The sequence below is a fragment of the Ochotona curzoniae genome, unplaced genomic scaffold (assembly GCF_017591425.1).
Source record: "Ochotona curzoniae isolate NIBS_2020 unplaced genomic scaffold, NIBS_Ocur_1.0 contig_4105, whole genome shotgun sequence".
In the NCBI taxonomy this organism is placed as follows: Eukaryota; Metazoa; Chordata; class Mammalia; order Lagomorpha; family Ochotonidae; genus Ochotona; species Ochotona curzoniae.
In genome coordinates this window covers 7,918,623-8,048,376 of record NW_024466129.1, presented here as the reverse complement: position 1 = coordinate 8,048,376, position 129,754 = coordinate 7,918,623, and the positions used below count along the sequence as shown (strand labels likewise).

General features: G+C 46.2%; 1 protein-coding gene and 1 pseudogene across 3 annotated transcripts; both read right to left on the bottom strand.

Moving 5' to 3' along the window:
- Positions 1-66,232: 66,232 nt before the first annotated feature.
- NCAPG2 (non-SMC condensin II complex subunit G2) lies at positions 66,233-129,038 on the bottom strand. Of its 3 annotated transcripts, none has more exons than XM_040984362.1 (28): positions 128,963-129,038; positions 127,333-127,449; positions 126,240-126,428; positions 125,096-125,210; positions 122,954-123,108; positions 120,068-120,202; positions 118,027-118,121; positions 115,632-115,701; positions 112,115-112,201; positions 106,945-107,040; positions 106,182-106,307; positions 102,761-102,940; positions 99,392-99,544; positions 95,782-96,004; positions 95,461-95,564; positions 92,264-92,437; positions 90,233-90,303; positions 89,620-89,773; positions 89,334-89,507; positions 88,534-88,647; positions 88,306-88,446; positions 87,469-87,568; positions 85,332-85,519; positions 83,114-83,254; positions 79,900-80,003; positions 78,889-78,989; positions 77,668-77,767; positions 66,233-66,313 (listed from the first exon to the last, which is right to left on the bottom strand). In XM_040984362.1, exons 2-28 carry the CDS (start codon positions 127,408-127,410, stop codon positions 66,262-66,264), a joined length of 3,420 nt encoding a protein of 1,139 aa, XP_040840296.1. In that variant the 5' UTR covers positions 127,411-127,449; positions 128,963-129,038; the 3' UTR covers positions 66,233-66,261. The 3 variants fall into 3 exon arrangements, with proteins under 3 accessions (XP_040840296.1, XP_040840295.1, XP_040840294.1); XM_040984361.1 differs by lacking the exon at positions 128,963-129,038 and adding an exon at positions 127,709-128,089; XM_040984360.1 differs by lacking the exon at positions 128,963-129,038 and having other exon boundaries at positions 127,333-127,557.
- Positions 79,494-79,604, bottom strand: LOC121159341 (annotated as a pseudogene).
- Positions 129,039-129,754: the final 716 nt, after the last annotated feature.

Here is a 129,754-nt window from a genome sequence, read left to right as displayed (position 1 = left end):
AAACTGTGGTTACAAAACAAGGTGGAGGGTTAGGGGAGGGGTGGGGGGAATCCCAGTACCTTCAGAACTATGTCTCATAATACAATGTAATCAATAAAAAAAAAACTGTGTGGGAAAGACAAACAGGTCATCCTTCCTCTCTGGGGCAATTATCACACCCCTAGAACCGCAGAGCCCCCTACATATGTTTTTTAATTCATTTTGTTTTCTGGGTTTTCTGCTTTCAACAAGCTCTTCCTCCCACCCTCCCTAGGACGTAAGCAACAGCAAATGGGTTTCCTGACCTGTAATGCCGATAACATTGCTTAACTGAGGGAAGAAGGGTTTGCTGTTTTAAAGATTGATTTGATTTGAAAGGCAGAGTGAGAGAAAAAGAGGAAGGGAGAAACAGAAAGAGAATCTCCCACATGTTGGTTCACGCCCTACGTGTCTGCAACAGCCAGGTCTGAGCCAGGTCGAAGCCAGGAGCCAGGAACTCCATCCTGATCTGAGCGGGGGAAAAGGGGGGCTTTAAAAAGATGGACCCAAAAACAAATGAATACAAGAACTAGCTGACTACAATGACAGCTTTCAAAGCACCACGGCAAATGCGGAATAAGCCACAAATCTTCCCTTGGCAAGAACCCGCCAGGCTCCCCCCAAAGAGTGACTAACTTTCCTGGAAGGCAGAACAGAGCAGAATAGCCGTCATCCTCCCGCCACGCAGGACCTGGGGTTGAGTGGTGCCCACCTGATTCCCACTCCATGCTCAAGTCCAGCCAAGGCCTGGGTCACCTGGGCTGGCGACAGCGGGAGAAGAGGCGCGAGAGGGAGTTTCCTGTCCCAGAGTCCAAGCCAGATCCAGAGCTTGGCTCTCTTCCATCACACCCCTGTCAAAATGACATGTTTGCATTCAACTAGTATTTTCCAGCTGTCTTCCACATCCCATGTCTCCATCAGTTCCTGTGAACACAATTGCAGCCCAGGCTGACATTATTCCAGAGTGCTCTGTCACCTTGGATCAGGCTCACATGCCTCCGACTCCAAAACTAGTCCTGCATGACAGCGTGGATTCTCCAGGACCATCCGTCAATCCTCCACTGAAAACTGAGCTAAAACGGTATTACTCTACCACAGGCTGCCCAGTTTTCTGCCTCCCAACCACTGACAAAGTCCGTCCTCCCTGCCATCCCATGGGCATCCACAGGCTATCCATAGTGGGCCGGGTCCTGGGACAGACCTCAGGGAGCTGAAGTGATTAAGACACAGCCCTTCCTTAGAGAACCTCAAGCCAGCAGGGAGACAATCTTCAGAACCAATGTTCTGAAGAATTTCAGCTGGCTCCGCCACTTACAATGGGGTTATAATCTGATAAACCCTTCACAAATGCAAAAATGCACCAGCTACTCCTAAGCTGCCCCACTGCACAGCTCAGCCAGGCAGCTCCCGGGGAATGTGGCTGTTCCCCCCACCCCACCCCCCGCTCAATCCAGGGGCTGATCAGCAGCTGGTGATACCACCCAACAGCACAAGAGTGCATCATCGCACCTCTCATTAGCCTGAGGAAAGATCGAGTGCAGAGTGCAGCTTCCCATTGAACACGTACTGCTTTCCCAACATCATAAATTCCCAGAAATCGCAGGTCAGGGAACAAATGTAATTACAACACAGCATGCACGGTCCATGCACTAAAACAAATTTGCATTACCTACAGAGTTAGCGCAAATTGGCTTTTCCCTACAACCTCAAACCTCTTGGAAAAATCCTTCCTTGTGAGACCAAGACAAAGATACCATACATAGATTGCTGGTGAACATGATAGAGATTGTTAGGTAGGTGATGCTAACTAACTAACAGATAACAAAGTGCAGCAGGTAGCAGAAATGACATATACAGATGGATAAATATTCAGATGATTGGCAGCTGTAAACAGATGATTACAGGTGATAGCTCATGGTTTCCAAGGTCCCGGAGGTGGGCAGAGTTCGCGTCCACACCACTGGCCAGACTCGGAAGCAGCAGTGTAGATCCAGCACGTCATCTGGCTGACCAATGACGAACCCCGACTGGCACTTCCTTCCCCAGTCAGGGCAGGAGTGGCACCGGCTTCCACTTTCACATCAGGAGGAGTGTAAAGCCTGCTGCACGCGCCCTTGCGCGCCTTTTCTTCCACGCAACACCCGCTGTCTTGTTGCCTCTCCGTTGTACCCAGGAAAGGCCCGAAAACAGACATCCCTCCTCCCCAGTAAAGGCCTCTTTCCAACAGCTGACCGAGGCTTCTGCTCCTCTGCTGGTTGGCGAACCTGACAATAGCTACATAGATTACGTAGATACTTAGAAGACAGAGAAGATGTAGCTATATTATAGTATGTTATCTATATGATAGACATAGATATTATAAATTAGGTAAATACTTTTCGGTGGTAAGTATAACGCTGGATAGATAGAACAAATGAACAGAACTCTGCTTCTCCCCATCCGTTCTCTGCCAGAGGATAGTTGGGGTATGCACCCTTCTAATGGGTCGCCTGGCTTTCTTGCCATCAAGCTTCTAGGCGGCTTTAAGCCAACAAGAGGCAAGAGAAGCCACTCTCTTCCTCTGCTCTGTCCCTACCTTGTCGCAGTCCTGCCAGAGCTGAGTCCTTCTAGCCCGAGCTCCTGTCCTGACAGGCCCCTCATCTCCACCTCAAGCTGGGGTCTGTGGTGACATCCCCTCATACTGCTGAGGTTCAAAGTCAGCATGTTTCCCCTTTCTCTCCTGCCATGTTCCCCACTACCCTGAGATGGTGTCATTCTGTGGAAGGCTACCTCTCCTCATTAAACTTCCTTATTCTAGCAGAGGGCTCCTGCAGGTGCCACTTCCCAGCAAGTATGCCTCTTTACATAAGGAACCGATACTATGGCTGAGTGTGCTAATCCTCCACCTGCAACACCAGCATCCCATGTGAATCCCAGTTCTCATCCTGGTTGCTCTACTTCCATTTCCGCTCCCTGCTTATGACCCGGCTGAAAGAAGAAGGACAAGATGGCTCAAGTCCTTGGGGCTCTGCATCCACATGGGAGACCTAGAGGAAGCGCCTGACTCCCAGCTTCAGATTGGCTCAGCTCTGATCATTGAAACCATTTGGGGAGTGAACCAGCAGATGAAAGATTCTTTCTCTCTCTCTGTTTCTGCTCTGTAAAAATCAACTTTCCAAATAAAAATAAATACATCTTTAAAATCAGTGTGCGGAGATGTCCGGAGCCTACATTAATCCCCAATAAGCACTGTGCACATGGCCAGTCTCCTGAGAGCGAGGGATGGGATGGGCAGGACTTCTCCACCCCAGCGCAGCAAAGACTGATTTGTTCTCACTGGTTGGCTGTTCTGAGGGTTTGGGTTGATTCTGGTCTAGGAAACAATTATCCCTCCCAAAGCATTGTAGGCCTGTGGAGAGGCATCAGGTCTATAGGGAAGCAGGCAGAAGACAGGGTCTCCTCGAGTCCCTGGCTTCTTCTTTGAGGAATCTGGATAAGTCATCCTCTTCCCTGGGCAGTGTTCCTCATCCCTCAGCTGGGACATGTTTATGGGCATCCTTAGCAGCTCTAAATTGTTCGGAGGAATTCCTAATGTTGACAAAATGGCAGGTAGTGGGAAAACTTGATGAAAAATAAGGAACAGATTGGTCAAGGAAGGTGGGGTCAGCAGGGACACTGCCTGGGCCCTGATGGACACTGTATGTGGGCGCCGGAGCCCTGAGATCCCCAGACGCTGCATTCAGAACACTCTCCCATCGACTTGCTCCCACATGTCGGGATCCACCCAGAGAGGAGTCAGCTCACGTATCCATGAAGCAGCAAGGCCAGACAGACTCCTCACCCACAACTGTGTGCTTAGGCCATGCCCACAGGAGGACACCTCACTTGCCCGTAATCCAAGATGCTCTGATCCACCACGGTTCAGGGTCCCCTTCCAAAGTCCCAGAGGCTGAACTGCTTTGTCCTTCTGCATCCCTTACCTACGTCCTAGCCCCACACCAACCACTCTTCACCAAAGCCATCCCCTGCTCCCTCTGCAGTCCCCAAGTCCTCTCCCTCCTTCCCCAGGCTTTCTGTCCTGTTGTGCTCCATAATGGGCCTCCACATGTTCCTTCGCTGGCTCCTCCACCTCTCATTCTCTCCTCTCAGCAGCTGAGCTGCACCATCATCTTTATGAAACATCCTTCCCCTGCATCCCTGACTGGTTCCTGATGGCTTTGGCCCTACCTAGAGCAGCTCCAGGGAGACCAGTCAAAAGCAAGAAGACCCCTGCCCTCTCATCCTACCAACCAGATTCCACCCCAAGGAGGAGAAATACAAGGAGCTGACAGGTAAATGAGCCAGTGCCACTGTGGACACAAGCTGAGGATGTACTGAGGCTGGGTACGCCCACTCACCTCTTCCCAGCCCCACGGACAGCAGTGACATGATGGGAAATTTGCACCAAAGAAATTGCCCAAAGTCACTCAGCAGGGCTCTTTGCAAAGCCAGTTCACTGTAGCAATGGCCAGCTCAAGTACTGGAAGCCTGAGAAGTGGAAAGCAATCAGGAAATAAGGGAGAAACCCCAACTATTAAAAATAGTAGAAAGTGGCTCTGTGAGTCAGGAGGCCTGGGCTGGAGCTCTGCTCGGCAGCTCACTTACAAGGGACTCTGAGGACTCATTTCACCTACCTACAGCACAGATAACAATTATAGGCTGCACTTAATCTGACTTCTGCGTTTCAAATATAGCCAACAATTTTGAAGACCATGATGGTTCCTTTTCTGCCCTAGATCAGGCCTTAGTCTGGGTTTATCTGTGAGGCTGGGGGTAGGCGCTGTCTTTGGGTGAGATGAGCCCTTGAAGAGGTACACTGAGTAGAGCAGACTGGCGTCCCCAGCATGGGTGAGCACGAGCAAAGCCAGGCCTGGACAGCAAGCTGAATAAGAACTGACAGAATCAACACTTGGCCTAGCAGTTAACACACTGATTAGGACATCACATCCCACATCACATCCACTTCCTGGCTCCAGCTTCCTGCTACTGCGACCCTGGGAGACAGCAGCTGATGACTTAAATAACTGAGTTCCTGCCACCCAGCCCCAGGCTTTGGCCCATCCCAGTCCCCCACCACTGTGAGTATGTGGGGAGTGAACCAGCAGATAAAAGCACTCTCACACGTACATTCATTCGTTCTCCACCCCCGTCCCCTGCCTCTCAACCACATTTTAAAAAGAGAAACAGAGACTTCTTTGGGTTGGTATGGGGACGTAGACAATAAAGCCAGCACCTGTAACGCTGGCCTCACATAAGGCCAGTTCTGTGTCTCGGCTGCTGCTCCACTCCTGATCCAGCTCCCAGCTTATGATCTGGGAAAGCATTGGGCCCCTGCACCCACACAGAAGACCTAGATGAAGCTCCTGCCTTCAGCCTGGCTCAATCCCAGAATTGACTATTGTGGCCAATTGGAGAGCTAATCAGCAGATGGAAGACCTGTCTCTCTCTCTCTCTGCCTCTCGCTCTCTCTGGGCAATTCTTTAAAAACAAACACCACCAACAACAAAAAAAAAACATTATTCTCCATATCTTTTTGTAGGTATAGAGATTCTCTCTTCCACCTTGCCTCTTCCCTCCCCATTCGTCAACTGCTCACACTGTTGTCCCCACACTATTACAATAATAGCGACTTTCAGAAACAGTTACTTTTTTATCATGTTATTTATCTGTTATTCATCATGATATTGTCAGAATAGGCTATGGTAGAAGATTTAGTACTGTATTGTCAAGTTATATTTAACAGCTTCATTGGAAGTTTTCCTTTTATTCGGGAATAGAGAGAGACATTACAATGTATCTTCACTTCCTAGCATACTAGTAATTCTTCCAGATAAATAAATCTTATAAAAACTGACAAGCCTTCTTTTTCTGTGCCTATCTTTGAGGTGAGCCATCATTTTCTGCCATCAGACCGGCACATGTACCATCAACTTTCCTGGCTCTCTCTCTCCAAGTTGCCAACTGCAGATCTTAGAACTCCCCTCTCCATAGTTTTATCAGTTCTGACTTTCTAGAGAACCCGAACTAACAAGCAGGAACATAGGACTATACTTTTTCAAATACCCTCACTTGCTTCCTGTTGCTGTTACAAAATACTCGAGGCTTCCTACTTTACACAGAAAGAAGTGTTTCCGCTCACTTCTGAAAACTGCAAGTGCAAACCACAGTGGGCCCCATCTGTTTAGCCTCTGGTAAAGACCCCTCTGCCTGCATCAAAATATGGTAGGGAAGCAGAATGGGAAACACTGCAAAGAGACGGACCCAAGGGCACAGGCGGCCTCGCTTCTCCAGGATCCAGTCTCCCAAGCAGTCATCCTGCAAGACCAGTACAGAGCCCTCCCGAGCACTGCCCCCCAGTGACCTTACTGCCTTCCACTCAGCCTTCCCGCTGCACAGCTCCACCACCTCAACTCCACCCCAACAAGACCCAAGCTTCTGGCACCTGAATCTCTGGGAACACATTTAGACCAAACCCAGGCCACTGCAGTGTCCACTGAGTAAAATGACTGCAAACAATCAAGAGATTCCATGGTTCCATATTCTGAAGACTTATGTGAACAACTCAAAAGTGAGAAAGAACAGCCGCTTGAGCACGGTGTCGTGCAAAGCCCACAGTTCCATTTTATCTCAAGGATATAAAGCGGATCACAGGTGTGTGCAGCCAGCTCTAGAGACCTGTGGCTCACACTACTGACCCACACAAATCCACATCCTTCCACAGGAAGAGAGTGCTGCAGGCCCCTTAACCAGCACTAAGTGTACCACCATCTCCCAAAGGTAATGTCTGAATAGGGCTGCAGACAAAGAGAATCTGCATACTGTAAAAGCCAAGCCCTCACTCTGGGGCTCACAGCTCATGGAACAGACTGAGCACCTCGAGCAGGACCCACTCTGGACCAGGTAGTGCTCAGAGGAGCCTGACTGCCAGCTTCCCCAGCTCAGTGCCACCATGCTGGCCACACCCACCTTCTTCCTGGCCACCAGGCTGTTTCCCCAAATCCCAGACAACTACATGGATACAAGTGCATGCTCTTGGGTTACGGCCTCCTTAAAACCAACCCCCAAATTTGGACCTCTCAACAGGGCCGCTGCTACTTAGAAATGGCCCGACCTCTCCAAGGTTCTGGGCCTCCCAAATTGGTACCTGCCACTCCTTTTGAAACATCCTCATACAGCTGCTCTCGCCACAGTAGCTCCTCCTGGCTCCCACCACAGCCACATACAGGCACAGACACGCAGGTTGAGTGCCAGCCCTGCTGCTGTGTGACCCTGGGCAGCTTGCTCAGCCTCGCTGTGACATTCCTCACTTGCATAAACGGATTGTGGTGAAAATTTACAAGGCAGTGCCTAACACTCGCACCATGGTGCAGAAGACTGAACCACTCTGTGGGATTCCCACATGCTGTGTTCGAGTCTCGGCTACTCCGCTTCTAATGTAGCTCCCTGCCAGTGCATCTGGGAAGCACCCGGTGCTGGCTTAAGCCTCTGAGTCCCTGGGATCCATGTGGGAAACCTGCGGGAGCTCCTGGCTCCTGGATTTGGCCAGGCCAGGCCCAAGCTGTTGTGACTCTTTGGGGAGTGAACCAGCAGGAGAGACCTCTTTATCTCTCCCTCTTCCTTCCTTCCTATATCTCTCTCTCTGTCACTCAGACTTTCTAATAAACCTTTAAAGAAAGAAAACAAGTTCCACTTCTTAATGAGGTTCTTTACTAGCGCATAAGGTAACAACAAACCCTGGCTACTCTTAATGGATTTTAACAAGAATTATAAAACTCACCTTAACTCTGACACTTATTTGGGAGAATTCGATCCTTTTATTTATTTATTTATTTATTTTTCTAGTTTGATGATTCAGGCCAAGTCCACCACCCTGGTGCTCTGACACACTTCCACCTCGGCTCTGACTGGAGGCACCATGCAGTCTCTTGCCACCTCCAGGAGGCAAAGCGAGGACTATGTTCTCATACCTGCCCTCCACCCAGGTAGCAGATGACTCACCTGAGAGGGCAGATGGAGCCACAGGCCCCTCCCATGCTCACTCACTCACTAAGGGCTCCTGGGCCCTTCAGTACTGTGACCTGGCCCTAGGGATTCTGGTGACTCTGGCTGTTGCTGTGCAGCGTATTCAAGGACACCTGACACAGTGCTCCATAACAGAGATAAGGGCAGAGCTGTTAACCAAAACAGCACTCCCTCAGCCTGGGTGATGCAGAGTGAGATGAGCTTGAACAGACGGCTGGCTGAGCACAGAACTGATTTTGGTTCCCAGCACCCAAGCCCTTGAGGGACAAAGGTCTAGTGTGCCCCAACAAACAAGTCTCTACTAGGACTTCATACAGGTAAGGCTGTTAGTTCCAGAAAACATGGGAACCCTGAGATAATATTAAAAGCCTCAAAACTGCTATAGGATAGGAAGAAGAATCCTGAGAATAAGAAACAAATGTGAAGTTAGGACAAATGAAACAGGATGATAAAACCCAGCAGCACTGGGAAAATTGGGCTCCTGGAACTTGGGGTTGTGTCTTGTCCTCTTAAACTCCCAAATGTCCAGTCACATCCAGAACCCAGGACCAGTGCCTGGAGTATGGACAGACACTAGGGATGTCACCTTTCAAACCTGCTTTCAGGAATAAATCCAGTTTTCTCCTAATCACCTCTTTTCCTCTGCTCTAATAAATCATGACCACAGGAAACAACGCGTAGATCCAAATCTGTTGTCGAAGCCTTGGAGGCTGAGAGGACTGGGCCTTAACCCCAAGCTGACTCGGCTTAGGTTGGCCTCAGCTCCTCACAGAAGGCTGGAAAGGTTACCGATGACATTGTACCTGCTATTCCCTTAATGTCCACCCTGCTGCTTTGTCCCAGTAGAGACCTTGTCTGGACACAGAACAGAAACTGTACAACCCTAGAGTCCTGTATCAGTGGTACCTGCAGCTATGGCCACACAGCAGTGACTCAAGGTCAGCAATGGGAGCAAATACATGAATGTTCACAGCCCGGCCCTAGATCTGGGTTGCAGGACTCCCTAGCCCAATGGCTCCCAGTCCAGCTTTACAGTGTTCTGTTGATGGTGAGAAAAGCAGGACAGACAAGCACATACCCCAAGGGCAGCTGTCCTCACCCGACCAGTGGCAGATTGTGAGGCATTCAGGCCACTGTCCAAGACTCCTGGGAACCCTCCTGAACCACCTGAGGCCACAGCATGGGGCTGCCCAGGCGCTGGCACTCACAAGTGGCCACAGGCCTGAGTAACCAGTATCAGGCCCTGAGATCTCTCCGCCGAGTTCTTCAATGTGGGACCATAAGATGCAGCTGCACTCAGGCTATGGAGGCAAGGGGCCTCCTGCAAGCCCCTCACACTTGTGAACCACCATCCAGTGGCCCCCTTCCACTCTCCCAGGGGCCCTTCTCTTACAAGACAGTGGCTATGTGCAGAAAGTGACCAGTCCCTGGCCCTATGTACCCCCCAGCAGCGGGACCAGAGTCTTGCTGCTACTGTTGATCGTCTCTGTTGATCACCTGCAGGAGAACAATCTAGAGTGCTGCTCTGTTTCTCAACCTCGTCTGGGATGGCCCTCTCTGGGCAAAAAGGTTGTGCTTCTAACTAGAAAACTACATCCCAGTGGAGCTCTAGGGCCCACAGTCCTCTCCCCGCAATATGTTCTGGGCCACAACTGAGGCAGCCTCCTAATGCCAAGACATTCACGTAAGTATGCCAACATCTCCCTGGAGGAAGGTGCCCTGGCAGCTCCTGTGATTAAGACAGCGACTTCCAGAACTGCAGCACCTTGCGCTCTGGCAGCTGCTCTGTGGTCAGGCAAGACCTGCAGAGGCAACAACTGCACCCTGAAGTCCGAGTGGAGGCTCTTGGTGCTGGGCCCAGTTGACTCGTCGGGCCCTGGGTAGCAGCTGACAGGTATGTGACATCTCTGGGCTTTGGTCCCAGCACGCCAGAGGAAACAATAGACTCTTTGATATTAGGTGACAAACCTGGCCACAGAGCTGCTGAGTGGAATGCCAAGCCTGGCCCCCATATGTTGGCTATCACAGGGTCTACTGGCAAAGGGAAGTCAGGCTGTTTTGAGCAGAACTTTGCCAAAGCTTCCTGGGCCTGGCATCACAGGGCATACCTGCCTTATGGAAGCTCTTGGGAATGAGTCATCCCTGCCCTCCCTTAGCTGCACAGGCTATGCAGGCCCAGCAAGGTCACCAAACAGTACCTCTTTTGCTCCCCCAAAAGCATCCTGAACAGGACAACATATTGCACAGCCACACCCTAGGCCAGGATCAGAATGCCAAGTTCGCTTACAGCTGGCTTCCAGGCCTATCACGTGTCATCATGCGTCAGGTCCCGTTGCTCACCTCTAAGAGAAAGGTGGTGACAGCCTTCAAAGAGGCCTCACGCACCCAATAGCTAATGACAAAACAGTGAGGCAGAGGCTGCAGTCTCCACCCATTCCCAGAGTGACTGAGGGCCACACTGGAGACTGCCTTAGACAGACTTTAAACCCTTGAGTCCTAATGCATGTTGGCATAGGAGACAAAGGGTGGATTCTGGAAAGTCACAGCCTCGTAGCTGGGACAGTGTGAGGGCCAAGGGCAGCAGGGGAGTGAGGACAGCAGCATGGTGAGGCTCGGATACACATCTGCATGTGCTGATCACCAGCAACTTTCGCTCACTCACTCACACCCACCCGACACAGCTGGCTGGGATCCAGGCTCATGCACTCCTGTCACCAGCACGAAGAGGACAAGGTCATCTCTGAGCACTGAAGAAAGCCCTCAGAAGAGCCATGTCTGACACAACGAGCGTCGAAGGCTCCAACTGCTACGTGGCGCTCCAGGAACCGACTGGACAAATTCACAAACTCTGACTTCTTCAGTTCTGCATGTACATATCAGACCGTGGCCTTCTGTTGCTTCGCTTACGTCTCTTTCTCTGAATATCTGAAAGCTGTTGCTACCTCCTTGCCTACTTGATTTTTACTACAGAGCCTTATACACAGGTTTATGAGTGTGTGTCTTTAGAATTCCACTAGTAATCTGGAAAACTACTCAATTTGCAAGCAATCTGAGAACACTTAGAGTTGGAGAAAACAGTGTTAACATTTTCAGTTACATGGGACTCAGGAATTGGGTTAAACAAGCATCATCAATAAGTGGGAAAGGATTCTTTCTCTCAGAAATATTGTGCTTGAGAGCCTCTTCTCATGAGATAACACCTTGGCTGCCTTAGTAACTCTCCAATAATAGCAGCTAACACACAGGCTATCTACAAACGCTCAATTAGCAGAACTGGTAGTGTTGGGTTTCCTTTAACCTACAGCCCTGGCCTGATCTTAATTCGGCTTGGCTCCTTGTCCCCAGATGCTAAGGCCCAAGGACACAGCTGTCCAATTTTAAACCTCTGTCCTGGTGCTGTTCCCAGCAGGGTCTGCACTGCCCACTTGTCCCCGGGATGAGGGTTGAGGCTAGTACCTGAGACCTAATATGGGTAGAGTGGCTCCAGCTGGTACCTCCAGGTACCAACAGGCAGATGTGTCTGAACGAAGTGAGGGTCCAAAGGCAGGACCTGGAGGCAGCGCCCATCACCTGGCATGGAGAGGAACAGTCTCATTTTCCTTGCCAAAGCCAGGCAAGTCCTCACCTCTTCTCTATGCATTAGGGCAAAGCAAAAAGCAATCTGGAGGGTTGTGAGGGTGCCCTTGGCCTCTACTGGGCAGGAGGCTCCCCCATGCTCAGGTCACCTGTGCCCCCCATGCTCAGTTCACCTGTGCCCCCCACCCTCAGTTCACCTGTGTCCCCACGCTCAAGTCACCTGTGCCCATACAACTCAGTCCTCAGGACCAGGGATTTAACATTTATTGTAACCGCATGTTCCCAATGAGGAACCAGATCACCAAAGTCAGTGAGCAGCCAGAAGGAGCCACATCAGAGCCAAGGAGGTCCACACTGCTCCCCGACCAGGGCCGCACACAGCCCAACTTGGGTTCAGCTTCCGACAGCTGCCAGCAGGAGCAGCTCCAGTTCCAAAACGAGACCTTTCCCTTCTGTTTCCTTTGTCCTTCACCACCCAGTTTGAAAAGAATCAATAGTACTGGGCCAGGCGCGGTGGCGCAAGTGGTTAAAGGTCCTCGCCTTGCACGCCCGGGATCCCATATGGGTGCTAGTTCTAATCCCGGCAGCCCCACTTCCCTTCCAGCTCCCTGCCTGTGGCCTGGGAAAGCAGTCGAGGACGGCCCAAAGCTTTGGGAACCTGCACCCGCGTGGGAGACCCGGAAGAGGCTCCTGGCTTCGGATCGGCATAGTATCGGCCCGTTGCGCTCACTTGGGGAGTGAATCATCGGATGGAAGATCTTCCTCTCTGTCTCTCCTCTGTATATCCGCCTTTCCAATGAAAAAATAATAAAAATAAATCTTTAAAAAAAAGAATCAATAGTACTAGTATTTTAGATAAAGAAATAAACTATTACTTTATTGCTTTCGTTACACAGTGCTTTCTTAAAGAGAAACAAAAAACAAAACAAAATGCACCCACAAAGTCTTACTGGCACATACACATCATTTTTAACCAGCCTCAGCTCATGCTAGTTAAAACGTACATGTTGTGCATAGTCAGGAAGCTGGAATTGGCGGCAGAGCTGCAACTCAAGCACAGGCCCCCTGAAACAGCTTGCTGGTATCCCAAACATTGGATAATTCAATTGGAGGGGTTCTCATTGGCAGGGATGCTCAATGACTCAATGTCGATAAAATCCAGGCCCACAATAGGCATTCTGTGGGTGTGGTGAGAAGGGGCCAGGACCTGGGAACCAACAGACCTGAGTCCCAATTTCATTCACAGTTACAACCCTTATAAACTTGGTCAGATCAACGAATCTCAAAAATCCAGAAAGAATAAGTAGTTCTGGGCATTACGTTAAAGGATTGTCTTGGTTTCTGATCCAGAACATTCCAGTGAGTCCAGAGCCAATATCTCAGCAATTCTGATCATTCAGAATATTTTTCAAAATTTTACACCAGTGGTCACAAAAAAATCAAATCGCCTCTGATCTGAGAGACAATGACCTGTGCAGGAAAATACATCCCTGGCAGCTCTCTGGGGTACAGCACTGTACCTGCTACGAGGCAAACAAGCACCCACTACCGCCACCTCCATGGCCATGCGCTTTCTCACCAAATACAAGCAGTTCTATAAAGAAAGGACCAGAGGCTCTCACACACCCCTGAAGGCTTTGATCTTCCTTTTCAATTTTCTCTTAAGTAACCAACTTGGTTTGGTTGTTTGTGACTTCATCACTGATTCAGAACTTGCTGCTCTCACATGAGCTGGAATGCCATGGGCTGGAAAGCAACACAGAGAGGAAGTTCACGCAGGAAACTCACACCGGATCATCTCAGCAGGTGCAGGCCACCAGCCATGGGCCTTGCCCTTGCTGGTACTGAAACACAGACCTGTGTTTTCCCAGGACATTTTAGAGCCTCTAAGAGAAGTCTTCCAAGTTAGGGAATGCCTCAGCATGGGCTATCATGTGTCATCCTGGACTGGCAGGCTCACACACAGTGGAAGCGCATTTCTCATAGGACTGGAAGCTGGAATCCAAGGTGAAGCTGTTGAGTCCGTGTCTGCTGAGAGCCCATTCCTCAGAAGCATTCTCATCATGTATTTATATGGCAGAAAGGGAAAGGCAACTGCCCAGGATCTGCTAAACCCTCAGGACCTCACCACCTTCTCAAGGCCCCACCTTTAATCACCATCTCCCTCAAGACCAGGATATGCACACGTGAATTCAGGGAAGCACACACAGGCAGACCCTAACAGGGATAGGGGCAGACAGCCCTACTCCTCTATCTTCCCTTGACATGAAGAATAATTACAAAATCGATAGTGACAAGAACAGCAAACAAAATGCAAATCAATATTCTGATACCCCAGGCCCCTCTGCCTTAAGACACCCACTCCATCTCCTATAGATAAGCTCGGTGTTATGTTAAAAGTTACCTATTATTAATAGTCCATTTAGCACTTAAAAGCAGCAAGGCTAGTCCTGAAATGGAGCCCTGGACACTGCTGGGGAAGCCTGAAGAAGAATGTGTTGAATGACATACCGTGAGAGGGAAGCTCTCAATTACTGTGAGCTTTCATAATTCATGAGGCACGTCTTGTGTTGTACCACCAAGCCTTGTTGCATTACACAGAGCTGGAAGGCTTGCAGTAGTTAGTCAGGATCGATGATATGACAAACAGCGCCAGAGGCACGAGCCAAAACCTAACAGAACTCAACTCACAACTTCCAATGAGAATAAGGACAAATAAACTGAGTACCCCCATGACGCTAAGTACAGGTCCTTCAAAGACAAGAATGTCTCCACCACCCAGCCCAGCATCAACAAACGACATATCAATCGGAAGCTGCCTGGCAACCCATCAGGAGGCGGCAGGCAGTCTTCTTCCTGGTTTCAGAGGTTGAGCAGCCATGGCCATACCTTCATCCCTAGAGTCCCCTCACTGCACAGCAGGACCTGAGAAGGAAGAAACTGCCCACGTTCCAAGTGCAGCCCAATCCTTGTGACCAGGAAGGAAGGCAGATTCACAGTAAGATCTGGGCCAGCTCTATGGAAAGACAGAATTACTATCATCACCTAGCACTGACTTTGAACCAATGCCCTTTCGCTTAGAGTTCAAAGCAGAGAGTATCCAAATGAAGTGTAGGTGGGGCGCATCAGTACCAACGGGAAGCATCGCAAATTACAAGTCTTGTTCATCCAGCAGTTTGCAAATTGGCCGTGCTGTTTCATAAGCTGAAGTTTGGGTGAAGCAGTGCCAACTCCCAGCTGGTACAGGCTGAAAAAACTGACTGGGCTGTGAGGCCTTGGAAATATGACTTGATTACAACGAACACGTCTCCCAGCAGAGCTAATCACACAGCATTCAGCTGCTCCCAGCCCTCTCCAACAGCGGAATTAGATGTGCATTCCTCACTCGGAACATTCGAGCATCCTTGACGCAGGCCTTCACCCTCCACAGAGCAGGAGAGGTGTGGCATGGCCGGAGATGAGCAAAGGCATGTAATGTGACTAAGGAGGAGCACAGGTGGGACATGGCTGAGCCTGAACACAGCAGTGGGACATGGCTGAGCACACATGCAGGGTGGCTGAGCAGAGCACATGTGCAAAGCAGCTGAATGTTACCACAGGCATGTGGCATGGCTGAGCTTGAACACAGCAGTGTGACATGGCTAAATGTGGCACATGTGTGAAAAGTTTGCGACCCCTGAGGGGACATCTGTGAGCACAACTTCCCTACCCTTCCCTTCCCTTCCCTTCCCTTCCCTTCCCTTCCCTTCCCTTCCCTTCCCTTCCTTTCCCTTCCCCCACCCTTTAACATGTTGTAACAAGTGGCTGAGGCCATTGAGGAGATTCCCACAGGTCAGTGAACAGTCTTTGCTATTTACGGGTTATACATACATCTTCCTAAGAACAGGCCACCATTTACTCTGCATTCACAGGGCAGTGAGGGGCCAGCACTTAGGCTCTGTGCCCAGGGTGCTCAGTGAATCTATGAAGCATGCATTACAGTGGCCTTCAGCACAGAGCAGGCCACAATGGTCAAAGACAAGGCACAGCAGTGCCAGACACTCGGCAAACTCACTAGGGCCCACTGTCAAGACTATCCTTCAGAGATTTCCTGCCATCTCCACAGGCAGCTCTGCCCCATCCTTGTAACAGCTGTGAGACATTCTGTGTGAGCATCGTAATGACATGGTCAACCAGTCCCTTGTTCAGGGAAAAATTAGGCTGTTCCCAGCATTATTTTCCTAACAAAACATGCAGTGACGACATGCCTGTGCCAACAGCTTTGCATGTGTATGCAATTGCATGTGTGAATTCCTAGAAGTAGAGTTTTGGAGTTAGAGGTTGGCATTCATGATGCAATCAGCCAGGCGCCCTACAATAGTCCAGCTGGCCTCACTTGCAATAGAACACAAAGTGCCGGGCACCATGCCCCACCGACACCAGCCCAGCAGATTCCTCAGCACAAGTTTACTCATAACGCAGGGTAGGAAAGCCAGAGGTGTGGCCAGAGAGTGGTCAGCAGAGCCCAGCAACCATCAGCCCTTCCGCAGCCCCGAGAAACGGCTCCATGGCCCAAACTCATCAGGCGAGTACAAGCCCTGCCAGGAGGAAAGAGAAATACATGGAAAGCTGACATGAATTATGCAACGGGACAAGCAAGGTTGAGTCTTCTCTGTGTGTGGACCTCCTTTCTGATGGGATTTACATTTATGAGAAACCACAGGGAGATCCTTATGCAGGAGCTGTCCTATAGAACACCTTTAGACAAATCATAGACAGTGTACCCCACGGCATGCATGCCCCTCCCCAGAGATGCCGACACTACTGGGAAAACTGTAGAGGGAAAGGCATACAACAAACAGGGTATGAAGACTTCTCCTTTATAGAATGATGAGGCTCCCAGACACAGCTGCTATAGGCATTTGGGAAGTGAAGGTATCTGATCTCTCTCTCTCTCTTTATCTCTCTCTCTCCTTCCCTCCCTCCATCTCTGCTTCTTTGCCTCTCAAATATATAAATCCAAATCAATAAATCTTTAAAAATATAACATAAATTCAAAGCTGCACAAATGTAATTGTGTAAGGCATGGTGCCTAGCCAGCCGATGCTACTCTCACCAAGCAGTTAGTTGTAACATCTCAGCTTAGGGCTCAGTGCAGTGGCATAGTGCGTTAATCCTCTGCCTACAGTACTAGCATCCCAGAGAGGTGCCAGTTTGCATCCTGATTGGCTCCACTTGTGATCCAGTTCACTGTTTATATCCTGAGAAAGCAACAGAGGATGTGCCAAGTTCTGAGATCCCTGTACCCACATGGAAAACGCAGAAGTTCTTGGCTCCTGGCTTCAGAGCAACTCAGCTCCCATCATTGTAACCATTTGGGGAGTGAACCAGGAGAAAGAAGATCTCTCTCTCTCTCTCTCTCTCTCTCTCTCTCTCTATATATATATATATATATATATATATATATATATACACACACACACACACATATATATATACATCTCTTCAAACAAAAACAAAATAAATCTTCAAAAAAAAGGATGCCAGCTCAGACAGGAAGGAGTGCCTGATCTGCTTCTTCAGGGCACACTCAAGACCTGCTTGATCCATCGGACAGCTGGAACTCTCACACCCACCCCCGAAGACCCGAATCATGGTGCCCCTCTTGGAATTGGACCTTTTTTTCCTGGCATTATGTTTTCCAAATGGACAGGGGTAAGAAAGAAAAACGTCTCCTGGAAAGAAAATTGAATCAAACATTTAACATCTCATAGTAAGTCTGGCAATGGTAACTATATGTATTCTTGCTGAAATAAATCCTGTGTTAAGCATTTCAAAATAAAATAAAAAATACAAATTTCTCCCTGAAATTACGAGAAATGTTAACAGAATTGAAGAGCAGTAAAATTACCTGTGTTTTTGCCATCAACATCAGGAGACTCTGCTGAATGTGTTTTAGTTTTTATGTAATTCAAGAAAACAAAAGTCTGTCAGAGCCAGCAGTGGTAACCATGGAATGCTCTCCAGGACAGTTTCTCAGCCAACACGGACCCCTCTGATCTACTCTCACCCACAGCCCCTGGGCCAGTTACTCTAGCCACATTCTTTTTGTCTATTTCCAAGTGGAAACTTTTTTTAAAAAGTAGGGAGTTGGCATAGCTGGCTGTTGGTGTATTGGTTTAACTTGCCACCTGCGACACCAGTATCCCACATATAGACGCTGGCTGCTGAACTTCCAATCCAGCTCCCTGCTAATCCACTGTCCAAGCCCTTGGGCCCCTGCACCCCTGTGGGAGAGCCAGAAAGGCTCTGTGGTTATTTGGCCACAGATAAACATCTCTTTTTCCTTGTCTCTCCTTCTCTCCCTGTGACTCTGCCTTTTAAATAACAATGAAGCTTAGGGAGTTCCAGATTAACGAAACTGGAATATCCCCCAAAAGAAAAAGCAGTCTCCATTTCCTTCAGCCGGGAGCAACTCCCACCAGAAGGAGGTCTTGCTGCCTACATTTTTTTTGTCAGTCCCAGTACTCAAGGCTGGCTCTTCCCGAACAGGTCAGGGGTGCAGAAAGCCAACTGGCTCTCACGACGGACTGCACGGTGTGCTCCGTGCACTGCACCCCCCTGACTTCTGCGGTCACTACTCCCACCCTGCCTGGCTCCAGCCCTCAAGCACTCACGGTGCTGCCCGTGCCTACGACAAACAGGCTGTGGAGGCTCTGTGCCTGCCACTGCACGTTCCAGCCTTCACACAGCATCCATTAGACGTTATGCAGGCCACGTTTATTTTTAGGAGGGCTTTTCATTACGGCGATGCAAGATGTCAAGGCTGAGACGCGGCCGGCTCTGTCCAGATCCTCCAGCTCTCCCTCATTAACAACAAGCACACCACCAGTTCCTGCCACGTGCTCAGCCCAAGCTACACCACCCCACACAGCGGGCAGGTCCCCAGCGGAAAGCTGAGTCAATTAACTGATTGGAAATTCAGGAAGGAAAGATGCACCAGGCAGGGACACACCCTCAAGGATGGACAGGCTGGCATCGTGATGAAGGGGGTGCAGCCAGTGCCAGTCAGGAAATGACCAGGGCTCTGAGAGGCATGCCAGGAAGCCATGCCAGGCAGCCAAGCCACACTACCTGGCTAGAACCTTAGGGGCGCAAAAAGCCACGTAGAAGGCTCAGTTTCCTTTCAAGCTTAGCCTGGACGCAGACACAGACAGAAACACGACAGGAGGCAACTCTCGGTTTTATTAAACGATGATGTCTTCAATGATGTTCCTAAAATAGCACTCACTTCAAGTTCCTTATTTCATGGATGAACAAACTCACAGAAACAGACAGGAGATACTTTACCCAAGCTCACACACAACACAGTGAAACCCCTTACTGTTTTTAAACGTTATTCCCAGAATCAAAGAATTAACTTCTGGAGTTCTTCACTTAAGGGCACTTTCTTAAAAGCAGCTTTTAAACTAGATTTCCTCTTTCTGAAACAATGAGGGACTTTTCAGGAGAAGATCTTCAACTATCAGTATGAATCAAATGTCTTCCTTATCTTGAACAACATGAGATAGTTAGACAAACATTCTAAAAAATGTTCCTAGAGCAAACATCATCTACATTTCACATCATAGAGACGGTCTATGAACAGTGCTTTTTTTAAATTTCACACTAGGTTTACATGTTTGGGCCCCATGCCTGTACATGGGAGACGGGGATGGTATTCCTGGCTCCTGGCTTTAGCCTGGTCCAGCACTGGCTGTTGCGGCTATGCAACAGACGGAAAATTCTCTCTCCCCATGTTGTCCTCCCTCTCTGTAACTCTGATTTCAAAAAATAAACAAATAGAACTTTAAAACCTTTTCACCAACGAGTAACCAATTTTATTAAAATTGCCAAGTCTTTTATGTTCTTAATGACAAATACTTCACACAGAAAATGCCTTCTAACCACTACCTTAAATTTCATTAATTTTATTCTTATTGAAAAGGTAGATTTACAGAGAAAAGAAGAGAAAGAGAAAAAGATTTTCTATCCACTGGTTCACTACCCAAGTGGCCACAACAGCCAGAGCTTAGCCAATCCAAAGCCAGCAGCCAGGAACTTTTTCCGGGTCTCCCACGTGGGTGCATGGTTCCAAAGTCCTGGGCCATCCTCTTACTGCTTCCCCAGGTCACAAGCAAAGAGCCGAATGGGAAGTGGAGCAGCCTGTATATAAACTGGTGCCCATAAGAAAACCCAGCACGTGCAAAGTGAGGATTAAGCCACAGAGCTTTTGTGCTGGGCCCTATCACAACCACTTTTTAAAATATCTCTCTCATGCTCACACACACAAACATGTATGTGTAATTATTTTTAAAATTTTTTACATTTTTATTGGAAATTCAGATTTACATGGAGAAGGAGAGACAGAGAAAAATATCTTCCATCTGCTGGTTGACTCATCAAGTGGCCACAATAGCCGGAGCTGAGCCTATTCAAAGCCAGGAGCCAGAAGTTTCTTTCAGGTCTCCCACATATTGGTTCAGGGTCCCCAAGGCTTTGAGCCATCCTATACTGCTTTCCCAGGCCACGAGCAGAGAACTGGATGGCAAGTGGAGCAGTCAGTATTAGAACTAGTGTCCATATGGGATCCTAGCGTGTGCAAGGCAAGGACTTTAGCTGCTAGACTACAGAACCAGGCCATATGTATCATTATTGAAGGATGCATTGATTAATGTCAGAGGCAAACACCTCCCATCTACTAGTTCACTCCCCAAATGGCCACGATGGCCAGGTCTGGGAGGTGGGAATGCAACCCAGATCCATTCCACCAGCACAAAACCAGTTCTGGAGCCATCACCACTGCCACGCAGACCTACACTGGCAGTAAACCAGAGTCAGAGGGCAGAGCCAGGAAGCAAGTGACGTGGAATACAGACATCTCAAATCCCTAGGCTGAACACCTGCTCTTCGCCTCAGAATGCAGCTGAAGGCACCTGACTTGATAAGAATGAGTTCCACATCACATGTTTTCCTGGTCGCCTGGGCACTGGTCCACCCTTGGAAGGAACCCCTAGGTCCTTCCTGGCTGCAGGAGGCTCATTAAGATTGATCTGCCTGGGTTACTCTCCAACAGTGGAGTGGTTAGGAGCGTGCTTGGGATGCCTGCTTTCTTTATCTATGTGCCTGGGTTTGAGTCCTGGCCTAGTTTTCTTATCCCAATTTTCTGCCAATGGGCACCTTGGGAGGCAGCACGTGCTGACTCAAGTGATTGGGTCCCTGACACTCATGTGAGAGTCCAGGAGCAAGTTTTGGGATCCTAACTTTGACCTGGCCCAGCCCTGGCTGTGTGGACATTTGAGTAGTGAGCCACACGATGGAAGATTTGTCCTTCCCTCCCTCTCTGGAAAAAAAAAAAGTTGATGGCCAGGGTGGCATACTAAATTAATCCTCTGCATGCAGTAGCAGCATCCTATATGGACATCAGCTCATGTCCCAGCTGCTCCATTTCCCATCCAGCTCCATGCTTAAGGCCTGAGAAAGCAGCAGAGGATGGCCCAAGTCCTTGGGCCCCTGAACCTACATGGAAGACCCAGAAGAAACTCCTCACTTCAGATCAGCTCAGTTCTGACCCCTCCAGCCACTTGAGTGAACCAGCCAATGCAACAGCTCTTTGTCTATAAAACCTGTCTATCAAGGGAATCAGGGCGGCAGCGTGAGCAACCTGGTCCACAGCAGGGCACTTTCGCTCATGATGATATTAACAACACCAGTGGCCACACTGAGCCCTGGCAGCCTGTCAGGCAGCATGCCCACCACCCCAACAGGAGATCTCATTTAATACTCTCAACTCCCAATCATCATTTGATAAAAGAAAACGCAGGCCATTTGCTCAAGTTCACAAAGCCATGGTCCGCAATGGTCTGCCAGCAGCAACCAGTCCCCGCAGCAGTCACACGAACATGCACATGGGGTACGCTGCGGGCAACCCCTTCTTCACAAGGCCGTGCGTCCTGCTGCTCACAAGCCCTCCAGAAGCCTTCAAGGGTGACAACGATGATGGTGCTTTGTTCATTTTAAATTCTTCCCTCTAGATAAAAACACAGAAAAGCCTGCTAAGGGGAACGGGGGAAGACCTTAAAGGATAGGATGCTGCATCAGCAACGGCCACGGACCAGCACAGCCAGAATCACAAAAGGGGTTCCTGTGCCTGAGCTCCTTGGCCCTGCACCTGGCTGATGTTTTTCTCCAGACATTATCACAAAACCCTGATAACCTAACCAGCTTCCGGGACTCTTGTTGACCATAAAGCAGAGCCCTGATCTTGGCTGAACTCTTGCCATACCCCAAATTCACTAATCTTTGGAGATTTATCTATTTTTATTTGAAAGTCAGATTTACAAAGAGAAAGAGAGGCAGAGAGAGAACGAAAGAGCTCCCATCCACTGGTTCACTCTCCAAATGGCTGCAACAGGAGCTAAGCTGGCACAAAGCAAAGAGCCAGGAGCTTCTTTCTGGTCTCCCTCATGAGTACAGGAGCCCAAGCACTCACGCCATCCTCTGTTGCTTTTCCAGACACACTGTCTGGGAGCTGGATTGGAAGTGGAGCAGCCAGGACTCAAACTCTTATGGGATGCTGGCAACAGAGGTAGAGGTTTCAGCTCCTACACCACAGCAACCTGAAATATTCTTACATGTGGGTAGAGAGGGTTCCTTCGCTATGGTGTTTGGGGAAGGACTTTCAGCAAAAGGGTGTTTACTCTCACTTGCAACCAACCTTTAACCCTGGGAAACCCAGCAGGCCCAGACAACACTGGAGGAAGCTGGGGTGCAGAGCTCCTGTGTGGCTCAGCCCCAGTGAGGTGTATCCACGGCATCGTTTCCTGCTGGCCCTGCCTCTCTGCCTAGACAATGTCCCACTTGTAACACATTCCTGGCTTTATTTTACTTTATTCTGTCTATGGCAAGGTTTGGAATATTTTGCCTGCTTTTATTTTTTTATAATTAGGCTCATGTTCATTGGCACCTTTAATGAAAAGGGTCTATTTGTTAAGGGTGCTGCTTCCGTTTCTCGCTTAGAATTAGGAAATAAAACAAAAGCATTATCTATGGAATAGGAGTGCTACGCCTGCTCACCAAGTCTTGCCACAGGAGCAGAAAAGAGCTTCCAAAGAAGTGTGGCAAGAAAAAGTACCTGGCAGTTTTTAGTGAATTAACCAAGCAAAATTCTATTGTTGGACAAGCACTGAGACTGCACTGGGTAAAGGCAGGCCCCAGAGAGCCTCAGGAGGGCAGGTGGGTTTGGAAAGGTAGAGAGAGTTGTAAGAGGCCAAAGATTCTGAGAGGCAAAGAAGGCTATGGGAGTCACAGAAGGTTCTGGAAGGCAGAAAATACTCTGGGAGGCTGGGAAGTTCATGAGCAGCAGGGAAGGTTATGGAAAGCAGAGAAGATTGGGGGAGGCAGGGAAGGTTCTGGAAGGCATATTTGGCTCTGAAAAGCTGGGAAGGTTCTAGAAAGTAGGGAAAGTTAGGAAGGTTGTAGGAGGCAGGGAAGACTCTAAAAGGCAGAAAAAGTGTGTGAAACAAGGAAGTTTCTTTTCTTTAAAAAAAATTTTTTTTTCTTAAATTGGAAAGGCAAATACACAAAGAGAAGGAAAGTCAAAGATCTTCAGTCTGCTGGTTCAACCCCCAAGTGCCCGCAACAACTGGACCTGAACAGACCCAAAGCCAGGAGCCAGGAGCCTCTTCTGGGTCTCCCACGCAGGTGCAGGATCCCAAGGCTTTGGGTCATCCTTGACTGCCTTCCCAGGCCACAGGCAGGGAGCTGGATGGGAATTGTAGCAGCCTGGACATGTATGTAGCAGCATTGTCCATATGGAATCCTGGGAGATGCAAGGCGAGGATTTAGCCACAAGCCTATCATGTCATGTCTCCAAGGAAAGTTCTTTTTTTAATTTAATTTATTTATTTTTATTGCAATGTCAGATATATACAGAGAGGAGGAGAGACAGAGAGGAAGATCTTCTGTCCAACGATTCACTCCCCAAGTGACCGTAATGACCGGAGCTGCAATGATCCAAAGCCAGGAGCCAGGAGCTCTTCTGGGTATCCCACATGGGTGCAGGGTCCCAAGGCTTTGGGCCGTCCTCGACTGCTTTCCCATGCCACAAGCAGGGAGCTGGTTGGTAAGCCTGCCGGGATTAGAACTGGTGCCCATACGGGATCCCGGTACATTCAAGGTGAGGACTTTTAGCCACCGTGTTGGGCCCATGCTTCTTGAAGACAGATTTTGCTCTGAGTAACTGGGAAAGTCTGGGGAGGTTGGGAAGGCTCTAGAAACAAGGGACTGAGTGCTGCTGGTGTTTGCAGACACCACATCCAGTGCAGGGTCTAGCACACAGTATGTGCTCAGTCCATTGTCCTGGCTAATTGTCTAGTTTGATGGAGAATTGATCCTCTTCATTCCCAGTAAGAACAGAGGGACCTGACAGAAACCAATGCAGGTCCTTCAATTCTAGTTGCACATATAGGTGACTACAGAGCCAACTAGAAGCCCAGGCTACATCCTGGCTCCAGAGAAAATCAGCTTTGCTTCAATCTGAAAGCCAGCATTCCAGCAATCCCAGGACAGAACTAGCCAACAAAGGTTCTGACGTCATGAGGGCCACAGTGTTTTTCTCCTGTGGCTTTGTCCTCTGTGCACCCAACAGGGGCCCCAGGCTAGGTCTGGAGGTACACCAGGGACCCCTAACCAGTGGCTCCCTCCTCTTGGGCCTGCCATGTACCTTCTACAGCAAAGGGTGTTCCCACACCCCAGCCCCTCACCTGCTCCTAGGTCTCTGCCCTCCAATTCTTCATTCTGATCCTTTGTTATTCTGCTCAAACTTGGTCCAGATTCTCCAGTGTTCTCAACAGGAGGGCTCACCAAAGCCCTTAGTCCATCACTTTTGGACACAAAAGTCTTTTGGGATCCCTAGCATTGAAATGGCTTTTGCATTTTTGTTCCTCAGGAGAAAGTGATAAAGTTGATACAGAGGCAGCAGTTTCTAAATAAAGTTGAGGGCATGCTATATAGATCACTCAGCCCACTGATGTTGTCAGTGCCATGAGCTTGCAAATACAAGTTTATAGTTTATGAATGATTTACATTTATTCCAAACGAATAAATGAAGCTCATTCCCTGAAATTTTTGAAGCTGAAGAAGAGTTGTAAACTCATTTCAAATGCTCCTAGAATTAAAAGGGATGTTTGTATGATGCATGATGAATAATGGCAAATGCATGGAGTACAGAAGTGTATTTCCTTCCTTTATTCTACTTTTACAGAAATACTGAGCAGGAATTCGTGGCCATCCCGTGATACAGGTACCTCATTTGGTAATCAGGTTCCCTGGCATATTCCAAAAATATTTTGCACTAAGTTAAACAAATGAAGATGCCCTGAGAAACAGGGTGCAGATTAGGAAATACCTAATCAGATACAGAAGAGCAGTTTTCAAAATAAGATTATGTTATTTGTTAAAAAGAATCCATCTCTGATACCACTTGTAAAAACAAAAGTCACCATACAGGTCTTACAACCAACCTTTTATAAAGGGACCAGCTTGGACAACTGGCCCCGCCTCCAGATGACCACCATGGGCTCCCACAAGTACCATCCTCACTGATGGCTACTCCAGAGGCCCCACAGCCCTCCTGGACCCCTGCCCAGGGTGGTCCACAGCAGATCCCTCCACCCGCCTCCACCTGAATCTTCTTACTTAGCGACGATTTAAAAATTCATGCAATTGGACTCGGGAAGCTTTCCCAGCTCTGGAATTCTGTAATTGATTTATTCAGCAAAAAATAACTAAATACCAGGCCTATATTAAGATGTTCACTCACAGATCTACTCAAAGCATGTTGCCTACCTGATTTGTGGGTAATGCTATAGGCCACCAGATGCCAGGGCAAACAGGCCTTCTGGAGTCTGGTGCGGAAGCACGGCCACCTGCCCACACTCCTTCCCCCCATGTGGCAGTGGTCTTTGAGGGACTGTGTACACAGGTCTGTGCATGCAATGACCCTTTTTAGTCACACAATACAATCCAGAAACGTGTCTACTTTTTTTTAAAGATTTATTTATTTTTATTGGAAAGGCAGACCAGATTTACCCAGAGAAGGAGAGACATAGAGAAAGATCTTCCATCCACTGGCCTACCCTTAAATGCCCACAACAGCCAGAGCTGAGCTGATCCGAAGCCAGGAGCCAAGAGCTTCTTTTGCATCTCCCATGCAGGGCCCTGGGCCATCCTCGACTGCTTTCCCAGGTCACAAGCAGGGAGCTGGATGGGAAGCGGAATACCTGGGATGGGAACAATGCCCATGTGAAACCCCAGCAGTCACAATGGGAGGATTTAGCCGACCGAGCCATTGCACCAGGGCTGATCCAGACATTTGAAAAGAGTTCAGCAGAGAATCCAGACTATTGATGCTAACTCAAATACAAAAAAGAAAAAAAAAGAAGGTGGCTGCCTGCATTTCACCTCCTTCAGATGCTTCCTGAGGGAGAGGCACAGCCATTTAATTATACCCGTAAGAAGACAGCCAGAGATTAAACGTGATACTGCAGGATTTCTCAAATACTGATTTACACAGATGCTCACCAGTGAGAAGTACAGAGAACAGTGTGTGCTGGGACAGCAGACAAGTCACTGGAACTAAAGACATGTACAAACTGGGCGCCAGAAACTAAATAACCATTAGTAAGTATAAAGGAGGCTTTTGTACTTCACCAAAATATTTTAATCATTAATAATATTCCTTTCTTGGAAATATGTTTTGGAGTTGGTTATATAACAGATAACTGATAAGGTCGGTTGAACACAGGTGTGTATGTATGTGCAGATTGCCATTGAGGTGCCACCAGACCTCTGACTGCCACTCGTGAGAGACGGGGGAAGAGAACAGGCTGAGAGTAGGGCCAGAGAGACCCCAAGGGCCCTAAAAGCCGTGAGCAAGCCTTGAGAGTTTCAGTCAGAAGAGTGCTAAGATTTTCTTTCCACGGTGGCAGTCACCCTGACCAGGGTCGGGGGATGGTGTGCAGGAAGGTACTATCTCCTTCCTTCTCTTTGAAACTGCTCCTCTACAATTTTTTTAATTTAATTTAGAGGCCCGGCATGGTAGCCTAGCAGCTAAAGTCCTCGCTTTGCACATGCTGGAACCCCCTATAGGCACCAGTTCTAATCCTAGCAGCCCTGCTTCCCATCCAGCTCTCTGCCTGTGGCCTGGGAAAGCAGTCGAGGACAGCCCAAAGCTTTGGGACCCTGCACCCATGTGGGAGACTCAGAAGGGTCTCCTGGCTCCTGACTTCCGACTGATGTGGCTCTGGCCACTGTGGCCACTTGGGGAATGAATCAAGTCGGAAGATCTTCCTTTCTGTCTCTCCTCTTCTCTGTATATCAGACTTTCCAATTAAAATAAAATAAATCTTTTAAAAGTTTAATTTACTTATCTGAAAGGGAGAGAGACAGAGGAGAGATCATCCACCACTGGTTCTCTCCCCAGATGGCAGCAATAGCAGGGTTGGGTCAGGGCAAAGCCAGGAGCTTCTTCCAGGTCTGCCACTTGGGTGGCAAGGACCCAAGTACTTGCTCTGTTTTCCACTGCCAGGCCTTTAGCATGGATCTGGATGGGAAATGGAGCAGCTGGGACTCGAACCAGCAACCATACCCACTTACACTACAACACCAGCCTCTGTTCTACACGTTAAGCCAATTTGTTCCTCATTTTCATGAGAGGACCACATGGCAACCTCCTCCCAGCGGGCCCGTCTGCACTGCGCTGCACAGTCTCAGCCTGGGGTCCTCCGGGCAGGGAGGATTCTGTAGGGCAGAGTCCGCACTGCAGGATGCTGAGTAACATTCCTGCCCTCCCCCACAGACCGCTCCGCAACTGAGTACCACTGGTACCTCTAAACTAATTATATTCTTCTCCAGGATGTACATGAAGAAGATCTGGGGTCGGCCTTACGGCACGGCAAATAAAGCTCCCACCTGTGATGCTGGAGTTCCATATGGGTACCAGTTCATATCCAGCTGCTCCACTTCTCCAGTTCCCTTCCAAAGGCTTGGGAAGGAAGCAGAAATTCAGACCAACTACCTGGGAGTCTTCCACCCAGGTGGGAGACTTGGAAGAGGCTCCTAACTTTGGCCGGGCCCAACTGCTGCTGTACCATCTAGAGAGAGAACCAGTAAATGGAAAACCTCTCCTTCTTTAACATTGCCTGTCAAATAAATAAACAAATAAATCGTTTTACAACAAGCTTCCAACCTTTCTTCAAAGGAGATATTATTCTTCCTTTTATTCATTTGTTTTACACAGTAAAGCAGCATCTTTTAATACTCTGGAGGCATCACTGCAATCGTTGGAATATGATAACTATATACCCACACTTGGAAAGATTCATTCAAAATGAGCCTTTGATTTTGTAGCTAGTGCCCACCCAATCTTCTACAATCCTTATGAGATATGTTATTTTGTAGAGAATCATCTGTAACAGTCTAGAACATTCATTTTTTTCCACAGACTTTAAGCTTACAGTAAATATCTGATTCTGAGTCCCTGTGAAAACTATTTCACCAGGAGACCAACGTTATATATTCCATAACAGTGTCTATTTGAGCAAACATTTGGACATGTAAGGTTGCCGACAATGTCATTTAGTAGCATCTCGGTTCGCTTGCTGCTATCATGGAATACCTCAGGCTGGGTGATTCATAAGCAGTGGAAGTTTATTTGGCTCATGATCCTGGCGTCTCGGAAGTCCAGGAGCATGGCGCCAGCTCACAGCGAGGGTTCTGTGGTATGTCACCCCATGCGGAAGGGCGGGTAAGCAAGCACAGGAGAGACAGAGAGAAAAACCAGGCGAACGCATCCTACCCAACCCCAGACCAGCAGGAACGAAATGAATCCACACATGAGGGCCCACATAACCTCATCATCTCTTAATACTGTTAAGATGCCAATTACATCTCAACAGGCTTGTTGAGAGGGACGTCCAAAGCTCAGCCAGAACTACAGGAGAATGGGTTTGACATCTACATTTCACTCCCTCGAGACCTTCGGAGAACAAGAGCAAGCGTGGCTCCGTAAATATCTGAACTGGAGGCGTGGTTGCACAGTTCTGTTTTCTCAGAATGGCACTAACTCAAGACATTCCTTAACAACTATGTTTCACTTCCCAAAGAGACAAAACAGACACATCCAAGCCAAAACTCCTTCCACTGCCAGATTTGATACTGTTGGTGGCTTCTGTGCTGACCACTGTTTTTGCTTACAAATTATCCATTCCAAGACTGTTCTCATGAGAGAGCCCTGTCCATGAATCCAGGCACCTGCCTGCCATTGAAATTCCACCAAATGGCTTTCTAGCTAACCAACAGCATCATCTACACACTTCCACATTGCCTGAATATGTGTGCCCACAAGCTCTATGCCCAGTGTAAATTCAAACCTACTTTCCTCACGATTTTTATTAGACATTAAATACATCCTGTTTCTTGGGGACTAACAAATTAATCTTTATTCTGAAAAAAAAATTTTTTCCACTTAAAAAAAGTGTTTCCTTTGAGGCCAGCACCACAGCATGATAGGCTAAAACTCCACCTGCAGTGCCAGCATCTTATATGGGCACTAGTCAGTGTCCCAACTGTTCCATTGCTGATCCAGCACCATGCCTGTGGCCTGAGAAAGCAGTGGAAGATGGCCCAAAGCCGTGGAATCTTGTACCCACATTGAAGATGGACAGAAGCTCCTGGCTCCTGGCTTCAGATTGGCTCAGGTCCGGCCATTGGAGAGTAAACCAGTAGTTGGAAGCTATCTTTCTGTCTCCCTTCGAATTGTAAATATACTTTCCCAATAAAAATAAATACATTCGAAAAAGATACCACCAAAATAATGCTATTGCAAAATTGTCAACAGGGAATTCATCTGGGCTCTGGGCTTTGGGCCTCTAGTTTGATTGATCACCGTGTTCTACCCTATTTCTCCACCAGCCTCCACCAGTGACTGGAGAACCCTAACACACCAAGGAAAGACAGCAACGACGATGGGTTGGAGACACTGCAGCTATCAAAGGTTTGCCCTCCCATCTCTTGGGATGCTCTCAAAAACATGTAGACTCTGGCATTTTATTCATGATATAAATTCAGACAGATACGTTCATTCACCTCAATCTTTAATACAAGCACAGAACTATACGATTATCAAACTGGAAAGATAAGGCAACTCTGAATTAGCCAATGCTGTAATAAACTGTTGTCTTTTGTCATGTAATCTATGCTCTTGACTCATACTCACACACCCCACCACGTTTTAGACATCGCCTGCAATTTCTGCATCTATCTGACTCCCTTCCTCATTTTAGGGAAAAAAAAATTTAATTCCTGTTACCTTAACTGGTCACAGTGTCATGTTGACAGTTTCCTGAAATCAAGATACGGAACATCCTGGCAACACAGGTGTGAGGATGCTGGAGAGCCTCCATCATGAGCGGGACGATGCTTTTCCATGGGCACTAGGAGCTGTGCTTCCCACGGGGGGCTTTTACTCCCATCTGTGCCTCAGTCACGCAGCACAAATTAGACAGAAGTTGGGTGATCCCAATGTTGCATTTATGCAGGCAAAACAGGGAGATCCAAAGACTCTTGGTTAAAAACAGGTGTGCCTTTGAAGGACAGAAGATGGAGTGTTCATGAGTATCCAGTTCCTTTAGGACACTGGGTATTTCAGATGACATTACACACCTCCAAACTGCCTTATCATCTTTCATGTGGACTGCTGCTTTGATCTGGACTAAAACCATTGTCCCAAATGGAACACGCATCAGCCTCCGATTGCCAATTTTATTCGCTACTCCCTTCATTTCCAAGTTGAATGTACTTCGCTTTGGAACCAGAATTGAGTGGTGGCATTAATATAAAGTCCTTTCCCTTTGGAAATCAGGTCAGCCTTTCTTCTGAAAATTCCTTCCATCCAACAGGCCATTTCCAAACACATCCTTTCTACTGTATATAGGACATTGCATCAGCACCAGAATGGGCTTTTAGAGGCACACGGGGACAGAATGCCCATGTCATTTGATGGAAATTTTCATTCTTTCCTTCCACCACACACTTCAGAACAGAATAACAAGTCACAAAACTGAGCCTTCCCCTTGCCTGTCTGACACTCCAAATGTCAAGCTCAGACAAAGCCCACTCAAAATTTTCTTGTGAGACTAATCCCTCTTTCATCCCTTATTTTGAAGTGGCCTTTTGTTAAACCAAGCCAGAGAGGAGAACTGCATCTCCGGTGCTTGTGTTATAGCATTTAAAAGTTCCGACGCAAGCACGTGGAGCACTCCGAACACATCCCGCGGGGAGTTCTGCAGGCAACGTGTCCATCCCAAAAGTTTCCCAAAAACAAGTCCTCAATGTCTTCTTCTTCTTTGTTTCTACGAGTTCTCAATTTCTAAACATCACAACTCTCCCACAGAGGCAAACCGAATATGTAATCTGACACCAAAACAGTCAGAAAAACAACAAACACTCCCCCTCCCCAACCGCAACTGCCAAAGAGCATTTAAACCCCTCCCAGAACAGACTCCTTGAGCCCACTGGGTCTTTTCAGTTCCTCTCTCTGTCTCTCTCTCTCCCACTCTCTCTTGCTCCCATTTTATTTTAAAGGCAGAAAAACAGAGGAGAGGTAGATAGACCCAAAGATATCCCCCATCTGCTGGCCCACTCCCCAATCGCCATCTAGAGCCAGGACTGGGTCAGACCTAAGCCAAGAGCCTACACATGCATCCCAGCTTCCCACGTGGGGACAGGCATCCAAGAATTCCAGCCATCACCTGCTGCCTCCTGGGATGCACATTAGCAGGAACCTGGAACTGAAAGTGGAGGAGCTGAGACTAGCACTAGGCACTCTGGTATTCCAAGTGATGACAGACTCTGGACCAAAGCCCTCCCCTTCTTCATCCCCTACTCTGCAGATCCTGGCCTCCCTAGAGAAAGGCACATTGCCAGCGAATAAACCATCCCTGTTCCACATAACAGGGAGAGGCAGGTACCTTCCTTGCTGTGTGGCAAAAGGCACGCGTTCTGCTGCTACTACTGTGGCCTGCACAAGAGCCAGCCACCCAGAATCCAATCCCAACTTCACCATCTCCCCATAGACACCCTACAGTACATCCTTAAACCACTGTCAGCCACAGTCTTTCCACCCATGAAACTGACACAGAAATGCTCACTAACCAAGACTGTTCTGAGTACAGACAATCCCAAGAGGGTGTGACTAGTCTTCCCAGGAATTAAGAGATGGAGAAGATTTACCACAAAGAGTTGTGGAGGGGCCCAGCATGGTAGCCTAGCAGCTAAAGACCTTGCCTTACATGCGACTGGTTCCCACATGGGCACCGGTTCTAATCCCTGCAGCCCTACTTCGCATCTTGCTCCCTGCTGTGGCCTAAGCCACTGCAACCATTTGGGAGCGAACCGGTGGATGAAATATCTTTTTCTCTGTTGCACCTTCTCTATGTATAGCTACCTTTCCAATAAAAATACATAAAATATTAAAAAAAAAAAAGATTTTTGGAGTTATGGAAATATTCTGGCTCCTAAGCAGCAAATATGTTCACCTTAATCTGTACGTGGGACAAAATACCAAAAAAGAAAAAGTCCATTTTCCTGTTTAATATTGTAAATTAAATTTTTAAAAGTAAGCTCCAGCTGGGCTGTGACACAGTGAACTAAGCTGCCATCTGCAGTGTCGGCGTTCCAAATTAGTTTGAGTCCTAGCTGCCCCAATTCTGATCCAGCTCCCTGCTCACACACTTGGGAAAAGCAGCAGGACATGACCCAAGTCCTTGGGCCCCTGTGCCCAAGTGGGAGACCTGGAAGAAGCCCCAGGCTCCTGGCTTCAGCCTGATACAGTCCTGGCTGTCGTGACCATTTGCCAAGTGAACCAGTGGATGGAAAAATGTCTCTCTCTGTCTCTGCAAATCCTTCAAATAAAAACATCTTAATAAAAAAAAATTAAATCGAAAAGCAAGCTCTACATCTGCTGTGTAACATGGGCTCATGTCAGCCACCATACCTTTCAACTCTCCCTAAGAGAGCCAGGACCAGCCCCAGGCACACAAGAGAGTGTCCTCTGTTGCCAGTTAATTCTACTAGGAGGGAACAGAGAGGGAGAAAAAAAAAAGCAGTGACATGCGCACTCTCCCATCTCCCCATAGGTCTGACACCAAGGAATCCTTCTAGAATATTCTGGAGCCTCTCCCTACTCCTTCCCAGCACTCCCGCAAAGGCCATCAAAGACAAACAAGATGCAGGTCCACAGTCCAACTCCTGAAACAGATAGGAGAGTCATCAGCTTATCAGCCACGTGTGGCCAGCTAGCAAACAAAGCAAAGGCCCTCGCTATGGGGAGGAGTAGGTGTTCCTGCTCCAACTTCCCGGCTCAGGCATTTAAATAGTGGCTGTGGCAGAGAGGAGAAAATACCCTCCCTTCAACAAACTGTTCCCATGCCGTTTCTAGGCAGCAGCAAAGTGGACTGTTCTGTGCTGCTCGGGTTTTTTGGCCTTCTATCAAGCAAGATTTAAAGGAAAAAAAAAATAAGTCCAGCTGGGTCTACACTCATGAAGGTCAATTTAGACTAATGTGGAAACAGCTGCCAGGTGCTTGATGTGGAGCCCAGGGTTATCTGCCATGAATTCAGCTGTTTGCTCTCTCTGGGAAATGGAACAACTTGTCAGAAAAGATAACCTGGCTTCTAGTTAGTGAGGGCTTCCCGGCTTCCGTCTCCCGCCAAGCTGCCTGGAAGAAAACCCCCCTGTTCATTTTCTGCACTTCTCCTTCGCCTCCCCTCACCCGAAGAATCGTTAAATGAGCTTTGTTTGCGCATACCCTGGCGTATCTTAAATATCTGCCACCCAAAGCTGGAGAGCTATCTTTAGCACTGGGCGGGCAGCTAGTCACAAACACCTTTTCCTAAGGAACTTGCAATCTTAAAGTAGTGTTCCAGAGGGGCAGCCATTCACAAAAGACTTCTGGAGTAGAGCATGGTTGATGGCAGCTCAGCTGGTCGCCATCTCCTTCCACTCCCCTGCCTACTCCCATTTTCCCAACTCTGAACAAACCCAAGGAAAAGTGCATGAATAATTGCAATCACAAGTCAAATAACACAGCATGAAAACAACAGAATAAAATAGATGCAGAAACGGTCACAGCGAAGAAATGACGGTGACGGCCGAGGCCATCAAAACCTAAGGCTTTGCGACCACAGCCTTGCAGTTTGCACGCTAACAGCTGACCCTACCCCACGTGACCCTGCTGTGCTCCCATGGCTCTCAGGAACCCAGAGGGCCCAGCATCCAGAGGTTCCCACCACATGGGCTGTGACGGCATCCCAGGAAGGAAAACAACACACGAACTTCCACCCGTCCTTACCCAAGTGGGCACCACCAGGAGCAACACTAGACTACTCTGAAAGAAGCACAGCTGAGTTTGGCACGGAGAGGAAGCCATTTAAAGACCTTTTATCCACTGCCTGTGCCTTCCGAGGCCCACACGTGCAACTGCCATGCTGGACCACCCAATAGTCCCACTCAATGCATAGGGTCTCATCTAGCACTTTCACTGCCCTGGAGCCCAGGGTTTTGGATGCATTCCACTCCTTCTGCCCAGGAACTCGGCACCTGAGGCTGACAGAGGCACGGAACAGCAGGCAGGGAACAGCTACCAGAGGCAGAAAGAGAGGAGCTTTAGCTCGGAGGAAGAGGCAGGTTCATTGTATGGCTCATTACCATATAACCAAACAGAATCAAAGGCACTGGACCCTAAGAAGCAAAGATGGATTGGGGCTTCTGTGGGAGCAAGGAGCCTTTGATTTAAAAATAAACAATCACGCCACCTAGTTCACAAAGCCGGCCGACTCCTGCTCTTAACTGTTCTCCCTCTCTCAGCCCCGTGTGGGTTCATTGGTGAATGAAAAATATGTGTAGGCAGATCGAGAGGCAAAAACAAAGAAGAAAATGAACAATCCCCTTTCCTGCCAGCAGGCACAACGGCTAGGTTTGAATCCAAACTCTTATGTAAAAACTGCCTGAGAGGTTGACCCCACCCTGTACAGATGAAATTCCTGCTTTTTTAACAAATGGCGTGTGTGGGGGGCGTGGGGGGAGTGGTCTTTTATCTACCTGCCCCTTCAACAGGAGGGATGCCCCAGCAGCTTCACAGATCAGCACCCACAAAGGGCTCACATTCAGGTTAGACCTAACGAAAAGGTACTGGACAGCCTGGACCAGACTTTGTCCCGGCACAGCAGCAGCAGGCCAAGGGGGCGGCAGCTGAGAGAAAAGAACCACTAAAGCCGTCCCGGGAACACCCCACCTCACACAACCGTGGTCTTCCGGCAAAGCTGAATCATACCATGTTCCCCGGTCTCTTAGACAGTTAATGTTAAGAGAAACCTTTGCCACCAGAAAGCCGGCCGAATGGGTGGTCGGAGGGCAGGAAGCTAACCTGATGAAGGGGAAGGAGTGTCCTTAAGGGACAAGAAGCAGGTGGGGTAGCCACTGGCTCTGCGATGCTGCCAACAGCCGACCCGGAAAGCAGTCCGCGCGGCCCGAGCACGGCTCACAGCTGTGAGAATAAACGCAGGCGCTCGGGGTTGACCCTGGGTTTCACCAAAAACACCTGCATGGGCCGCATGCAAAGCACACCCTGGCACAGGCCTACTCAAAAAGAACCAGTCCTTAGCTCCCAGTGACCTCTCACCCCTGGATCCAACCAACACCGTTTTTTTGGTGGAACAGAAGAATAAACACTTCAGGCTTTCTTCAAACCACGTGTTCTGCAGGCCTCAGCCTGACGGTGGATGTGCACCGCCAAATCAACGGGCTGCAAACGCCACAGGCCGAGGCCGGGGTTAAGGCCAACAGACGCAGCTTCAGGTGCACCTCCTGGCGAGTGTTCGAGGAGAACTCTCTTTTCAAACAAGACCCAGGCAGCAGCAGAGAAAAAGCAGCATCTGCCTTCTGGGGGGCGGGAGGGGGGTGGAACCTGCTTCCCCTTTTTCTTCCTTTTAGAAATGTGGAGCAACACCCTGAAAGAGGAGAGTGTGGGGACAGAACCAAGAGTGGGTGGAGGCGACAGGGCACAGGCAGTGCTCACCCCAAGCAGGGTCCCACGGTGGCACCTACACCTTACTGCACCTTGCACATGCTTACTGAGGCCTCGATGCCGTCCCGAAGATGACTGTGAAGTCTCCCCCAGGCCCGTTCCCAGAGCTGAAAGGAGGGAACACCGCGCCTCTTCACGATGTGATTTGACTGGCGTCAGGTAGCACTGCCGGAGAAAGCCAATTCCCTTTCAAGCGTTTTCATCTTGGGCCTTTCCCAGTGATCTGGGTACCACGTTCCCAACCCGGAAATAACAACGACGGCAGCAGTTGCAAACCAGCCTCCAGCTCACATCGGGTCACCCAGTAGGCCCGGGTGTCCTGCCCCTAGCATGTGGCCAGTCAAGCAGACAGCTATTCCACCGTGTGACAGGCCAGCTCCAGCTAGCAATACAACCCCAGCTAGATAAGACTGGCGCAAACTCAGCCTTCTTGGCGGCCTGGAAGAAGGTACCAGGAGGTGGGGGTCGCCCTCCCCCCAAGCAGGACTCCCCAGGTCAGGACCTGGTGCCCAGTACGGAATAAGGGGTGGAGGCTGAGTCCAACACAGGGATGTGAGGGTGGGCACACAACGTTCCCAATTGCACCTCCTCTCCCGTTTGCTGTGATGTCCCTCCCCACCACGAAGCAACCAGGGCAGTGTGTGAAGGCAAGAGCAAAGCCAGCACACCAGGAAGCAAGGAGCAGAGAGGGAAAGAGGGACCTGTGTCCAGCCTCCTCGTTCCCAGCCGGGTTTGTCTGGCGTTTTGAGGGAATAAAGCGCCACTGGGGCCCGTGGGCCTGGAGGCAAGGAGAGCGAGCTGGGAGCAGGAGGCGCCGAGGCGGGGCCAGGCAGGCAGGGGACTGGACTTGAGAGCGGATCCTTCTCCCCCGCCTCGGACCTCTAGCTGCACTCTCTCCTCTCACTCGGACTTATTCTGATCCGTTCCGAGTGGTAATCCTGCCGCGGAAGCCGCCTGCAAGCACTGGCTTTATGGCAAATCTCCTTAACAAATAGGATTAGCATGGAGGGAGATGCCATCTCGGCTAGGACGCTAGTTCTAGCTCCCCGCCCTCCCCCTGCTCCAGGGAGCGCCGCCTTCCTTCTCCGCGGCGTCCGTCCGAGTGCTTTCCACGGCGCTGGGCAGAGGAGCCCGTGCCGGCCAGAGGCGCGGCGGGAGCCGGCGGGGCCGGGCCCGGGGCGCAGCAGGCCAGGCCTTCCTGGCGGCGCACGCGGCGCGAACACGCGCGGGGGGCGCGCCCACGCCCGGGCCGCGTTCCCTCAGCCCGCGCCGAGGGCCGGCCGCGGCCTCGCGTGCAAAGGGGACCGCGTGGCGGGGTGCTCCGGGTGCCGGAGGCCCCAGCACCAGAGGAGGGCAGGAAACTGAGGCAGGGACCATCCCCCCCCGCCCCCGAGAGCCGGCTGGACAGAGCTGAGGAGGGCAGCGAGGCGCACGACCCGCCTCCCCCATCCCCTCACTCACTCACCGAGGCGCCCCGGGAGCTGCTGCCGGCCTCGAGGGGCGGAGGCGGCGGGCAGGGCGCGCGGCGGCAGCGGCAGCAGCAGCAGCAGCAGCAGCAGCCACAGCGGCGGCGGCGGGAGCGGCAGCCCCATCCCCGCGGCCCGTCCAGCGGCGCTCAGTCCATGGCGAGCCCAAGGCGAGCTAGGCGGCGCCACCAGCTCCTCCCGCCGCGCCTCTCAGCCTTCCTGCGGCGGCGCCAGGCCCGGGCTTCAGCACCGGACAGCGCCGCCCGGCCCCGCCCAGGACACGCCCCTGCCCGCGGGCTGACCACGCCTCCTGACGCGCCTCCGTCCGCCGGGCACGCCCCCAGCCGTCCAGGGCCCTGCGCCCTTCTGGGTCCCCCAACCCTAAGGCCGCGCCCCGGTCCCCGCCACCCCTTGCTCGGCCCTCGGTCCCCACCACCCCTTGCTCGGCCCTCGCCTCCCCGTGGCCGCGTGCGGGCGCCAAAGGCATCCCAAGCAAACCCTGGCGTCCCTCGCTCTCCACCCCACTGGCGCCACTTCCCGACCCGTCTCCCAGTCCCACCCACCCACCTGCTCCTTTCTGCTCCCCATTTGCTCCTCAGCATCCTGGTGGGTCCCACTGCCACCCCCGCCTACTCCAGCACTTGCCTCCACTTGGGGGCGCAGAGCTCCCATAGGGCAGGTGAACGGTGCTACCTTGCTCGGTCCCTATCTCGGCCATGGACAGAGAGACCTGTCCGTGCACGATCCTTTCTGTTCTGGCCCTCTGGAGCGGTCACTCGCGCAATCTCACGGTGCCTACAATCCCGCGGGGCTGTGGGGGCCGGCAGTGTGGCTGAAGAAACAAATCGTCACTGTCTGCCAGTACATGTAAATTTAACTCCTCACCCCTGGCCTGCTGTAGTCACAGTTAGAACTTTGCCAAGGGCACATGGTGGCTCCGTTAAAGGAAGGGGACCTGAACCAGAACTCACACGGAAAAGAAAGGTTGGGGTGGGGGGGACAACAAATACAGTCCTCAGACCGGAAACAAAGGAGCAGCGGAAGCCAGTCCTTGAAGAGCTGGGCCGGGTCAAGATTTGAGACCCGGCTCTGCCTGGACTGGCCACTGGCCAGGTGATGCTAGCTGGGGTCCTGGAAGACTCTTCTATTTTCAGAAGACCTAGGACTCAGACGTGGTTCAGTGGGTGTAGCTTTCAGGCATCAGACATGTACATTGTCACTCCTGCCACCCTCACAGCCAATCACCAGGCCACCTCCCTCCCGTGTCCTCGCTCCTGGGAGCCTCCAGCCCCAAGCCCTCCAGCTCCCCCTCCCGATTTCAGCAGCCTTTCCTGCCAGGCGGTGTCTGGCCCTGCCAAATTGCTCCTCCATGCCTGGCCCTGCATAGGCTCTGGTTGGGACTCAGGGTGGCAGCCAGGGAGGTCCATGTCAGAGGCCCAGCAAAACTGTAAGTTAGGGGCCCGGCGCGGTGGCGCAAGTGGTTAAAGGTCCTCGCCTTGCACGCCCGGGGTTCCCATATGGGCGCCGGTTCTAATCCTGGCAGCCCCGCTTCCCTTCCAGCTCCCTGCCTGTGACCACACCAGCTCCCTGCCTGTGGCCTGGGAAAGCAGTCGAGGACGGCCCAAAGCTTTGGGACCCTGCACCCGCGTGGGAGACCCGGAAGAGGCTCCTGGCTTCGGATCGGCATAGTATCGGCCCGTTGCGCTCACTTGGGGAGTGAATCATCGGACGGAAGATCTTCCTCTCTGTCTCTCCTCTGTATATCCGCCTTTCCAATGAAAAAATATAAATCTTAAAAAAAAAACACTGTAAGTTAGACCTGGATCTTGGGCCTGGCTGTCTCCTGGGTGGCTCCATGCTGGACTCCTCTCAAAGATGCCTCCTCTCCCTGCCTCCTCCTCCTCCCAGTGGGCAGGGAGCCTTACCAAATAGCACCAAAGACATCCTCCCCCTCCTCTTTGAGAAAGGGCCTTTCGGGGATACAGCGGCATAGGGGTCATAGTTGGTGCCATGCAGCCAAATCCCCCTTGAGATTAGACCTGCTCTGTAACCAGTGTGACCAAGTGGTTGGGAAAAAAGACAGGCTAATATGCTGCAATGCACTCAAGCTCTCTGCCCTCTATGTCCCTCTCTCTGCTTTCTCTCTTTAAATGTTTAATGTATTTTATTTGAAAGGCAGAGTTATAAAGAGGAGAGAGAGAGGAAGACATTCTATCTACTGCTTCACTACCCAAATGGCCACAATGGCCAGAAATGGGTCAGTCCAAAAGCAGGAGCCAGGAGCTTCCTCCAGGTCTCCCACATTGGTGTAGTGAGCAAAGGACCTGAGCCATCTTCGGCTGCTTTTGCAGGCCATAAGCAGGAAGCTAGATTGAAAGTGCAACAATCTGCTGTTGTCCGTCCGGGAGGAGGCTTAGCCTCCTATGCCTCAGCAATGACCCAGGGTTTCTTGGCTTTAATCATCCTTTTTAGTAGTCTGGATTCTAGGTTGACACAGCGATGTTGTGTTGCCTTGAGCAGAATTCACCAATGAGATGATTCACTTGCAGAACCACACGGAGATGGGCTTCCAGAGACAGTCGTGGCTCGGCTCCACTGGGGAGTTCCGGTTCACTCCACGATGAGGTCTGCTGATGCAAGAGGCCCAAATGGAGGACACTGGGGTGCTGTAGAGGAGGACGCGGTTGGCTTGGAGGAGCAGATAGATCCTCACAGACTGTTGACGACGACCCGGTGCTGATTCCGAAGCTTGAGAGTAAGGCCGAGGCACCTGCTGTCAGACAGCCTTGGCGGTGTTTCTGCGGCACAGAGGCACGAGCCAGAGAGCCAAGCACTCTGACTGAATGAGGGTCACTGTGTTTACACTGCACAAGAGCCAGCTTTCAAAGAGCCAGAGCCCAATGCCACTGCTGTAGCTCGAGGCCCCAGGCTCCCGCTGTCTGTCAAATGCCTCCGCTGGCACTTACAGTGGAGGTGGAAGAACCCAGAGTAGCCACACCCGCTGCCATGCCCTTCCTGCATCCGGGAGCACTGTTGATTTTGGGGCTACAGTGTCTCCTAGTCCTGATCTTAAGCCTTATTTACTGTTAAACAGGTTTTGGGCAGGAAGAGATTATTTGTACTTCCATTGTTTGACTTACTGCTTAATAGTAGTTTCCTGAACAAGGTTCTGTTCCACCCCCAGGGCTGTGAGTCACAGGGAACTGCATCCAGGCAGAGTTGGAGTGAGGGGAGAGGGATTGCTAAAGACCACCAAGAGGCAAATGACCAGGAAGAGGCAGAAGGCACGCTGGCCTCAGACAGTGTACATGCTTAGCACATATATTTTTGGTAGCAGTCCAGAGGCCTGTTATTGAGTTAGTTAATACACTGATTAGCCATAAAGACCTGGGGTATGGGTTCCAGAAGGCGTGCACATTCATTTTCTTGGCAAGGATCTTGCCCCGACTAGTTTGTTGACAACAGTGCCAACAGCATGCTGGGTAACATGGCAGACTCTTCCGGTCTGGAAGAGGGAATGGGTCTTTTTTTATCAACCCCCATTCCCTCGATGTCTGCAGTATTGCCCATCTTGAGAAGTGACGTATGTGGCCAAAGGAAGGACTCTGTGTTTTCTAAAGGCCTGAAGGGCATGGTGCCTCTCTTCTTTCCCTGTGTGTTCACTGTCTTGGTGGATGACTGAAAGGGCCAGGATAAGTTGATGACTCTAAGGGCAAGAGATGGAGCTGTGGACAGTGGAAATAAATGTTGCACAGGAATAAGGCTGGGTCCCAGAACTCAGTCCAAAGGAGCTGAGATTTCTTACATGAAAACAGGTGATCGCCTCTAGGTCCTCATTGTTGGATTCGAAACACAGAGGGGTGTGTGTGTGTACGTGTGTGTGTGTGTGTGTGTGTGTGTGTGTGTGTGTGATGTCTGTGAATGAGATAATTGAAAGCTATACTCAGCCACATAGGTGAGAGCTCTTCTACAAATTCATGGAAACTGTATTATAAAAAAATATATACTGTGCATGGGTTTCAACACTTTTTGTACCAGGTCCAGATGCAGCTTCCCTCTCCCCCTCCCTGAACCCATTCCTGCCAGGCCAGGCTGGGTCCAAGGCTACAGCACCCAAAGGCACATCCAGGACAAGGGTATGGGGCAGACTGAGACACAATATCCACCAGCACACACAAAGGCTGAGACAGAGGGGGCAGACCATGCTGGCAAGGACCTAGCATCTGCTGGCCAATGTGCCAGGTCTGGGAGTGGGCCTGGTAAGGAAACTTTGCAAACTTCCCTGGTGAGCACGTGAGTCACCAGGGTGTTAGTCCGGCAAGGCAGGACTTCTCCACTTGTCAGCAAGTGTGCGGGTTGCTTCTGGGGGTGGGGGAAATGGAGGGAATAGGAACAGCCTGGTCAGGATCAGGCCAGTCCTTAGCACCCTGGCATGGGCAGGAGCCAGAACGTAGTGCAGGCCATGCCGTGGTAGGCTATCACACCTACTGGTTTGCATGACCCAGGGATGGGGGGCAGACTGGGCAGGGCAGGGCTGTAGCACCCACCAACAAGAATAGGGACTGGGAGCAGGCTGGGCCAGGCCAGGCTGCAACATCTGATAGCAAAGACCAAGAGGGGCGATGGGCTATGCCGGGCTGAGACAGAGCAACCTCTGGCATGTGCAAAGTCTGTGCCTGGGAGCAGGCCTGGTCAGGAAGCTAAAGGGATGCCCCAGCTAGGTTGTAGCTCCTCCTGGTGAGCCCAACAGCTGGAATATGGGTAGTGAACTGAAATGGATGTGGCTGCAGTGTACCTTGGCACGGGTGTGGACGGGGTTTGTGATGTGCCAGACTAGCTGGGCTCCAGCGCCCACTGGTACGCGCAAGAGCCAGGATGGCTGTAGGATAGGCTGGGCTAGGTCTCAGCACCCGCTGAACAATGGTAACAGAAAAAAAGCTGGGTCTGGGAGTAGACCAGGCAGGGCTGGGCTGTAATGTCCAACAGTAAGAGCCAGAATGGGTGTGGCCCAGTCGGGCAAGGTTGCTGTACCTGCCAGGTTAAGAGGTGGCCCAAATCAGGCTGGGCTAGATACCCACCAGTGTACACAAGATCTGTCACTGGGAGATGACTTGGAAGAGGAGCCTGGAGAATTCTTCTGTCAGGATTCAGTCCCTGCAAGTGAGCACAGGAATCAAGACTGCAAGTAGCCCAGACCAGACCAGATTACAGTACCCACTAGAATACTTGTAGGTCATATCTGAGGGCAGGCCAGGTTGGGCCAGTTCATAGAACCCACTGTCAGATGTGAGAACCAGGACAGGTGCAAGACAGGCCAGGTTTTGCCTCAACACCAGGCAGCTCACATTAGGACTGGAACTAGGGGCTGCCAGGGCTGGGCTAGGCTGCAGCACCCTCCAGCAAAGGCTGGAATTCAGGACAGGCCAGGCAGGACCAGCTACAGTACCTGCCATCAGAGCCAAAGCAAGGGGGGCCATGCCAGACTGGGCTGTAGCACCCACCAGCACACATAAACCCATGGGGGCCACTGCTCCCACTAGTGAACGTGGAAACTTGGACAGGGGAAGGTCAAACCTTGGCAGGGTACAACACCCATTGGCCTGCATGTGAATTGGGTGGGAGGAGAGCCAGGTTGGGCTAAACAACTGTATCCACTGTTCCATGCATGAACCAGAGTAAATGCAGGCTGGTCGGGCTTTACTGCAGCATCAACTGGCAAGAGCCAGGACTTGGGCCAAGTCCTGCCAAGCTCTAGACTAAAGAATTACCTGGAAAGTGCAAGATCTAGTACTGGAAATGGGCTCAGTAGGGAAACTGTGGGCACCTCTCTGATGGGCTACTGTGGTGAGTATGAGAGCCAGGGCTGGAGATGAACCTGGTTGGACAGGCAGTAACACCTGCCAGCATAAGTGTGGGTTGAATGTGGGTCAGTTGGGCTGAGCTGGGTTGCAGCACCCACTGGTGTGTACAAAAGCCAAATCAGATGTGGGATAGACTAGAGCAGTCTGTTGCACATAACAGCATGTACAGGAGCCAGGGCTGGGGGCAGGCCTGGTGGGGGCTTTTAAAAGTTGCTCCAATTGGGCTGCAGCTTCCACTGGTATTCATGAGGGCCAAGTGTGTAGTGGACAGGGTTGGGCTGGGGCGCAACATCCATTGCAGTGCATAGGAGCTGGGGCTGGAACCAGAACTGACCCAGCAACTGCAAACACCAGTGTGTGCATGGGCTGAAGTGGGCAACAGACTGAGCTGGGAACCATACTGGCAAGCACACACAGGAGTCAGGTCTGGGGTCATCTCAGATGAGGTTTCTTTGGGACCCCCTTACTCCCACCAAATGAACTGCTGGACTCAGAACTCCAACTATGGGGAGAACTGCAGGATCTGCAGTCTGACTGTGGAATGCATGTGTCAGAACTGGGCCTCCTCAGTGACTTAGATGGTGCAGGCGATGGCATGCCCAGATGCACATGGAGGACATGGCAGTCCACTGGGGCCTGCAGAGGACATCTGTTACTGTAGCAGAGGAGGAAGGGCAGAACAAATTGGACAACTACCTCAGCCAAGCATTGACAGTAAGTATCTGAGCTAATGAAGACTCGAGGGTGGACTATGTCAGCCAATGGGCCTCGGAAGGATTTCCTCACGCTTGGAGCAACAAAATCAACAACATTTCAGAACTATGGAAACCTTTTGAGCAGCACTCTCAGAGCATGCTCCACATCAGGGACCTGGGTTGACATCGGGTGGCCGTCCCCCATTCCCGGGTACTGTAGTTTGAATGCTGGGTGTGGCTTCTCTCCTTTTCTCCTCCCTTCCTGCAGATACAGAAAGAAGAAACAAAAAATTGAAAGCAATCATATCATCCACTTTGCCCTAATCCTCCATCCTCCCCACCATTATAAGTGGTCCACATTGGGCATACATCCTTCTCAACTGTTTAAATCTCATTGAAAATCAAATATTTTAAAAGTGCAAAAAAATTTATTCATTTGAAAAGCAGAGTTAAAGACAGAAAAAGAGGGAGGGGTATTCTGCCCACTGTTTTACTCCCTAGATGGCTGCCAAAAGCCAAGGATGGGCCAGGCTGAAGCCAGAAGCCAGGAGCTTCATCAGGACTCCCATGTGAGTGCAGGGGCCCAAGTGCTTGGGTCTTCTTCCACTGCTTCTCCAGGCCCATCGGCAGAACTATGCATCAGAGGTGGAGCAGCCAGGACTTGAACTGGCTCTCTGCTGATAGAGAGCCACTGTCATAGGCAGTGGCTTAAGCTGTGAAGCCACAATGTCATCCCTTCTCTGGATTTTTTTAGATGAGGAGTATCTCCCACCTATATTTCTACTTTCTGCCTTTCTACTTTTAAAATGACTTAATCCCTTATTGGCACACTTTCTAATATTTATGGTACATAAGCCTAGTGTGCCAGGGGCTCTAACAGTGCATTATTACAATTTTAATGCAATAAAAATATTTGCCTTATATTTGTAATCACAGATCAAGGAATAACTCCCAAGATTTTCAGGGTCAAGGATGTTCTCAGTCCTTGAGCCAAGGTCCCCTTTCCATGGCCTCCCATTGGCCTGAAGAGACCTGAAGGCTTTAGCAGTGTGTCTTAGATGAAGCCATAGGGCTCGCATCCGCCCACTGAGCAACAACTCTACAGTCTTTAACATTGCTCAATGGTGAGTGAGATCAAAGTGTTCACTGTCCATATGAACCAGTGCTCTGGATTACCTTGAAGTCTAGCAGAACAATGTGACATTTAAATATCTGAAATGGGGGTAAAGGGGTCTCTGATTCTGTGTTTTTTTTTTTTTTAGTGGGCGGGGATAGTGTGGTAGCTTAGAGGCTCAAGTCCTCACCTTTCATGCGCTAAGATCTCATATTGGCACCAGTTCTAATTCTGCCAGCCCCACTTCCCATCCAACTCCCTGTTTATGGCTTGGGAAAGCAGTCAAAGACGGCCCAAGGCCTTGGGACCCTGCACCTGCATGGGAGACCCAGAAAGAAGCTCCTGGCTCCTCACTGCTATTCCTGGCTTCAGATTAGCTCAGCTTCAGCTGTTATAACCGCTTGAGGAGTAAATCAATGGATGGAAGATCTTCCTCTCTGTCCTCCTCTCTGTATATCTGACTTTCCAATAAAAATAAAATGAATCTTTTTTTTTAAAGGAAAAAAAAAAAGTCATTCAGCTGCAGTAGATTACCTGAGAGAGCCCGAGAGCCTTGGCTGCAGCAGGATGTGGACAGCACCATTTGAATCTTCATCATGAATTCTTATTTTTTAGTTACTTTTTATTTTTGTTTTATGATATATAGTTCCATAGGCTCTGGGATTTCCTGTTCCCCTCCTTAAAATCCCTCCCTGCTCACGCACTGATTTCTCCCCTAGTGTTACAGTGAGTGGTCCTTCATGAACAATCATGAGTCCATCATGCTTTTACTGCAATGCACAGAGAATGTCGGAGAGTCCAGCATCCTACCGTCAGGATATTTTCAACTGTTTCACTGGAAGTCCATCTTGGGTCTAGAGGCATAGAGTACATACTGTACTTTGTCTCCACACTTGATCATGCTTTCTTAAGGGTCTGCATCTCACCTCACAGCACCAGAGTTCCTACACTGTGTCTTCTTCCTTCAGGTCGAAGGTCTGGGCTTTGCTTTTTTCGTGTTTCATGTTCTCACTTGGAAATGCTCACAGGCTTTCCACCCGATTCAGGTGAGCTTCAGGAAAGGACCAATTGGAGATGAGATCTTAGGGAAAATGGAGAGGTAGCTTTTGTATGTCTCATGTTCTTAAGGAAAGCTTTTGCACGTTCCATGACTGAATGTGTGCTAACACACTCGAAAGCATTCCTTGCAGATAAACGGTTTTAGTCCTTATTAATGATATAGGAGTTTGAGTCAATCATGATAAAATTGGAATTGCTGATTAAAGCAAACCGTCAGATTAGCCATTTGTAATTGGCTATTTTTTTCACCATTTAAACAGCTCCCAGGTGTCTAAGTTGGGGTCCAAACCAGGTGGGAGTAAGCTACAGTCTGTAGGGGTAGGGGAGACGAGCCCATGGGGAGAAACCTCCTGGGTTACCTTACAGGTGCCAGCCTGAGGTATTTACTGCCACAGAGAAGGGTTGCTTAGCACAGGGGAGCCATTTCATAAGGTTCTGTCCCACTGTGGACTCTGCTCCATGTGTCTCCTGCAGGAGACATTGCTGCCCCCAAACGTTACTGGGTAACCTTAGTGTGTAACCCTAGAGTAGGAAGAAGGCAGCCCACTACCCAGTAGTGTTCCTAAATCTTGAGGTTCTGAAGAATTGGGGTTAGTATATTATACAACATGTCAACAGCATTTTCCCAGTTACGAAGCAATAGGGAAGGAAGCCAGGAATTCTATGCTGTCCATCTTGGGTGGTGGTGGTGTTAGTAATAATTATGGAGGTAGGGGCAGGAGTGGGGATGGTGGTGATTATACTGGTGATAGAGTTAGTGATAGCTACTGTGGTGGTGACGATGGTAGTGATATTGATGCGAGTAGGGGTGGAACGGTGGAAATGATGGTAATGGGGGTGCTAGAGCTTTTGTGGTTGTGATAGTGGAGGTGATAGTGGAGGTGTTAGTTGTAGTGCAGGTAAAAATATGTTAGTGCTAGTATGGGGTGTTGTCAGCACAGCACCTCTCCCATTTAAGGCCAATTTTGTTCCGATTCTTCCTAGTGGGCCTTCTCTCCTAGTGGACACTTCTCCAATGAGACAGGCTACTGTTTCAAGGGAAGAAGCAATGCAGATGCCTTAACCCAGGAACGTCAGTCACAGGTATAGCATACAAGGAGAGAAGTGATGGTGCTGCCTGTGTTACCTGCTTAAGACCAGGGTCCCCAGCCCAAGTCTTTCCTTTGATCCTGTGGGCCTTTCAGATCCCAATAAGATCCTTAGACTTCTTGGTTGACAGACTCAAAAGCCAATTATTAGTAATCAACAGTTTTGGGTGATGAGCAATAAAGAAAATGCCTTACACTGTAAAGCACTGACTAGGTGCCTGCCAACTATGACAACATGACAATGGTTAGATGCCATTCCTGATTCCCTTTTGGCAAATGAGGAGACCATGCCCAACATATCTAAACCTTCCCAAATTCCCACAGCTAGTAAGTGATGGAATCAGTCTTCAAATCCCAAGCCCAACATCCTAACATCGCCTTCCACATTCACCATTTATTGCTTCTTAGAAAAATCCCCAAAGCCAGCATTTCTGACAGCTCCCAAACGTCACATAATGAGGCTGCTGATTGGTTGTGTGAATTAGGGTGAGGCTGGCAGCAGCATCTGGCATTTTGGTATTTGCCTCTTCACATCCGTGTCAGAGAAAGCAAGCAAGAAGTTAGAGAAGATATGAGACTGAGACAACAGGGATTAATCTCTCTTCAGCCACTAATTCACTCTCTGCCATTAACATGAAACCAAGGGGGAGGGGGATCCTTTCTCTCCCCCACCCTCTGTGACTGGCTTTCACATAAATAAAATAATTTTTTAAAAGCCTGGTTCATGAGTCTGTTCTAGAAGACATTGATTGCCTGCAATATATTCTCAGAATGTTCTAGAAGAGCACACAGTACACATAGGTCTTCCAACAGAGAACCCAAACCAGGGACTTAGGGACTGCTCACCTGCTTATCATGCCCCATTCTCTGTTTTTCCCCGAGCTATCAGACAACACCGCAGCGAGCATCCTGTCTCCCAGATCCACCCACAGAGCACCTAGATGCAAAGAAACAAAGTTTGGTCCCCAGAGAAGAGCTAAATTCTCCAAACCAGGAACACACACCACATGAATTCATGAGTTCTCTGTCTCTAAACAGGACCAAGCCTGGAGCCAACCATTCTTAGCCTGAAGGTGTCCTGACAGGCCAGTTCCCATCTCCTCTGGCCACTGTCCTTTATAGCAACTCCTAGAGTTTCCATCTGGATTTCAGAATCAGAGTTTGCACAAAGCCAACTCTATTTTGGCTGCATTCATTGGCAATGGGAAAGCCTCGTTTACAACTCGCCTTTCAGCCTCAGGAAACCAACAGGCCTTCGGTAACGAAACGGCTTTGGAGAGGCAAGGCTCTCTGATCACCGGAGGCAGTACTACTTCCTCAGGGTCCTCAGGATGACAGATGCAATCCTATGTTAGGATTCCAGTAGTGAGCGTTGCCAGATCTCCCTGACACAGCTCTGCATTTGTCTTGGACTCGAACACCGAGCACGTGTATTTGAGACTCAGTACAGCATTAGGAAAAGGATAGAGAGGACACCCAATCCCAGTTTGAATGTCATGTACTGTCCGACCCTACTTAGAAACATTTAATAAACCATCTCTTGCCCCTTTGGCTGCCAAACCATCTGAAAATTGGCAGTGGGCATGTGTTCATGATACAGCTACGGGGTAAAAATGATGTTTAGAAACATCGTCCTCTGGAATAAGGAAGGGGGAAATACTAGCTAATCCTCACACATTCTGGGTCCTTTGCACTTGATTCCTTGCAGTGCCCAATGAGTATTACTGTACAGGCTTACAGATCAGAACAGTGGATTTCAGAAAGCTGCTCAGTCTTGTCCGTGCCTCCCAACTAGTCAGTGACTACGCCGGAGCCAAGCTCACCCATACCAGGACATCCCAAAGAGTGCGTCGCAGAATCCAGCATCCAGAGGTGACATGGAAACTAGGACCTGAAGGGTTCCCACAGCCCTAACAAAAAAAATCCACAGTATTAAAAAGAATAACAACTGCAAAATTCCAGACCAGGAGACGTTTTAGCTAGTTTTAGTATAATGGGAAGTCCAGAAGTGGGCTGCTAGAGGCTGCTGTGTGCTCTGTGCTGTCCTGCCAGAGTCTCCCTCCATACGTGTGCTGATGGCGTGTCCTCGTGCTCAGGGGTACTGACCACTGCAAGGTAGGACAGGATGTGGAGGGCAGATGGAAGGTGCCAGCCCGGCGCCCCACTCAGAGGACTTTCGCTGCTTCTGATTCGACTCTCATACACGTTACGAGTCCAATGACTGCCCTCAGCCTGCCCAACAGGAGACTAGAAATGGCGGGAGAAGTTGTTCACTGCCCATGTTCTACCCCACACAAGGATTAACCTCTGCTACTACAGATGGTAAGTAAATGGATACTGGATCAACAACCAGCAGTGTCAATCCCAATTATATTCATTAAGGTGAACCCTATAAAATTCTAATGTTATGTCCATCATAGACTACTGAAGAATTCAAATGAATTAACCTAAAGGTGAAGGTTAAAGGGAAATGCAGTGGGTGAATAGAAGTAAAATAAGTCATCACTAAACCAGCAGATGGAAGACTTCTCATTCTCTCTCTTTCTCTTTCTCGCTCTGCACTTCAAATGAATACAACAAAAATTTTAAATTTTGACAAGATTTATTTACTTATTTGAAAGCCAGAGTTAGAGAGAGAGAGAGAGAGATCCTCCTTCTGTCTCTGCCAGCTTTCTCCCCACTTAGCCGCAATGGTCAGGGCTGGGCCAGGCTGAAGCCAGGACCCAGGAGCTTCTTCCAGGGCTCCCACATGGGTAGGGGCCTAAGCACCTGGACTTTCCTTTGTTGCTTTCCCAGGCCATTTTCATGGAGCTGGATCAGAAGTGAAACAGGTAGAATTTGAACCAGTGCCATAAAGGATGCCAGTGTCACAGTGTCACTGAGCCACAATGCTGACCCCAATAAAAATATTTAAATAAATAAAATGAACATATGAGAAAGAATCACTTTTCTACCCTAGAAATTACCAATGGAGATATAATAATAAGAAAAAAATAAACAAAGCAAATACCTCCATCATTCCACTGTATTTGAGAACCAGGTCCAAGTGTTTTACTTGTCTATTAACTACCCCAGAAACAGCCATCCCAGATGCATATAGGCACCTGCAAGCTAAGGCATTATCACTGAGTGATAGTCCGGCTCTTGCAGAATATGCTCCACACTGCAGATTCCTAATGCTTGCAACAGCACCAAAGTCTTAGATATCTATTTGTATTGGTTATTTTCATGTTAATACAACAAAATACCCAACATAAGCTTCTTTCGAAAGAAAGGTTCATACTGGCTCATGGCTCTGGGGGCCCACACGAGGCCTGGGCTGGGCTCAACATTTCACACTGTGTCTTCGCATCATGGGCCAGACCACATCACCTGGCTAAAACCAAAGGAACTAGCAAATGGGAGTGCTCCAGGGGAAGGGGCACTGCGCTATTGCCTGGTAAACTGTATGAACCACGCTGTACTCCATTACATGTCCATCCAAACCTATGAAGCAATGTGGCCTTACATGGAAATCAGGTCTTTGTGGCTATATTTAAGATGAGGCTGTTATGGTGTGGCCCACTGCAATAACAAGCACCCCATTAGGAAGAAGGAAAATTGGGAACAGACAGGGTAGGTGGCATGTGACAACAGGTAAGGACTGCAGTGAGCCCATTACATACCAAGGAAGGTGACAGCCATCAGAAACTAGATTCTCACCCAGAGCTCTCATGGCCCTGGTAACACTTTGCTCTTGAGCTTCTGACCCGGTACACACTCAGTTCCAAAGAACCCAAAATCAAGCTGTCCTCCAGAGTCTCCAGGTGAGAATCCCTTTGGTTCCTTCTAGAACATCATTCAGCAGCAGCAGGGCACAAGCAGCCTGGGGACAGGAAGTGTCTGGAATCTGTGTGTCATAGGATGTAGGCCTTTGAACATGCTGCCCGCTCATCCTCTGTGGCAAGAACACTGTCAGATGATTAGCAAAGCAGTCCTGGCGGAACTGTTCCCCTGCCTGAAGCCAGGAGACATCTCAGCTCCTTCCTAGCTACACTTCAGCTTCAGACAAGGAACGACCACCCGCTGTGTCCCCATTGCCCTTCCACAGTCAGGCACCTGCTGTCAAAACGCAGAGCTTCCCCTAGCCTTCTCTGTTGAAAATACTGTGTTTGGCTTCTTACAACTCGTGGTTTTCAAAAGCACACACCTTCCTGAGCAGACCACACACAAATCCTCTGGCCAGATTTGGGTAAAGGAGGTCGAGGGTGGCCGGCTGCCCCAGTGCCTAAGAGAATCAGGGCAGGAAAGAGTTCAGGCAGCTGTAGGGGGATCGGACTGGCATGAGACATGCTGGGCACTGGAGATTAACACCTATACATGCTTCTGATTGGTGCCAAGTCCTCAAACTAGCGGGGAGGTAAGGCCACGGCCTGGGTCTCTTCTGCATGAAGTCCCTCCTATGGCACAAGACTTATCTCTGAGGCAGGGTGCGCAGCCAGGGCCCAATTAGCACCAATCCGCCAAACCCATAATTCAGCTCCTATGTCTACAGGGCAGGTCAAGGTGGCAAAGCTCCATGAGAATGGGGCGGAGGGCAGGGGAAGATAAGTCAGAGTAAAAAGAGGTAGGTAAGGATACGTAGTACCTACCACACTGGCCAGGAGGAGGGTGGGCTGTGCCAGGTGCTGGCTGCTGGCTCAGGTGTTCTCCAGAGCTGAGTGACAGCTGTGGGTCAGTTCAGGCTGGTGGCAGTTGAGATGTCAGAAGCTTCACCATGGATCATGCAGCGTGGAGTCCTCGATGCCTCCTGGACCACTTCTTGCACGTGCTCCAGATGCTTGAGAAGTTTTGCTCCCCCTTACAGACCAAACCTGCAAGCCTCCAATTGTTCACAGAGAAAGTACTGACTCAGCATGTCACACAGCACTTGCCTATGTCAACCCCTCTTCCCTCTTCCTCTGGTCCAGTGCTTTTCCTGGGTTTCCCAGTGGCTCAGAGACCTCTGAGTATACCCATGACACTCAGGTTCATGAGGTCAACAAAATGTTCGCACTTTTCCCTTCCCAGCACATGATTTGCCTCTTGCACTGGGCTGACACCTGCACAGATGGTGGAGACACCACGACAGGACACCCAAGTGGAGCTTCAACAGGGGGCACCAGGCGACGTGCCTCCCACGCTTTCCTACTCACAAGTGATAAAAGGCCAGTTTCCCTTATGAACGCCCTTTATACGGTCAGTGATCTTGTTCATAGATCTTATTCGAGCTTGACCCTTAAGTCCATCTTTTTGTCATCTGAGTAACAAAATTGGAAGAAGGCGGGAGGAACCTCTGCTGCAATTGAAGTCTCAAGGAGAAGCCCTGGACTTGGAACAGAGTTCCAAACTGGCTACTTTGTGTCCTGGAAAGCACATCCTGTTTCCAAGGACAGCCTGTGGCTGCTCAGAGAGGGGATTCAGCAGATGTTTCTTTTACAAGTTTACTATATTTTTTTGTTAGAAATATAGATTTTCAGGGAGAAGGAGATACAGAGAGAAAATCTTCTACTTCCAATGGTTCACTCTCCAAGTGATTGCCACAGTTGGAGCTGAGGTGATCCAAAGCCAGGAGCCAGGAGCGTCTTCCAGGCCTCCCACATAGGTGCAGGGTCCCAAGGCTTTGGGCCAAGGTTGACTGCTTTCCCAGGGCACAAGCAGGGAGCTGGATGTAGAATGGACACAAACCAGCACCCATATGGGATCCTGGGGCATTCAAGGCAAGGATTTAGCCTTTGGCTCCTGACTCCAACTGGCTTCTGACTCCAATTCGCTCCTGACTCCATTGGTGAACTCGGACTCTAGGGGATGTCACGTCTCCTCCATTCCTCCTCATACACTGTAGGGTGGCCGGTGTGGGAGGTTGGACAGTTTTCTGGATGACATGACATGCTGTTTTTATAGTGCTGGTGGACGCATGTGTCTGAGTGACAGATGGGCTAATGGAGCGTCCTGCCCGTGTGCAGCAGGCAGGGATGCAGTGATGCTCTGCAGTGTGCGGAGCAGGTGCAGCAGCCACATGTCCATGTTTGGGCAGGGCCACAACTCAGCTGAATCCATTCAGGGACCTCAGTAGTACAAAGGCACATGTAATGCTGCCTCTTGGACCACAAGAGGGCCAAAGAGCTGGAGAAACATTAGGGAGTGTCTGGGCTGGAGTGTTTCCATAGCCGACTACGCAAATTGTTAAGATTCAGCACGGCACAGTGCCCTCTCCAGGGAGGGTGGGCTTGAGTAAAAGCAAAAGGAGAGGAAGCCTGGATGCACCTTCCACCTGCTTGCAGGAGCTGGACAGTTGGCTTGCTCCTGCCTCGGGTAGGAACTGCCACCCTCAACTGTCCTGCTTCTCGAGCTGGCTGACTTCCCCAGAAACCTCCCAGCAGCTTTCCTGGGTTTCCAATCTGCAAACAGCAAGGATGTCGCAAGCCCTGTGATCACATGATCCAATTCCTTCTCTCTCTCTCTCTCTTTCTTACACACACACACACACACACACACACACACACACACACACACACACACACATACACACACACACGGAGACAGTCTGTGACCCAAGATATTCAGTTTAACAAATTTTCAACTTTATAAGGATACAAAAGCACTGTGCACATTCGGTTACACACCGTACAGTGAATTTTGATCTTTTCCCTGATCTTGCGACACTGGGCCATGGTAATTGGGAGCCTTAGCTCCCATGAGCCATGCTCTCCCAGGGGTAAACAGCAGACACCCTACAGTGGACCGATGCCAGGGTGTTAAATGCACTGTGACTGTCTGAAGTTCCTGTTGGTTTAAGAGCACACACTCCACTGCGAGGGTACTTCAAAGGGTTCATGGGAAAAAATGGAATTCTAGAAAGCTATTTTGCAACAGAAGTGTCTTGAAACACATCTTTTCTTCACGTGCGTTTCCTGCGAACTTTGTGAAGATCTGTGCTTGTGTGTTTGTGTGTGGGGGGGGGGGAGGAGGAGGAGGAAGAAGAGGAGGAGGAATTGGATCATGCAGTCATAGGGATTGAGAAGTCACTGCTGGATATTCTGGAAAAATCTAAAATGGTATACAGGATCAAAGCCTTTGAGAAAACACTGCTTCAAGAAAAATCAACTACTATTTTCCCCTAAATTCATAGTGTTTCAATCTGCTTTACAGAATAAGAAACAAGCCTAGAGTGGTTGAGAAGCCCAATAGAAATAAAAGGAACCACGTGGCTCTCCTAAGTACCACTCTCTCTCCTCTCTCTCTCTCTCTCTCTCACACACACACACACACACACACACATACACACACACAGGTGTTCTCTGTTTGCTCTGAGATGGCTGCAAGCCTGATTTTCATAAACATGGTAGGGTAAAGAAAAATCATCTTCTGGTGCCCAGAAACAGGAGTGAGGCTGCCCTGCAGCTTCCCCTCGCCTGCACTGATGATAAAGTTGTTCACTGCAGAACCAAACAAGAGCCTCACGAGACGCCAGTTTTCTTCACCCCAAGTCCAGGGAACGCAGGCCAAGGCTCCACACTGGCAGGTGCCGACCTGCAGCTGAGATTGTCCATCGGCCTCAGACAGGAGGATGCGCTTCTTAGCACCAGCTGCCAGCCACACCAGCCACATCCTGACTGTCATCACATGGAGACATCATTTGTGCCTCGTCAGACAGAAATACAACGTAGATCCAGGGAGCTCTTTTTTTTTAAGATTTATTTTATTTTTATTGGAAAGGCCGATATACAGAGAGGAGAGACATCTTCCGTCTGATGATTCACTCCCCAGGCGGCTGCAACGGCTAGAGCCGAGCCAATCCGAAGCCAGGAGCCCCCTCCAGGTCTCCCACGCGGGCGCAGGGTCCCAAAGCCTTGGGCTGTCCTCCACTGCCTTCCCAGGCCACAAGCAGGGAGCCGGATGGGAAGCGGGGCCGCCGAGACTAGAACTGGCGCCCACATGGGATCCCGGGGTGCAAGGCAAGGACCCCAACCACTGCGCCACCACGCTGGGCCCCCAGGGAGCTCTTAATAAGTTAATGGCTGGACCCGGTATGGTGGCCTAGCAGCTAAAAGTCCTTGCCTTGAATGCACCAGGAGTCCATATGGGCGCTGGTTCAAATCCTGGCAGGCCTGCTTCTCATCCAGCTCCCTGATTGTGGCCTGGGAAAGCAGTCAAGGACAGCCCAAAGCCTGGGGACCCTGCACCCATGTGGGAGACCCAGAAGAGCTCCTGGCTCCTGGCTTTGGATCATTGCAGCTCCGGTCATTGTGGTCACTTGGGGAGTGAATCGTTGAACAGAAGATCTTCCTCTCTGTCTCTCCTACTCTCTGTATATATCTGACTTTGCAATAAAAATAAATAAATCTTTAAAAATAATAATAAGTTAGTGGCTCCTGGTATACATAAGTGTTTCATGTAAGCCAAAGGGTTCCACTTTCTCTATTTTAAAAAAAGTGCCATGTTTCCAGGAAAAAAAAAAATCTTTCTAGGTCTATCTCCAAAAGCTATTTTTCTCACAGCAGGAGGGATTTGGTAATGGAATCCAGCTTTGCCACTATGACTCAAGCCTGAGACCATGGAGGCTGGCCTTCAACACACACCGTGCCTTCACTGCTGGCGGAGATGGGCGATGGCAGTGACTGGCACACAACCACACACTTCCTATCACGGTGGTCCCATCTCATTTTACAAGCAACAGCAAACTCTTCTCCTTACCACCCACGGCAGAGTATAGAACTCAGTCAGGGATGTTGGCCGTCAACTTGGTTTTGAAGCTTTCTTGGAAACCCAGTCATTTACCAAGTATCTTCTATAGCACACAGCAGACATAAATCTTTAAAACTGGTATTTCCCTTTGGAAAAAAGAAATCTCATGGTATAGTTCAGAGTATAATTTATTTTGCCTTACCATCTTAAGTCTTGCCATCAAGCGTGATTCATGCAACTGGTTAAATCCATTCCTGAGGTTTTCCTAGAGAAAGCTGTCTCTTCAGCGAAGAGGCTTGTGTGGAAGTATATTACTGAGTTTGAAATAGTGAAGGGGCGCCTAAGACGCTGGTAGAGCTAAAAATCTGTTGTCATGCTACAGAATCTTGAAGGAAATACACACATAGGGAGATCAACAGTTACACTCTCGCCATTCTATCTCGCACCCTTATACACATCTCAAATTGTGAGCAAGATGAGCTTTTGAAATCCTCACTTCACGATTCTGATGGAATGCCATCATTGCAGGCACACACACAGGAAGGCTCACGCCAATCAAGTCACAAAGGCAGTGGGGCACCTGACACTACCAGGTACTCACCTAACGACCGTGAGAATCTTCCCAGGGGGTGGCTGCCTTGGCAGAGCCAGGCCACCCACACTATAGTCTTCACCCAGGGCATCCTCCAAATCTGCTTGCTGCATTTCCTACCAAGAGAATGCACACTTGGAAGGCTCATACTAAAGTCACGAGGCCTGGAACTGAGCTGTCCACTGCCATGAAAATGATAATAGTGCCTCCCCGCCTCCCCCTCCCCAAACTGATGCTCGCACCAGAACTGCTATTTTTCTTAAGTTCCGCAGTGGGCTGTGGAATGATAGAACATGTGCTTCCCTCCTGAATCAGCAGAGAAAAAGGGCCTTGGGATTCGGATTAAAGAAAGATGGACTCAACAAAACGGTTCCAACTAGGGACTATTGTGCTCAGCCAGATAAGCCAATCCCAAAAGGACAAACATCATATGTTCTCTCTGATATAAAGCGAAGTTCATGCAGAATGAAAGATCAACAGATATCTAGGTAAACATGTAATATGAATTCTCACAGATGCACTGTATAAAGGAGACCAGCACACCCGGAAGCGAAGAAACATTGCAATGTGTATCTGTGCTCCTGAACGAAACAAAGACTCCCCGTGAAACTGTTAACTGTCCCTTGACAACAGGAGGCTGCACTTGTTACTCTGCGTGTACCTATACTGCCAGGATACACTACATAGCAGAACAATAGAACTGTGATTGTTGCTAAAGGAATATATTATTGTGATAATATAGGGGAAATCAGTGAGGGAGGGCGGCCCAGGGGAGAGGGGTGGGAGGGGAACCCCCTGAGGCTACGGAACCCTACCATGGAGAAGGATAAAAGATGGAGGGACTCAACACACACAGCACAAACACTCACTTCTGCTATCGCCAGGAACAAAGTAAAATTTTCTTTAGAGGGGCCCAGCACGGTAGCCTAGTGGCTAAAGTCCTTGCCTTGCATGCGCCAGGATCCCATATGGGTGCCAGTTCATATTCCAACTGCTCTAATTCCCATCTAGTTCCCTGCTTGTGTCCTGGGAAAGTAATGGAGGACGGCCCAAAGACTTGGGACCCTGCACCCGTGTGGGAGACCTGAAAGTGGCTCCTGGCTTCTGACTTCAGATCGGCTCAGCTCTGGAAGTTGCAGCCACTTGGGGAGTGAATCATCAGATGGAAGATCTTCTTCTCTGTCTATCCTCCTCTCTGTATATCTGCCTGCCTAGGACCTGGTGCAATGACCTGGCAGCTGGGGTCCTCACCATGCACGTGCCAGGATCTCATATGGTCAACAGTTCTAATCTCAGCAACTCCACTTCCCATCCAGCTCCCTACTTGTGGCCTGGGAGGGCAGTGGAGGATGGCCCAGGGCCTTGGGACCCTGCACCTGCATGGGAGACCCAGAAGTGCCCCTGGTTGCTGGCTTCGGAGCCGTTGTGGCCGCTCAGGGAGTGAACCATTGGATAGAAGATCTTCCTCTCGGTCTCTCCTCTTCTCTGTACATCTGCCTTTCTAATAAGAATAAATAAATCTTTAAAAAAAAATGCCTGACATGAAACATAAATCTTTTATATATATATGGTAGGGTTCCGTAGCCTCAGGGGGTTCCCCTCCCACCCCTCTCAGATATATACATATCTCCTTGGAGGAATCTCTGTGTTCATAACCCTAGGGCCAGCCAGCTCCTACCCAGGCACTGAGGAAAGCAATTTGCATCACAAAAGGAAACACCTGTTCTCTCCCGCCAAGGGCCATAGGACCAGGTTGGCAGCACCAGCTACTTCGCAAATGGCGGTCAAGTTGGGTAGGAAAATCACTGAGGACCCTTTTAAGAAGCAGTCTGACTTGCTCATAATGAACTGCAAATTAAAATGCTACGGAGATACCATTTCTCACCTATCAGGTTGGCAAAAATCCAACATTTCGATGACATATTCCATTGGCAAAGCTGAAGGGAAACGGGCCATCTCGTATTGCTGCTGGGGAGGTAAAACGGTGCAACCTCCGGAGACAGGAATTAGGCAATTAAGAAAATCACAACTCCATTTATGCTTTCATCTGGCAATCTCTCTTTTAGGAATCTCTCCTAATTACATACCAGCACAAGCATCAAAAGAAATACGCACAAGGCTGTGAGGCACTGTGCTATTATGCAGCAGAGCCGAGCACAGAGGAGCGGCCTCGCAGCAAGGTGCTTGCCGCACACACAATGGAGCCCCAAGCCCTGTGCGCGAGCAGTGACAAAGATCTGCGGTTCTCTCTTAAAGTGGCTTCTAGAATACCTTCAGCTAGAAACACAGCAAAAGCGTAGCGTGTAGTGTGTAGCCACTAATTGCAAAAAGAGGCAATTAATACACTATTTTCTTCCTTCAAATATGAGAACAGACCATAGTTTTTTTTTAAATCATTACCTATTTTAGATGTGAGAAACTATATGTTTTTTGAACCTATATTTATTTAAAATTTAACTCTGGCACTGTGCGATTATAATTCCAAAAATAGAGATTAAAAAAAACCAGTGCTTATTCATTGGTGCTAAAATTAAACCGATATAGCTGATGATGCATCCAGCTGAGGAAAAGTGCTCGTATGGGCCCGGCGCTGTGGCGCAAGTGGTTAAGGTCCTCACCTTGCACACCCGGGATCCCATATGGGCACCGGTTCTATCCCAGCAGCCCTGCTTCCCTTCCAGCTCCCTGCCTGTGGCCTGGGAAAGCAGTCGAGGACGGCCCAAAGCTTTGGGACCCTGCATCTGCGTGGGAGTCCCGGAAGAGGCTCCTGGCTTCGGACCGGCATAACATCGGCCCGTTGCGCTCACTTGGGGAGTGAATCATCGGACGGAAGACCTTCCTCTCTGTCTCTCCTCTCTGTATATCCACCTTTCCAATAAAAAAAAAATAATAAAAATAAATCTTTAAAAAAGAAAAGTGCTCGTAAAGAACTTGAACCCCTCTAGCAGAGTATACAAGTTCAAAAGAACTCAAAATCCTACGCTATGTTCTGGAGTCACCCCGATGGAGTGCTGTTTGAACTGCTGTTCTCAGTGTAGTGTGATTGCTGGCTGAAGCAAGCGACTCCAATGGCATCACAGAGAACCCGGACTTCTCGTTTGCTACAAAGGACACACACAAGGGCAACGAGATGAAGTGAGGATCCTGAGGTCCTACATTTAAACTGGAATGGTCAGTATGAAGTCATGCTTCTCCTTGAGACATGTGCATACATAATATATATGCATATGTAGTTATCACAAACATTACATGTAAACGCAACTTCACCTGTATCTACATAGTCACCTCTGGCCTCTGTTTACTGAACGGCATAGAAACAGTGGCCCGTGACCCCGCTCCTCAGCAATAACACCTTCCAGGCCGGATGGTGGTCTCCAAGCCGCAATGTTTCATTCAAACAAACCCTAAGTTCTTGGGAGAATGGCTAGTTCCAGATCTAGTGCAGGAATCCCCTAACAGATCAGAGAGCCAGGGAATCAGCAGATGATTGTGGAAGGACGCGGTGCCCCACCTGCACGAGCCCCTACAGCAGTGTGGAGAATAAATACAACAGGCTGAAACACATCAAATCTTTATACATTCTAATCAGCTTTTTTTTTGAAGCTGCTCATTATTTTGAGTAGCATATAATAGGAAAAAAATCTAGCAATTTTTCCTCCATTGCTATTCAGTCTATGCAACAAAATAATATAGTCAAATAATGTACTTGAGAAAAGAGAAAGGATAGAATAAGTCAGTATTGGGAGCCATCATTGTGGTACCTCCAATGCCAGCATCCCAAATGGACACAGGTTCATATTCAGGATGCTCCACTTCTCACCCCGCTCCCTACTAATAACCCAGGAAAAAGCAGTATGAAGATGGTCCAAGCATTTGGGCTCCTGTCACCCACGCAGGAGACCTGGAAGAAGCTCCTGGCTCCTGGTTCCAGGCTTCTCTCTGTAACTCTACCTTTCAAATACAGAAACACATGTTTTAAAAAATCAGAGTACTATCATTTACAAACCCTTTATGAATTAACAGATAAAGGCAAGTACAGGGTAGAGATAATGACATCTCAAAAAGAGGCTACAGACAGTACACATATCCTAAAGGGAGTAGCCACAGCATCTATAAGGAGCTTTGTCAACCACAAACAAGTGGAAATGAATCAAATCAGAACTGAGACATCCCATGAAAAGATTCAACCACAACAACAGGAAAATCCGAGATGGGGCAGCAATTTATATCACACAGCAGATGCGGCGGCGGCAGCCCTGCCACTCCACAAGGCAGGGCACAAAACAACCACAGCACTTTCTTAGAAAGATGGAGAGGGACCCAGGAGAGATGACACTTCATACCTCAGTCTCGTGTCAGTCAGCTGTAAGAACATACAGGTGTCTGAGAATGAGAAACAGGCTAGGGTCAAGGCACTTTCATCCTAACTATTTTTATAAGATTTATTTATTTTTTATTAGAAAGACAGCTATATTGAGAGAAGGAGATACAGAGAGATCTTCCATCTGCTGATTCACTCCCCAAGTGGCCACAACAGTGGAACTGAGCTGATCTGAAGCCAGAAACCTCCTCTAGGTCCCCCACATGGGTACAGAGACCCAAGCCTTTGGGTCATCCTCAACTGCTTTCCCAGGCCACAAGTAGGGAGCAAGATGGGCAGTGGAGCAGCCGAGACACGAGCCGGTGCCTGTACAGATCCCAGCACATAAAAGGCAAGGATTTAAATACTAAGTTACCACACCGGGTCCCATCACTGCCTGTTAACATATTAGATATCTCATCCACATAATGATATCATGTGGGATGGGAGTGGCTTCAGTTAAGCTTTATTTAAGAATTGTCATGAATGTTAAAGCAAACAGAGAAGCAGCAGAGCCTGCGGTCCCCACATACTGCGGCCGACAAGCAGACACGTTCTGGCGAGGTGAGACAGGGGCTCCCTGACCTAAACGTGTGCCACCCCCTGCAACCAGTTAGTGAACAGTGACATCACCAAGTACCAGGCTCACGTGTTTTTCCTTTAAGTTTCCTGAAAGACAATAAATACCATCATAAATAACAGAAAAATATTGCTTCCAGATGAGATTTTATATCCAAATTAGCAAGTAAACATAATAGCAAGCCAACATTAAAAATTTTCTCAAATCAATTTTGCATGCACCCATGATATAAAATTCATGGTGCATATCATCTTTCCAAAAATCAATTCAAGGGGCTGGCACTGGGGCATTGAACAGTAAGCTACTGTCTGCAAGGCCAACATCCCATTTGGGTGCCAGTTTGAGCCCTGGCTGCTCGCTTTCTACTCCCTACGACTGTCCTAGGAAAGCGCTTGGGCCCCTGCACACATGTGGAAGACCTGGATGAAGCTCTCGACTTCAGCCTGTTTGAACCCTAACCTCTGTGGCCACTTACAAGCGAAGAACAAAAGAAAGATCTCTCGTTCTCTGCAATTCTGCCTTTCAATTAAACATATTACATATAGCCTCAGATTTTTCTGGTAACTAAAAAAATGACTGAGAATCTAAGCAACACCTCTGTCTTAGGTTGCCACTCCCACTGGTGAACATGAAAACCAGCACTAGGAGCAGGCATGGCTAGACAGAGAGTGGCATCGGCCAGCACCAGTGTGGCCTGGATAGTGGGACTGCTTGGGCTGAATTAGGCTTCAATGTCCATTGACATGTGCAAGAGCAGAATGGGATGTGGGACAGACTGGACCAGTCTACTGTACATACTGGCAAGCATGGGAACCAGGGCAGGGCTGGGCCTGGTAAGGGTAATTGAGAATCGCTCCGACTAGGCTGCAGCTCCCACTGGTTTACATGGAGGCCGAGTGTGTGGTGGGCAGGATTGGGCTGGGCTACAATACCCATATTGGTCTGAGAAGACAGGGTTGGAGACAGAACTGACCCAGCAATTGTAACCACCAGCATATGCATAAGCTGATTTGGGCGACAGATTGTGTTAGACCCTGTATTGGCAAACATACACAAGAATCAGGTCTGGGATCACCTCAGACAAGGTTTCTTTGGGCATCCTCCCAAATGAATTGCTCGACTCAGAACCCCAACCATGGAGGAAATTGCAGATTCCATGGTCTGACCATGGAGTGCATTTGCCTTCTCAGTGGACAGCATATCCAGGTGCACATGAAGGATATGACAGTCCATTGGCATCTGCACAGGACACCTAGTACTGTAACAGAGGACAGAGGACAGGACAAATTGATCAACTACCCCAGCAAAGAGGTAGCAGTGAATAGTATCTAGGCAAATGGGGTCTCCAAGATGAACTATGTCAGCCAGTGGAGTCTGGAGAGATTTCATTGTGATTGGAGTGGTAAGATCGGCGACATAACAGAACTGTTGAACTATCAAAACCACTTGAGCAGGACCCTCAGAGCATGCCCCACATTGGGGACCCTGGGATGATTGGAAGGCTGGATGTGGCTTCTTCCCTTATCTCTCCCTTAACTCAGATACAGGAAGGAAAAAGGAAAAAGTGGAAACAATGTTTCACCCACTTTAATCAACTATGTAAAAATTATCAAAAACAAAACTGAAAAAGAAAATTAATCCAAGCAAAAATACGACCACTAGCCAGAAGAAAACGTAAAAGAGACAGTAAGGGGGAGGGGTTGGAAAATTGAAGAGGCAACAAAAAAAGCACTGAGCAGTTTAATATGTACTTAGAAGTGGGGAGGAGAAAGAAAAACTACAGAAAAATCATGAAAATTCTGAAATTTCTTCAAAATTGATGTAAACCAAAAAGCTCCATGTCAAAGAACAGACTGATGGAATTATAACTCATTATGAAGGACTATACTATTGTAACAATATGGGGAAAATCAGTCTTGGGGTGGAAATTGGCAGGGGGGGATCCCAGATTCTGTAGAATTGTACCATAAAATCCAAAATTTAAAATAATTAAAAAAGACAATTTCCCCTCATCTGTAAATCCTTCAAAAGGTTAAAGTTTGAAACAATTCAAATTTCAAATTTACTTGAAAGATAATTTATTTGATCCTAAGAGCTAAAAAGCTTCAACTATAAAATGTCTGTAATGGTAACTGCCAATGAATGTTGGAACTGAAGGTAGGCCAGGTCAGGCTGAGCCCAACACCCACCTGTGTGCATGAGATTAGCAGCTGGGAGCAAGTCAGAAAGGCAAGCATGGGGCTTTGCCTGGTGAGTATGAGAACTGAGGCTAGAGCAGTCTGAACCAGGCTGGACTACAGTACTCATTGGTAAACTTGTGGACCAGGTCTGGGGGTGGGCCAGTCTGCAACACCTGTTGGCAGGTATGAGTCAGGAAAAGGTGCACATCAGGTTGGGTTAGGACACACCTGCCAGTTCACATTAGGGCTGGGCCTAGGGCTGGACAGGCTGGGCTAGGCTGCAGTACCTGCTGGTGAATACTGACACCAGATGGGCCATTCCAGAGTGGCCTAGCCCTGGCTCGGGGGCTCAGAGTTCCCAGGTCAAGAGCTAACTTGGTGAGGGGGCTGTGGAAGCTCTGCTTCTTGGCCACTGCTCCCACTGGTGAGCAGGAGAACTGACTGGAGGCACATGAGCCTGGCAAGGCTGCAATGACCATCAGCCTGCGTAAGAGCATAAGGCCAGGTTAGGGCAGTTGGCTCGGCAGTTAACAAGCAACTTGTGACATACACATCCCACAATGGTGTGCCTGGCCAGATCTACTCCCGACTCGAGCTGCTGGCTAACGCACATCCTCTTGAGCAGCAGGCGATGGCTCAAGCAGATGGGTATGTCATGCACCTGGGAGATCTCCCAGCTTTGGCCCTGCCTGACTCTAGGTGCTGCAGGCTTTGGGGAGCGATCTGGCAGATGCGAAACCTCTTTGTGTCTCTCTGCCTTCCAAATAAACACATCAAAAAGGTTTACATATAAATTGGTGCTAGAGCTCCTACAAAAATCATGTTCTTTGAAGTCTATTTTTAAAAAGGCAAACCACATGCACACTTGTCTTAGAGCTCAGCAAGACAAACAATGCAGCAACACAATGAAAACCAGACGACGAGTTACAGCAGTCACTGCACCAATGGTGATGTGTCAGGGCAAGGCAAACTGCAGCCAATGAGCTACATACCCAAGAGAATACACACAACCTAAAATCCTGGAGTAACCACGTCGGGCAGGATAGGAAGTAACACAGGGAAAAGCACTGAAGAAAACAGGTTTGACACTTTCTGAAGTGTACAGTTGATATACTGCTCAGTAATTCTACTCTAAGAAACTGACCTGGTGAAACTGGGACACAAACCTATGAACGCTGGCTCCTAGCAACTTTATTCCTAAAAGCAGATGAACATGGATCAATCTCAAAAAGGATTCTGAATGAGACTTGGAATGAGATCCAACAGCAATGAGTAACTCTGATGTATCTTACTGTCTGAGAACCACTGACGTAGACAAACAGAATAATTTTTTAAAAGATTTATTTATTTTTATTACAAAGTCAGATATACAGAGAGGAGGAGAGACAGAGAGGAAGATCTTCCGCCCAATGATTCGCTCCCCAAGTGAGCGCAACGGCCGGTGCTTCGCCGATCCAAAGCCGGGAACCAGGAACTTTTTCTGGGTCTCCCAGGCAGGCACAGGATCCCAAAGCTTTGGGCCGTCCTCTAGTGCTTTCCCAGGCCACAAGCAGGGAGCTGGATGGGAAGCGGAGATGCTGGGATTAGAACTGGCGCCCATATGGGATCCTGGCGCATTCAAGGCGAGGACTTCTGCCGCTATTTCACGCCGTGGGGCCCAAACACAATAATTTAAATGATGATGATTACATTTCCTTTGGCCACCTGGAAACGAAGTATTTTTCTCTTCTGGAGATCTCTTCCCTTCAAGTCCTGGTTAACAGTAAACAATGTCTTCTAACACAGAATCCTTAAAATGGTGAGCATTTGCTTTCCCTCTTGAGGAGTTGCTGGTGCAGTAAGACATGCATTCTCCTTCAGTACCTGCTGTGTGAGCGACTTTGGTGTTCAAAGTGGGGATGCTGCTGGCAATCACAGTGTGAGGTATGGCCTTGAACTAGTTATGCTGAAGATAGTAAGGTTTTAAAAAGTGTAGATATAAACAGAACACAAAGCTGTACCACTCTCACAGCACAGCAGAAGCCCCATCCATTATAACCTCATCCCAGGCAGAATGTGGGAAAGGTCAAGTTGCACAGATGTTCCATGGTAACTGGAAGCACTTGGCTACCTGGCCACATGTAGGTTCAACCATGTCTAGATCTTGGTGGGTAGGTAACCTGGTGGCCACAGGGAAGCAAGGCAGGGCCAGGGACAAGGCAGGAGACACCAGCACCCCGGCACCGTGATGGCTCCCAGAAAGAAAAGATGTAAATAATAATAGCTTACTTGCAGGCTGATTTCTGTGGAAACCATGGCGTTCCGTTATTTGCACACACTGGGGTACAATATAATGCACACACTGAATACCTGGCATTCAGGTAAAACTAATGGCAGGTTCACCCAGGAAATTAGCCACTCTCCCAAGGAGAAAACGTGCATTAACAGTATTTTTGAAGAAAGCACACAAAGAAATGTTGTCATTGCTTTATTACTCATAGATTATAAGCAACATTACATATATAAAAGTCATTTTTAAAACAACTATGTTTGAAAAGTCTCTTTTGGAGACATCTGGAGTTCTTTATGTTAAATATATTATTTATGTAGACACTGGGCAACAATTTAAGAACTTTGAGTTTTTCAACTCATTCCCACCCGCCACCCTGAAGAAATATTACCCTTATTAACATTAAAAACACTAAGAAAATACATATGTATTCAAATTTGCAAGTTTCTGAGTCCTTTCTCTGTATGTTTGTATATCCAAAGATGTTGGCTTGGTTATGAATTCAAAAGTTCTTCCAAAGTTCTTGTTGATGATTCATACAAAAATCTGAAACACAAGCGAAAAAACAGACAGACTGATGTGATTAAATTATCACCAGACCTGCCACTTAAAAATGGAGTAAAAAAAATGTTTCTTTATATTGGAAAGGCAGATTAATACAGAGAAGAGACAGGGAGAAAGATCTTCCATCCACTGGTTCACTCCCCAAGTGGCCACATGGCTGGAGCTGAGCTGATCCTATGGAAACCAGGAGCCAGAAGACTCTTCTGGGTCTCCCATGTGGGTGTAGGGTCCAAGGCTTTGGGCTGCTTTTGACTGCCTTCCCAGGCCACAAGCAGGGAGCTGGATGGGAAGTGGAGCAATGGGGCCATGAGCTATATATGGTATCCTGGCTCCCTCCAAGGTGAGGTTTTAGCCACTAAGACATTGTAGGATTTAAAAAATTTTTATTTTATTTATTTTAAAGACAAAGTTACAGACAGGCAAGGAGGAAGGTGGAGAGCAGGAGGAAAGAATGGAGGAAGAGAGGGAGGGATGGAAAGAGGAAGCGAGGAAGACTGATCTTGTGTGCACTGGTTCATTCTCCAAGTGGCTGCAAAAGCCAGGGCTGGGCCAGGCTGAAGCCAGGAGCAGCAAGCGTCACCCCAGGCCTTGATATGGGCTTAGGCCTTAAGTACTTGGGGCACCTTGCACTGCTTTCTCAAGCACATCAGCAGAGCAGCTCGGATGTTAACTGGTGCTTAGAGCTTACCACACTATAAAATAATGCCAGCCCCAAGAATTCAGATTTTTCATTTCAAATTATTTACTTTTTCTTTTTTTATCCCTCATCAATTCCAGACAACTTAGTGAAAGAAAAGCAGATTCTTTAAAATTAATTATATTTTGCTGTTTTGGGACATTTTCTTCAGTCACTTATTTGCTAAATGACTATTTCTCTCTGACCTAAGATTCCTCATGATTTACCTTCAGCAGTATTTGCTCTGAGACAACGCTCCGCCTGGACCCTGCAGACCTCTCGAATGTGAATCTCAACAGAGACCATGTCTGCACATCTGACTGTCCTGTGGCCTCGCAGATGCCAGGCCCACAGCCCTCTCCGCTCTCCCAGGCTCAGCCACAGAGGAACACACATATACTGACACCTCTCTCGTGCTGCCCCACCCCATCAGGTCTTTAGGAGTTGTGGGGCCAGAACCTCCTGAAGACCAAACCTGGATTCTGTGCTGGGCCTGCAGCCTCAGGGGCTTCCTGCCTGACCTCACAGCTGGCCAGGGAGGACAACAAGCTCTGTCTGCACCCCAGCACTACACCCAACTGCCAGGCCAGGAACTACTGCTGGGCTGCAACAGCTGGGACAGAGAGAACAGCCCAAAACCATCTTCTAATTATATTTTCAAAAAATCTTAAGATTCAATGACAATGAATTTAAACATAATTAAGAGAAAAAAGTTAGGTTATTTAAGGCAAAAGTACTTATTAAGTCCATTTAACCAGCTGTTTTGATTGACAACAACAATCACTGCATGCCTTTCTGCTAGAGAGAGTAACTGAGGCAGGGGTGGTCAGACTCGTCAGGCTCATGGAGAATTCTGCTTCTGCAACTCAAGAGAGTCAGATGCAGGGAAATGAAGATGGATGGGCAAAACAAAACACAGCATCTAGTGCGGGAGGGACAGAGGTGAAACCTCAGAAACACAACAACAACAACAACAACAACAACAACAACTAACCCCAGCCCAGGCTCTCCTCGTGCGTTAGGAGACCTTCCCCCACAGCGCTAATGTCCATAGGCACGAGGGAACACAACACACATACATCTTAGACGGAAGCCTGTACATCCATGTCAGTAAGAACAAAGGCTCCTCCGTTGCCCCTGGCATTGTCTGACTAGAGAGTACTTGAGGAGTCTACAGGATCACAACCACAAGAAAAGACAGAGCTAAACTGAGCAGCAGAAACACAATACAATGTAGTGCAACTCTGTTCAGTTTTTAAACGTCAACACCAAGTTTCACTGGGTGTTGTTGATAAAAACATGCTGCAAAATAAGCTATAAGAATCATCCTGCTCCAAATTTATTTAGAAAACTATCAAAATAATAAAAAGCAGAATAAAATGAGATTTTCTTCATGGACACTGGATAACAACAACAAAAAGATGCCCCGTCTACAGGGAGCACTTCCTTCCTTCAAGGTCTCCTATCAGTGCCAGTGACTGCATTACACAACTATAAAAGTTGCCTGCGTACAAACACAATCAGCCGCAGCAAGTAATTTGCTAATATGTTCATGTACTCTGTGGGAAAACTCATTAGGTCATAGGAACCTCAAATGTTTATACTTCCGTAAACTCAAATTACAAATGCATTGCCATCATCATACTATTGATGAAAGTAATAAATATATAACCTATTTAACATTCAAATGCACCAATGCACTGGCAAATTCATGTTTCTCCTGAGAAAACCTGGTCAATTTGCAGTTTACTATACAAGGTAAGGCAATTAAAAACTAAGCTGAGCCACTTTTTATCCAGCAGCCACCAGACTAGTCAACAAAATGCTAATCCTGCTGGAGTGAAAGATAGATTAGTTGAAAAAAATGTTCGCTTCTAAACTAATTTTTCATTGCTTCAAATATTAATTGGGGCAAGTTTCCCAGTCTTAAAGATGTTCATTTGCCTTAGTGTCTCCAATCTAACCTGAAATCAATAATATTTAAAAATAAAGTCCTAAATCTTAATTGTTTATCTTCCATTGATTGATTTTTTTTTCAGCCACTGGTTTCTCCTGCATATGTAAGAAGTCAGTGTTTCCCAGCTCTGACCTATTTACTTATCCAGATGCTTTCTCCTTAAAGAACCACTCTATCTGTGTAGCAGTTTGGTAGAAAAATGGCCTAGAATTACAAACTACAGGGAAACAAAACATTACCTCTCATGTTTAAATTCTATTAATGTGTTTTTCCTTTGCACAACAGTCCATGGTTTTAATTTCTCAGACCTTTCTGTTCTCTATGTAACTAACACAACTCACGAGTTAGTTTCAAACTCTATTCAAGTGGAAATAAAAGACATTTCTAACAAGGAGCAAATGTTCTGATTCCCCTACATTTTTAGAACGGTTCATATCATGATTTATTTAAACCAGCCATCATTGCCAATGTTATCTCAAAGAAATGTTATAAACTGTTTCCACTTATGAGATTATTACTATGTCTTGAAAATATTTCATAGCTGCATACTTATTCTGATCACTTAAAAAATCTTTATCCCTGGTATATCCATCTACACTGTCCTGCATCCACTGGGACCAGCACTGTGGTGTGGTGGTTAAAGCCGCCGCCCACAGCACCAGCATCCCCTAGAGCCTCTGTCACCTTCCACCTGGACCCCTGCTAACAGCCCAGATAAAGCAGCAGATCTCACCTCCCACCTGGATCCCTGCTAAGAGCCCAGGTAAAGCAGTGGACCCCACCTCCCACCTGGACCCCTACTTACAGCCCAGGTAAAGCAGCGGAAGCCACCTGGACCCCTGCTAGCAGCCCAGGTAAAGCAGCGGAAGCCACCTGGACCCCTACTAACAGCCCAAGTAAAGCAGCGGAAGATGCAGCTCAAGTGCTTCGGCTGCCCTCACCCACGTGTGAGACCAGGAAAAAGCTCCTGGCTTAGGACCAGCCCAGTCCCAGCCACTTATTTATTATTTTTCAAATAATAGGTTTATTTATTAAATAAACAAAATGTTATTTAATAGTAATACTTAACATTTTATAATATGCCATATATTTAGCAAATGTTAATATTCAAACCATTATTTAATAAGCACCAATATTTGTTAAATAATATACAGTATATTATAAAGGTCTGCTGGTTCACTCCCCAAATAGCCATAATAGCTGGAGCTGGGGTAAATAAATCTTAAAAAAAAAAAGAGGGTGGTGGTGTCCCAGCATGATGGCTCAATTGGCTAATCCTCCACCTGCCAAGTGCTACATTCCACATGGGAGCTGGATTTCATGTCTCACCTGCTCCACTTCCCATCCAGTTCCATGCCTGTGGTCTGGGAAAGCAGTGGGAGATGGCCCAAAGCTTTGGGACTTTGCACCCACATGGGAGACCTGGACAAAGTTCCTGGCTGGGATTGGCTCAGCTCTGGCAATTGGAACCACTTGGGGAGTGAACCAGTGGACAATCTTTCTTCCTCTCTCTCCTTCTGAATCTGCTTTTCCAATAAAAATGAATAAATCTTAACAAAAAAAGTTGAGCTGCCTTCCGTGTCTGCACGAGTGGTGGCTGCCTCGTGGGGGCCAGAGAGTGTGGGCTTGGAGGGGGCTGAGGGGATGGAGTGTGCAGTGGGGAAGCTGAGGGACCTGGGGACCAAGCCTGGGGACTTCCCCACATGCTTGGTCCCAGGTGGGTGGCGGGAGGGGAGAGGAGAACCCTAGGTTAGCATGCTGCTGGACTGGGCTTAGGAAACTTTGAATGGGTCTGGATTTGGGTGTGCGGAGGGGTAAGCTCCCAGGCCAGCACACATGCCAGAAGCTTGAGACCCCAGTGGGCGGGCAGAGCTCCAGACCACCATACCGAAAGACTGGGCTTCGGAAGGCTGGGTTCAGGGACTGTGGAATGATCAGGGAAAGGAGGGAGGGAAGGGGGGAAGGGAATGTGTGAGAGGGAGGAATGCTGAGGGAGTATGTGGCAGGTGCGGAATAATTTCTGATGGACTTTCACTGACTTACTTGTAGGTCAGTGAGGGGAATGGGACCTAGTGGTTTGGAAGGGGGAAGCTGGAGGACCTTAAAGGATCAGACTGATGTACCATCCCACGTGGGAGACCTGAGCTGGGCTAGTTAGAATGGAACACCCACTGACCACAACTAAAGTTACTGCTGGGAGCCTGCCTGGCAGGGTTAGATCACAGTACACACCGGTGAGAGTTGGAACAAGGGACAGGTAATGTTAGGCTGGCACATGACACTAACCAGCATGTTGAACAACCAAGTCTAGGGGCAGATTCTGTGGGAGATGTATGGGCCCACCCTTGTGGAGCTGCAATTTCCACTGGTTTGCTTAACAGTTGACAGTGGTGATGAGCTGAACAAGGCATGACCATGAACTCCCGAACACTCACATGCGCTAGGGTTGGGAACAGGCTGGGTTAGTCCAGGCTGCAGCACCCACGGGTGCACCCAAGAAAGGTGTATGGGGTGGGCCGTAACATCCACCAACTCAAACAAAGCCTGGGACAGAGGGGGCAGACTATACTGCACAAGAGCCTAGCACCCACTGGCACATGTAAGATCAGGATTTGGGAGTTGGCCTGATTGGGGAACTTGGGAAAACTCTCTTTGTAGCTCTTACTGCTAAGCATGTAATTCAGGCCTGGGTATTGATCAGGCTGGGCAAGGTTGCTCCACTTGTCAGCAAGTGTGGGCTGCATCTGGGGCAGAAGTGGAAGGAGGATTAAATGGGGCCAGGACAAACCTTAGCACCCTAGGCTTGTCCAGGCTGGAATATAGGTCATACCAAGCTAGGCGATCATACCTGCCGGTTTACATGAGCCATAGGATGGCAGGGGACAGACTGGGCAGGGCAAGGCTGTAGCACCCACTACCAAGAGTTGGGATTGGAGGCGATTCAGGATCCCATGGCAAAGGCCAAAATGGGGGATGGATTATGTTGAGCTGGATCTGAGGAACCAAAATCTATGGCAGGGAAAAGGCCTGGCTGGAAAGCTACAGAGACGCTTTGTATGGTTTGTAGTTCCTACTGTGAGCACATTAGACAGAATGGGGACAGCATCTGGGCTGGACATGAGTGCAGTGTCCCTTGGCATGGGTGTGGATGGGGTCTGGGTTGTGCCAGACAGGGTTAAATTCCAGCACCCATTGGTGCTCATGAGAGTGGGTGCAGGATAGGCTGGGCTCGCTCAGTACTGGCACCTGCTGAACCACATGAGAGATTTGTCTGGGTGTGGACCAGGTGTGGCTGGGCTGTAACCCAACAGTAAGAAGCAGAATGGGTGTGTGGTGGTTGGGTAAGGCCACTCTTCCTGCCAGGACAGAGGGTAGACTAAGTCAGACTGGGCCAAGGACCCACCAGTGTGCACAAGATCTGCCACTGGTAGGAGAACTGACACAGAGGAGCCTGGGCAACTCCTTTGTCAGGACGCAGTCCCTGCAGGTGAGTGTAAGAACCAAAGCTGGGGACAGCCCAAACCAGGTCAAGTTACAGTACCCAACGACATGTGTGGGGGTCTGGACTGGGATCAGATAGATTGGGACAGTTCATAGTACCCACTGGCAGGTGTGAGAACCAGTACAGAGTACAGACCTCAATACCATTCAGTTCATATTAGGGCCAGGACTGGGGGCTGGCTGGACTGAGCTAGGCTGTAGCATCCACCAGCATAAGCTAAAAATGGGGGCAGATTGGGCTGGGCCAGGCTATAGCACCTGTCAGAACATGCCGAGGTGAGGCAGACCATATCAGACTGGGCTATAGTACCCACAGCCTGTGAGATCTAGGGGAAGGGGTGATGTGTAGGAGCAAGAGGGTTAAAAGTTTTGTAGGGAGACTGTGAGGGCACTTCCTTGCTGAACCACTGCTTCCACCGATGAGCATGAGAACTGAGATGGGGTAGACCAGGCTGGGTAAAAACAGCACTTGTTGACCTACACGTGAACTGGGTTAGGAGGAGAGCCAGTCTGTGGGATGGATAGTGGGGTTGGTTGGGTTGAGCTAGGCTCTTAACACCCATGGATGTGTATGAGAGCCGAATGGAAAGTGGGATAGACTAGGCCAGTCTGCTTTGGCAAGCTCAGAGGCAGGGCTCGGGGGTGGGCATGGTGGGGTCTGCTGGGGGTCACTCCAAATAGGCTAAGGTTCCCGCAGGTTTGCGTGAGGGCAAGTGTGTGGTAGGCAGCACTGAGCTAGGTCCCAGCATCCAGTGGTTTATGTAAAAGGGAAGGCTGGAGACAGTGTGTGCATATGGGCTGAAGTGGGCAACAGACTGAGCTGGGAACCATACTGGCAAGCACACACAGGAGTCAGGTCTGGGGTCATCTCAGATGAGGTTTCTTTGGGACCCCCTTACTCCCACCAAATGAACTGCTAGACTCAGAACTCCAACTATGGGGAGAACTGCAGGATCTGTGGTCTGACTGTGGAATGCATGTGTCAGAACTGGGCCTCCTCAGTGACTTAGATGGTGCAGGCGATGGCATGCCCAGATGCACATGGAGGACATGGCAGTCCACTGGGGCCTGCAGAGGACATCTGTTACTGTAGCAGAGGAGGAAGGGCAGAACAAATTGGACAACTACCTCAGCCAAGCATTGACAGTAAGTATCTGAGCTAATGAAGACTCGAGGGTGGACTATGTCAGCCAATGGGCCTCGGAAGGATTTCCTCATGCTTGGAGCAACAAAATCAACAACATTTCAGAACTATGGAAACCATTTGAGCAGCACTCTCAGAGCATGCTCCACATCAGGGACCTGGGTTGACATCGGGTGGCCGTCCCCCATCCCCGGGTACTGATGTAGTTTGCACGTTGGGTGTGGCTTTTTCCCTTCTCTGCCCTCCTATCCCAGATACAGGAAGAAGAAACAAAAAATTGAAAGCAATGGTTTATCCACTTTGCCCTAATCTTCAACCCATGCTATCCTAATCAACTATGTAAACATCATCAAAAGTAAAGATTTTAAAAATTAATAAAGGTTTATAAGTAAAAATAAAAAGTCCATTAGAGTGAGTTTGTTAGGCTTCTTAAATATTATTGCAAAGCCTAACCTCAAAAAAGCTAGCACAGTAAACACAGTCATAGCATCACCAACCCAAATCCAATCACCTCATTTAGTGCCTAACTCAAGATTCTGTTCTATAGTAGAGACACTGAGGGGAGAGGGGTTTCTGCAGAATACCCTAACAGCTCCCTATCAACCCCAATCTGACTCTAGCGAAGAGATGGATGGCAAGTGGGTCCCACCAAAGGCCCTCGGGGACTTCCTCATCTACAGAGCCAGCTCTTCTTCTGAGCCCTTGAAGAACTTCAAGAAACTGACCTCACGTAGTCTTGAGGTTGTTTTATTTGGCATTCTCTATTCTGTAGGGCCCTAACTCACACCAGCCAATAGCCCAATCATCAGAAATCCTGCTACATTTTTCACATTGAACTTTCTCTGTTCAAATTACTCGGTGGGCTGCCAAACACACTCACCAAAAGAAACCTGGTGGAATGACCCTAACACCTGACCAATGGACTTTTCAGTAAGAAGCTTTCCTACAGCTCAAGAAGGACAAACACAAGATGCAGCCTTTCCAAACTCACACACAAAACAGGAATTCAAAAGCAGTCCTCATCAGGATAATTAGGCAAATTATAAGCATTCAAGATATTTTAACAAGTCACTTAGTAGAATAAGGATCAAAACACACTGGTAGAACTTGTATTCCTTAATTCAGGTAGAAACAACATTTTGTCACAATTCATTCTGCAATATACTGGCTACCTAAATGTTTTTTCCATATGTATATAATACCTAAATGCATAAAAATTCTATTAATAACAAGCCACTATATGCTAATAAACTTAAAAATTTAATGCATAATTTTGAAGGGAATTATAAATTACCAAGCATTTATTTAGAAAGCAACAGAAAATCAGCCAGGCTCCTAACATGAAAGAAATGGGGAAGGGCGGGCGCAGTGATGCAGGATGCCAACCCTTAGCCCTGTCACAGCAGCATCCACGTGGGCACTGGTTTGCGTCCTGCTGCTCCACTTATCCACCACCTCACCAATGGCCTAGGAAAGCAGCCAGCAGGGCTCAAGTTCCTGGGCTCCTGCACCCACGTGGGAAATGCAGAGGAGGCTCCTGGCTTCAGGTCAGCTCAGCTTTGGCTGTTCTGGCCATTTGGGCAATAAACCAGTGAGTATAATAAACCTATCTCTCTGTTTCTCTATGTACACCTGTTCAAATAAAAATAAATAATCATTTAAAATAATGCTTTATATTGCATACTCAGGGAAATACCAGGTGAAACAAAAATACTACACAGCTATTAGAATGGCCAAACTTTGGGATACTACACCAAGCATAGGTGAGGACTGGAGCACTACTAATTCTCATTTATTGCAAATGAAATGCAAACTGGCATAGTCACTTAAGAAGACAGCATACAACCCAGCAATCTTCCCACACAGTCCAGGCAATTATATCCTTTACTGCTTTATGAAAAGGAATTAAAACTTATCTCCACATAAAAACCGCATATAGATATTTTCAGCCATTTGATTCATCACTGCCAAACCATAGGAGTAACCACGATGTCTTTCAATAGGTACAAAGGTCATTTTGTTGTTAATCTGGTAGACTAAAGGATGCCCAGAGGCCAGTTATATCTAAAGATGTTTCCAAAAGAGCCTGGTAGTAGAATCAGTGGGCTGACTGCAGAAGTATCTGCCCTCACCAAATGTGGGTGAACACCATGTACTCTCTGTTAAGGCCCAGATAAAACATACAAGTAAGTTGGGCCTGGTGCAAATGTCTAGCAGTTGAAGTCCTCGCCTTGAATGCAACAGGATCCTACATGGGTGCCAGTTCTAATCCTGGCAGCCCCACTTTCTATTCAGCTCCCTGCTTGTGGCCTGGGAAAGCAATTGAGGACAGGCCAAAGCTTTGTAACCCTGCACCCATGTGGGCAACTCCGAAGAAGGTCCGGCCTCCTGGCTTTGCATTGACTCAGCACCAGCTGTTGTGGCCACTTGGGGAGTGAATCATTGGCCGGAAGATCTTCCTCTTTGTCTCTCCTCATCTTTGCACACCTGCCTTTCCAATAAAAATAAATACATCTTAAAAATAAAATACAAGCAGGCAAGCAGGGAAGAAGACATGTGCTCCCTCCTGCTGCTGGGCCACTGAACAGCAGGACTCTAGTCCCTGGGCCTCCAGTTTCTAGGACTTATACTGGTAGGTCCTTATGGTACCCACACATCTGCACTCAGGCCAAGTTCCACCACAAACCCTCCATGTGGGTGGCAGAGTGGGTGGGTGTCAGCAGAAAGCTGGATCAGAAGCAGCGCCAGGACATGGACCCATGGATTCTGCTATGGGATAGTGTCTTAACTGCTACGCCACCTCAAAATATATCTGAAGTCTTATTCCTTTCCGGTATTATACCAAGGGTTCCCTCCCACTAAGCTACATGTAACTTGTAACACTGATAAAAACTAGGGTAATAGTTAATAAAAATGTATGCAATGATTTTCCAACCATACTACAATTCTCAATTAGTTTGTATGGCTAACTGCTTGGTAAAGTCAGCATTAAATGTGTTTGGGCCTAGAGAGTAAGTCTATAGTCTAAAAAGCTTCCCTCTGGGGCCCAGCACTGTAGCACAGAGGATTACAACCTTGCCATGATGCCAGTATCCTGCTTGAATGTCAGTGGCTCCACTTCTAATCCGGCTCCTTGCTAACACAGCTGAGAAAACAGCAGAGATGAACCAAGTGCCCAGCCCTGCTATCCATGTAAAGACTCAAATGGAGTTCCAGGGTGGCTTCAACTCGGCCCAGCCTCAGCTGTTGTGGCCATGTGGGGAGTGACCCAGCAAATGGAAGATCCTTTTCTTGTTCCACTTTTCAAATACATAAATAAATCGTTTAAAACCAAACAAAAACAACCCTTTTTCTTGACGTTTATTCATAAATCAGCAATTTAAGCTTTTGAAACCTTTCTCCAAGGGAGCAAGTAGCCATCGAGAGCTGTTTCCCAGGCACATATAAATAAAACCATGACTTTCCTAATTCAGAGTTCTGTGATATTTAACCTACTTAGCACATAACACTTTGTGTGTACGTATATGTAGCTAATTTCAAAATCAAACAGAACTCTTAATATGCAGGAATATGCACCCATGCAAGGAACAAACACAGCAGCAAGAAGAGCTGAGCAGAAAGGGAGCCCAAAGACACATGGCAGCCAGCAGTGCTCTTGCAGCAACAGGCACCAAAACAGAGAGAATACGACGTATTACGGTAGAGGCTCTGCACGATCCATCTAATCCCTGTGTGGATGCTTGCAGATGGAGCACTTACCTATTCTCAGGAAATGCCTGACTTCAAAACCACAGCGATTATAACAATAATGCATAGTTTCAAAACTTCACAAGTGTGCGTAATTTTGCAAATGACAATTGGATTTTGAAAACAGAATTGGAAAACAAACTAAGCGTAAAATTGAAGGGCTTTACCAAAAAAAAAAAAAAAAACCCTCTATCCTGAAAACGGTTTTCTGTTAGTTTCTAACAATGTGGCTTAACAGCAGAACAGAAAATGCCATTTTCATTACACCCAGTTTTCAGATCACAACACCTGGAGCGCATTCTGCACTTTACCTTTCAATGCTGTCTTCTTCCAAAGTAATTTCCATGAATGTCTTCAGTTTTCTGTGAACAATGGCTGCAACTTCCTTCACCTTTGAATTTTTATGTTTACCTATGGGAACGTTACATTAAAAAGAGAAAAATACATTACCACACAAAAATAGGCATACTCTACTGTACACACAGGTACAAGTTTCAGAAGCTAAACAGTCTAGTTCTCCCATGTGGGTGGCAGGAACCCAAGGTCGGCATTAATACGAAGTGGTAGTCAGATATGAGAACTGAACTCAGTCTGATATCAGACGGGGGGTGGGGTCATTTCAAGCAGTAGGCCATAGGCCAAACACTAGCCCAGCCACAACTGTCTTTTAGTTTAAGAATGTAATGCCTGTGAGGCAGCAGGCATTCAGCGTTTCTGGTGGCTGACAGGAAACTCAAAAAGCTTCAGACCTCAAAGCATTTTGGACTTTGAAACAGAAATGTTCAACCAGTAAGGTCTATGAAAATATTCTAAAATCTTGGACTAGTGCTGTGGCATGGCATGCCAAGCTTCTGCCCATGGCATTAGCAACCACATGGGTACCAGTTTGTGCCCTGACTGTTCCACTTCTGATCCAGCACCCTGACTGGAGCCTGGGAGAGCATCAGAGGGAGCATGATTCAAGTCCTTGCAGCCTGCACCCAAGCAGAATGCCACTAAATCAATAGAAACTGAATCCATTATGGTGTTCACAGTGGGGGCTTTTGGGAAGTAATTAGATTGGAGCCCACTGAATCCTGGTGACTATACAAGGAAGGAAGCACAAACTCTTTTGTCTTGCCATGCGATACCCTGCCCAATCAGGAACTCGGCCAGGACACCAGCCCAGGGGCCAGACCAAGGAGTTCACCCAATCTTGCACTGTGAACCTCGAGCATCATGGTCAAAAGAGCCCCTTTCAAAACATCGTCAACCTCTTTTTATTATAAAGTCTTCTGCCTTAGGTATTTTATTCTAGTAACAAAAAGGTAATACAAAGGGATACAGATACTTAAATGATACAAAAGTGAAAGGTGAAAAGAAACTGACAATGGTGGTCAGGCTCATATAAACAGATTCAGATTTTCTAAAGAGAGTAATGCCAAGCGGACAAAACAACATCAGAGAGCTTGGGTACAAAGACTGTCAGATCCTTTAACAGTGAGTGAGGTATACCCAGCAACCTAGAATCATAGACAGGAAATGTAACCAACCTTTATTAATAACCAAAATAATATGTAGAACAGCCGTGAGGCACACAATGCCTTCAATATCATCAGAAAGCACACAAGACTTTAATTCATCTAAAAATGACCTGTAAAAAATTAGCAAGACTAAAATTATTCTCCAGCATATAGCCTAATATTTTATACATTTAAAAACACAACCAAGGCTTATCAGCAATCACAAACTTTGTCTTTCAGGTAACATGGGAAGCTGGCAGAACTCATCCCATACCTGTCATTAAGTATGCAAATCACAGAAGGAAGCTTTAAAATCAGATGCTATTGCTAGAAAGAAATGACAACAGCCTGTTGACTAAAAGAGGCCACTCCGTGTATCACCAAAACACAGAGAAGGTTTAGTTTTTGAAAGATAAAACCAGTTTAAAATGGTAATTTATAAAATGCTACTGAACACATCTGCTATTCAAGCTTCACGGGCATAAGATGCCTGTAAAATTATTCCCTATATAATCCATCAACCCCATGCATACAATACCTTAGAATTTTAGTTAAGAGACACAGAGAGGAGAAATGAGCTGTGGTGCTGAATGAAAATTACACTAGTCCTTAACTCCTTTTTTTTTTTTTTTTAAACAGGGAGAGCGCAAACGCAGTCCCCCACTACCACAAATCATGCAATGGGTGAGCCTTGCTCTGGGAAAACCACCTTTGTGATCACGGCATCTCCCCTTCCAGGTAAATATAGTGCTTCACTCGCAAAGTGTTTTGAATATACACACAGTAAAAAGTATTCTAACACAATAACATCTTATTTCTTTTAACCAAATTTTAGCTATGATAAACATATCCAGAGACTATCTCAAAGAACATACTTTATAGAAACTTAGGGTAAACTTAATGCAAATATTTTCAATTGCTGTAAAATAGAAAGCTCCATGGCTTACAGAAAAAGTGGATCCTCGAAAATTTTGAAACCAAAGTAGCTAAGAGTGCTTAACAGCCATGAAGAGAATTCAAAGACAATAATGAGACAATTACCTCACGACATTTGAAGACTTTAATATTATTCCTACTAAACACCTTGAGAATGGTGGAAGGTCAGAAAGACATTCTGGAGTGGTAAACTCTTCTATATCAGAAATCTAAATAGAAAGAGTTTCAAATAGAAAAGTTAGAAATTCAAATTGGGCTAATTACTTCACATACATTGCTCTGCGTTTATTCAACAACTGAGAGAAGTTTCCAGAAATTCAGAAGAATGACTTCTATGAACCTTGGAAATATCTACAATGATTATTAAGAATATGTTACACACAGGAGTGTCTATCTTGTTCAATAAGACAAAGTAATACCATGTCATTTAAGGATTTAGCCAAACAGTCTTTAATTTGACATCATCCTCTGTAAAACTATGCTTCCATGTTAAGCAAACTTAGTCTTTATTCTTACGGGTTTGGAGCAGGGCCTCTGCACATCACCATTACTGGGTCTGGGCTGTGCTGCTTTTCCCTAAGCAGTATTCCTGGCCTCGACTCAGTGCCAGCAGCACACTGGTCTGGCCCAACTAGCTGTGTGAATCTAAAATGTGTCACAATTTTGGCAACGTGCTCAGAGGGGTAGGATCTGGACCCATCCACACTGGGCTTCCACCTGCACCTTTAAAATCAGCCTTGTGAGGGGGGATAAGCTATTTAGCATTAAGCAATGGATTCCACACACAAATGGTTTCAAGGGAAATTTAAATCTAGAATTCTCATCCCTATTCTCCACCCATCACAGCTAAGGAATATGCCTTGCTCCTGTCACCTCAGACACTCTCACCACCTTCCCCTCCACCTTCATCAGAACCCCACACGGATCTGCAACAATGTTACCCTTTAGTAAGTATGAACAATCTCTTTTTCTAATGGCTAAGGAACGAATATACCTATCTTCATCTTTGTACCTGTCTTTTGCCTAATTTGGGGCACTTTTGGGGTATTTCATGTAGGCACTTCTAGCAAGTCTCCCTACATTTTGTTAGAATTATTACTCACATTTGAGCCACATAGTCTATCACCTTTACAGATGAAACAGGCTTACTTCTCACAAAAATAATTTACGTAAAATGCAATACAAGTATTTCTCTTAATTAAAAAAATGTACTTATTTATTTGAAAGGCAGAGACAAAGAAAAACAGAGCTCTTGTCCGAACCACTGGTTCACTCTGCCAAAGCAGCTGGAGCTTGGCCCTGCTCAAGTCAGGAGCCAGGAACTAATCCCTGTTTGCCAGACGGGTGGCAGGACCTAAGTGCCTGAGTCACCTGCTGCCTTCCACAGTGCACATTTGTAGCTTGCTGGATTCTGGAATAAAGTTGAGACTCAAATGCAAGTAACGCCCCCAGGGGATGAGAACATCCCATGTGATAACTATCTACTTCTAATACAACGAAACAGAACTACTGATTGACTAAAATAATTAAAACCTACAATATTTTGTGTGTGTAGAAGGAAAACATACAACAGTAGCAAGAATATCAGTTGAAAGAACACTATTAAAAGATACCTACAATGGGACCTGGCACAATAGCCTAGCAGTTAAAATCCTTGCCTTGAACGTGCCAGGATCCATATGTGTGCCAATTCTAGTCCCGGAAGCCACACTTCCCATCCAGCTCCCTGCCTGTGGCCTGGGAAAGCAGTCGAGGACGGCCCAAAGCTTTGGGACCCTGCACCCCTGAGGGAGACCTGGAGGAAGTTTCTTGTTCCTGCCTTCAGATTGGCTCAGCTCCAGCTATTGTGGCCACCTGGGGAATGAATCATCCAATGGAAGATCTTCCTCTCTGTCTCTCCTCATCTTTCTATATCTGACTTTCCAATTAAAAATATATATATCTACAATGTACATAGACAAGCTTAACTTGGGAAATGAGACTGATGAGCTAAGCAGGCATACTGAAATATTGAAAGAAACCACTAACAAAAATTGGAAAAAATAAAATGTAAAGTCAACAGGGAAGAAAGATGGAACAGTAAAAACATGATTTTTCCAAAAGTGGCAGGAAAGCAAAGCAGATGGAACTAGTGGAAAACATACCCCAAAACGATCATTTTAAATTCAAACATCAAAATGTAATAAAAGCAAATGGAAAGAACACCCCTCCCTCCCAAAAAATGGAAAACAAATACCCACAATCACTGGCTGGATTTAAGATACCCACCCTGTAGAATTTGACCAAATAAATTTTAAACAGAGAAGGTAGGCTAAAATAATTAAACAAACAAACAAAAAACCACATATTTGCTGTGCCATTATAAAGCATGATTATGTATACGAATGTGCAAAAACTGTAAGATTTCCCAGTCGGACCTCATCTTTTCATACTGTGAGGATATACCATTATCTTTAATATCCTCAAGTCACTGTCCCATGGCCGTACCAAATTATATCATTGAGATAAGGAGAAAAAGAATATTCTCAGTATTCCATGTGGTATAATTCTCATTCCAATCATTGATATTGATAGCAACTAGGCTAATAACTACTGTATTAATAACTATCTTCTCTTTACCATTTCTACTAGGAAAATAAGGTTAAGTAGAAATAAATGCATTATTTACTTAAACTGATGCCACAAGGTTGCTTTCCTGTGCTCAAAATAAAAAAGGTTAACAATAGAAAATCAAAAAGATGTAAACTGGCCCTCAAAATGTAGTCCCCTTTCAACCACTGAGAAGAATATTTAAATGTATAAACTCATTAAATCTCTAAAAAGTAGCACAAAGATATGTTCAAAATGCAGGATAGTTCTGCCCAGTCATACTAGCCTTAGTATATTTTCCACAACTGTCCTATGACTCCACAATACTCGGAGTGGTGTGTGGCACACTGCGTTAGATGTTACCTGGGATGCTGGCATGCCACGTGAGCACTGATCCAATCCAGCTCCCTGCTACCGCACTGGGAAGTCAGCAGAAGCTGGCGCAAGACATGAGCAGACATGGACGGCTTCACCGTGACCTAGCCCTTGCTACTGCATTTGGTGAAAAAACCACTATCTCTCTCTGTAACACTGCATTTCACATGAATAAATATTGAAAAACATATATCAACCAGCTTTTAGATAGAGGTGCTAGGAAAACATACCAATCTATTCATTCAAATTTGAGATCTCAGAAAATACTTTGAAAAACTTAAAACCCGTACTGCCAGTACAAATAGCATCTTACATACATTTAAAAGCTAGCACAGTCAGGATCAATATAATTCACCTTTCGTAGTCTGTGACTTATCTCGACCACAGGCGCAGCAATCAGAGTAGAGAGTATGCCCCGGTGAACAGGAGTATCCACATGCCAAGACTGAACCGTGGTTAAGAATTCATGAAAAGGAGTCTGAACAGAATAAAGGAGCTACAAGAAAACACATCACTTAATTTTAGTGGAGCTAAAAATCATGATTTAAAAGCAGACAGACAGATATTTTCAGGTAAGCATTCCCAGGACTGATCTGCCTTGCCTGTTACCATTGCCCACTACTCCTCTTCACCGTTGCTGATGACTCCCCAAGCCCAGACAGATAGTCTAAAGCCCACGAGGGATCATCATTAGAACGTTCCCTCAGGAAGAGAAACATCAATAACAGGAAGAAAGGAAGGCAGAGGCAATCAGGTAGGTTGGGCAATGACATGAAAGTAAGGCCTCAATTAGGAAGCAATGGAGTCAACAGAAAAAGGGTTCAGGGGGAATGAAAGGTTTTGGCAAAAATCGTATTACAGAAACAAATTACAGAAAGTTGAAACTAAAAAACTGGAAAGGTCTGAGGCAGGCATTTGTCCTAGCAGTTAGGAAGTGGCTTGGGACACAGACACCCCGTATCACAGTGCCAGCTTCCACTCCAGTGAATACGCAGACAACGGCTTAAGCTGTGTCAGTCTTCACTGAATTCTCAACTCCTGGTTTCACCCCTGGCATCAGGGGATTAACTAGCAGATGGGAGCTGCTTCTGTTTTTCTTTCTCTCTCTACCTTTAAATAATTAAAACAAAAACACAGAAATATTTCAAATAAATTCAAATATGAGACAGGATAAGAAAAACATGATCAATAGCATTTAATTACCTTTTAGGTAAGGAAAAGGATAAAATTCAAAGTAAAGTCTTCAAGAAACAGCCTCCCACTTTTCCCCCCACATTTAAAATTTAATTTAAAAAACTGGTGCCAATATTGTGGCACAAAGGTTAAGCTGCAGGCTTCAACACTAGCATTCCATGTTAAACTGATAGTTCAAGTTTTCATTGCTCTGCTTACAATCCAGCTCCCTACTATTGTGTAAGCAGTGGAAAACAGCCCAAGTCTGTGAACCCATGCCTCTCACATGGGGGACCTGGAGGCAGTCCTGGTTCCTGACTTTCACAGACACTTGGGAGGTGAGCCAATGGATTAAAGATACCTTTGTGCCCCCACCAGCCACTCTGCCTTTCAACAGGAATAATTTTTTAAAAAGGAGGGGAGGGAGTAGTGCAGTAGCCTAGTGGCTAAAGTTCTCGCCTTGCACACAATGGGATCCTAAATGGGTGCTAGTTCCTATCCTGGCAGCCCCACTTCCCATTCAGCTCACTGCTTGTAGCCCATGGAAAGCAGGAGAGGATGGCCCAAGGTCTTGAGACCCTGCACCTGCGTGGGAAACCCAAAAGAGCTCCTGGTTCTTGATCAGCCCAGCTCTGGCCATTGTGATCACTTGGGGAGTAAATCAGCAGACAGAAGATATTTCTCTGTGTCTCTCTTTCTCTGTATATCTGACTTCCCACTAATAAATAAACAAACAAATAAATAAATCTTTTAAAAAATAAGGTTGCTGATACAAAAGATAGTGGGTCTATGAAAACAATAATTTTGTTCAGGAATTGGTATTAAATTAGGTTTAGGAGTACAGCAAATCTGGTGTTCAGGTCTTTATAAATACAAGTATCACTTCCCAACAGCTTTCAGCCAGCAAAGGGAAACCAAAGCTCCAGTTCTGAGAGACTCACAACCAAGGCAAGGTAAACCTACGAAAAGGTGACCCACACAATGTAGAAATCATCATTTCATCTGGACAAGGCCTTGACCACTCTATAAATAACTAAAATCAGCATCTTCAGAAACATTTGGGAAATTCCATAAAATAACAACTGAGCACACAGCGCCTTTAGCAATCAGAGCTCTGCTTCCTGTCCAGCAAGCCGGTCTCCCGGAACTCCTGCTGGAAGACTTTCAGGCTGACCCTCGAGCCCCTGAGGCCTCTTGCCTCTTCACCTCCAGTCCCAAAGCAGGGAGGATGATTTCTCGGATGAGGAACTATGGCAAATTCTAGTGAAGCGTGCCTTCTACCCAACATTTACTGTACCCAATGGGAAATGACTGCATGGGAGCAGGTGCCTGGGACCAGAAAGCCCATTGAGAAAACACCCTCCTAACTAGCCACCCTTTCCAGGGAGGATGTTAAGTACCCGCAGGCCCTCTTCCGGCTGCTTCTTGAAGCTCCGTGCAATACATTCCAACATTTTCTGAAACACCTGCTGGACTGTGTCAAACAGCGCTGTAACTTCTTCTTCTGAGTCTATTTTCTGAATACAGCGATTTCCAGTTGTCTCCCTCAGTATGCCAAGAAGCGATGACACATAAAAAAATCCCTTCACTAGAAACAAGATGGGAAAAATAAGTCATATAATCATTGATTAAATTTAAAGTCCCTTGACACATATAACTTTTAAAAGATTACTATCCAAAACAAGATTAAAATAAACAAACTTTTGTTCCATTTTACTAAAAACCAGTACATTCAGTAACATTAATGTGACTCCATCACAAAACTCAGAACTACATTCACTGCAGTGTGAGCACACAGCAAGACAGGATGTGTCTCCCTGGACAGCTCAGCCGGAGAAGGTGAACTGGTTCTCTGACAGTGAAGCCGATGACTGTCGGCATTCAGCACGGCAGGGCGGGCGGAGACCTTGCCAGGCACAACTTGGAAAGCTGACTGATGGCGAAATTCCCAACACGTGCTGCTAGTTTACTGGCGATCTTTTACCATCTCCTTTACTACATTAATTTGGTAAGATTTACTCTGTATAGCCATGCCTGAGATCCTGAATTTTCATTTTTGCATTTAACCAATTGTATTGGTAAATGGGGCTACTCAGCACAGACCACCCTGGGTAAGCCTGGTGAGCACCTGTGCTCTCATCCCATGCCAGCGCTCACACAGCCCTGCACGTGGGTTACCCTCACATATGGATCATGGGAGCCTCCCTGCTTAACAGCAATCATACTGCATGGGGTTTCTTCAATCCACTGTAGATTTAAAATTTGTTACAATAAAAATAACAAATGTTCTCCACGAACAGACTATGCCATGAGTGACAAAGAGATGTTCCTTATAGTACCTCATGAGCCTACTATCTTAGTTGGTAAATCAGACTAGCAACTAACCTAAAACCCCAAACCAATCTAAAGAAAATATATTAGATTGCATTTGCAATCTCTGGAATTAGATTACTCTGCAAAAGGCTAATGGCTTTACTAGGATCAATAAAAACTTCATAGAATCTTTAAAATCATAGCAGAAATTTTCAAAGAACCATTCTCTTTTATTTAAAAGGCAAAGGGAAATACATTTTCCACACATGTAAGTCACCTGGAAAACCACCCATCAGTGGAACAGGTGACAGGAAAATACTGTGTCCTTGACAGAGAAAGTAGGAACAGCCGAGAGGCTAACGCACAGACTACAGGTTCTGATGAACCAGGCGTGATCTGGCTATTGCAGTCACTTGGGCAGTGAACTAGCACATAGATGATTCCTACTTCATCCCATTTCTTCCTCTCTCTATCGTTCCACCACATCTCTTCTTTTCTGTAACTTACCTTTAAAACAACTAAAATAAATCTTTAAAAAAAATAATCCAGCTTGAGCCACAGACACAATGCGCAGAGATGCTGGTCATTAGGGGTACGGGACAGACAGGCTGTCCAGGATCAGGGCTGGAGGCACAACTACGCAGGCACCTTCCTTCCCAGAAGCTACAATTCGGTGGAGGAGATAACAACTCCAAGGTCTGACGCTCCCAGGCTGCTCTCCCCATTCCCCTCCCTTCAGCTACCTGCTATGTGGTAGGAGAAACTGATCTTCAGGCCCCAGACGGCTCCAGTGACTGCCCTCTCACTCCGTCAAATGCCCAGCAGGCAGCAAACAAGGCTGAGTAGTTAGTCACCATGGGCTGCCCTATGTTACCCTCTTCCTGGGTATGAAACGGCCAGCTCCACACTCCAGCTCTTCTGTGATATTTCCTACACAAATACCAGGAAACAGCTCTACCCCTCTGCCCACGGAAAAAGCCTACTGGCAAAAAAGCACATCACGAAAGCAGCACAATCTCAATGACCTCATCCAAAGGTCTGGAATGTCTGAGCGGAAAGCCGTTTGAACCTTCTGCCTTGTTATGAGCTAATTTGTGCTATGCATCTATCACCTAAAAGCCCAAGTCGTGACCTACACAATAAAGCAGGAGGAAGAGCACCAAGGCCTAGCTTTGAATACTTGTGGCTCTAAGCCAGTCCCCCAGTGGATGAGGTATACTGTACCTGTCTGCATGATTGCAAGAGTCCGCTGTAAAAGTTTTGTCTGAAACTTCAGGTCCCCAAGGCCGACCATGACAACATCCTTACATACAGTCAGATAGGTCTGCAAGAGACAGCGGGATTTCCCAACAAAGGCCATGAGGAAAGGGGGAATAAGGCACACTGATAGACTTTCTCCCATCTGAGGTATAGCAGTCATCTCACAACAAGAGATGCTTACAAAAGGATGCTCATAAAGACACATTTTCATTTTTGTTGTCATAAGAAATCTACGAACACACTTTATGTAATTCAAACACAACTGAACACCTACTAAATATAATTTGCAAATTTTCAAATCACGTTTTTCATGCTTTATTAAAAGATAGAACTAATTAACTGCTATTTAAGAATTTCGGAACAGCGGGCCTGGTGCAACAGCGGAGTGGTTAAGGTCCTCGCCTTGTACGCCCGGGATCCCATATGGGCACCTAGATTTCTAATCCCGGCAGCCCTGTTTCTCATCCAGCTCCCCACTTGTGGCCTGGGAAAGCAGTCGAGGATGGCCCAAAATTTTGGGACCCTGCACCCGTGTAGGAGACCAGGAAGAAGGTCCTGGCTCCTGGCTTTGGATTGGCTCAGCTCCAACTGTTGCAGCCGCTTGGGGAGTGAACCATTGGATGGAAGATCTTCCTCTCGGTCTTTCCTCCTCTCTATTTCTGCCTTACCAATAAAAATAAAGAAATCTTAAAAAAAAAAAAAAAAGAACTTAGGAAGAGCAATAGTAACGTTTAAAATTGCTACTTGAAAACAGAAAACTGGAAACACAGGAAGGCAGACTTCAGTCCTGAAATGTCTAACCTGGATAATTTGCTGATAAAGAACTCTGTGAAGCTTCAGGTACTCTTCTTCTTGATCTTGAATAAAAGATAAAACTTTGCTTTCTAACCAAAATCCAGTATCTTCCAAACCAGACAGGTAAACTTTTCCTTCCGAGCAGAACTGTCAACAACAATAAAAGCTATATCAGTAATGGAAACAAAGTGGCTGATGTGTTCCTCAGCTGAACAGAGCCATCCAGAGGCGCACCTTGTGCTGAAGGTGAATACTCAGCCGGCAGTGGAGACTGAAGGCTCGCAAGGCAGTGGCATCACTGACAGTAGGTTTCCCAGCAGGCGACTGCAGAAGCGATTCCAAATCTGCCTGTAATATTAAAACCCAAAGAGCTAAGCTTTGATCAATACTCCACCTCAATGTCCTCAACAGAAGTATACTGGAAATGCTGATCCTCTGACTCCACAGCTCAACTGAAGTCACGGGAAGAGCCTAACACACACACACGACAGCCAAGAAGGCCCACTGTCCCCTAGAGCCACTATGTGCAAACACACCGTGTCCACTTCCATCCTCAATGTCAGCTCACCTCTTCCTCTAGACCCCTACAGCATTCCTGCCGCACCCAGCTGTGAACCACCCTCAGCAGCAGCAAAGATCAGAAGGCTTGCTGCTGTAGAGGTATCCAGGGCCAGGAGTGGAAAGAGGGACTCCATGGGGCACTGAGAGCACGAGAACTTCACATCCTACACTATAGGATTCCCAGGGAGGAAAAACTCAACGATTCTGGAAGGAGCCAGTAATCCCAAATGGATGGGCCTTAACAGAATCACCTATATCCTGGCACTCCAAGAACACAGCTCGTATGAAGGTCAGGGCCAGAAAACAGATCATACTCCCAATCCCACCTCCTTAGTTTTGTCCACAAAACTGAAGAAGATATACAGCACTCCAAGCTCCTCTTGTTTGAAAAAGCTTATAGTATTAAAATATGAAAACTACATTTGACATGATCAAATGTTAACAATCACCCAAATTTCAGGATATTAAATCACCTTTGAGGTTTCCAGTGCTTTTAAAAGATGGTTAAGTTTCTTCTGGGGAGCAGAGAGCAGGCACTCTCGGTTCTTTGGATGCGTCAGCAGATACTCTATGTAAGTCAAGGCCAACTCGGGCTTCACTGGGCGTGCATCCTGGATCTGCACTTTGCGTTTAGATGCTGAATTACTCTGCAAGACAGCAAACACTGATCACTAAAACACGAGCCTGGAAAAGCAGGTAGTTTTTAATGCACAGCTTTCCACATTCATCAAACCTCAAACAAATACGACGAAAAAATACCTTGGCCTGCGGCTGCTGTCCTGGCAGCCAGTCATCAAGAAGTTCCAGAATATGTCCCACCTGTCCCCAGGAGCAAAGACAGTCTAACAAGGTACAGTAGCTCTTGTCTACACTGCTCTCCTCCTGGCTTCTCAAGGTAGAAATCACACCACAACTGAAAATATCAAATAGGTAAAATCAGATCAACATTTCAACAACCATCCCACTTTCCCAAAAGGTGAGGAATAAGTAGCTAAAAACCAAGGGATTGTGTATCCCTTGCTGTGTTAATAATAACACGTCAACATTCTTCAACGCAGGAATAAGCTTGCTGCTTCCCAGTCACTGCATGTGATAAGTCCTCCCCTGAACACTCAACAGGACAGTGAACTTGGAAGGTGCTACGGTCAGGACTACACCAGCCCAGGACCATACCAGCTGCAATACTCCTTTATCTGTTGTTTCTGTGCCATGTCTGCTGAGTCTAGAGTGTATCAAAGTGTTCAAAAGGGCAGAAGGAAACACAGGCTGTGAACGGAACACTGAACGTGATGGTCGGCCAGCCATGAGCTAACAGCTGAGTACAACCAATGGTAAAGATTCCTACTTTACTGCTGTATTGAAAAACACATACCTGAATGGAGGAACTGCAGACGCTGGCAGAAAGGACATCAGCATGAACAACGGGATCTTGCACCGATCATCCTAAAAGCATCAAACAGAAAAAAGCAAACAATACTTAACGTTTAAGAAGTTATTCAAATCTTTCCACGTAATGGCTTAGTAACTATTTTTCAAACTTGCTCAGTAAGAATTATAGTAATCCTCCAGTATTCAAAGCAAACACATAAAGCTTTTACAAAGCCTCATATTTGAAGGATAGAAATAATTACTGGTAAGTATTCTGAAACCCTAATGCAACATTTTACTATTTTGTACAAATACTTACTACCATGGTCTTTGTACCAGGCACCAATCTAGATTCTGGGGATATACCAATGACCAGAACTGACAAAATTCCAAATCATTGTGGAGTTGGGCCTATTACAAAAATCATATTGATGGGGGCCAGCACGATGGTTCAACAGGCTAATCCTTCACCTTTAAATGATAGCACCCCTTTTGGGTACTGCTTCAAGTCCTGGCTGCTCTACTTCCAACCAGCTCCCTGCTTATGGCCTGGGAAAGCAGTGGAGGATAGATCAAGTCCTTTGGACCCTGTATCCATGTGGGAGATCCAGGAGTTCCTGGCCCCTGGCTTCCTAGCTCTAGCCATTCGGAAAGAGAAATCAGCAGACGAAGATCTTTCCCCTTCTGCCTCTCCACCTCTCTGTAAATCTACCTTTCAAATAAAAGCAGTTTTTGAAAAAATTTAAAAATCATCTAATGAAAGGAAAAATGTTTAATTCCACACCTTGACAATCCTAACCACGAGTAAAGCAGTCAGGGAAAAATGCACGAGTCAGAATATCTTTAGGAAAAACAATTTAGTATAACAGAAAATGTACAGGCTGTGTAGCTAACGATCCAAACCTAAATCTAACTCTGCCTTATCAGCTGACACAACAGAGAAAAAAGGCTAAATAAATAGTTTCCCCATCTACAAAACTGATATGGGATGGCTGGAACAGTTGAATAAACCAAATCCATAAAACCCTGCAGCAGTACCTGGTACACACTAATCATTTAATGAACGGTGGCTGTATTATAATGAAAAGATCAATAGGGCGCAGAATCCATCAAGAACACACAAGAAACATGCTCGGTTGGGAGAACGAGCTGGTGGTAGATCCGAAAGGGAAAAATTAGCCTTCCTGGTGCTTGTATTCTGTTATAATGAATCCACCTTTGCTCCCAAGTCCAAAAACAGCAGGGAGATCTTTTTAAACATTTTAAAAGATAGACTTTTTAGTTAGCCATTCCATAATGCATGCACATTTAAAAACATGTAAGTCACAATAAATACACACAATTTTTGTCAGTAAAAACATGTAAGTTTGGGGCAGGTGTTTGGCCTAGCACAAAAGAAGCCAGTTGAGAAGCTTGCATCCCACATCCAAGTACTTGGGTTTCATTTCCAGCACTGGCTCCCAACTCCAGCTTTCTGTGAATGCAGAGGCAGGGAGGCAAAAGTAACGGCTCACAAGATGGGGCCGCCTCACCTCCCAGGAGACATGGACTGAGTCCCTGGCTCCCGTTTTTAGCCTCTCATTGTAAACATTTGATGACGGAGCCAGCAGACAGGTAGCTTTGTATCTCTCAAATGAATACAAAATTTCTTAAAAAATCAAATGTACATGAATCTACTTGCCCCACAACACAGACACAATGCTCAAATTCTTCAATACTTTGCCTATTGTATGCTTTCAATATCAAAACCCTGCAAATCAGATTCTACTCTAAAACAGTGTCACAGATCCTGCAGTAGAAGAATCCAGGGCCTACCTGGACACTTGTCTGGGTGCTGAGGACATGAAGCTGACATGCAGCCTCTGCTCTCAAGGATTATCAGAAACTAATTCTATCACAAGATACTCTACTAGTTGTCTCTTCTCATTTTATAGAGAAAACAGAGGTAAACATGTTAAGGAACTCTTGCAAAATTCTAAGAAAATAAATGTAAGTCTCACCCCCTACTTCCTTACAAATACAGTTCAGGACTTACCTTAAATACTTTCAGATACTCCGGGAGCACAGCGGCAAACTTGTTCACAGTGTAAATCTTGGCCTCTTTGTTGTTTTCAATACTGCCATGGATACTCTTCCAGAGAATCACAACAACTTCTAATAAACCCGCCATGGATGCTACATCACTTACAGAGAGTGTTTTATCCAGGACCTAAGACACAAACAATTCTATTGTGAACGAAGATAACGACAACAACTGGCATACGACAACAGCACTGCGGCAGGAATGTGGCAGCACAGCCAGGATGCCAGCCGAATGCCGGTGCAGACCACCTGGAGCCAGCCAGGACGCCAGCCGGGATGCCCGTGCAGACCACCTGGAGCCAGGTTTCGGCTCCATTTTCAGTCCCAGCAGTCTGCTCATGTGGAACTGGAAGGCAGTAGGTGATGGCTGAGATTTTGGGGTCCCTATTATCCAGACAAGTGACCCACACAGAGTTCCAGCATCCTGGTTTTAGACTATCTGTGCAGTGAATTAAGGACTAGAAGATCTCAGACTTTGTTTCTCGCTGTGTCTGCTTTCCAAATAAATAAGACTTAGAAAAAAATTAAAAAGACAATAGCTTTATCTTTAAAAGCCCACTCAATACCTAAAGCAGCTTCCTGTTAATGCAGAAATATAAGGGATATCAGTCTATTTTTATGCAGTAAGGTTTTTTAATACATCATTCTTTTTAACCACTTAAGAACATTAGGAATAGGCGTACTTTAAAGTCTTTTCAGACGTTTAGGGTGGTGCTGGACACTGCTCCCCATTGCAGCTTTGTGTAAGTGTGCACCCTCAGGGGCTACAAGGGCCGGATACAGTAACTGAGTCCCTGCCCCTCACTGGAAAGCAAAGATAGCATTCCCAGCTCCGAGCACTGGTCCAAGCAGGGAGCTGGATGGAAAACAGGTCTGCCAGGATTAGAACTGGTCCCCATATGAGATCCTGGTATGTACAAGGCAAGGACCTTAGCCGCTAGGCTACCATGCCAGGCCCTCAAATAAAAAATTTTTTAAAGCCTACCAAAGAAATCAACTCCAAACAAACTTGATATCTTAAAAAAAAAAAAAAAAAAAAAAACCCATAAGAATTGAAGCAACAGTTCAAAATGTATAACTACTATCTTCCCTTGGAGGTTCAACACGCCATTGAAAAACACATTATTTTTTGTTTTCCCTTCATTTGCTAAGAGTTCTCTTTTCACGATAAGCCTCAACTGTAAAGGAAGCAAGTGGAAGGGATAACTACAAACCTAACTGAAAGACGGCTTTACTGAAATACAGCTGTAACAATCTAACACATCAGATCACGGCCAGGATGAGATCCTCTGGCAGAAAGCACCTACAGAAACTGGCTCACACTGACTCATTATGATTAACCACCACTGAAGCCCAGGTTTCTTCAGTTGCAAAAACAAACAAAAAAACACCTTAGCGACATTTTCCTGAACTTACCCTGGTAGTACAAAGTGATGAATTCCTCTTCCATTCATAAAGTGGCAATCCACACTGCCACCTCTCCTCGTACGCACACCGCAGCTGCAGGCCAGCAACCCACACGCCCAGCACAACCAACACAACCAGTGAGATCTGCGAACTACCCTTACTGTGGGACTCTAATAAAGACAGTCTAACAGGGGACAGCACCGTGACGCAGTGGGTAAAGCTGTGATGTCAGCATCCCACGTGGACACCAGTTCAAGTCCAGCTGCTCCACTAGTCACTCAGCTCGCTGCTGATGGGTCTGGGGAAAGCACAAGAGAGCGCAAGTGCTTGGTCCCTGTCACCCACAGGGCAGATCTGGAAGCAGCTCCTGGCTCCTGGATACAGACTGGCCCAGCCTAGCTGTGGCAATCACCTGGGGAATGCAATCAGTGGATGGAAGATTTCTGTTTCTCCCTCTTTAACGCTTCCTTTCGAATAAATAAATTCATCTTTTTAAATGCAATCTAATGATTTGCTAAGTAACCAACATAGGCAATTTTCTGGAAGGAGATTACTTGCGATTACAAGAATGATTCATCTCTGGCATTAATTTTTTTAAGCATCCTACTCAAATGAAATGGGGAAAAGTATTAGTGAGAAAACCAAGTAGTAAGGATACACAAAAGTAAAGGTGGTTCTACATATAATTTGAAATCTCAGCATGCCCTTAAGTGCTTTAAGTTACAGCCATGAGTAACAGCCCATCAAATTTAAAAGGCAAAGAAACTAACAACTTAAAAAATACCAGATGAACCACAGGCAAAAAGACTGACACAAGTTAATTTTCCTTGTAATTGTTCTACTGTTTAGTACAGCAGTCATTCCACTCAAGTTTTCTGAGACAAGACACTACTTCTAGCTTATAAATACCATTTGGAAAATGTGTTAAATCCCCAGGTAATAGCTCATTACACAGGCAACTTTTTGGTTTAACAAAGAAAAATCTGTGGTTTTTAGCAGATACCAATGAGAGAGCTAAAAGAGCCACTACAAGAGTATTTGTCTTTTAGCCACACTGGTGCTCTTAGATTAGAACACTATAGGAGCAACTACGGTTTGTGACACAGATTGCAACAGAGCTCTACATACTCCTAACCCACGTCAATCTAGAATATGTAGAAGGATCTTGACAAGCAGCAGACAGCAGAGAAGAGACACACGAACGACAGGACTCCTTAAAAGATGTGTTTTGTATTCTCACTGAATGGGACTTCCCCAAGCTAAGAACCCTACCAAGATTTTCCTCAGTATTAAAAACCTTTGAATTCTGAAAACACAGCAGCTTCTGAGTACCTTTAACAAATTATATTTTAAAAAAATAATTCTACAGAAACTTAATTTCAAAACTAGCTTCAAGATATTTTTAGTAAAAAACTTATGCTTAAACAGTGGCTCTGAGTAAAAACATTACCCATTTAACTATAAACCACAGGAATGTCCTGAACGAAATCTGGGCTCAGAGTGTCACCAGCAAGAATCTCTCTTCTGAACTGAATCCTATTCCAACTCCAACGTGCATACAAGAATACGTTCAGGAACGAAATTCAAGATGCTCCAAAGCACTCTGAATATGCTAAAGGGACAAATGGAAAACAAAAATATTCTTAAGCTAACAGTCCACAGAGATGCTGTGACGAGGGCACAGGCTCCTCTCTCGCCGGGCAGGGAGCCCCTGGGGGACAGGTGTGCTGCGCCTCCACTTACGCTCTCGTTCTCCTTCTCCCGCTCCGCGCCGTCCTCGTGACACTCCCTCATCGCCCTCTGGATGCAGGCATTTAAGCAGTGGCGAATGACATGAATCAGTTTTGCTAAAATGTTTAAGATAATCGATAATTAGCATGTTTCTTCCACAAAATCAATTTTCTTAATAGTAAAACCATAAGTTCACATAGTTAAATCTATTTACAGTAAATCATTAAGAAATGCATTACAGCACCAACCTCAACGAAACAACAAATGCTAAACATGTAAAATGTGCTTATACTTCAGGGGAGAGATAAATGGAGCAGCAGCAACGGTCCACACCTATGTTAGTGCAGGCAGTGTGCTCGTGTGCATACTGGTAGAACCTTCTGGCAGCTGCGTGATTCATCTGGATCAGAGTGACACAGCGTTCACACCACACCTCCTCTGGCTGGTTCACAGGCAGGAAAGAATTAAAGATGAGGCTCACCAGGCGTCGACACACAGGTCGGGAATCAGTTTGCAGACGAACCAAAATATGCTCCATGGGGCATATTTTCCAAAACTGTATACAAAACACATAGGTAAAAGAAACTTATCAATTGTTCCTCATCTTAAAAATAGCTTAAGTAAGGTTTCCAAAGCATATCCCAAAAGGAACCAATTTTTCTATTTAAAACATTGTTGCAAATGCCAAGCCAAGCCGAGCTGAAACCAGGAGCCATGAGCCATTTCCTGATTTCACTTGCATGTGCAGGGTCCCAAGACTTTGGGCTGTCCTCAACTGCTTTCCCAGGCCACAAGCAGGGAGCTGGATGGGAAACAGGGCTGCCGGGATTAGAACTGGAGGCGCTCATATGAGTTCCTGGCACATGCAAGTTGAGGACTTAGCTGCTGGGTTCCCTCGCCGGGGCCCCCTGTTAGCCTTCTAATATGAAAGTAAATACAGCTGTGATATGGGCAAACTACATCTCTTATCAGAGATATAGGCTATAGTCCTGATCACTCGGGGCAACCTGCCAGCCCCTCTCCAGCACTGGGTACCCACATGATCAGATTCCCACAGCTTGGTCTCTGCCTCCTGGCACTCCCACCTCACTGTCAGACCATTTGCAAAGGTAAGAATTTAATATATTGTTTTTCCACTCACAAGCTCTCACAGTTGCTTACTCCTTGGACCTAGAGGCCAGCAGGCCCTTGGACCTAGCTTTCTCAAGGACCTGTGCAAGTGATGGATTCCTGTCTGCGATCTTTAGTGAGATGGTTCTCACCAATGTTTAAACATTTCTTTGTCATTACAGCTCTTAAAACAGACTCCTGGGCCCAGTGCGGTAACCTATTGGCTGAAGACAAGACTCTGGGCTCCAGGCTTCAGATCAACTCCTCTCCAGCTGTTGCAAGTCACTTGGGGAGTCAATCAACAAATGGAAGATTTTCCTTTATGTCTCTCTTCCACTCTGTATATCTGACTTTCCGATAAAAAAATTTAAAAAAATAAATATAAAAGAACAACCGTCTCCTTAGAAAAGCCTCACCTTCCTTTCCCTTCTCTACAATCTACTAAGAGTGATTGGAGGTGAAGGTGAGAGAACATGTTCCTGAGATGCTTGCACTCCAGACTCCTCTTGGCATTCTGAAAGTTACCATGCTTTAAGACACCAAGTAGACCCAATTCCATAAGGACGCAACCCCAGCACTGGGAAGAGAAGTTAATGTCCAGTGTTCCGAGTAGTACAGGAAAAAGAATGCAGCAATGGCTTCCAGTTTTATCATGGACTACGATGTTCTGTCAATCAAAATCCCAACTCTGACACAAGAAGCCTGAAAACTGCAGGAACAGACTCTTGGGTGTGAGTTAGAGAAGGCGCTTGCCAGAAGGTTTAAAACAGACTTATTCTAACCATCTTAGCATCCTTCCAGCTCTCTCCCCGACCGACCAGCGCCCCTTGCTGCCTCTCCGGACCCAGGGACACCTCCTGCCTCACTTCCAACGGATCATTCACAGCCTTGGATGCACACAGGTAGTCCTGAGGCTGACAGCACGGCCAACAACTGACATGGCTGGAAACCTCCATGATTTTAATTTCACAACAATCCCAAATACAGACACCCTATTTTATAGATAAAGAAATTGAAGGTTAGCAAATAAAAGACCGTAAGACTTGCCAGTACTCCACAATGATGTCTTATAATATCACAGAAGAGCCCAACTGGAAGTTTGTAGGTGTACACCGACACAGATAAATTAAAGGAAAGATCTGACATTTCTTGCACCTAGTATGGTTAACAACAAAAACAAACACAACTCTCATTGATTCTATATTACCTACACATGGCAGATCTGCCTGACCAGTGTGTCTAGTGGCATTGCCCGGCTTGCTCCTCCCTTAACCTCAGCTCTCTACGGCATGCCTCCCCACACCTGCCATCTGGACTTGTATACCCACAACAACGCTTCAGAATCTCGCCAGCAACTCACCCCACCTGCATCTGCATAGCTAAGGAGATGCTCTTTTTGGCTCCTACTCCAGTCATCAACATCCAGGCTGCCATCAATAAACTAAACAACAGCTATTTCCACTTTTCTTACCAGTCCTTTAAGAACAGATTTACACTCAAATACAGTACTAACTCAAAAACTTCCCTTTTAGACTCAGAGCTACAATTTTAATAGGCTATTAGAACAAATGAAATAAAAATTAGAGCCAGCTTTTTGTTGTTGTTGTTGAAATTAACATGCTGGCTCTAGATTTGATATGGAAATGCAAGAAACTAAATTAGCAAAAGAATTTTGAAATAACAACAAATTACGTGAGGAATTTACACAAGACTTACTACCGTAGAACTGGTAACCCAGTGCAGCACTTATATATGGACAGATAAACAAATCAAGAGAACAGAGGAGAGTCCAGGAATGAACCAGACACATGGTCAATGATTTCCAACAGAAGAACCAAATTAGCTCAACTGGGCAGGATACTGGGTATTTACATTTTATACATTGCTCACTCAAATATTCTTTTTCTTAGCAAAAAATTCCAGAGATAAAAATTCAGAAGGCACCAAGCAACACACAGAGGATCTTTCTGTCATCTCTGGCCCTGGGCACCCACCGCCCCACCTTATGCAATCATTGCTAGTTTGTGTCTTCTTACAACATTTTAGTTAATCATATCTGAGTAAATACACACATTCTTCAGCTCCTCATTTTATATAACCACTAGCATACTATAAACATTTCTATACTTTTGAGTTTTATACTTCAGAATCTTAAGAAGTATTCTCATTTAAATGCCACAAAAACGTCTCTCCCAGCCTTTGCAGCAACATAGCATCATTTCTGTCAGAACACACCAGGTGTTTAATAACATACCAGGTGTTTCCAAATGCTATACCACAACAAAAGAGTATTTTAAAACCAATTTCTAAGAAATATTGTGGGAAGGAAGAAAGTTCATGATGTTAGCAAGAAACAAAGTCAAGAACATCATAACCAACATTTTCATTCATAAATTGAACAGAATTAAGAATAAGAGTAATCAATATCAATGCAGCACCTTGTATAAAGTCAAAGTGCATACTGGCTATAAAACAAGTATCTTCCTGCTTCCTTTGGTCCACAGGGAGAAGGCCCACAGTCAACACCTTCTTACTTACCATTTAAGTGTTTACTAAGTGATAAGTAATTAAGCATTACATCAAATATTTGAATTAAAAACTGTCATACTAGATAAAAACGTAAGACTTAAAGGTCTTTCAAAAGCAAAACATACATTAACATTTCTTAAACACTCAATGAAAAACCTTTTTAAAAAATTAAATACATGCTAACAATTTATTTAAAATGTGACTACCAAATCTCTTGGAATGAAAATTGCCTTGTCTTGCTGCCTGATGAATACAAGTGTCAGCACTTCAATATATTAAAAAATAAAAACCTTTTTTATCCTACCTTAGCAGCTCTCACAGCTTTGATTTTCAGAAGCATATCAACGAAGGCCACTCTTACTTTCTCTGAATTGTCATGGAGACAGTATTTGAGTGGTGGTAAAAGCTGTTCTAGTAATGGGTGACTTAGTTTATTATCCAAAATTATCGGCAGACACTACAACAAAAGAGAAACAGTTCAAAATCAGAGTCTGCCAACAAAAAGGTCAGGTAAGAAATTTAAGAAAACAGTTTCATGTTTACAAAAACTATTGGTGAAATCACACAGCTACAGAAAATAGGTACACTTACCGTTCTGTAAATTTCCTAGTATTTATAATCAACAATTGATAATCATCCCATTCAGTGTTTTGTTCAAAAAAAATTAAAGCAGTTATAAGTAAATTGTAATGCTTTCTACTTGTTAACATTTAGAGTTTTTGAATTAAAAGAAACAGAGGGAAGACAGCATTGTGGTACAAGCATTGAATATTAGAGTGCCAGTTCAAGTCCGATTTCCAATCCAGCTCCCTGCTAATGTGCCTGGAAAAGTAATGGAAGTTGGCCCAAGCACTTGGACCCATATCATCCACCGGGAAGACCCAGATGGAGTTCTGGCTGTTGGGAAGAAAGCCAGCAGATGGAAGATCTTTCTTTCTCTTCCCCTCTCTCCCTCTTACACAGTCATGCTGCCTTTGCAAAAAGAATCAGAACTGCTAAAATAGACAACCACATCTTGACACCCAAGGATTTTTTTTTTCCATTTTTTAAAAGAATTCATAGATTCTCTGTATTTCCAGTTTGATGACCACGTTGCTTTAATCAGCACACTCACAGATGTGGTGCTCCAGACCAGCAAGCAACAAGAGGCTAGCTAATCTACTTAGGCTCAGATGAGCACCAGATTACACTTCCACACATTAGCTCCTTCTCCACTAGTTGTCAAGAATATGTAGAGTAATTTTTAAAAGAACTCTACGCAGTTCATATTCTGACATGCTGTGCTCAGGTGGCCCTTGAGAATTCATCTGCCCACACTGGCAGTCTCTAAGTCTCTATGCTACCCTGGTTCAGCCCACACTATCCCACAGCCAAATCTCATCCTGGCCACTACTGCACCGTGCTGCAGCACAGTGTTCTAACTTCTTCAGACACTGCCTGCTGACTCTTCTTCCACTAGCACACGGGTCTACCTTCATCTGTGAACCATCTAGCCAAGGCATTTTAGAGTGATCTTGCGAAGCATCCTGAGGTAAGAAATGATCCGACCGCAGTCAGGACATCTCTGACAGAGAGTGCACTGGAAAGATACAGCTGCTGGAATCAGAGCAGCAGGAAGAAGCAAGTCATCCTTAAGGAATGCCAGGGAGCAGGAAGGAAGAAGAGCACGCACAGTATCAATTCAGCAGATGCTACCACAGGCTGAGTATCCTATACTTAAGAAACAGAAGTGTTCTGGATTTCTAAATTCTTGATTTTGAAATATCTGCATAAAGATAATGAGAAATCTTGAGGGCTCTCAAGGCCAAATATGAAATTTACCTATGTTTCAAATATACCTTCTTCACATAACCAGAAGATAATCTACCGTACTTGTCTTACTATGCGTTAATTGCAACATGTCCTAGGAGGTCGGGTGTGAAGCTTTGACTGATGGTATCAAGCTACCACGCAAAAAGCTGCTGAGGGAGCTACTCTGGACTTTGAATTTTCAAAATAGGAATGCTCAAACTGTATAATACAAAAAGAAAAGGAGAAGAAATGAAGGGGAAAGAGGGAACAATCCTGGACCCAGCGTGATGGCTTAGTGGCTAATCTTCATTTTGCACACTGGGATCCCATATAGATGCTGCTTTGTGTCCCAGCTGCTCCGCTTCCAATCCAGCTCCCTGCTGCTGGCCTCGGAAAGCAGCAGAGGAAGGCCCAAAGCCTTGAGACCCTGCATTCACATGGGAGACCCAGAAGCTCCCAGCTTTAAACTGGCTCAGCTCTAAGACTTGAGGCCATTGGAGAGTGAACCAGCAGATGGAAGAGCTTTCTCTGTCTCTGTAAATCTAATCTGTGTTTCTGTAAAAATAAATCTTCAGGAAAAACAAAAAAATCCTCTTGGGTACAAGTGGGTTGGAAAAGACAAGAAACTCGGTTTTGGAGATAAGAGAGTTACTGTGAAGTACTCCAAGGCTTCTCATCAGAAATGAAGTGCCCGCCCACCGCAGGCATCTGCTGCAAGAACTGGTCCTCAGCTGTCAGTGCACTCATCGCCTTCCCAGGCAGCCAGCGCACACAGGGTCTGAAGTTCTGTCCTTCAGTCCAGCAGAGCTGCAGTGCGAGGGGCTCTGCCAGCTTCAGAGCTGCCTGAAGGTTTGCAAGAGGTTTCTGCAGGCTGTCACTTCCACGAGTGTACCCCAGGAACAGCTTCCTAACCTACATTCTGCACAACCATCTCTATCTCTGGGCTACCTGGCTGGTGATCCAAGCAGACATTCTCTACACACTGAGATCAGCTATACACAGGCTGCAGCTAGAGCAAAGGCTAGAAAACTGACATCCCAGGGAAACCTACCAGGTTCACAAGCACTTTCAGAACTCTGCCTTTGGTCAACATTTAATGCCCCAAAGCAGTCAAAACAAAAATCAAAGACAAGGGACATGAAGAGGAGGAGAGAAAAATGAAGGTTTACAACAATATCTTAAAGGAAAAGACCTGGTCCAGGGGTCAAACTCAGCTCAGTGAACAAAAAAGGACAGTTAAAAAAAAAAATTAACCCAGATAGTTGAGTTTGGGGAAGGAAAATGACATCATTTCTTAGCTGGCTAATCTGACACCCTTCACAGTTTTCCTGAAATAGACTGAAAGCCTTACAGATCCTCCGGACTCAGCTTCAGAGAACATCAGTTACTGCAGCCTGGGAACCTCTTGCCTGGCTTACACCCACAAACACCCTTTTCTCACTTTACCACCAAAGTCCACAGAAGAGAACCAATGTTTACCATATCATCAACTAACACATGCATTAGTTTCTATCAATCTGCAACAACTTTATTCAGGTTGCTAAGATTCTATAATAAACAAAGATGGCTTACATAATTTAAAAAAACACAAACAGTAGTGATCGGCCAAGTGGTTAAGATAGTCAGTTCTCACATTAAAGTGTTGGGTTGAAAACCCAGCACTACTTGATTCCAGCTTCTTGCCAGTGCAGTCCTGGCTCAAGTAATTAGGTCACTGCTAATACACAGGATACCTGCATTGCATTCCCAGTTCCGGGCTCTAGTCCCTACCGCTGCAGGCATTTACAGAATGAAGCAATGGACACAAACTATTTCTCTGTATTTCTTTGTATTTTTCTGTTTCTCAAATAAAATACAAAACATTTTTTTTTTATTATTTTACCTTAAAGACAGAACAACGGACATCAGCGGAGCTTGTATCAAACGCCAGCTCTCCAGTTACTTTCTTCAGGAGATCAATAAGAATGGTTGGGGGCATCATCTCCCAGTATTTGGAAGCTATTTTACAAACTCCAAGGATTCCTGTGGAACGGACCATCGGATAAGGATCTTCTAAAAGGCTCTATAAGTAGGAGGGGGGGACAAACCTTAGAAATCTTAAATTAGTTCCGTTTATATCACTATTTGCTTTATACATTAGCATTCTGAAGTTTCACCGTTTAAGAAAACATATAGTTACAGAAATATTGATCACATAGATTCCTATCTCAGATGAGTTATCATTCCCAAAAGAGATTATTTTAAAAGAACAGTTTGGAAACATGAATTGCCTATCTACAGGACTTTAGTGACATAAGGGCCTAATTGTACCAGCTACCTCAATCACTGGGACTTTGAGAAGTACTGTTGACTACAGTAAAAACTGACATCAGACACAGCCTTTGTGGACTATTCGCTTGAATTCTCCAATATTATAACACAGAGAAACGAGAGTAAAATCATTCCACTTGTCAGGGCAGCACTGTGGAGCAGCCGGTTAAGCGGCTGCCTACAACACAGCATCCTATATAAACACCAGTATGAAGCTGAGCTGCTCCACTTCCAATTCAGCTTCTTGCAATGCACCTGCGAAAGCAGCTGACTATAACCCATTGCCTGAGCCCCTGCCACCCACTTGGGCGAACCAGATGTACTTAAGGCTTCTGGCTTCATCCTGGCTCAACCCCAACCAAGGCAGCCATTTGGAAAGAGAATCAGTGGATGGCAGATCAATCTCTCTCTGTTTCTCCCTCTCTATAACTCTGGCTTTCAGATGAATAGATCTTAAAAAAATGACAATAATAATCTACTTTAAATGAAGTAATCAAGCCATAGCTGTCAATAGTTACTAGTAATTCCAAAAGAAATAATGAAACATTATGTACCAGAGATAGAAATAACACTGAAAAAAAAAAAGAAAAGAAAAAATAAATAAATGACATTGCCTGAAAATTTCATGTAACAAATAAAACCTCATAAAAACAGGCACCTGATCAAGTCTCCCTACTGATTTACAGGAAACACAAAAAGTTAGAGCAATATATTAAAAGCATGGAAAGAACAGACTGTAGGAAAGTCAATATAATTTGACTTCTTCAACAACAAAAATATCATAAAATAAAGATGAGGCTGGAAATGGGACACAGTTCCAGCATCCCAAACGGATGTAACTTCAAGTCCCAGCTTGTTCTACTTTCTATCCACGTCCCTGCTAATGCACCGGGAAAAGCAGCTGAAGATGGTGCAACTACCCAAGACTGCCACCCAGACAGGAGACCTGAATGTGGAATTCTACGTCCTTAGTTCAGACTGACCCAGCCCCAGCTACTGCAGCCATGTGGGAGTAAACCAGATGAAAACTTGATCTCTTTCTCCCTATCACTATGTTTACTTTACTTTGCAAGCTAGAAAAATAAAAACTGAGGCTGACACTGTGATGCGGCAGGCTAAACCACAGCCTGTAATGCCAGCATCCTGTGAGTGCCGGTTCAAATGCCAGCTGTTCCACTTCTAATCCAGCTCTCTGCTAATGCATGTGAGATATCATTGGAAGACACGTGGGAAACCTGGATGGAATTATCTGGCTTTGGTTTGGCCCAAACCTGCTACCACGGCCACTGGGGAATAAACAGCGAATGTACGATCTCGCCCTCTCTCTGTAACTGTTGCTTTCAAACAAGGTTGAAAAAACAAAGCTTTTTAAAAAAATAAACAATAGTAAAGAAAACCCACATTCATTAATTTGCATTTAGATGCCTAGGCATCAACCATCGTCACAAAAAACTATCATCCCACATGCCTAACTCTGTGATCAGCTTGACTCATCTCTAGAAACTTAGCTGAATTTCTAGTACACAATATGTAAAATTCATCCATGTAGTCCTGGTATTATTAGACTACCATATAACTGTAAGTAATTTTAATGTTCCCATTACATGTTAGCAACTAGTAATTTATCTAAGTACTTGATAGTTTATTTTTTACTTAAATTTCGTTATAATATACTATTCCCAGTTTTAAACCAGCAACAGAACTAGAAACAAATTAAGTGGTTAGGTAAGACCACACTAAGAGACAAATAAATAAATAAATTCAAATAAAGGTACTTAATCCCTTGTCACTGTGCTCCACAGCTTCCATCCAAGCAGCTAAAGTGCTTGGCAAGTCATTTCTAATTCCCTAGTTAGCTGTCCAGATCAGGAACAGCGAGCATGAATACCACACAGGAGCCAAGCATGGGATAAAAACGAAATGAATAAAGCTTCAGAGAACACCAGAAGAAGGAAAGGTGGCTAGATTAACAATGCATCCCAATGTAAACACTTGAGGAAAACCAAAAGGGGTTTTCAACAGTTTGACAACTCAGTATAAAATCACGACTGCTAAAAATTAGCCAAAATCTAACTTGTTGTGCAAGTTTATTTCAGGAAACTGAATCATGGTCACTAAGAGGAATTCTGGGCAGATATATATGTGGATGACGTCCAACAGCAGAGCACCAATGACTCTTCATTTGAGATGAGTCCATGCACGTGTTACATTTTTAGAAATATAATTCAGTTCTGTGCATGTCTGAGGTTTTCTAAAATCAGAAAACAAAAAATGGAGCAGCATGGAAAACACTGACAGCATTTTCACCATTACTGTTTTCCTAACTTTTATCCTAACTAGTAAAATAAATAATATTTACCAAACTTCTATTAGAAAAATGCTACAAATAAGAGGGAATACAGAGAAATAAGAAGCTAGCTAGCACTCTCCCAGCAAGATGAAAAAGATCTATACTACCCCCTGGAAACAAGCACTTGACCTTAGAAGTACTAACACCTCACTTGAACAAATCAGCTCTATTATCTGTAGGTGTGACCTGGGACAAAGCCAGTGTTTGCTAATTCATACCAACCAACAGCATTACAGTAGGCAGTATCATAATCCCTATTTACAAAGGCACAGGAAGTATAGTTACTTGCTCAACACCTCACAGCTATTAAGAAAGGTGTACTCAACCCCCCGGGCCCTGACATCAGAGCACATACCTCACCATTATGACACCACCTCTCACCTGGGAAGATGAGGGGTGTGCACGTAAAATGCTGAAAATTGCATTGAAAATAATGAGTACCTATATATCCCAAGAGTGACTGAGAGACGAAAGGGACACCACGGTGCACACTGCTGCAGAAGGCCCTGGGGAGAGTGGACACTCCTCGGAAGGCCTAGTGGCAGGGCACGGTCAGGCATTCCTTACCATGCCAGTCCTAAGTAAGTACTTCAAGCCTGTAAAAGCCAAAGTCTGTAAGAAGTTAAATACATGAAATACATACATAGAGTTCTTCAAATTGCCTCTGAATTTCACTGTCCATTTCAGCAGCAAGAAAGTTTGGATCCCGAATAGGAAATGCTTCAACAAACAACAAGGCAGCATTCGATCGAACTTCAGAGTTTCTGGCCTACAACACAAGAGTACTTCAGAATCCCAAACACATAACATACAGTATTCACAGACAATACTTCTATTATCCCAAAGTATTTATTTACAAACTAAAAACAAACCTTTTAGTTGACCACACTTCTATTAAGACCTTTCTTAAATTAAGGTGAGCAGTGAAATGTCAGTAGACATTAAAAGATCCTCTTCCTCACCTCAGAGCCTACCTTGTGGCACTAGGAAATGGTCACCATCGTGCCCCGTGACCCCACAGCTAAGTGTGCACATTCATCAGGACATGCCATTTGTGAAGAGTGTCTGCCTGCTGTCCAACCACCAGCATGAGGACATGAGGACCTGGATGGACTAGCCCAGCTTGGCAGGCTCCTGGCGCCACAATTCATTTTAGGGCCTGTCACTTCCCCAGCATGGTTACTTTAAAATAATTGTGCAATAGTTACCCCTAAAATAATAGAGACTTCAAATTAAATGGACCCCAAAAATGCTTTTAATAAAATAAAACACTTTGTTCTAAAATTTCATAAAGCAATCAGACTGCAGTCTGATTTCTACTGCTTTATTACAATTTTAACATACAGCATGCTAAATTCAAAAGCATCACTACATTCTAAATATGGATAAACTATGTAAATGTATACCTTTAATCCTCTCCAAAGGATGGGTTTATATAACCTATAAAGCATCTCTTCCACTCCCTGCCGAATTTTTTTTTGATGGTGAAAGTAACTCAGTATCTGTGGACCAAGAAAAAGCAAGAAAGGCAATGATATATATTCTCCTTAAAGAAAAAAAACAAAAGCATCAGAAGATATCAAGCAAGTGAGTTCGCTTGGAATTTGATTTCACGTAGTCATGAAGAATGGCACCATGTCCATCTGCACAGAACTTTAATACCTTGTTTCTCAGGTTAAGGGCGTACTCTCAGACACCCACAGTCGTAACATTCTAACAATGGAAACTGGAAAGCAATGAACAGTGATTCACGGGAGACTTAGGGCCAAAATAAAGCCCAGAGCTTTTGTGATGTAACACGGTTTCAGTCTCCACTATGTTAACAGTAGCCACATCATCTCAAAAAATAGTCATTTAAACCTCTAACCTTCAAGGTAAAACAGGAACACTCCATTCAAGATCATGAATCGTTCTAACTCTAAAGTGCTCTCTTCCGCAGATCACCAGTGATGACTCACGGCACAAACTAACTGAGGTATCAAGTTTCTTCCAAAACTTCAGAACACTCAGAAGGCACGAGCTGGTGCTTTGGTACGACAGCTCACGCTGCGATCTGCACACCTGCACCCCATTCTGAGCTGCCTGGGGCTGAATGCTGGCTCCACTTCCAATACAACAGGTTGTATTGGAACAGCCAATACATTAAGTTTCTATTAAGTTTACCATAAGAGAATGGCAATTTAGGAATTATTTTTCCTGTAAATTATTTAGGAGTTTTCATTGACAGTGATAAATGACCTCAGCTTATAGTTTGCTTTTCATCATAACCAACCTCAGTGCTTAAGAAAATAAAAAGATATATTTGTTATATTTGTTATTTGAAAGGCAGAGATTACAGAAAGAGGGAAAAACAGAGAGGTCGTCCATCTTCACGCCCCAAATAACTACATCTGCCAGAGCTGAGCCAGTCTGAAGCCAGGATGCAGGAGCCAGGAGCATCTTCTGGGTTTCCCATGTAGGTGCACGAACCCAACCGCTTGGCCCATCCTCAGCTGTTTACCCAGGCACACTGGCAGCCGGGATGAGAATTGGGGCACTATGGGATAGCAGCACCACAGCCACTGGTCCCTCAATGTGTATTAATGGCATAAACACTTCATAGAAAGTTTTCTAAAGCTTTGAAAAATGATTTGTAAAACCATAAAATCAACTCTTGAAGAATACAACTCGGGCCAGTGCAGTGGTTAAATGCTTAATCCTCCACCTGCAAGTGCAGACACTCCATAAGGGCGCCAATTCGCGTCCTGGCTGCTCCACTTCCCACCCAGCACCCTCCTTGTGGCCTGGGAAAGCAGTGGAGGATAAGCCAAGTCCTGAGGACCCTGCACCCACATGGGAGACTCAGAAGAAGCTCAAGGTTCCTGGCTTTGAATCCATTCAGCTTCAGCTTTTGTGGCCATTTAGGGAATGAATCAGCAGATGGAAGATCTTTTTGTCTCTCCTTCTCTCTGTAAATCTGCCTTTCCAACAAAAATAAGCAAATCTTTAAAAAAAAATACAACTCAGTTATTTTTTATCTACTCAGAGTTGTGTGTATACTCATTACTAATTCTAGAACGTTTCCTTCAACAATATGGGTATTACTACTTTTTAAAAAAGATTTATTCATTTTTATTGGAACAGATATACAAAGAGATATACAAACAGATACACAAAGAGGAGAGTAAGAGAGGAAGATCTTCCATCCAATGATTCACTCCCCAAGCAAACGCAACGACTGGAGCCGAGCTAATCCAAAGCCAGGAGCCAGGAGCTTCCTCCAGGTTTCCCACACGGTTGCAGGGGCCTAAGGCTTTGGGCCATCCTCGACTGCTTTCCCAGGCCACAAGCAGCGAGCTGGATGGGAAGTGGGGCTGCTGGGATTAGAACCGGCGCGTATATGGGATCCCAGTGCATTCAAGGCAAGGACTTTAACGCTATCGTGCCGTGCCCATGGGTATTATTACTTTCACAGAGTCTGAAATACTTCATGAAGCTTCTTGAAACATATTAATAACTTATCAAATAGATTTGACATTTATCAAACAAAAGATCTGAGGAGGAAGCAATAAGGTGAGTAATCACTGAGGAATACAATTCCTTAGGATAAGCATTCGGCCTAGCGATACAAGCACTGGATAGAATGTCCGTGTCCCACCTAGAAATGGTTAGGTTCACTCTTCGGCATCAGTTCCTTGCCCACATGGACCCTAGGAGGCAGCAGCTCAAGTGACTGAGCACCTGCCACTCATGGGGGAGACCAGGACTGAGTCTCTAACTGTGGCCCAGCTCAGTCCTGGCTGTTGCAGCCATTTAGGGAGTGAACCAGTGGATGAAAGCGGTCTTTCTCTGTTCCTCAAATAAAATAATAACAACTATATCAGCAAAACCTTCAAATGCAGTCAGATTTTACCTGAACAGTGAAGTCAAAAAATAAAAAGTGAAATTTACCATTTTCCTTTTAGTTTTTTTTGCCATTTTCCCCATAAATTTACTAAGCAGTAATAGTTATTCTTACAACATTACTCAAAATAACATAGCAGAAAATAAGATATTGAAAAACGTCATTTGGTATCAAAAATGAAGCAACTATGCCAAATTTTCCATGTAGTTTAACAGGATCTATTTTTTCTTATTTCTAAATGGAATTTGAACACCAAATCATGTATGTGAAATAATGACCCAACTGCCCTAAGATTTAATAAAGCTACAATGGGATTGTGGGTGGAAGATTTAATAAATTCAAGAATACATTTATCCTACATTTTTCAAAATCACAATTACTCTATGTGGAATTCTATGCAAGTTGATTCCAGAATTTTCCCAAGTGTACATTTCTTCGCTTGCAATTTTTACATATCCAAAGACAGAAAAATACAGACACACCATTGTAGGATGCCAAAATCCCATCTTAAAAAACATACTGACTCATGGGGCAAAACGCTGCAGGCTGTATGTGCTACCTAACAGAAGAAGATGGAAGATGCCTACAAGAAGCAATTCTCCAATACATAAAGAACAACGTGCACCAGCCACGGTGGGGGAGATGCATATGAAAGGCCACGCGGCTATATGGGAATCCAGTGTATGAGCAGTCCGGGAGAGGTGAAGGAGAGGTGGAACCGTCCCCAAACGCCTCTTCCCCAGAAGAAAGACCAGAAGCCCAAAAGAAGGCAAGCACAAGAGGCAGGTTGTTGAGAGCTATCAAACATTTCCTATGAAGACTTTCCTGATAATGATAATAAACTTACTGACACAATAACAAACATATCTATATCTATGTATAGATATATATACATATATATATATCTATATAGAGAGAAACGGTTATTTCAAAGGCAGTTACAGTCAAAGGTAGATCCATCCTCCATCATTTCCCAGATGCCTACAGCAGCCAGGACTGGGTCAGGTAGGAACCAGGAACCCAAAGCTTCATCTAGGTCTCCCATGTGGGTGGCAGAACCCCAAACATTCCAGCCACCTTCCACTGCTTCCCCTGATGCATTAATAAAGATCTCGATAAAAGTGGAGCAGCCAGAACCCAAAGCAGCAGAAACCTAAACCGAAACTTCTATGGGATGCTGGTGCTTTAAAAAAAAAAAAAAAAAGAAGGCAGCAGTGGCTTAGCTCACTGTGGCACAATGCTAGCAGGTCCCAAAATCACCATTTTAAGTCCCATGTAAGCTCAGTGGTCTAGATAAATCTCTAGGTTCTTCACCATTAGGTAACATAAACCAAGTCATCTATAATATTAGAAAAATGCCTTCTTATCCAAAATTAATAATTAGTCATGAGTTCTTACATACTATAGCTAACAGTAATTCTACCAGAGAGAAATAAGGACATATTCTTTCTTCAGTTAGCTTCTTGACACATGCTTGCTAAAACTCAGCAAGCAAACAAGGCTTCCCATGGATCAGGCTGCTGTGCCAAAGCATCTGCTTAATTGAACCAAGCACACCCAGCTGACCTGCCAGGACCACCAGGATCAATCAAACACCAATCAGTGCCAAGATGACAATGTTGACAGAGTCTTGTTTAATCAAACCATTTACAAATAATAAAATTCATTATCTTTTAAAAACAGAATATCCTATTAAGAAAAACCATCAAAACATGTATTCCATCTGGTTTCCAAAACAGCAAACCAGGATTTTAACATACATAAGCCATTATATCACACAATTTCAAGGGCCAGCTTTGTGGCACAGCAAGTGAAACTGTTGCATGCAATACTGTCAGCTATCTGAGGGCAGGCTCTAGTCCCAGTTGCTCTACTTTCACTGAGCTCTCTGCTAACATACATGAGACAGCATCAGATGACCCAAGTGCTCGAGTCCCTGCCACCTTGTGGGACACCAGGATGGATGTTCAAGCTCCTACTTTTGGCCTTTGGCCTGGCCAAAGGTTATTACAGCCATCTGGGGAACTAGCCACTGCCTGCAATACCAGTACTGCATATCAGTGCCAGTCCATGTCTCAACAAGGCAGCAGACGATGGCCCAAGTGCTCATGTCCCAACAGCCAATGGTAGCGACCTGGATGAAGCACCTTGGCTCTTGATTTCAGCCTGGCCCACTCCTGGCTGTTGCAGTCATCTAGGGAGTGAAACAATAGATGGAAAATGGAAAATCTGGGGCCCAGTCCGGTGGCCTACCGGCTAAAAGTCCTCGCCTTGAACGCACGAGGATCCCATATAGGCGCCGGTTCTAATCCCAGCGGCCCCGCTTCCCATCCAGCTCCCTGCTTGTGGTCTAGGAAAGCAGTTGAAGAAGGCCCAATGCCCTGGGACCCTGCACCCACATGGGAGATCTGGAAGAAGCTCCTGGCTCCTGGCTTCAGATTAGCTCAGCTCCGGCTGTTGTGGTCACCTGGGGAGTGAATCATCAGATGGAAGATCTTCCTCTCTGACTCTCCTCTTCTCTGTATATCTGACTTTGCAATAAAAATAAATCTTTAAAAATAAAAATGTTTCTCTTTTTCCAAGCTCTGACTTTCAAATAGATAAATCTTAAGAATAATCTAAAGAGAAAAACAATGAGACATCATTTCAAACACAATTTAACAACCCATTTTGGTTAAAGGTGTGTTGCTCACCTCTCGTACTGTGGAGTGCACTGGAGACTTCCTGGGAAGGTGGACCCCGTGGAACATGAAGTCCTGGATGCAATCATTCTCAATGGCCTGAAACAACAAGTACAATGTAGAGAACCTGCTGTGTGTACCTGAGTCCACACACCAGGCAATGTTACAATGTACAAGGACCTGAAGCTTCACCTTTGTATTTCATGAGGAAAAAAAAATCTAGAACCTTTCATCAGAGTTCTTTTGCTTTTTTTTTTAAAGATTTATTTATTTTTACTGGAAAGGCAGATTTCCAGAGAGGAGAGACAGAAAAGATCTTCCGTCAGATGAGTTACTCCCCAAACAGCCTCAATGGCCAGAGCTGAGCCAATCTCAACAAGGAGCCAGAAACTTCTTCTGGGTCTCCCATGTGGATGCAGGATCCCAAGGACCTGGGTCATCCCCCAGTGCTTTCCCAGGCCACAAGCAGGGGCTGGATGGGAAGTGGAGCAGCTGGGACATACAAAGACCCATATGCGATGTCAGCACTTGCAGGTTAAAGATCAGTCAGTTGAACCATCATGCCGGGCCCACTTTCATCCATCTTTAAGAGTGACTGAGAGATCTGTTTTCCATCTGCTGGTTAGCTCTCCACCTGCACCCAAGAGCCTAGAACTCCATCTGGGTTTCCCTTGCGGGTAGCAGGGACCTGAGCACATGAGCCGTCATCTGCCATCCTTTTTATGCACTATTAGGGATGCCTGTGCCTAAAGGTGGAAGATTAGCATGCTGAACCATAGTGCCAGCCCCTCTTATCTGCTGCAAGTACCCACATGGGAGGCCACTACTCATGGGTGGGAAGATTAGCCAACTGAGCCATCGCACCAGCCCTCACAAGAGCTTTCTTAATTTAAAGCTATATATCTTAGAATGCTCATCTGTGCCCCATGGCAAGGGAAGCCCCCCACTCAAGGGCAGTTCAAACCACAGAGCTCAGACCCCAGCAGGTCCTAAGTTGCAGCAGTCCCTCTTCTGAGTCATCACTGGCCTAGGCAACTTTCAGAGGCCTGGGTCTATTCAGAACAAAAATGAAACTACCTCTGGAGTGGAAGCTGGTATTTCAAACTCAGAGAAATAAGATCTTTCTGGACTATTTTGAATCAGGGTAAAAAGAGACGGGAGTAAAAACATATTAGCTCAGTGCAAACAAAGCCTTAGGGAGAGGCCACTGAGGAAGGCCAAGCCTCCAAGGGCAGCCAGAACCATTTGCTATGTTACTGAAACAAGCGTGCTCATTACCAGTACTGATATTATACCATCTACTCAAATAATTATTTTTAATTACAAACCTCCCTTTAAAAAATACTATCAGAGAAAGGGGAACAAAACAGTTCAGAATATTCCTTCCTAAGAACAAGTTTTATGGGGCTGGTGTGATGGCGTGGCTAGTTAGTCTGCAGTATGGGATGCCCACATTTCATTTCAGAGTACCTGACCAACCAGCATCCCACCAGTGCACAAGGAAGGCAGATAATGGCTCACATGCGCAGGTCCCCTGCTACCTGCAAGGGAAACCCAGATGGAGTTCTAGGCTCTTGGGTGCAGGTGGAGAGCTAACCAGCAGATGGAAAACAGATCTCTTGGTCACTCTTAAGATGGATGAAAGTGGGCCCGGCATGATGGTTCAACTGACTGATCTTTAACCTGCAAGTGCTGGCAACTATATGAGCACAGATTTGTATTGTGGCTGTTCCAATTCCTATCCAGCCCCTGCTTGTGGCGTGAGAATATAAGGGAGGATGGCCTAAAGCCTGGGGATCCACATGGGAGACCCAGAAGCAATTCCTGGTTTTGGATCAGCTCAACTCCAATCTTTGCAGCCATTTGGGGAATGAACCAAGGGATGGAAAATCTTTATGTCTCTCCTCTAGAATGTGCCTTTCCAAAAAAATTTAAAAATAAGTAAAATAAAAGTTGTCAGCCTAACTTTGTTTCTTGGAAGCAGAAATCAACGATAAATCCTGAGACGGAAGGAGCTGACAAACACCAGTAACACAGGCTCTGCCCACAGGGACCTCTCATTCCCCCCCAAGGGATGACTGTGCTCCAAAGAAGAAACAAAAGCAGGCTGGAAAACACTCACCAAGCCCCTTTCAGACTCGGAATAAAAGATGCATTTGAGAAAAACATAAAGAATAGCAGACAAACGTACTTTTATTTTTGTCCAAAGGGATCTTTAGGTATTTATTTGGGACTGTGAACACAGCCATGCATTCCTAACATAATCATTAAAGGTTAGCCTAATTCAAAGTATTACTCTCCAAATCCAGCAAAAATAGAATGCAAGCCAAAACTTCAATATTTATTTATTTTATTTGGAAGTCAGAAATATACGAAGGAAGAGAGACAGAGAAACATCTTCCTTTTGCTGGTATCCTCCCCAAATTGTTGCCATGGTTGAGAGCTGTGCCTGTGCTAAGGCGGGAGCCAGGAGCTTCTTCTAGGTCTCCCACAAGGATCTCAGCACTTGTGCCATCCTTTGCTGTTTCCCCAGGCCATTAGCAGGCAGCTGGATCAGAAGTGGAACAGCTAAGACACAAACCAGCTGCACAGATGACATGCATCAGGCAGGGGATTAGGCTGCAGCATCACTGTTCCCACCTTCCAAAATCCAACCAAAAATTTCTAATAGCCACACAGAAAAAGGCAAAAAGATGGGCCCAGTGCGGCAGCCTAGCACCTAAAGTCCTCACCTTGCATGTGCTTGCATCCCACATGGGTGCTGGTTTGTGTCCTGGCTATCATACTTCCCATCCAGCTCCTATCTGTGGCCTGGGAAAACAGTAGAGGACGGCCCAAAGCCTTAGGACCATGGACCCACACGAGAGACCCAGAAGAAGCTCCTGGCTTCGGATCAGCTCTGTTACAGCCATTTGGGGAGTGAGTCAGTGGACAGATCTTTTTCTCTGTAAATCCGCCTTTCCAATAAATATAAACACATCAAGGGGGAAAAAAAGAGAGAGAGAGAGTAAAGGGACCAGGGTGTGGCATAGCTCATTAAGCCACTTCCTGGAGTGTTGGTATCCCATCGAAATCTCCTAATTCAGAAAGGGGGCTACCTCCTGGCTTCAGCCTGGCCCAGCTCCAGGAAGCTATAGCCCTTCAGGGAGTGGATCAGCAGATGGAGGAACTCTCTTGCTCGCTCTCTCGCCCTTTCCCTAACTCTGTCCTCCAAATAAATAATTTAAAAAAGAAAAAGAAAAAACAGATAAACCTATTTAAATACCATTTAGATCAATATATCCAAGACACTATCACTTCAACCTATAATCAGTTTCTGGTAAGTGAACTGTCTTCCCCCAAACTGCCCATGCCAATGAGTGACACGTCCCTCAAAGACTGTGCTTTGGTACATGATTAGCACAAATGACAGCCAGAACTATGAATTTCAATCACAGAGATTTTCATTTTTGGCTTTAATACTTCCTTGACTACTTATTTTGTAACCAGAATACAATAAAGCATTAGTATTTTTAAAAAATGAGAATACCTCCAATATTTTCCCTGAAGCCTTTCTCCAAGCTCTGAAGTAAATTTCTGCAATGTGTACCATCAAAGATCTATAAAAAAAAGAGAATATTTTAATGGAATTATTAAAAAATTCCTAATTGCAACATGCTTTATTTGTCAGTGAAGAAGAAACTGTTAAGACGCAATGTAATAAAAAAAAAATAAAATGAAATTAAAAAAAGACGAGGGATTTCCAAATTAGCTGCAAAAAAAGCAAACATCTGGAGATGAGAAAGCAAAGTAACTACATTTCTTCCACTTTTAGTCATAGCCTCTCCAGAACTTTCCATTATTTTCTCTGAAACTTGAGGTCAAGCAGATTCTTAAGTCAGGAGCTTTAAAAAGGCATGGGTTTGTAGGCACCTGCACTCCATGCTACAGTGCTGCTTTGGGTCCTGGCCACTCTGTTCATGTACCCGGTGGCAGCAAACAATGGCCCAGATGCTTGGGCTCCTGCCACACCTGTGGACAGCCTGACTTCCGGTTCCTCGTTTCTGCCTGGACCAGCCTGTATGTTGTATGTAAGGGGTAGAGTGACATGGTGGATAATATATATCTCTTTCTACTATATAAAAAATGTTTGGTACAAATACATTTTGATTTGGAGTTATTTTAGATTTTCTAGGCTACTAAGTCTTCAAATACAGGAAACTCCTTAATATACCAGAATCAACAAGAATCATGAAAGTTTAGAATTTTGCTAGTTCAACCAGGACTAGAATGCTCCACTCTGGCACCTCTAGAGATCCTTACACGACAGGGCTGTTTCTAATAGCATGCAAGTTAGTCCATTTACAGCCAAAATATTACCAAAAACACTGGTGATATAGATTTTATTAAGAGGGAGGTTACAATTTAACTGGCAAATATGACTATATAAAGATCTAACAGAAATTTAAAAATCTAACTTCAATGGTCAGTACTGAAAAACAAAATCACTATAAGAAAAAAAAACTAATGATACAATAGCATGTAAAATAAATAAGACAATTTCTAAAGCTTCCTACACAATAATACAAGCAAGGATACACATAAAAAATTCATAAGAATGAATTAAGATTGGCTTGGCATAAAACTTTCCAAAAATGTGAAAAATGCTTGAAAAAAAAGTGCATGGATTTTGAAGTTGCATTTCTGCCTCAAAATGAACCGGCAGTTTTGGAGCAGGCATTTGGCCTTGAGGTCAAGATGCCAGTTCAGGGGCTCGAGCTCCACACTCAGTGCCAGGATATATGTGCCAGCTCCACTCCTGACTCCAGCTTTCTGCTGATGCAAACCCCAGGAGATAGCCCACGACGTCACCGGTAATTGGGAGACTTGGACTGAGCTCCAGCTTCCACCTCCAGCCTGATCCAGTCCAAATAATCACAGACATTAGGAAGCATGTACTAGCAAACAGCACAGCAGGAATACAGGCTGGTACAGCCACTATGGAAGTTGGTATAGAGAACACTCAAGCAGGCAACTGAAAATTCAGCTACCATATGACCTAGCTATTCCACTTTGGGAATACATTCAAAGAGCCTAATACATAAGAAAGCAACACGCATCAATGTATTCACAATTGCAGAAACTTGGAAATAATCTAGATGCCCACTGACAGAAGACTGGATAAAGAAACTGTGGCTTATGTATTCTATGGAGTACTACTCAGCTATTAAAAAGAATGGGCCTGGCGGTGTGGTGTAGCAGCTAAAGTCCTCCCCTTGAACGCCCTGGGACCCCATATGGGCGCCGGTTCTAATCCCAGCAGCCCCGCTTCCCATCCAGCTCCCTGCTTGTGGCCTGGGAAAGCAGTCAAGGATGACCCAAAGCTTTGGGACTCTGCACCCACATGGGATACCTGCAAGAAGCTCCTGGCTTCTGATCGGCTCAGCTCTAGCCACTGTGGCCACTTGGAGTGAACCAGAGAACAGAATATCGCTGCGTATCTCCTTCTCTCTATATATCTGCCTTTCCAATAAAAATTTAAAAATAGATAAATAGATAAATCTTAAAAAAAATGAAAGGAAGAGTCCATTTGTAGTTTATTTTCATTTTTTATCAACTTTTTAAAATGTTGATTTATTTGAAAGGTTTAGCAACAGTCCTTCCAGCTGCTGCATTGCTCCTTAACGCTGGTGACAGCTGAGGCTAGCCAGAACCAGGAGCCTGGAATGGCCTGTGCCTACTGCTGCCCAGGCACAGACAGGAAAGTGCATCAGAAGTAAGCAGGCACTCCTCGGGGCACCTAGACATGGGAGGTGGGCATCCTAGGCTGCAGTTTAACCTGCCGTATCTGTGACCTTTCTGCAGTACTCTCACACAACCTTCCAACAATCAAGTCAAAACCACATTAACAAGGTACAAAATTTTTAATTACCTCTAATACTTACTTCTGTAATCCCTGCAACTGGTTTTTAATGGTCTCATGGATCATTTTAACAAATTTCACATTCCAGTTGAAGAGAGAACTAAGAAATCGTCGTCCCTATAAATAAAAAAACAGTAATAAGATATAATTTTTAGATTGCAAACAAACAAAAAATTCCCAGTAACAATCAGTCTGGTGGGGATTCAATACTGTGAAGGCTAGCCATTTCTGAAAACAATAACTTAGAACACGTGCACTCTCTGAGGTCAGGCAGCATGTACCCGGAGCGCCTCTGTCCTGGGAGCTTTGGGAGAGAGACACTGCTTCAAAATATTTGTGCAAAATAGAAATGAAACACATTTTAAAATAAAACAACTTAGAGGGGCTCAGGCAATAGCTCAATTGGCTACTCCACCACTTGCAAGTGTCAGATCCCAAACTGGTGCCGATTCATAGCCTGGATGCCCCACTTCCCATCCAGCTCCCTACTTGTAGCCTGGGAACACAGTAGAGGATGGTCCTGCATCAGGGTGGGAGACCTAGAAGAAGCTCCTGGCTTCAGATAAGCTCATGTCCAGCACTGGGGCCGTTTGAGGAGTGCCAGGGCATGGCAGATCTCTCTAAGTCTCCTCTCTCTGTAAATCATACTAATACAAACAAACAAATCTAAAAAAATTGTTTTGAAATTCAGGGATAGTTTTTTCATAGTATCAATTGTTCATGAATTCTTTGAAGACCCCTCATTTATAAGTTTCAATATATATTATGGGCCCAGCGCAGTGGCCTAGCAGCTAAAGTCCTTGCCTTGCACGTGCCAGGATCCTATGCAGGCGCCATTTCTAATTTCAGCAGCCCTGCTTCCCATCTAGCTCCCTGCTTCTTGCCTGAGAAAGCAGTCAAAGATGGCCCAAAGCGTTGGGACCCTGCACCTGTGTGTGAGACCTGGAGGAAGCTCCTGGCTCCTGGCTTCGGATTGGCTCAGCTCTGGCTGTTGCGGTCACTTGGGGAGTGAACGATTGGACAGATGATCTTCCTCTCTGTATATCTGACTTCCCAATAAAAATTAAGAAATCTTAAAAAAAATATTTTACACCAAAATCATCTTTTAAACCCTACTTCCAATGAACATCTGAAGTGGATATCTGTGGATAAGCTGTGCCTGCCAAGCAAAAACTTTCAAATATGCTGGCACTTCAATCTGTTCTCAGTCCTCTTCCTTCTACTTCAGAGGCAGCGATGACTCCGTCCAGGCCCTCGGAGACAGACCTGCAAGGCTCACACCAAAGCTAAGGCTCCAGACGGCTGCTCGGCTTTCCCATCAGGGACACAAAGTTCACGCCCAGCAAAGCAAAAGGAAGGGTGCTCATACAACAGAACCATGCAAGCCATGCTGTAATCTTTAATCCTCTAGTAGCAATGCTAATGAACATTCAACTCACTTGAATCATACTTTACATAAAGAAATACACTCAAAATACGCTTATCACACTGATTATATAATAAATTAATGAGCTATTTTACATTATTTTTTCCCACACCAAGTCTTTGTATTCATCTAAAATTTATGTTAAAGTCACATCTCAGTTGGGATGGACTATCTCTCAGGTGATCACCAAGCACGTGTGGGTGTGGGCCAGGGATGGCAGTCACGCCAGGCCAGAAGCCTCCGTTAATTTCCTGGAGGGGTGGGAAAAATAAAGGGGTCACTACGTGATGATGGTTTTGAGTCAATGCCACTTACAGTGGGATGAGGTCAAAGGGCCAGCTCTCCTCCACAGGGAAGTGCTTTCTCACCCTGACTTCTCATCATCCTTAATTTAAAATGCAGTATGCCCCCCTCGGGTCACACCGACCACCTGCTACTACCCGTGTATATGACACAGTAAACAAGTCCTTGTAAGTGCTCACTTCACTACCCTTTGGCACCAAGTGATGTGCGATAAATAGCTCCTGATCGCTGACTCTTACTAAAGCACTGACTAACCCACAAAGCACCCACATGAAGTTAAGAAAAACATCGATTAAAAAGTAGCTAACAGACCAAATAATAAAAGCCCATTTACCTCTTCTTTCTTGATATAATTAGTATTTATGAAGCACTCAAGCAGCATATCTTTAATTTCACTACTTTCCTCCAAATCATAATCAAAGCAATATAAAGCTTGATGAATACGCCAAAGCCGACATATGTCTGCACCCTAGGAGTGACAGAAAAGTGTTATATGTATAGTAAGACTGTATTTTAAATTAAGTAAATCTTATGTCATAAATAAAGTTCAAACACTAGAAAATTGTGACATAAAAAAGCAGATTTTAAAATCCACAAATACCACTTGCTGTTCTAGAGAATATTTTTTCAAAATACTCAGAAAAGTAGTCAGATGCCCGCAAGCACTCTTAAATAGAACTCACAGAAGTGATGAAGAATGTGGGGGTGGGGGAAGGGGTAGAGGTGCTGACAAGGAATTAAACCCGAGTATGTAAGAAAATTAACAACCGAAAAATATCCAATTTTGAAAATGAGCAAATTACCTGAACAGACATTTCTCAAAAGAAAATACACAAAACACCAAGCAGATGAATGAATGCTTAACCTCACCCTCATCAAGGAAACGCAAATCCAATCTACCCTGAGATACCATCCTACTCCAGTGACAATAACTATTATCAAAAAGGGAAAAAAAATGCCAGTGAGAAAAGAGATAGCAGACAGGACAAAGGGATGGGATCTAAGGAATAAATTGCTGGTGCAGATACACAACCATTCTGGGAAACAATATGGAAATGCCTCCAAAACACTAGAAACAAAGTTGGCATTTAAATAACCAGCAATCATGTAACTGGGTGGATACATATACACCAAAGGACACAAAAATGTTCCAGAAACATTTGCCCTTGCACATTTATTGCAGTGGTATTCACAAAGGCCAAGACGTGGATCCAGACCAGCCCAGCTGTTGCTCCCACTTGGGCAGTGAACCAGCGGATAGAAGCTCTCTCCTTTTCTCTATGTAACTCTGCCTTTCAAATTAAATATATGTTTAAAAAGGAAAAACTCCAGACACAAAAAGTTTCTATCACTCCTCTGGCCAGCAAGGAAACTTACACAGCGGCAATCAGAATTTTTCTGTCCTAAAGTTAGCTGTTACTGAAGAGGGCCTACTGACACAGATATTCATGGGAGTATAAACAGGCAAAGGGTTTATTTCCAAATTCTTTTGTCTTTTTGAATTTTTTAAAATATTTATTTATGTTGGATAGTCAGATAGTCAGAGAAAAGGAGAGACAGACAGGAAGATCTTCTTTCTGTTGATTCATTCCCCAAGTGGCCCAATGGCCAGAGCTGAACCAATCCAAAGTCAGGAGCCAGGAGCTTCTTCCAGGTCTCCCATGTGGGTGTAGGGTCCCAAGGTTTTGGGCCATCCTTGACTGCTTTCCCAGGCCATAAGCAGGGAGCTGGATGGAAAGTGGAGCAGCTGGGACATGAACCAGCACCCATATGGGAACCTGGCATGTTCAAGGAGAGGACTTTAACTGCTAAGCTACCACATTAGGCCATCTTTTTTAATTCTTTCAAATTCATACCCACAGTGACCCACTAGATCTGCCCTACGGACAAACAGATATTGGTGGGTGGTGGAATGAGTATCAAAAATAAACTTTTAAAACATCAATGTCCCCCTTGGACACTGAGATTGTGGGCCAGTTTATTGTTATTTGCCCAACTAACATTCTGAAATGAATACATGCATGTTTTTCTAGATTTTTGAGCTGTACACAAAAGCTCAACATACGCGAAACAGTCCAAGTTACATTCATCCACCAAACTTCTTCCTCAGCTTAGCAGCAACTGCCTCAGAACCGCATGGCAATAAGAAACAATCCCAGGAACGATCCCTCATGCAGCCTGTATCACCACCCAAGGCTTTCCTTGTCCACCCTGCCCATCCCTCACGTGGTGTGTCACATGGCCACTCTATCTCTGTGGCTCAGTCCTTCTTCCCTGACAGAAGTGGCCAGGGATACAACAGGGATACAAACTCAGAATCTGAGAGTTGGCCCTGTCTGCTCCCCTGCTTGCTTCTCTTACAGACAATTCAGACAAGAAACAGACGGAGACAGAGCAGCCAGTTTGTGATCCTGAAGTATCCAAAATGAAGACAGAAACCACACCCTAAGCAAAACAGACAAGTCTGGCATTAGACCTGTAATACAGAAGGCCAGGAGCATGGCAGAGGTCAAGTGGCTTCCTGTGCTGACAGTATCCCACATTAGCCCAAGTTCAAATCTCGGCTGCTCCATGACCTATCCAGCTGCCTGATGATGTGCCTGCTAGGAAGCAGCAATGGCTCAACTGTTTAAACCCGTGTTCACATGGGACATGGATCGAGTCGGGCTGGACCAGCCCTGGCCACAGCAGCCATTTGGGGAATGAAGAGCTTTTTTCCACTTCGTCTCTCTCTCTCTCTCTCTCTCTCTTGCTGTAACTCTGCCTTCCAAATAAATAACTACAATGTGGATCCTCTCCATTCACCTTTGACCTCTAAACATTATAGCTTCTTGAAACATTCTCTTGGGACTGCAGTTGTATCACGGGGAATAATGTTGCTGCCTACAAAGCTGACACTGGATCAAGATCTGGCTGTTGCACTTACAATCCACTTCCTGCTAACCGCCTAGGAAAAACAGCAGAGGACGGCCCAAGTATCTGGGATCCTGTTACCCAGTTAACCACGTGGAAGCCCCCGCTCATCACTGGCTGTTATGGCCAGAGTCAGGGGTTGGGGGGCAAAGAAGCACTCCCTCTCTCTGTAACTGTCTCAAATAAGTAAATAAATCTTCAAAGAAAAAAAAAAAATCCTTCAACTTGCGACACTACAATAGTTAGGTCACGGACAGTCAAACACAACCCTTTTCTAGCGAAGAATCTACGTAAGAAGCTGACATACTCTCTTGGTCTCGAGGCTCTTCCTCAGCAGCATGATGAAAGCAGTCTTGCCCATGTCCTCCTTGGCAGGGAGGCCTTTCTCCCACCATCTGACACACAAATCCTGGATGGAATTCTGTAGTTTTCGCTCAGATTCGGGTAATGCATATAAAACACCTGAAAACAAAGCAGTCATGAAGTTTATAAAGCAAATCCTTAATTAGTTCAGATTCAAGAGCTGAGAGTATTCTGACTTTGTATAAAGATTTGCTAAGCAAGCACTAATTTACATTTAACCTGCCAAAGATTATAAAATCTTAATTGATATAAAGAGGACAGATTTCATTCATTCCACAGACAGTTCCAAGATAATCACTTTCTTCACCTCCCCTTGCCCCTCATCCTTCCTTTCCCCTCATCAGTTTTTGCAAAGATGTAATGTTATAGCCCACTCCTCATTCACAGGCTTAACTCACCACTAACCATAATATTAAACAAATAAAAAGTACAAAGACTACAGTGCCACAGGAGTATAAACTACACACAACAATCATATCACAGAATGTCCATTTCATTCTATACATTATTGGTATTCTATACTAACTGCCATATAAAAAACATACTTGTCTTTTTGAGACTACTTGCCAAAGACTTATGTTATTTATTTACAAAACTCGAATAATGTTAATTAAGAATGTGTTTCACTCCTGTTATAAAAACAGGCCAGACACGGGGCTGGTGTTACTGTGTAGTAGGTTAAGTTAAGTGGCTAACTGCAACACCAGATTACATGTCTGCTGGCTCAAGACCTGGCTACTTCCCTTTTGATCCAGCTCCCTGTTAACGTGCTTGAGGAAGCAATACCCCTGCATCCACCTGGGAGACCTGGAAGAAGCTTCTGGCTTTGATCTAACTGAACCCTGGCTGTTGCAGCCAAATGAACAATGAACCATTGAACAGAAGATTTCTCTCTCCCTCTCTATTAACTCTTCCAAATGTAACAATAATAATAATAACAGTAACAATAAAAAGAGCTATCAGAACTAAGAATTATAGAAATGGGAGCCTCAGAGAGACCATGTTTGATTGATACAAATTCTGGAGAGGCAGGTGCCGAGGCTACTCAAACATAAGTGCAATGAGCCAGGTCAGGTCTACCTGACAAATCGATCACAAACATCCCTCAATGAGCAGGCCTCCGGTTTTAGCTTAGAATACAAAGATTGCAGTGTCTTTCTAACAGAAAACAATTAAAGTAACACTGACAATAGATGCGCAATTATAACCTATAACTAAATGCCATTACATAATGTAGCTTAACGAGGAAGTTGATAGCAAATCTTAGCACTAACCATTTTATCAATTATCTGAAGACTGCGAAAATGAACTGACAGTAACATCCACAAAGCATCTGGGAGCCACTGCCACACTGACTAGGAGTGACTTGTTAATAAGATGCTGTGTAGAGACTCAAGTATTCAGAATAAAACATACGAAGTACATACACAAACCCAGCCTGATTAAAGATGTGTCACGTGACCTTAACTATACTCACTGCCGTGATGAGGGCACTTGGGATCACTCCTTGATAAGTTGTTATTTAATATGAACTTCATCATTTATACCTATAACTTTACATAAATATTTTATAACCAGACCTTATCATTAATTCACATTATTAGAACTCCTAAAATAATAACCAGTCTGACAGTTCAGTTAAAATCTGACCAAAAGCACCATGAGTCAAACCTCAGTAAATACCGTGGCGTCAACATCACATTTATCACATCAGCAAAGGAAAACTCTCAATTTCACAAATTACTGGTTGACACTATCAGACAACAGTCACAAGCTGAGAAATTGTTGTAATCAGGTTTGCCTTTAAACAAGTTCTTGTAAGTCAAATGAGAGTTTACTGAAAAGTCTGTCAACAACAATTACTATACATCCGTACCACGGGTGACAGTGACATGGAGCCCAGAGTAATCACTCGGGCAGTCACGGCATGCCCCTTTTCTGACAGAAGTAACATTTGATTGCTAAACTATGTCTTCGTGCCGCTTCTAACACCAACAATGCCCATAAAAACAAGGAGCTTCCATTCACAAAGTTTGATTTCACTGCCCCACTTCCAAATAGGCCACTTCCAACAAAGTCAGCTTACCATTTAATATGATAGCACATTCCAGCAAGGCTTCAAAATTCTCACTCTCGTTTATTACAGATACAGAGACGAGAATCACAGACGTAATTGCGTGCATTATTTCTATATTTTTTTTCTACAAATGAAAATTAAAACGTGAATGAATTAAGGTCATCAAATTAAGTTCAATTTTTAAAGGAAATGTAAAACTTATTAAATCTAAAATTAAATCATATTGCAGTTTATTCTAAGAAGTGAATCAGAACTGAACACAAGAGGCAGGCATCCCACCTAGCAGTTAAGACACTGTTGGATGCCTAGACACCTTATCAGAGTGCCTGGGTTCCTGCAGGCTCTGCTTCCAAAACCAGACTCCTCCTTCATTTGCACTCTGGGACGCAGCAAAGGAGCACTCAAGTACTTGGGTCCTTGCCACCTGTCTCAGAGCCTGGACTGAGTTTCTGGTTCCCGGCTCCAGCCTAAGCCCGAGCCCGAGCCTGCCCCAGCACCAATCCTAGCCATGGCAAGTATCTAGAAAATGAACCACCAGGTGGAATCTCTCTCAACTTTTTTTTTTTTTTAAAAAAACTTGTTTGAAAGGTAGAATTACACAGAGGGAAAGACAAAGAGAGATCTAGATATTCCATCTGCTGGCTCCATTCCCAAATGGACTCAATACCCAGGGATATGCCAGGCCAAAGGCAGGGATTCAGATCTGGAGAGTCTTCCAGCTGTCCCATGTGGGGCACGGTCCTAAGTACTTGGGCCATCTTGTGCTGCTTTCCCATGCACGCGAGCATGGATCTGGAATGTAGGAGGGCCAGGTAATGAATCAGCAGCCACAGAGGATGCCAGCTTCACAGGCAGAGGCATGACTTGCTATGCCACAATGCTGGTTCCAAATATAAAACAAATGTTTTACGCTGAATACAAGTCACCTGTCCTAAAAGAACAAAGGGAACAGTAATACTGAATTCCCATTAACCATTGCTGTTAGCAATACCAGCACTAAAAAGTGGGTAAAATCAGAATAAATCAACTTAGCTTCTTCAATTCTCCTGAACTTCAAAAAAAAACTTTCTTAGCTTAAAATTCAATTATACATAATATAAACAACTACTTTTTAACAGAGAGAGCAGAGTTCTTATTTTTGTAGAAATCATACCATTTTTGAGCTATGCTCAGTTTCCATATCATCTTCACCCTGGACTTGCACTTCCTGCCACCCCTCCACTGGGCTTTCTAACAACATACTGGTCAACAAATTCTTCAGTCTATCCCATAATTCTTCTTTCTGCTTTCTTGATAATTCCTCCAATAATTCATTGAGGCTGAAAGGATCCGAGGCCTGTTTCTGTAAAAGAAATAGCAAATGTCACATTTCAAATAAATTTTTAAAATTTAGTTGTATCCTTTTCAAATGGCTTCAGTGCTAATGGCTCCAAGTTTCATGTATTTTCAAAATCTGTTGCTAGAAGGGAAAATGTGCAGAGATGATCAAAGTAGCAAGTTCTTTCTCTAGTCTTCCCTAGTACTCTAATCTTGGGAGTTTGAAAAGTCATCCACTTAACAAAACTCTCCCTAAAATTAATCCAAAGAAGCACCACCTCAAGACACAAAAGAGTTTAATAACAGCAACAGTAAGAAAAATAAGGCAGCCAAGTAGGCTGATTTCACTTTCAGTTTCTGGTGCCAAACCCCATAAGAACCCTCAACATCACTAGCTGGTCTGCCCCAGTCATTATTCTCTCCCCTTAGCCAAATTAAACCTTTTCTAATCTCTCCAACTTCCCTCTAAATTCGCTTCCTCCTTTCACAGCAAACTAGAGACCATTATCAAAACACTAGGATCTAACTTAAGAAATGGTCTGAACAAGGTGGGTGCTTAGTTTAGTGGTTATGTTTTCAGAAAGGCCATGACACTGCTGGCATGGTAACACAGTAGGTAAAGCTCCCTGGGTGCCAGTTTCGGTCCTGGCTCCCTGAGGACTCTGGCTCTCTGCTAACGGCCTGGAAAGGCAGTGGAAGCTGAGCCCCACACAAGTGGAAGACCCATCTGAAGCTCCTGGCCCTACACTGGGCAGGGGTCAGCACATGGAACGCCCACCTCTCCTTCTAACTCAGCCTTTCCCATAAGTAACTGAAAGGATTCTCTGAAAAAAAGTGTATTTCATTTGGGAGAAGTGATGATCTCACATCAGCTGCTATACACATTCACACGCAAAAGCTAAGTAGTAGAGCTAAAACCTAAAACTTACATCAAGCTGAACAAATTGTAAAAACTCTCCAACCAGCTCCTTAGATACGGCTTGCACAAAATTCTCTCGTTTTTCCATGATGGATGAAACTGTTTCAATGGCATTTATCTTGAAACCCTGGTAGAAAACAATCATATTGGAACTTAATTTGCAAATATACCTTTCTCTACAATACTTAATTTACTGTTAAAAACATTCAACAACTGCAAGAAATTCCTGCACCATCTAGACAGTTTCTAACAATATTCTGACATAAAAACAAGTTAAAAATATCTGAAAGACAATTTACTGTCATTATCAACATAACAGCAATGACGTGTTTTCACCAACAGGTAGTGATGACACAAGAGGGAACCCAATGGCCCCACAAGCTCACCTTCTCCCCCTTCTAGCAAGATAAAGCAGACCGACTCCAGGCAACCACAGAGCAGGCTGACCCCAAATTCTGAAGACTCCCCTTCGACAGCACCATTCTCCTCCAGCACCAAAACCTCACTCTTAGAGTGGCTTGTTATTCCAAGCAAGAACCAGAACAGCCCTGCGGTCTCCAGGGGGCTCGTTAGACTGCAGGAAGCCAGCCCAGCCCAGGCCCGGCCCTCCACGCCCCTGCAGAGTAATGAGAGCCCAGGGGAACGGAAGCACCCTCGTTGCCCCAGCAAACCCCAGGCTGCATTGCACCATCTGAGGCTAAAGGAAAAACATCAACACGACAGTGAGTGAGATAACCGCAGATGATGGAACACAAGTGCCACAGAGGCCCTTTGCTTTCCAAATAAAGCAACGTTGCCTGCACCATCATTGTTCCTGGTGGCAAGGACAGGGCCAGGGAGTCATTGCACATAGGCTAGGGAGTAGAACAGCTCAACATCTGCCCGGGTCAAACGCCTGAACAACGAACTGCAACTTTCCATGAATCAAAACAAAACAACAACAACAACAAAAGGCCAGAACCAAGTCAGGAAGACAAGGGAGCTCCCAGGGAGCTGTCACAAGCCTGGGCATCCTGCACGTCGGGTCTCTGGCCAAGTGCATCCCCCCCAACCCCAGGTCCAGGGCGCCCAGGGCCGACCAGGCTGCAGCTCTGCTGTGCCAACGGCGGGGACGGGCGGCTTCCACTCCCTCGGCTCGGCTGCTCAAGGGGACGACCCTCGAGGTCCGCTTTGACTCGTGTCAAAGCCCTCGCCCAGCCAAGCCACAACGTCCCTCGTCTCATCGTCCAGTCATCCCGTTTCCGGGCAAGAATTTCTTCACCACTCAAGTCTGATGCGGAATTTTTAAAAAAAAAGAGAACCCTGTTGTCTTAAGAGCTGCCGCATTCCCTACCCGTCCCCGCGCCTCCGAGCCCCCCTCGCCACACAGGCGGTCCCGGAGAAGGTTCTCTCGGCTCGGAGAGAGCGGTCCTCGCGGACACCCGCCCCGGGGGGTCAGGCGTGGAAGGTTCTCTCAGGCCAGCTGCCCCCGCTCCTCAAGGCAGTCATTCCCCGGGCTCAGGGAACCCTCCCGACGGCCAGCCTCTCTCCCCGAGCGGCGGATGGCTCACGCCTCAGCCGACCTCGCCCCTGTCAGAGTCGCCGGCCGCCCAGCGCACGGCCCCGCGGCTGACGCAGACGCCGACCCCTCTCGGCGGTACCTGTCCGCGGGCGCCCAGCGCTGTCCGGTCGCCCACAGCCAGCCCTTTCCGGCGGCGAAGCCCCGAGCTCACCGAGGACCTGGGACGCCGCCGTTTCCCGCGCTCGGAATAGATTCAAACACACCCGCCCGCGCCCGCGACGCAGCCCGCCCTCCCGTGCGTCATCAAGCGGCGTCTCGCGAGAGCTGGCACGGCGCCTCGGCGCTCCGCCCCCGCCGCTCTCCCTGCCCCGCCCTCGCCGCGCTGTCTGCCCCGCCCCTGGGGCGTGGCCACGGGCTGCCCGGTGTGACGCGAGCCGCGAGGCGCGCACGCGCGAAGGCACCGCGCCCCTGTCGTCCGGCCCATAGGGCGTGGTGCGAGTTCTAGAAGCCGGTGGAGGAGCAGGGGGCGTCAAGGAAGCGGCCTGGGCGGGTTCCCGCCGTCCGAACCCGCGCATGTTTTTCCTGGAGAACTAAGAGGAGTGGAAAAATGTCTGTCACTCGACCCCTTGGTCGTTTTTAGCTACAGACTGAAGCCATACTGACCTGTCAGCAACCATTTAAAATTTTCGTCAGCTAAGAAGTCACTGGACTTTCCCCTGTTTTTCTCCAAAGAAATAGTATAACTAAAATTAAGAACTTTCAAGCAGCTTTCAAGAAACCACTTGACTTTGACGACTTTTTTTTTTTTGGGCCGGTCACTTGGAATCGTTCACTTTCTCAGTGCTTAGGAAGTTTATTAAGAAAAGTTGACGTTTGTGGTACGTGTTTGAAGGCATTTTTGCAATACTTTAATAAAGCTTTTATCAGTGGA

Excerpts from the sequence above, each read along its gene's own strand:
- NCAPG2 (XM_040984360.1), bottom strand. The coding sequence starts at position 127,467 with ATGATTGTTTTCTACCAGGGTTTCAAGATAAATGCCATTGAAACAGTT. Across the intron at positions 89,774-90,232 it reads TCTGCAGTTCCTCCATTCAG|TTGTGGTGTGATTTCTACCT; the intron begins GTATGTGTTTTT and ends TGATATTTTCAG. Across the intron at positions 78,990-79,899 it reads AAGTCTTCAAATGTCGTGAG|GTCATTTTTAGATGAATTAA; the intron begins GTAATTGTCTCA and ends AATTTTTTACAG.